Raw genomic sequence first — 144,179 nt, 5'->3', positions numbered from 1 at the left:
GTAGGAAACTAGGTTTAGCTTTGTATATCTCTTTGATTGCTGGTGCTCTTGGAAGTGAAAGTGAGTTGGAGGCATAATAAGCTGTAGAGTTTAATGATTAGATGATTAATATTTTAGCGTGGCATTATTTAAATAGGATGCATACATAAGTGTACATTATTGCAGGTAGGATTCTTAAGGGTGGAACAGAAAAGATTCAGATGTCTGAATACATCCATGGTTGCACTACAATTTCCACCAGAAAAGGCATTGCAGATGGTCACCATGTGTGCTATGCTTCACAACTTGTTAGCCTGCCAGTCACAGGTGTGGGTGATCTTTTCCAAGAATCGCAGATACCTGATGTTGAGCTATCAGAGCTGTCACAGGATAATCAAGAGGACAAAGGGAGAGAAGAAATGATCATGGGAGTTTGAATATATGACCAAATGTCCTAGCTCAGGCAACATGGCAGCATCTGACATACACCTTTGAGTCATGACAAGCCACATGTACAATGTACACAGACTAAATAGTGATTTTCATATGTTGCCCCACAACAGCAGCACAGGGCAAGAAGTTTGGAAAGAAACTATTAGTTTTCCATATTGAACATCACATAACAGAACCATATGCTATTTCTGTAAAAACATACACAACTCTTTGCAAGGAACATATCTGGATGTATAAAGAGGAAACATCACCTCTTCCTCGGAGGTCTCTCTAAAAGGTATATCAACAAATAGGAACAGATGGGCAAATGTGGGGCATACAGGAGGTGTGCACAACAGAAGGTATCATTGTACAGGTAGGCTATAATCATATAGATAACTAGCGTGGGAAGGTAGCTGTAAAACTTGCAGTACCAGAAAAACTTGACCCATGCAGTGTAAGGGAATGTACTATTAGCACAAAAGTAACCTACATTCATGCATCACACATAGCATTATGTAATGTGTAACAGTGTGGTGCAGCACAGTAAACAAGATACAGCACTATGAGTAATTAGAAACATCCCATTAAGGGAAAGCATGTATATGTATCATATACATGATTTCTGGCTATTTCTGTGCTTGTCAGTATGTTCAGTTGTTTGAAATCTTTCAAATTCCATGTTGGTTATATAATTTTGTGATGTCACCATTTAACCATGTTGCCTTGCTCATCTCATTTGCATATACATTTTAAGTGTACAATTGATTGTTAGTCTTAAAAGTATTTTTATAACACATATTTTACCAATAGTATGTAAATCTGACTCATTATTTGCAAATACTAATGAGTTACAGTGGAAATTTAAATGTTATATTGAAACCTCAATATAAATGTGAGACACCCATTGAGTAAAGATTAGGGGACATACCATCAAAAATTTACTGGCAGAGTTTAGGACTGATGTTATTGTTAGGTTTACTGAGTAACTGGTTTATACTATGTATTGTTAGGCTTAGTGAATAATTGGTTTACACTATGTACTGCAGTTACAAAAGTTTTAATGTTATCTTACAATGGTCCAAGTCTTTTGAAATTGAACCACATATGAGTGTTGCATGCTAGAGCTGTATGGCATACTTGTCTCAAAATTTACTGATATATCTGGCTGTATGTATGTTATACATTCATATTGAGGGATTATAAATCAGCAAATGTTCAGGAAACAAAAGATGTATGACTGTATGACATGAAATGTACTGGTTTATATAGAAATGTAACACTGCCAGCCCAGCTAGATAGAATTTTGTAAATAATTCTACATCATCTGTGAATAGTAATATAATTTGTATGCTTGCCTTAAAAATGTAAGAAAACTATATGTTCTGTACTAAGCTTCAAGACTGTAACCACAGTGTACCCTGCTGGAAAAGAGCAGAAATGTGTATAAACTCTATGCCTATATAAATTTAGTAGAAACTGGGATATACAGAGTTAACCTGCAAAACTCTAAGAAAATAAGTTGATAAGTAAAGAGTTTTATGATGTGATATATATAAAGTTAGTTTATCTCAACTAAGAGACAAGATGTCTAGGCTAGGAGTTTCTTTCTATTGTCTGGAAACAGAAGTAATTACAGGTTTCCAAAGTAATTGTTTTACGACTTTCAGTTTCAGGCAAGCTTCTAAGAGAGAATTGTCAGCTTCTGAGAGATAAGTATTTTTAACAGAGGTTCATAGGTTCATAGGTTTATACTAGGCTATCTGCCCTAAGGCATTTATAAGCCTAGCCCAGAGTATTGTGGCTTACGCCACCCCTTATGTTAAAAAATACTGTGCCCATTAGTTTGTTGTGCCTCTGTCCAGCAGTGACACAGAGATGATTCCCGGGGTAAACCTACGATCTCCCATCCACCGGTCAAGATTTCTCTTGAACAGAGCCAGCGAGGTGCTCTGCCTCACATGGACCGGGATTTTATTCCACAACATAGGGAGTCTCTGGGTGACAAATCTATCCCTCCAGCATGTCCTATTTATATCCGTGCTAAGGTTTAAGTCACTTGCTCTAGTGGATCTGGTAGATTTGGATTTTTTGAGGTGGAGCATGTCCATTAATTCTGGGTTGAACATGGCCTTGTATGTCAGGCACAGGTCACCTCTGAGCAGATGGTATGCGACTGGATAGAGCTGGAGTTTCTTCAGTCTGGCAGCATATGACAGATTTTGGAGTCCTTTTATCCTTTTGGTGAGGAACTTTAGGGGTCTCTCCAATTGCTGCAGGTGTCGGGTGAGATACATCCCGAATGGGGCATTGTACTCAATCATTGGTCTGATAAGTGAAGAGTACAGGGGAATAATGACCTCACTTGATCTGGATAGAGACATGTTAAAATGTAAGTTCCTGCTAGCCTGGGAAACTTAGGCAGAGGTGTCAAAGAATGATGTAATCTGAGAAGATTCCACAGCAATGTGTATTATTTACTTAAGAATTATCTCAAAGAAAAGTCAGTGCATTTTGTTTCTTGCCTTGGATCTGAAAACATTCCTCTCACCAGCACTTGTCTTGCTCTGTAAGTAAGTTATTTAGGTATAGTGATTTCTCTTAGAGATAGATAGAAATACAGTAAGATTAGTCTAGCTGTTTTCTATATTTATATGAGACTGTCCTACACTGTTGTTTTTAAATATTTTCTGTGATTCTGAACTCTATTGTCACTGTGTTGAGTTAATGAGTATTGTCTTCTGCTTTTATTATTTATTATTAAATATATTTAAACCTTTTTAATTGTGACTGGTTTGCTTACAGATATTTAAACTCTTAGACTACTTGCATGTATTTGGTAACACTGTACAGGCCACTCTGGAATAGACTTAGTTTGGTAACACTTATCATTTGGATAATAGTAACATTATACAGTAAGACTGGGCACCCTTTGGTAAGGGCCTTTATAGTAGCTGATAAGTAGTGGTTGGTGCCAGTGATAACTACAGTATAGTCTGGGCATAAGGGGGCATAGCTAGTGAACCTGTGTCATCCATCCATCCCCAAGAGTATCTGTGTGATTGTATATAAATCAAATCTCAAAGTGTGTATGTGTCAGCTACTTGGGCAGGGACATGAAGCACTGGTTGAACAGAGAGGGTGCTGGAGGTTTTGGCTTGACCACTAGGCTGAGATCTGAATCCTATAGCTGTGCCAGTGGGGAGTCTTATTGGAGCTCTGGAGAGAGAGGGAGAAACCAGCCCCAGACTGACTGTGATCTCTGTGTACTCTTAAGGGAAATTTTACTTTACTGTGTGTGTACTTGTCATCCTCCCAATGTGCATGTCTCTCACTGGTGTTAATAATGAGGATTGAGTCTCCTTGATTACCGAGCCATTGCACGGGCATTACAACCTCCATGATGGTATTCGATTTCTGCCATTCCTTTCCCTCATTACCCTATGTTCTTGTGGCAGAACTTTATCAGTTATCAGTTTAGATGGACACTCTTAATTATTGTGTTCATTTGTTTTATCAAACTTCAAACTTTTGTGGTTTTATTGACCTTCTGCAGTCTATTTCTTTCATTGATCTTAATATGTCTGTCCATCTCTACCAAATCAAGAAACTCTTCTCTTAGCTCATTTTCTTCTAAACTGAGAACATATTTTTTGTTTTCCATTTCCTGCGGGCATTCTATAGAAAGTTATATAGCATTTTCCTATGGCACATTCTCTTTAATTTCATCCCATGCCATCCATTCCTCTGTCATATGGGAACTCGCTGGCCTATCATTCCTCAACACTGACTGTACCCTGGTTTCTGCAGTTTCCTGTTCCTTCTCTTGTTGTCCATCTGACCAAATGCTTCCTGTTCCACTGGTTTCCCCTTAATTTGGATGCCGATTGCTCTATCCTGTTGTAGTGCTTTGTGAATTACATTTTCTACACTGAATCCTTTACTTTGCAGGTATTCCTTAACCTCAGTTTCTATTTCTTTAACTTCTCCATTAATAATCTCCTTTTATACTTTCCATCTTTGTCTTCTTATTTTTTTGTATGTTAAAGTTCTCGATATCCAGATTCCTTTGGCTGTATTTCTCTTCAAATAACTTTTGTGCTGATTTTTTTGTATTGATTAGATTTTCTTTCTCCTTTGCATAGATATTACACCATATTAAATCTGTTTTTCTTTCCCATGTGCATATTTCTTCTTCAGATGTCTCCCGATCTTCCTGTTTCTACTTACTCTGGAGACTTGTTCCATTGTGCTGTGATGTAACCTGTGTTAGAACTTCTACATCAAATCCTTCACTTTGCAGGCACTTCATAACTTCAGTTTCTATTTTTTTTTAATTTCTACTTTACTAATCTTCTTTTCTACATTCAATCTTTGTGATATTATCTTTTTATTGTGAAATGTTCCATATCTGGATGCCTTTGGCTGTATTTCTCTTCGAATATCTTTGGGGTGGCTTCTTTATATTGATCAATTTGGCTTTCACCTTTGCATAAATAATGCACCATATTTATTTATTTATGTATCTATTTATTTTTTTGTTTGTTTGTTAACTGAGAAAGTCCAACTTGGAACAAAGCCAATTTTCAGTGGAGGCCTGGGGAGAAATCCTCCAGATGCATGTCTTTGAACATATCAAATCTCTCTTTCCTTCCCAAGCCCATATTTCTTTTTTATACTTTTCAAAAATCTCTAGGTTTTCTTGTTTATATTTTTGCACTTCCTCAGATGCTTCTTTTTCCAAACAGATAAATGTTTATTGGTCTAAATACTATTTTTCACAGATCTGTTGTATTAATGAACACACATTTTTATTTGAGGCTTCTGACAGTTTTTCTTGTGGAAGAATTTTTTCTTTCCTCTAATTTCTCTCTTAATCTTTTTATATATCTTGTGTCTGGAAGTTCTGTCTTTTCACTTATAGTAACATTGCATATCTTCATTTTTATCCTCAATAGTCCATGCTATTGTCTTTATTGCTCTTCTTTGGCCTATCAGTTTTTGTGATTTTTGTGGACTGCTACTTCCTTCTACAACAGGGGGGGGGGGGGCATCCTCCCTGTCAGTCTGGCCTGGCCCCATTGTAGGAATGTTTCCATATTTTGAGGATTCTACACTGCCATTTTTTTCCAGTCCTGGCATCAGTGCACCTACCAGAATTGGGCACTTTTTTATCCTGTGTCTTGTGCACCCAGCTATCTTTTTTAATTGTTGACCTACTTCTGTCCATGATATATGCTATATAAACATAAATATATATCAGTGTCATCTTGGTGAGATTTTGTGAAAAACAGGGTCCACCTCATGAAGGTACTCACCAAGACTTGAAGATTAATTCAATTTCAGCAACACTACTCTCCTTTGCTTGCTGACTTATCATCTCTGCATTTGGCATTCTTTCTGTTTGGCTTATATAATGTCATTACATGTCCTACAACTACTTTGTGTAACTGAATATCCATCTGTGCTGTCTTTAACATTAGATGTGCCTTTGATGTATGGATACCATTGCTCGTGTGCTTTTTTTGTGTATACTTATTTCTTTATTACAAAGCCACATTAATGTTTTGCTGTGGCACTGCAATTTGGCACTGTGCTTTGTTGTTTGCCTTTCGCATGCAGGGTTGAAAGTTCTAATTTGCCTTCCTTTTGTCTGCTCCTGCATTTCAATGCCTGCATTTGATCTTCCTTGCTGTTGTTTGCTTTACACTTGCACTGCTGACAGTATTTGATATCCATTGTGAACTGCAATGACAGCACTCCCCATATAGTGTTCTCCAGCACACAGCTGCCATTAGTCATGCTCATTTTGGTATGACTGTCAGTTTGTAACATCTCAGCACTAATTTGTGCATTGGTGCCTATGTATTCTTGTGTTGCACCATGGCTAGTATGCATTCTTACCCTGCTTGTAATTTTTCCTTCACTAGTATCTTATTGTCTGAGGGCAGGATTCAGTAAATCCTACACAGCTTGCTAAAACTGTGATTGCATCATGGAAACATGCCGATTTGTATTCAGTAAGTGGCTCTAAATGATGTGTAGAGCCATGCAAACACTGTGGCATGCTAAGGTACTTGGTAATCCATAAGCAGCAGAATTATATGCCAATCAGCCAATTCAAGATGGTGGAAAGCAATTGTGTAAACTTAGTGTAGCCTTCTGCCTTGTATTCCAAAACCTGTGGAAGACAGACACTGAAATTACACTGCAGTGAACGAATGTGTATGTGCAACAGGATCAAGTCTATGTTACTGCTGCTGCTGCTTATAGACCTCAGTCAAGGAGAAGAAGGGTATTTAGACCCCATTTCACTTGTCATGGTCTGCATAAGACTGAAATATTAGATTTCTACAGGGTGGATAGAGACACAGTCCAGGAATTCTGCAACCTCTGTTGTCTTCACCTAAGAGCAAGGGCAAAGCAAGGGGAACCAAAACCTGTGGAGATCAAGGTATGTGTTGCACTTCAAATATTAGCTACATGAACCTTTCAATGACCCACAGGGGGCATGCTGGGGGTGTGACAGGCATCAGCATCCATGATCCTACACCATTTCCTGAATGTTATTCTACAGCATGCCAGTGACTAGATATATTTCCCCCCACCTTAAAGGACAGAGCTAAAACTTTCCAGGAGTTCTACCCAATAGCACATTTTCTTGAAGTCCTGGTTGCCATAGACTACATGCACATTGACATCTAAGCACCACTCAGAGAATAGGGAAGGGTCTACATCAACAGAAATGGTTCTACTCCATTAACCGCCAGGTCATGTGTAATGCTAGGGGAATCATCCTGAATGTGTGTGCTAGCAACCCCGTCACTTACCACAACTCCCATATCTGGCGTGGGTCTATATCAGAAGATCAAAGTTTCAAAGCTTAGAATCTGATATGGTCAACACCATATGATCGACGTCTTGAAACTTCAAATCTTTTAATGGAGATCTCAAAGCGCGGAAAGGGAAGATTTTCTTTTTATATTTGAGTAGCAGGGGGTGCAGGAGTGCTTGCCACCCCCTTAGGGCATTTAAATGGTTTGTTATTGTTGGTTGTTGTGTTTTATTACATTTGCGATGTTTCAAAACTTCAATTATATGGTGTTGACCATATCAGATTTGAAGTTTTGAAACTTCAGTCATGTAATATAGACTCTCGGGCACACCTCTCACCTCTACCAGAGGTTTTCCAGGGGTTATGTGCCACAAGACCATTTACTGGGGGATGCAGGGTATGCACATGAAGTATGGGTGATGACACCCATCAGAAATGCATACACACCCACAGAGGAACTCTGTAAGTAGGCATAGACCATTTATTTGGGCTGTTGAAGTCACAGTTTTGGTGCATAGATACGTCAGGGAGGGTTTTGCAGTCCAATTCTAGTACTTGTGCCAAAATTATTGCAGCCTGTGCTAATCTTCACAATATCATCCTGTGAAAAAAATGCAGCAGGAACACCAAACCAAGGAGCAAATGTTCCACTACCACCACTGGCATGGTCACCACATTCACATGCAGGTTGGGAGTCAGAGGGGGATGTCCCAGCTGCTATGGGTGTAAGTAGATGTAGGAAGACACAATATACCCATGCCCTGGCCAAGAGGCAATTGATAGCACACATGATGACCACATTAGGAGTACAGCTTTCATCTTATGCATAGACACACAGTAAAAATTGATGCCAGGCAATGCTCACAACATTTTCTTACTCAGATAATGGCTGTGTACTGCTAGCATCAGAGAGAATCAGCCCCAAATGACATCAGTTGTAACTGCAGGACTCCCAGTGCGAGTGATGAAACTGTAATAGAAAAATAAATGTGTAAGAACATGAAGGAATGGCAGATACCTACCTAACTAGTACTTGTAAATGCAGCTAAATAGAATGTAAGCTGCCCAGGAATGCCATCAATATCTGACATGACTGAAATCTGTTATATATACTTATGCAGTTTACCACATATCCTAACCTATGCAAATGAAATACAAAGTATAGAAAAAAAAACTTCCAAAAAGTCTACTTATCCCTACACTCCCACAAGTGGAGCAGTAAGCATGATTGACAACATTCTTCTCTCTTTCCAGTTCCTTAGCTACGCAGTCATCTTTCAATGTAAATTCAGCCCTCTGAACATGCTGAATATGCAAATGAGGTGTTAACTCATTAGATTTGCTGAATACCAAACTTTTGACTCTGTTTAGCAGAGGTAAACATAGTGTAGCTTCTACACCATAGTTAGAAGCTAATGGCTTGCAAATCTAAATGACTACTCTGAATGAAGCAAAACATAGTAATGCACAGACCCCCTTAACTGAAGTAGTTGTGTCAGTGAGGAAACACTTAAAAACTGTGGAACTAACTACAAAGAACTTTTAAACAAAACCTAACATCCCACATGTATATTTCCTTGACATAATAGCACAGGTTTCTGCCTTTGCTGAAGAATGTTGTTGCCTATCACATATTTCTATCACACCTTGAAAAAAAAATAAATGAATATGCACTGGACATTGCATGTCTGATAGTAAAGCAGAGATGAGGGAATGATTTCCGGAATACAAAGAGAAGGCAGAGCTGCGGTTAAGCAAACATGTTCATAAATAACGTGTGATCATTTATTCCACTAAATATGTTGTGTACACATTTACAATCAACTGAGAATGCCCAACTCTATGAACTGTTTATTACCGGGTATGAAATATTAATCGTATGCACATTATTTGAGTGCGATTGCAAAGCCATGTCTGTAGCAAAGAGAGATAACCCACTGCAACTGTATTAAGTGCAGTAGTCTGATGGATCAAAAGCACAGCTGTCTAATTTTTTAACCATTGAGCCCTTTTCCCTTTTTTATCCTTTTTTTATTTTTATTTTTTTCTCTTACAATGTGCACAGTGCATGGCAGAGCACAAATACGGTCAGCTGCTTAAGACTGATAATTTAACTTCAGTTGCCTACAAAGCACAAACACACTAAGCAGAATTGTGCAGTGGTCAGCAACATGCATATTAATGACTGCAGAAATTCCACTTGTTACCTCAATGTCTCTATGGCACAATGTGTAAATACATTGAGCTAAAAAGCAGAGAAGATAGGTAAAGCAGGGTTGGAGTCCCATGGTATTTATTTTTAATGAGGAAGGGTCATAATTAATATTTGCGCAAGGAATATATGTCAGCTATTGCCTTTTCCATCTGCATGTTGCCTACCTGTGCACAAACACAGTTCACAACTTAAGGAAAAAGTGAATCATTTGATTTGGTTCACCTTCCTTTGTATAAACAGGCTAAGTGGTGAGGCATATTGATCAGCACTCTAGACAGAACTGAGTGTGGAAAATATGCTGCTTGCCTAGCTTTCCCTGTGGCACTATGTGTAAACTCAATGAGTTCATTTTCAAAAAATAGATAAGATAGAGTTCTAATCCAGCAGACTCCAATTATTAGTACAGGTGCCCCACTGTCATTTTTTCCCAAAACTGTGATTAAGTAAAGGTAATACAACATTCCAATGGGGCGGCCATGGTGGTGCAACGGTTAGCATTTCCTCCTCACAGCAAAAGGTTCTCTGGTTCGATTCTCGGATGGGGTACCTTCTGTGCAGAGTCTGCATGTCCTCCCTGTGGTCGCCTGGGTTTCCTCCGGGTGCTCCAGTTTCCTCCCACATCCCAAAGACATGATATAGGTGGATTGGACACTCTAACTTGGGCCTAGGCATGAGTGCATGCATGTGTGTGCCTTCTGTGGATGGTTGGGCGCCAGGCTGGCAACTCGACATCATAAAACTCCACTGCCAATCATGAGCAGACAAGGTGATCTGCTGTGGCAACCCCTAACTGGGAAAACCCGAAAGAAGAAGAAGAATACAACATTCCAATAGCTATGTATAGCAGGTTGATTGAGCATATGCATACTTTTGTTGGTATCATATATATTATGTGTGCAACTGGTTTATCATGACAATGATGAGTATGTAATAAAAATGCAGTTGCATATCTCTGATGAACACAATAGTTTACTGACAATCATCTATACCCCTTCCATAGCTCAAGTATAACTGTAAAACAGAATGTATTGTGAGGTATGTACCACAAATCACCAATGTATTACTAAAGTAATGCAAGTCTGCCCATTTCCAGTATATTGTCAGACATTAGTCCTGAATCACACCTGAGAATGCATAAGCCAGGAACCTGTAATAGCATACACATGCAAGCTTAAAAGAAGTATAACACCAGTAACTCTTTACACTGTATATCTGTGATAACCATTACTGGCAAACACATCTTCTGGGGCAATGAAAAGTAATAATCTCTATGGAAATTCTTGTGTTCTCTTTTTTACATAGGTTTGAGTCCCAGGTTGTACAAATTACTTTTAACAGTGTGCAAGTCCACACAAAATATGTGTGAAGACACCTCATTGATCCCTCCAAAGTCATTGCTTAAAAAGCAAGTCATTTAGTATTTCAGTGTTGAGTGCCAGACAAAGTTTCGTCAGGTGTAGCAGCACATATGCCATAAATCAATGCCAGATGCCACATCATTATTGCTGTTTCATAAACACTCTTCCTCTTTGTTTGGAATTTTTCTCTTCACTTATCATAATGTAAACACAATTGACATGGTTGTTCGTGTTTCCTCACTGGTCATAACATGAAATATCACTAACTGGTAGGGAGACACTTGCATTGTCGCTGGAGAACCTTTTCAGACCCAGCAGGACATGGGAAGGATGGTGTCATATTCAGGGCACAGAAGTGGGGTGTGGAAGAATCAAAAATATTTGTTGCAGTCTTTGTGAAGCTCTACAACTGTAGGCTGCTGAAGGGACTATACCAGGTCTCACTATCAGGCTGAGGCTTGGAACACCATAGCCAAGGATGTCTCGAGTATGACTGGCATACCACACACTAGAGAACAGAGCTGGCACCATTACAGTGACCTGAGACAGTGCAAGTAGGCACAGCTTGACCAGTGGCTGGATAATGTTTGAACTGCTGAAGTCCCAAGGTTGTGTAGGTTTATAGATAAAGCAACTTAAAATTAAATGGAATGGTGTAGAGAGGCAAGAATGGTATGCACAATGCTTTGTCTCTCATTCTTTATTTTACAGCTGCTCAGGAAATCTCAGAGAACAAGGACATGCATTCTGACCTACTGGAGAGACTCAGTGAGGTAAGAGGTATGTAACCTATACATTCACATTCAACTAGTAACATTTTTAAATTTTAATTGCAGCAATATTGGCTTTAGTTGTTAAGTTGATTTGTAGGATATTTAAAAGCATGTATGGAATATTTGCATATTCAAAGGATTACTCATAATAATTCATAATCCTTTTTTGGGACTTGGAAAGCTCTATAGCTAATATAATACTAAAAGTATGTTTACTGTAATAAAGCATAAATGTGACATATAGTTTGTAATCATTTCTTGTCTTTTTGTGCCTCACCCCGACCTTTATCTCTCTTTGTGTGTGTATGTGTGTGTGTGTGTGTGTGTGTGTGTGTGTGTGTGTGTGTGTGTGTGTGTGTGTGTGTGTGTGTGTGTGTGTGTTAACTAAAAACATACCATTCTGATGTCTTATCTTTCTGCCAACAAAACTAATGCTTTTTAGCACAGGGAGCTTGTCCAACCACTATGGTTAAGCCTGCCAACCTTCCACTGGCTGCAGCACCAGAGCACCCAGCAACTCTAGTATGAAAACTGGCAGTTCTGCCTCTGCAGCCCCTGCACTATCTGGCCCATCCACATCAGGTAGCATTACCTCAGCAGCTGATGCAATGCCACACTCTTGGAGTAGTGGTGGGGAAGGGCATTGCTTCACCTGCCAGAAGCTTCCAGGGGTGGTACATGATGGCACATAAACTGGCATTGCTGCCTGTATCAGCCACCTGGAAAAGTTGCTCATTAGAATGGAAAAAAAAATATTCTGATATCAGGCAGTCTTACAGGAAAATGAGGCAGGCACAGTGATAACCAATCTGAAGGTGAGGACTAGATCTTCACCGTTCTCACACTTGACAGGCATGTGCTTTTGATATCCCCTACCTATTCACCATTAATGTTGTCCCCCAATCTTTTCTGTCCATCACCATTCCTGTGCTTGTCTTGTTTGTCTGTACCTGCTTCCTTACCTACCCTACCTATCTGACCCTCACATCCCTATGTCCCTTCTCCAACAGGGGAACCTGTCCCTGAAAAAAAAATCCCATATATAAACTATCCACTTCCCATATGTGCATTATCGACACACTTGATTTGGTCCAATTGGATATACAACATAATTGCTTTGTTGTTATCCATCTGTGTTCTGATGCCAGTGCAAATTCATCAAATTTTCTCTACATCTTTACATTACATGTGTTGAAGAAGTGGATATCTGTGGATGTCCTTCTATTCATATGCTGCAGTATTCATAATATAAGGGAGTCCACCTCTGGCTAACTTGTACTTCCGGCCAGTATCCAAAAGTCTTAATGCTACTGTGAGGTACATGCTACGCCACACAACACAATGTGTACATCAGCCATAAAGTGATGTCGGGTATAAAGCAGACGTCAGCACGCATCTACCGCAGAACTTTTCTGCCACCTGTCCAATCGCCTGATCCAGACGTTCAAGCACCAGAATTGTTGTGTTCCAGTTTTCAGACAAGTCCCTGTTGGGGGTTTTCCTTCTAAAACCTTTTGCGGTTGCATGTTGGTTGGGTTTATGTCAGCTAGGAAGGGCTAGTGTCAGTGTAGAAGGCAGATTCCACATAAAGACTCCTATGATCTTTACCTTTTTTGTATTGGCCCAGACCATGACCACACCAAGTGTCCTATTTGCAAATCCTTTGTCCCTAAGATCCTCAGGAGTCAGCTAACCTCTCTAAATCTATATTTAGAAAACCAGTGACTTAAATGACTTGCAAGCGAAATGGATGTGATGTCAGGCCCTTTGTATGAGCCTTTACCGATGAAGACAAAAACCCATGGTCTGAATGTTCAGCTGTGCCGTCTTCAGGTCATTGTTCCTAAGGTTGGTGTAGGCCTGGAGACTGTGCCATAGGAGATGGATGTCCCTTTGGTGGGTACCACAGTGGAGGCCCCAAAGGAGTCCATTGGCACATGCATGAGGGAAGGGCAGACATCTGATCAGGGAAACAAGGGGGAACCCAGGCTCTTTATATCCTTGAGTCCCCGTGGCATCACTCAAATTATGGTGCATGAAGATGTGCTCACAGATATTGTTGAGTGTAGGCCGACATCCAGTCCTGCCACTTTTCATCATATGGAAGCCCCTAAAAAGAAGAAGGCTAAAACTAAACATGTGTCTCCTGCTATCCTTCAGCAGTCTCCTGATTGGGAAGCCTTTTCTCAAAGCCTCTTTGATGGCTTTATGGCCCTTTGCAAACCCCCTTAATCTCCTGTTTCTCTTCAGCCCTTTTCTCCCTCAACATCCTTCAAAAGGACAACTGTGGATACTTCCTCAGAGGAGGAGGATTCCTCTGGAGAAGAGTCATTGGCCTACTCCACCCAGTTGGCTTCTCTCTTGGGTTATGCCTCTCCAGAGGAGGAATCTAATGGTACAAAGTCTCCTGGAGAGGACATCTTCTTTGGAGAAATGATTCTCAAAATGAAAGAATTTTCTAAGTTGGACTATTACCAAGTTTCAGATATTCAAAAGAAGTATTATGGCCTCTTCCAAATGGACACCCCTTCTCTTTCTGCCATCCATCCAGCCCTGTTTGCCTTTCTGGATGTTTTTATGGCTGCCTCCAAATGTCCAGACTCCCAACCTTCTGACCCCAAGAATCCATGCAGGTTCTATAAGGTACCTGAGGACACGAAATCCCTTTTCAAGGCTCCTGATGCTGATCCGGCTACCATTTCTGCTTCCATGGCTAAGGCCTTAAAGTTAATAACATCCACTTCCTTGTTACCCTCTGATAAGGAGAGTAAGGTCATGGGATGTTTGGGAAATAAGGTATATAATTCTGCCACTTTGGCCATCCATGCAATTAATTATCAGACCCACATGGCAAAGTATGCCCTGGCCCTTCTGGTGGATGCAGGGAAAATGTTGACAGAAATCTCTGATTCCCAAGCAAAATCAAAACTAGCATCTATTCTTAATTCCTAGGCTCAGGTTACTAGGCACTCCATCAAGTGCAGTTATGATGCTGCTGATGCTTCTGATAGGGCAGCTGCTTCTGAGTCAGTTTTAAGAAGATACTCTTGGCTTAGGCTTCAGCCTTTCCCTGAAGATTTTATGGCCAAACTGATGAATGCACATTTCGATAACAAATCCCTGTTTGGGAATTCAGCAGCGGAGCTCTTCAAGTCTCTACAGGAGAAAGGAAAGGAGCCACAGGATCTTAAACACATTCTTGTTTCTCCAGTTCCAATGTTTCAGAGAAATTATCCCATAAAGACTGCCTTTATTAGAAAACCTTCTCTTTCATCTTCTTCTTCAAAAAATAAGAGAGGACCTAGAAAGCCAGCTTCTTCAAAGACTGTTTCTTCTACCTCTGCCTCAAAACAGTCGTATCAGTCCCAACCCAAGGTAGGTAATCTGTGACTACCAGCCACCAGGCCATCTACTCCCTTGTCTCTTCATCTCAGCCTTTCTCTTCCTGCTTGGAAAATGATTACTCTGGACTTTTGAGTACTGTCTGTAATCAAGACAGGATGCTTCATGGTTTGTGAAAAATTCCCCTCATTCATATCAGTTGAGAATCTTTGCTCTGGTCATCTCAGACTTAATCTTTCGGGAATAATCAAGGAGGTTCCAACATTACAGAAAGGAAAGGGATTTTACTCCAGGATGTTCCTGGTCCCCAGGAAATATGGTCCCTGGAGGCCCATTCTTAACTTTTCCCATTTAAACACCTTTCTCAAAGTTCCTTCTTCCCACATATTTGACTCTTCCTTCCCTTCTCTCTCTTATTCTTCCACAAGGGTTCCTGGTGTCCTTGGATGGAAAAGATGCCTATCTTCACATTTTCATCTGTCCAATGTTCAGGAAGTTTTTACATTTTGCCATAGCTTCCTCACATTTTCAGTTTTATGGTTTGTACGTTGGTCTCTCTATGGCACAAAGGGTTTTAACAAAGTGCTTGACCCCTGTTAAAGCTTTTTGCAGAACACAGAGAATTCAAATTTTCCTGTACCTAGACATACTTCTGATTCAGACTCAGTCCCCAGAACTTCTCCAGGGAAACCTTTCCTTCACCATTGCCCTTCTACAGATGTTAGGGTTCACTATAAACTTCCAGAAGTCTTCCCTTATTCCTTCCCAGGATCTTATTTTTCTAGGATGCAGAATACAGACAGACAAAATGCTAGCTTCTCTTCCAATGGAGAACATTTGTTCCTGACTTCTTATTCCCAGATCATTCTTCTTTTCCAGTTCTTGATTGTCAGGGACTTTCTTCGTCTCTTGGTGTACATGGCATCAGCTATCCCCATGATACCTCTAGCAAGACTACACATGAGGAAGTTGCAATGTCTGTCTGTATTATGCATCTGTCTGTCTGTGTGGATGCAACATTTTCATCTGTTAGACCTCTTGAATCCACACCTGACTTACTTAAAAAGGGAACTAGAATGGTGGATGCACCAGGTAAACAGAAACCCTGGCCTACTACTACAACTACCCTGTCCTTCCCTAGAGTTATTCATGACACTTCAGACACAGGTTGGATTGCAACTCTCCATAACTGGAGGGTCAGAGATGTTTGGTCTCCCAAGCAGGCACAGGAACATATCGATGTAAAGGAAATGAGGGCACTGGCTTTGCCATTACAAATCTTCAAGAATGACCCTTTCTCAGGAGTACTGAGGTGGTTCACAGACAACACCACAGCTCTCTGGCACATCTACAAGAAGGAGGGAACAAAGTCATACATTCTATGCAGACTAGTCCTACTCGCCTGGGAATTAGAAAAAAGCCCAATCTCCCTACAGGAAGTTTACCTCCCCTCAGCCCAGGATGCAGTGGCAGACTCCTTAACGAGGTCCATAACCCAATCCCATCAGTGGATGTTGCACAGGGGTATGTTTCTGGACTTAATCCATCATCGGGGTATGCCTCAAGTAGATCTATTTGCCTTCCCCAGGGACAGACAAACGTCCAAAATGTTGTACCCTGGTTTGGAAGGTGGATGCCCTGTCTTTATCATTGAAGGGGATGTTTCTGTATGCATCCCCCTCTTGCCTCTTCTACAGAAGGTCTTGCTGAAGATTCAGCAATGTCAGCCAAATATCTTGTTGGTGACTCCCTTTGGTCAATGTAACACTGGTTCCCTCTTCTCCTGCACCTAGCCAATGGCATGTATCACAAATTACACCACAGGATGCATTTACTTACTCAGGACAAGGGTACCCTAGTGCATCTACAACTGTCTACTCTGAATCTGATGTTGTGGGTGATAGGGTTTTAAGGCCTTACAGACACCTTTTCTCTGAGGATGTCCTAAAAAATCTGCAGGAGGCCAGAGAACCTGCAATTAGGAAATCCTACATTTCCAAATAGAAAAGGTTTTCCATCTGGTGTCATACAATGGACCAACAATTGCTTTAGTTGATGTTCTGGTGGCCTTGTCCTACCTGTGTGAACTGATGAGGGCTGGGTTGTCCTATTCTTTGGTGAAGGCACACATTGCCTGCCTATGACTCCACCTTTGCCTCTAGGTTAGAGGCAAAAATTGTTCCTTAAAGGCATCCTTCATATCAGACCACCAAGGAAACCAATACCTCCTCCCTGGGATATCAATTTTGTGCTGGAGATGCTTACCCTGGGACCTTTTGAACCAGCAAGCTCCTCTTCCCTGCAGCATTGGACCTGGAAGACTGTTTTGTGAGTAGCCATTACCTCTGCTAGAAAGGTCTCAGAGTTATAGGCCCTGATGTCCAATCCTCCCTTCACTGTTTTTCATAGAGATAGGGTTTCTCTGTGCACTAACCCACTGCTTCCCTCCTTCATGCCCAAAGTGGTTAATGAGTTATCCCCAAATCAGTCCATTAACCTTCCAGCATTTTTCCTTTCACCTCTATGTTCCAGTGAGAGAATGCTGCACACCTTGGATGTGCACAGGCAGCTCAGATACTACCTTGATAAAACCAAGCTTATTTTCAAATCTGACTGCCTGTTTGCCTATTACCATCCTAGAGCTCCGGGTAAGTCAGTATCCAAGAAAACTATCACCAACTGGATTTCTAAAGTAATTTCCTTTTGTTATTTGTCATATGGTAAGACTCTTGATTCACCCGTGAATGCCCATTGTAGTAGAGATGTTTTTTCCTCGGGGGCTTTCCTTAAAGGTTTGGACAGTGGTTCTACTCAGGAGGCAGCTGCATGGTCCCCTGTCCATACTTTTACTGAACACTACAAGCTTGACACCATCCCTAAGTCCAGAGCTGGGTGTGCAACAGCAATCCTGCATGATTTTATTGAAAAAGCCATCATTCAATCCTCCTCACAATCTCTCCCAAGCTTGAGCTTTGGCATTCTCCATTATGTTATGAAAACTGCAGCATATAAATAGAAGGACATAGAATAGTTGTATAAAATCTTGCCATACCCATAGATGACCTTCTCTTCTATATGCTGCAGTATTGATTCCCCCACCATACCTTCCCCCTGATACTTGCCTAGTTTCCTGTTAATAAGCTGCTCAATTAGTATCTCAGGCTGGTGCTGGGCGGCATACAGTTCTGAGGTAGATGTATTCTAATATCCACTTTATACCCAATGTGACACCAGGGAAATATTGCCAGTCCAGCTATCTGGAATTTTGTAAATAATTATATGTCACTTGAAGCTGTTTGGTTAGCTGTTATACACCTCCATCAACTTTATTACAAGCTAAGTAGAAACTTGCAGTGTTTTAAGATAGTACTGAATTTTATTTTTATGTTTATTTGTTTCATTGAATATTGTGTTAAAGATAGTACTGCATTTTATTTTTCTCTCTATTTGCTTCACTGAATACTGTGATCCCACTTCTCTCTGCAGTGTAGGGGTTATTGTTCTCACTTCATTGATATTTGGTGTTGAACTCAGCATACTGGGTTTCTCTGTGCTTATAAGTCTTAGTTGCGTATCTCTGAATTTATTTCTGCTGAATAGCTGAATATTTAAGCTGTTTGGTTAGTTGTTGTATACCCAATCAACTTTATCACAAGCTGAGAAAAGTACAAACTTGCAGTGTTATAAGATAGTACTGCATTTTATGTTTCTCTTTATTTATTTGCTTCACTGAATATTGTGATCTCTCTTCTCTCTGCAGTTTGTTTTCTGCTCTCCCTCCTAGTTCTTGTTGTGGTATTAATCTTGGTGGCTTTGGTAATGTCCACCCCTCCTGTAAATTTGTGTTTGAGCACACCTCCTGAGTCCATCTAATTTGTTCACTCAACCGAGTACAGTGAGATCATATTTTGATTTCAGACACTCCTACCAGTCCCATCTGTTCACCTCTGTCCCAGCTCAATCCCAGTTTAGTGTCACTAGCTCATTCAACCTAACACAGAGAGAACATTTGAGTAGGCCAACCCACTTAGGCCCTTAACCTTGAATTATCTTCTGTTTCTCCTTTCTCCCTTTCCACTTTACTTTGTGTTCTGACTGAGTGTGCTTCTCAGATGATAAGTATGTTTTCGGCACTTTTTAACTGTTCAGAGTTGAATTAAACAAAAATTGAATTCAGTTCAGAATACAGTTTTGACTACATTGCTTTAATATTGCTACACACTCAAGTGTGCTAGCTTGTACAGCACTTGAATTGTTTTTAGCTCTGTTTTAGCTGCTTTTCTGTAACATAAAATAAAAAAAAATGTAAGCTTGTTTCCTGCCTTTCCTGTAACTAGTCTAGTCCAGATACAGATTTGCTGTATCCAGGACTGTTTGTAAAGTTCTGAGGCCCCCAGGCCCTTCTGTGTTGGAAGGAAGCCTTCTAGCTTATCAATGGGAGTGGTAAGCACTAGGTAGCCTATCTACCACAAGAGTGGTTTTTGGCCCAGAAATTGTAGTTTATTGGCCATTTGGGCAGTTTTTCCATCTCTTTCAACTTTCTGGTCTAAAAGCCCATGCTTGTGCTTGTTTCCTGCCTTACCCATAGCTAGTATAGTCCAAATACAGTTTTGCTGTGTCCAAGAAAGTTTTTAAACCTCTGAACCCCCAAGCCTCTCTGTGTCAGAGAGAAGCTTTCTAGCTTGTCAGTGGGAGTGATAAGCCCTAGATAGCCTATATACAACAAGAGGAGTAGTTTCTAGTCCAGAAATTGTAGTTTATTGGCCATCTGGACAGTTTTTTCCATATCCTTCAACTTTCTGGTCTAAAAGCCCAGCTTTCCTGTAACTAGTCTAGTCCAGATACAGATTTGCCATATCCAGGACTGTATCTAAGCTTCTGGGCCCCCAAGCCTTTCTGTGTTGAGGGAAGCCTTCAAGCTTATCGGTGGGAGTGGTAAGCACTAGGTAGCCTATCTACTACAAGAGGAGTGGTTACTGGCCCAGGAATAGTAGTTTATTGGCTGTTTGAAAACTTTTTTCCATCTCCTTCAACTTTCTGGTTTAAAAGCCTGCATTTGTGCTTATTTCCCAACTTTCCTATAACTAGTCTAGGCCAGATACAGATGTGCTGCATCGAAGACTGTTTGTAAGCTTCTTAACCCCCCAAGCCTCTCTGTGTCGGATGGAAGCTGTCTAGCTTATCAGTGGGAGTGTTAAACACTAGGTAGCCTATCTACCACAAGAGGAGTGTTTTCTGGCCCAGAAATTGTAGTTTATTGGCCATTTGAGCAGTTTTTTCCATCTCCTTCAACTTTCAGGTGTAAAAGCCCGCATTTGTGCTTTTCCCACCATTCCTGTAACTAGTCTAGTCCAGATACAGATTTGCTGTATCCAGGACTGTATGTAAGCTTCTGAGCCCCCCAAGCCTTTCTATGTTGGAGGGAAGCTTTCTAGCTTATCAGTGGGAGTGGTAAGCAATCAGTAGCCTATTTATCACAAGAGGAATGGCTTCTGGCCCTGAATTTGTAGTTTATTGGCCATTTGAGAAGTTTTTCCATCTCTTTCATCTTTCTGCTTTAAACGCTCATGTTGAGCGTGTTTACCACCTTTCCTGTAACTAGTCTAGTCCAGATACAAATTTGCTGTATAAAGGACTATTTGTAAGGTTCTGAGAGGTGCCAAAGTCTACTCTTCAACTTTTTCCTTAGATCTGCTAGCTCTCTCCTGCACTTTTACTAGCTTATTAGTCTAGAACTTTACCATACCAGACTTCTTGTAGCAATTATTGTAGCCCACAAAAGTGCTACCAGCACTAAACATTCTACAAGGAAACAGCTCCATTATTAAGGCCCACCCCACCAGGCATGTCTAAAGGTCAGTTCCCTGTGCTTTCTCCTGTTAACCTGGTGAACTTGGGTATCCTGAGGCAATGTAGCAACTGCCTTATGTACACTGATAATCCTCTCCTCTTACCTCCCAACACTCAGACTTGCGAGAGATGCACTTATATATCCAAACTGGAAGCCAAAAACTCTTCAGCCATGAACAGTATAGATGGTCAAGAGGAGAAGGTCAACTCTTGCACCACACCACATGGAACACATAGCCCGCCGGAACACATACCAGCACTGCCTTCACATAAAAACACACACAAACCACACACCCAAACAGCTGAGACCTCCAAGGAAGAAATGCACTTGACCACCACAAAACAACACTAATCATGAGACACATAACTCTCCTAAACAGTGTGCCACTCAACCAAAGTATGCCCAGCACTCTAGTCATAGGTGACATAATAGTGAGACACACTGATATCCCATTCACTAGGTTTAATAAAGAGAAAGTAACAGTCAGCTGCCTGTCAGGTGCCAGGATCCACCATATAACGCATGCACTCAAGTACCTCAACAACAGGTACAAATATGACTCTGTCATTGTACATGTGGGTGTGAATGACCTGAGATGTACCTCCCTGGACTATATGAAAAGAGACATGGAGGAGCTCACCGATTATGTAGCCCAGATGGGTACGACCCTAGCCCTGAGCAGCATCCTACCATCACCCAGAATTATACCACAGTACAAGCACAAATGATTGATTTCAACAATTGGCTAAGTTTCTGGTGTCATTCTAAGGGGATCCAGTATCTGTCTGCCTGGGATGACATGATTGACAGACCTCGATGCTTTGCCAGTGATGGCCTGCATCTGTCACCTCTGGGCTTCCGGATACTGGCCAAGGCTCTTGCCACCCCTATAGTGCCTTTTTTAGGCGGTGTTCCAAAGACCAAACTACCACTGTAACAGCTACAAACAAATGCAATTTGAGGGTCATGCTGCTGAATGCTAGAAGTCTAAATCTCAAAATGCACTTACTCGAAGCACTCCTTAAAATGGAGAACATTGACATTTGTGCTGTAACAGAGACCTTATTCAAGGGAGCAGAAAGTACCCCTGCACTACCAGGCTATAACTTATTCCACACATTTTGATCCCAGAACTTGGACCGAAGCTCCAAAGGTGGTGGTGTTTCCATATTCATAAAGGATGTGCACAACTCCAGATTGGTAGCCCAACATAATGCATCAGACATACTTCAGGTGCAGCTAACATTGGGTAAGACAGCGATTCAGGTCGTAGCCTGTTCCAAAGGAAATACTGATTGATAGATGTGCCAATTTCATGTCAGACCTGCTGGCTTTTCTGTGGAAGTACTGCTGGGTGAACCACCTAAAGACCACCCCCTGCCATCCCCAGACTAATGGTCTTGTTGAGAGGTTAAACTCTACACTCAAGATGATGCTTCAGAAATTTGTAGACCAGTTTAAGAGGAACTGGGACAAATATCTGCCCCATCTGCTTTTTGCTTACAGAGAGGTGCCCCAGGAATCCACAGGTTTTTCACCATTTGAGGTGCTGTATGGGCATAAGGTGAGGGACCTCTAGATTTGATTCAAGATGAGTGGGAGGATGGGTGTGAATCCCACAAAGAGTCTGTTGTGGCATATGTCCTAAACCTCAGGACAAGGCTCAGGGAACTCACAGGCTTGGCACAGAAGAACCTGGCAGAGGCCCAACAGCAGAAAAAGGTCTGGTATGACAGGAAGGCTCGAGCTCGAGAGTATGCTGTAGGGCAGCAGGTAATGGTTCTCATTCCTATGATGCAACACCCTAGAAGGTGGTAAGGAAGATCAGTGATGTTAATTACATGGTAGAACTGCTAGGCAGGAGGCAGGGGCAAAAATGTTACCATGTTAACATGATGAAACCTTACCATGATAGGGAGGCCCTTATGCTGAGTATTTGCAGTACAAGGCAGGATAAGTCTGAGGGGGGGTGTACGGCTACAGAGAGCCAACCAGGAAAATCCCAAATTACTATGGTGGAGCCTAGGGTTGTAGGCTCAACCCTCTCAAGCAATGTTTCTCAATAGTCACTTGAAAAACTAGCTTCAGTTTTCAGGGAGGTGAGAAATATGATACCAGGGAAATACCGCCAGTCCAGCTATCTGCAATTTTGTAAATGATTATATGTCACTTGAAAACACTAATGTGATTTATATAGAAATGTGACACTGCTAGCCCAGCTATCTGTTATTTTGTAAATAATTATATGTCATTTGTGAATATTAATATGATTCATATGCTTATATTACAAATGTAAGATAACTATGTTATGTGTATATTAAACTACTGGTGCAGAAGTGTGTGTAAAGGGCTGAGCTAAAATGCAGCCACAGTGTGCCTACTGGAAAAGAACAGAAATGTATATAAACTATATAGCTGTGTAAATGTATGTTTTAATAATAGAATCTGAATCATACAGAGTTAACTTGCAAAACTTTAAGAAAATGTGTTGAAATTGAAAGTGTTTTATGATGTGCTATAAAAGTTACTACAGTAAGGAGACAGGATGTCTAGCGATAGAAATTTGTTTCTATTGTCTTTAAACATAAATAATTGCTAGGTTTAAAATATAAAGTGTTTTTGTTGCTTTGTGACTTTCTAGCACCTGCACATCTGAGAGATAAATATTTTAACACAGAGATGTTAGTACCTGGTTAGCCTGGGAACTGAAGGCAGGTGACAAAGAGTGATGTCATCCGAGCTAACCCAGCAGTAATGTTGATTATTAATTTAAGAACTCTCTGAGAGAAAGTGTGGGTATTTTGTATTTTGTCTCAGATCTAGAAACATCCCTTCAGGACTTCTCATCTGCATTTGCCTTGCTCTGTAAGTAAAATATTTAGGGCATAGTATCTTTTAGGTATACATAGCAATATAGTAAAGTTTAGTTTAGATGTTTTCTGTATTTATTTGAGACTGTCCTGCAATGTTGTTTTAAAATATTTCCTGTTATTCTGAACTCTGTAGTTATTGTGTTGTTTAAGTATTATCTTGTTCTTTTATTATTTATTATTAAATATATTTATACCTTTTAATTGTGGCTGGCTTGTTTAGAGATATTTAAGCTCTTAGCACACTTGCATATGTATTTGGTGACACTGTACAGGCCACTCCTAAATAGCCTTGAAAGTTTTGGTCACACTTACCATGTGTACAATAGGAACTTTACACAGGACTGGTCACCCTATGTAAGGGCCTTAAAAGTAGTTGATAAGTAGTGGCTAATGGCAGCTGATACTGCCTTATAGTCTAGGCAGAAGGGAGCATAGCTGGTAAACCTGTGCCAGCCTTTCCCAGGTGTGTGTTTGTGTTTGTGTATAAATCATATCTCAAAGTGTGTGCATCAGTTACTTGGACAAGGAAACAAAGCACTGGTTGGACAGACAGGGTGCTTGAGATTTTGGCTTGGCCACTCAGCTGAGATCTCAACCCTATAGCTGTGCCAGTAGGGATTCTTATTGGCGATCTGGAGAAAGAGGCAGAAATTAGCCACAGACTGACTGTGATATTTGTGTGCTCTTAAAGAAAATTGTACTTTACTGTGTGTGTACTTGTCACCCTCCCAACGTGTACATCCCTCACTGGTGCTAGTGGTGAGGATTGGGGCTCCTTGATTACTGGGCCAGTGCTGGGGCATCACACCCAATGTCACTTTATGGCCAACATAAGTGTTTTGTGGTGCGGTGTAGCACGTACCTCACAGTAGCATTAAGGCTTTAGGACACTGGCCAGACATATGATTCAGCCAGAGGCAGACTCCCTTATGTTATGAATACTGCAGCATATAGAAGAGGACATGTGTATTATGGTAAAATGTTACACAACTGTTCTTTCTTTTTTAATTCTCTCCTGCAAATTCCTTTATTGCATTTTGAAACAGTTACTCACAGTTCTTTAGACTGCTGAATACAACAAAATATATGTGGAGTGTTGACATAAATTATTTGAATGAAGATTTTTTTTTTACCCATAGCATCAAGGGTTTGATTCTAGATATATCTCACATCATTTTCTGCTGAGAAGTAATATATGTATGATATGTTTAATCACCCACATCTTAACATTTGCCACATTTGTGAATTTTCGAAGACATATAGTAAATAATGTCCAAAATTAGCATTTAAAGTGACATCTATCCCCATAGCTATCACATATTTATCCAACCTAGTTCTGCTTATCATAAGCCTGTTGTCCCTCTCCTAACCCTTCACTACCCCTACATCAGTCACTTCATGCTACACAACCTGGTATCTTAATAATGAGAACAGACCAAAAACATGTCCATGAATTTTACTTCACAACAAACATTGTTATGTGTATGCCCATCTTTCCTTTCATTCACCCTTGCACACACCCACCCCTCTTGACATGTGTGAAACTATTAGGCTGATATATGTACAGATCATCTCATGGTTTCTGCATTCTGACATGACTCTGCTGATTGATAATGCAAATGTGTTATCATAATTCAATAGGTAATTAGTGCTCATGTTCATAGGTTCATAGGTGTGTACTAGGCTAATGGCCCTGGAGCCTTTACAAGCCTAGCCCATAGGCTTACTGTGGCATCGTGCCACCCAACCTTAGTTCCCAGTGCCTCTGTTGAGTAAAGCCACTGGAGTGATCCCTGGTGTGAATATTCTATTTCCATCCACTCATCAAGATTTCTCTTGAAGAGGGCCAGTGAGGTGCTCTGCTTGACATGTATGGGAAGTCTATTCCATAACATGGGCAGTCTCTGGGTTATGAACCTGTTCCTCCAGCATGTTCTGTTGAATGTGGTAATGAGGTTGAGGTCTCTGGAGCATGTGGTGTGGGAGGATTGGGATTTCTTTAGATGTAGCATTTCTAACAGAACTGGGTCAGACATGACTTTGTAAGTCAAGCAGAGGTCGCCTCTAAGTAGGCAATATGAGACAGAGAATAGTTGGAGTTTTTTTTAGTCTGTCCATATAGTACAAATGTTTAACACCTAGGATCCTCTTTGTGAGGTACTTTTGCGGCCTCTCCAGTTATTGCAGATGTTTAGTGAGGTACATGTCAAATGGGGCATTATACTCAATGATTGGCCTAATGAGGCAAGAGTAGAGGGAGACGATGACCTCTTTCTTCTTGGATGCAAAACCCTTAGTAATGAGATGTGCTAGATAGAAAGAATTTCTGACCACAGTGGCAATGTGGTGGTCAAAAGAGAGGTTGCTATCAACTTGTGTTCCCAGATCTCTTATACACCTTCTGTGTTCAGTGGTCTACCATCAATGTGGTAATTCATGAGAACTGGGTTTTTCCCAAAGGGGATGATGACACAGTTTTTGGCATTGAGCTTATGGCTATGATTCTGACACCAGTCATTGGTCTCAGTGAGGTCTTTCTGTAGGATGTCAGCATCACTTGGGGAGTTAATAGTAGTTCCCAACTTGAAATTGCCTGCAAACATTGTCAGCCAGAGTCTCTTTGTGTTGACCTGGACTTCAGAGAAGTAGATACCAAACAGGAGAGGACCCAGGGCTGAACCCTGTAGAACTCCACTTGTGACTGGTCAGCAATCTGACTTGGAGTCAGCTAATTTCACACTCTGCGTTCTACCTGTGAGCCAGTTTGCAACCCACCTAGTGATATAGGGGTTGATGCCTAGCTTAGTACGTTTTTCTATGATTCCTGAGTGGGTAATGGTATCAAAGGCCTTGGCCAGATCAAGGTAGGCTGTATGAACCACCTTGCCTTCATCCACAGCTCTGGTGACTGACTCAAAGAAGTTGACCAAGTTGAGCAGGCATGATCTACCTTTCACAAAACCAAACTGTGTGGGATAGAGAGTTTGGAGATTCCCTATATCCTTGTTTATTAGGTCCATGATGATGCGTCCCATAGCTTTGCATATCAGACTTGTCAAGTGAATGGGGCAATAGTTCCCAGGGTCTGTAGTTGCTCCTCCTTTGGGGAGAGGGATGACTGTAGCTGTGTGCCATTCGGCAGGGACAAAACCTTGGTGAGGCTGTGATTGAACATGTTACACAATTGAGGTGCCAGGTCACTCTGTCGTTCATGTAGAACACAGTGAGGGATATTGTCAGATCCCATAGAAGCTGTATTCTTGGCCTTAGACAGTGCTATCTTAACCTGTGCAGCAGTAATACTGGATGCCTGGCAATCTACTGGTATTGTGAGTGGTCCATGGAGGGGGGGTAAAGTTGGCGTGAATCTGTTGGCCAGTATATTGGCAATATCTGTTGGCTTGGTATAGGAGGTACCATCGTGAAGTAGCTTAGAGCAAATCTGGGTATTGCCGTGGAGATTCTTTACATAAATATAGAAGGCCTTGTGGTTGTCTTTACTATCTGCTGCAATTCTGTTTTCATAGCTAACTCTGGAGGATTTGATGAGGAATCTCAACTTTTTGTTGAGGCTGATAAGGGAGTTTTTCCAGTCTTGGGACTTTACCTTATTCTGCAACAGTTTCCTCCTTCTGTTGTAGAGTTTGTTATGGCAGGGGACCATCAGATTGGCTTCCTTTTTTTGGAGGAGAGCGTCTTGGTTCTATTGGGTATGGCAAGATCCATGCATTTGTGTAAGTGTTCATACAGTGCATTGATGTATGATTTGGCAGTCATGCAACTGATCTTTCATTTGCATGGGTGCCGTGAAGTTAGCCACCTCTGTTTTTAGGAGCCCAAAGTTAGCTTTGGAGAAGTTTTTCATGGTGGTTACCTTTGCGGTGGGGGTGGGGTAGGGGGTTATAGAGATGTATATTTCCAAGGTGATTAGTTTGTGGTCAAATCTACCCAAGGAGGAGTTGACTACTGATGTAGAGCAATGGTCACCCATGTTAGTAATGGCCAGGTCAAGGATGTTGCTACCTCTAGTGGGGGTAAAAATGAGCTGGTCCAGGGCACTGGAATTAATGAATTCCAGGAAACATTTGGCAAGTGTATTAGTACATGAGTAGTTTTCCAGTTAATGGAGGGGTAGTTGAAGTTGCTCAGTATGAGAGGGTTAGGTTGGACCCTAATATTCTCCAGGGAGCTTAGCAACATGGAGTGTGACTCTTGGGACATAGTTGGGGATGTATAGCAGACTACAACCTAATTCACCATCTTACCCAATGTTAGCTGCACCTGAAGTATCTCAGATGCGTTATGTTAGGGTACCAGTCTGGAGGTGTGCACATCCTTTATGAACATGGAAACACCACCGCCTTTGGAGCTTCAGTCCAAGTGCTGGTGCTGAAAGGTGTGAAATGAGTTATAGCCTGGTAGTGCAGGGGTGCTTTTTGCTGCTTTGAACCAGGTCTCTCTTACGGTACTAATGTCGATATTCTCCATTTTAAGGAGTGCTTTGAGTGAGTATATTTTGAGATTTAGACTTGAGCAGCATGACCCTCAGACTGCATTTGTTTCTAGCTGTTACAGTGGTAATTTGGTCTTTGGAACACTGCCTAAAAAGGCACTATAGGGGTGGCAAGAGCCTTGTCCAGTATCCAGAAGCCCAGGGGTGATAGATGCAGGCCATCTCTGGCAAAGCATCGAGGTCTGTCAGTCATGTCATCCCAGGCAGACATATACTGGATTCTCTTAGAATTAAACCAGAAACTTAGCCAATTGTTGAAATTAGTCATTTTCTGCTTGTACTGTAGTATCATTCTGGGTGATGGTAGTAAGCTGCTCAGGTCTAGAGTCATACCCACCTGGGCTACATAATCCAAGAGCTCCTCCATGTCTCTTTTCATGTAGTCCAGGGAGGTACATCTGAGGTCATTCACACCCACATGTACAATGACAGGTTAATTTGTACCTGTTTTTGAAGGACCTGAGTGCATGCATTATGTTGGATATCCTGGCACCTGACAGCCGGATGACTGTTTTGCTTTTCTTATTCAACATCAGTGCTCCTCACTATCTAGTCCCCTAGTGTGTTGGGCATGCTATTTTGCCTTAGAAGCTTTGGTTGAGTGGCACACTATTTAGGAGAGTTATGTGTCACATGATTAATGTTGTGTTGTGGTGGTTGAGTGGATTTCTACCTTGGAGGTCTCTGCTGTTTGCGTAGATATTTATTGAGAGCCTTCATGAAGGTGGGTGTGCAGTTTGTGTTTTTATGTGAGGGCAGTGCTGGTGTGTGTTCTGAAGGTCCATGTATTCCATGTGGTGTGGTGCAGGTTTTGACCTTCTCCTCTTGACCAGCTATTCTGGTCTTGGCTGTACAGTGTGTGGCTTTCAATTTGGCTATATAAGTGCATCTCTTGCAAGTCTGACTGTTGGGAGGTAAGAAGAGAGGGTTATCAGTGTACATCAGGCAGTAGCTACATTGCCTCAGGGTGCCCAAGTTCACCAGATTAATAGGAGAAAGCACAGGGAACTGACCTTTAGACATGCTTGGAGGGGTGGGTCTTAATAATTAGCACTTGAGCTGTTTCCTTGTAGAACATTTAGTGCTGATAGCACTTTTCTGTGCTACAATAATTGCTAAAAGAAGTCTGTTAAAGTGCTAAACTAATAAGCTAGTAAAAGTGCAGGAGAGGAGAGAACTAGTAGATCTAAGGGAAAAATTGAAGAGCAGACGTTGGCACTGCTCAGAAGCTTACAAACAATCCTGGATACAGCAAATCTGTATCTGGACTAGACTACTTACAGAAAAGGTGGGAAACAAGCACATGCAGGGGCTTTTAAACTAGAAAGTTGAAAGAGGTGGAAAAACTGCACAAACGGCCAATAAACTACAATTTCTGGGACAGAAAACACTCCTCTTGTGGTAGATAGGCTACCTAGTGCTTACCACTCCCACTGATAAGCTAGAAGGCTTCCCTCTAACACAGAAAAACTTGGTGGGTTCAGAAGCTTACATACAGTCCTGGATACATCAAATCTGTATCTGGACTAGATTAGTTTCAGGAAAGGTGGGAAAAGCACAAATGCAGGTTTTTAAACCAGAAAGTTGAAAGATATGGAAAAACTGACCAAACGGCCAATATACTACAATTTCTGGGCCAGAAACCACTCCTCTGGTGGTAGTTAGGCTACCTAGTGCTTACCACTCCCACTGATAAGCTAGAAGGCTTCCCTCTACCACAAAAAGGCTTGGGGGCTCAGAAGCTTACAAACAGTCCAGGATACAGCAAATCTGTATCTGGACTAGACTAGTTACAGGAAAGGCAGGAAATAAGCTTAGAATTTAGATTTTTTTTTTTTAAAGAAAATCAGCTAAAACAGCAGTAAAACAATTCAAGCACAGTGCAAGCTAGCACACTTGAGTGTGTAGCAGTATTAAAGCAAGTTCGGTTTAAATAAAGCAATTCATAAAAAATGTATTCTGAATTCAATTATTGTTTTATTCAACTCTGAACAGTTAAAAGGTGCCAAAAATATACTTATCAGCTGAGAAGCACACTCAGTCAGAACACAGGGATATTCTAGCAAAGTCTTTTTTTTCATAATATATAAGGTTTCAAAATCTGCTGTAGGATTCTCTTTCTGTCATGTTCATGTGATGATGGATGAAATGCTCATCTAATGTGATGTGGAAACTGTCCTTACTGTGAAAAGTCATACTGCAGACATTTTTCATAATATCCGGCCCTACACAAATGGTTAGCATATCTGGTAAGTCATAATAATTATTTTGAAATATGTACCACCTCTTGTCATGTCTAGATAGCCATGCACATAATTAAGTTATGATTTGCAGTGAGGCCTTCAAAACAGCTGCTAGTTGTACAACTGCATTGAGGTAGATGTTACTGATGGGAAAGACACATATATTTTTGTGTAATCATTGATAGTCAGTCACATTTGCAGTCCTGATGACACTTACTTAGCTAATGCCATCCCGACAACAGTTGTTAAAATAAAAAAAAGGAGAGAACAACCTGGATTTGTACCCTGGTTTACCTGTGATCTAATGAGGTATTCATTGCTCTTCCACACTGTGACACAGAGATAGCAAGGCTGCACCAGTATTTTCCACACTTACTATTGTCCTGAGTACTGAAGGCCACATTCATAGGTTCATAGGTAGGTACTAGGCTATCTGCCCAAAGGCATTTATAAGCCTAGCTGGAATGTATTGGCTTTCGCTGCCCCCTTAGATTAGTTCCCTGTGCCTCTGTCCAGCAGAGTCATTGAAGTGATCCCTGGGGTAAGCTTTCTGTTTCCCATCCACTCATCAAGGTTTCTCGTGAAGAGGGTTAGCGAGGAGCTCTGCCTAATGTAGATTGGAATCTTGTTCCAGAGCATGGGAAGTCTCTGGGACAGGAATCTATCCCTCCAGCACATCCTATTTATTGTTGTGGTGAGGTTTAGATCCCTGGAGCGTGTGGCTCAAAGCGATATGGTTTTCTTTAGGTGGAGCATGTCCATCAATTCTGGGTTGGACATGGCCATGTATGTCAGGCAGAAATCACCTCTGAGTAGGCGGTATGCAACCAAGTACAGCTGGAGTTTCTTTAGTCGAGCTGCATAGGGCATCTGCTTGAGTCCAGTGATCCTCTTGGTGAGGTACCTCTGTGGTCTTTCCAGTTGTTGCAGGTGTCGTGTAATGTACATTCCAAATGGGGCATTGTACTCTATGATGGGTCTGATGAGTGATGCATAGAGGGGCCCAATGACCTCTTTCAATCTGGATGCAAACCCTTTTGTGATTAGGTGGGCCACATAGAAGGATTTTCTAACCACTTTGGCAATGTGATTATCAAAGGATAGTTGACTATCTACTTGGATCCCCAGATCCCTTATTACGCCTTCCGTATTTAGGGGGCTACCACCTATGTGGTAGTTTATAGGTACTTTGCTTTTTCCAAAGGGGATGACTATGCACTTTTTGGCATTTAGCTTGAGGCCATGATTTTGACACCAGGTATCTGTCTCAGTGAGATCCTTTTGGAGGATGTCTGTGTCAGCCGGAGAGTCAATTATAGCCCCTAGTTTTCAGTCATCTGTGAACTTGGTCAGTCATAGTCCTCCTGTGCTTACTTGTACCTCTTAGAAGTATATGCTGAACAGGAGGAGTCCTAGGACCGAGCCCTGGGGAACGCCACTTGTAACCGGTTTAAAGTCAGACCTAGCTCCTGCAACTCTTACCATGTGGGTTCTGTCCATGAGCCAGTTGGCAACCCATCTCATGATGTAGGGGTTTATGTTCAGGCTGGTGAGCTTGTCTATAATACCTGAGTGGGGAATGGTGTCGAAGGCCTTTGCAAGGTCTAGGTAGGCTGTGTGGACCACCTCATCTATAGCCTTGGTACCTGTCTCAAAGAAGTCCACCAGGTTTAGGAGGCATGATCTGCCCTTATCAAAGCTGAACTGGGTAGGGTCCAGTGTTTTGAGGTTTCCAATGTCTCTGTTAATGAGATCCATGATGATGTGCTCAATAGCTTTGCAGACCAAGCTAGTCAGGCTTATAAGGTGATAGTTCCCGGTGTCCGTTGTGGCTCCAACTTTGTGGAGTGGAATAACATTTGCTGTGCACCACTCTGTGGACACGTAGCCTGTGGAGAGGCTGAGTTTAAACAGTGTGTTTAGGTGAGGGGTTAGTTCATCTTTGAGCTCATGTAGGATGCAGCCTGGGACACCGTCCAGTCCCATTGATGCTGTGTTTTTGACTTCGGAGAAGACTGTTTTAACCTGAGTGTCTGTGATTTCAGGAGCACTACATTCTTCTGGTATAGTTATGGGCCCTTTTGGGGGTGAGAGGGAGGTGAAGTTTGCACTGAACCTGTCTGCCAGGATGTTGGCTATATTGGTCAGTTCGGTGTATTTTGTGCAATTCTGCACTAACTCCGAGCAGATCTGAGAATTACTACTTAGATTCTTGACATAGCTAAATAATTCCTTGTGGTTATCTTTGGAGTCCATGACAATTTTTCTTTTGAAGCTAGCCTTGGATGATTTTATGAGGGGATGTAGTTTCTTGCTGATACTGATCAGGGATGTCTTCCCTTCTTGGGATTTTACTCTTTTCTGTACTAGTTTCGTCCTTCTATTGTATAGCTTGTTTATGGCAGGGGTCCACCAGACTGGTTTCCTTTTCTTGGAGGAGTGAGTTTTGGTTTTGTTTGGGATAGCATGATCCATGCATTCTTGTAGGTGCCCGTAGAGTGCGTTAGTAAAGGACTTTGCAGCTTGGACAGCGTTATCCTTTAGCATTGGGGCTTTGAAACTTCCCACCTCGGTCTTAATTAACGTGAAGTTTGCTTTTGAAAAGTTTTTCACAGTGGTTTATTTGACCGGGGGTGGTGGCAGAATGTGAATATCCGGAGCGATTAGTTTATGGTCAGATCTAACCAGCGAGGGATTGACCTCTGGTGTGGAACATCGGTCGCCCTTATTGGTGATGGCCAGGTCCAATATGTTGTCACCTCTGGTGGGGGTGTTGACCAGTTGATCCAGGGCATTTGAGTTTATAAATTCTAGGAAATGTTGGGCAAGGGAGTTTGTACTTGAGTAGTTCTCCTAGTTAATGTTTGGGTAATTGAAATCACCCAATATCAGTGTGTTTGGTAGGATCTTTATGTTTCCTAGTGTTTCTAGGAATGTGGAGTGGGGGCCCGGGGACATGGTGGGTGATCTGTAGCAAAAAAACAAAAAGCTGCAATGACAAAAATGGCAGTCTGAGCTACTAAGGCAAATGTTTTAATAATGTAATGTGCTTTTTGTTTGATGCCTTAGGCAAACTTCCTCAGACAATAATGCAATGTAAAAAGTGATCTTATTTAAATAACACAGGACAATTAAGAAATGCTGTTAACAATTAAAAACAATTAGGTAATACAACTGCATTTAAAGTCAAATATACCCAAGTTCAAAAACTCAAGCACGACAGTAATGCCATAGTTAATCAAAAACTAGATATAAAAATTGTATAATAGACCTGCATTTATAAAAATCTAAGGATGTAAAAATTCAACAACTGACAGGCTAAAACTCTATAAAATGTTGTGTATAAACTAAATACTATTTTCTGCATTAAAACAAAAACATTAATATTCTAGTCCAAATATATTGGCAAAAGGCGTCATCTTTTCAAACTCAATAATTTAAGGACACTTGGAATAGAGCAGTGTTCATTTAAACCAGGAAAATGGTACGTGTTAAGTCTTATCTGCCAAAATAACTCATATTCTTCTAGTCTAAATTGTACTGAGCCACCTCTGATGTCTTGGCAAACCTGATCAATAACCATAAATTTAAAGTTGTGGTCAGGAAAAGCAAGTACATGTTTAGCCAAGGCATTATCTAATTTCACCTTCTTTATTGTGTAAAACAAACAACTCCACACCGTGCTGTAAAGACCACTGCTGCAACAAAATAATAAACGTATTCAGTCCAAGAGTTCGCCACAGTAGTCACCTGGCTGTTCAAACACTTCTCCAAACGGATACTCCACAGTCAAATAAACTGGAATACACAGTACTTTCAAATGAAAGATAGCCACTTCACCAAAATATGCAGAAAGAACGATGTCAATACTCGGACACAAAATATCTTCTCCAAATAATTTATTTGTTAGCGCTTTCACCTCTACGGCTTCATCAGACAATACAAACAACTAGAGTTTATTCCATTTAAATAATACTTAAATGCTTCCTATTGGTTCACTGTGAAAGCTCTAATTACATCATTTCCTTAGTCTCATCATCTCATAAAACATTTTAAAATGACAAATACTGAAAAACAAATGCTAAAAAATGTATGCTAAAAATACATTCAGTGATTGCTTATTACAATCATATTAATGTCTAAAAAAGTATATATTGTGTAGATGTGTTCATACATGCATTCACGGAGCTTTCGCTCTGTCTTACCTACATAGAACGCTGAACAGTTTTGGCATAGAGCTAAATAAACTGTCATGGTAGTATTACAATTAGCTCTACACCTTGAATTAAACTGTCTGTTGTGCACTATGAACCTATTAGATTCGATAATATATTTGCAATAATTACATGCTTGGCATTTAAATGTATCAAAAATCCTAGACTGCAAACGTTGTTGGTGCTCGAACATTGTTTTTAAATTGTTGGCTTTCCTGTATGTAACTTGAGGACTATGGCCCATTTTCATAAAAATATTTGGGTCTACTTTAAATAGGTCCCAGTTTTTTCTAATGATGTTCCAACAATTACTACTATCGATGTTACAAGTAGTAATAAATCTGGGGCATTGTGTAGTGTCCCAGGTATCATGTTGTTGGCTCTTAAAGTTATTTTCAGAAACTAAATCAATAATTTGATCATGAAGGTTCCTAAATTGTAGTAGTGGTTTATAAAATCTATTGATACGTTTATTCGATACATCCTCAATAAGATCGTCCAACATTTTCACAGGATAGCCACGGCATAAAACATACTCTTTAGCTGTCCACATTCACTAATAAAGTCAAAATCATGACTCACTATGCAGGCAGCCCTTACGAGTTGTCCTTTAACAACCGCTCTTTTCTGAAAGGTAGGGTGACAACTCGTAAAATGTAAAAAAGAATTAGAAAAAGTAGCCTTCCTATATATTTTGGCTAAATAACAGGACCAAGACAGGTCCTTGGATAACCAGATGTCCAAATATGCAATACCATCATACTTGAATGTAGAGGTAAAGGTTAAAAACTCAGTAGTATTGTTAAAATAATCAACCAACGTATCACCATAAGCCTCGTCCCCGTTCAATAAAATAAATATGTCGTCAAGGTAACAAGTGTAGTAAATGATGCCTTCCTGAGCTAATTGATGGTTGAATACATAACTGTGTTCTCAATAGGCCATAACTAGGTTGGCAATACTGGCCCCACAAGGGGAACCCATTGCCACACCTACTGTCTGCAAATAAAAATTGTCGCCAAACATAAAAAAATTGTTGGAAAGAATCAGATCTAATAATTCGTTAGTTAAATCAATATCTCTGTTACTAACCCCTCCTCTTTTTAACATTTCTCTCACCCAGTCAATAGCTATATTATGAGGGATACTTGTGTACAAGTCTTTAACATCAACCGTAAGGAAATTATATTGGACATTAAAGTCCAATTTGTTGATTTTCGTCAAAAAAGACCAAGAATCTTTACATATCTGGTGTTCCTGTACAATATATTTTGTATCCCATCTACTACTTTAGCGCACGCATATGTAGGTGATCGGCATCCTTCTACCAAGGGGCGTATAGGTGGATTGATAGTATCCTTATGAATTTTCAGTATTCCAAATAAATAGGGATACCTAGGATACAAAGTAGTCACATAATTGTATAATTCCAGATCAATCCTCCCTTCAATGAACATCTCTTCAATAGAATATTTTATTATTCTATAGGCCCTATTTGTTTCTGATCTAGAGCTCAAAGAATAGGAAGAAGTGTTCAATAAATGAATCATGTGGTCAAAGTAGTCTGAGTTATCAAAAATCACCAAGCCACCACCTTTGTCAGGTTTACAAATACGTATGTTACTAGATCTTACATATTCAAGACATTCAACTTCAAAATTGTTATAAACATTATTATTCAGATTAGACTGACTATAAGCAAATTTTTGTCTAATATCCAATTCACACATTTGTTCGAATGTCGATATTAGTGGGTGCAAAGGTGAGTTAAATGTGCTTGGTACTCTGAAACGATTAGCCTTGTCCGAAAATACCTCACCTCCCATCATTAAACGGAAGTTGAGTTTCCTCGTAAATAATTTGATGTCAACAATGGTTTTAACAACGTCAAGTTTCTGTCTGGGCACATAAGTGTACCCTTTAGAAAACAGTTCAACCATGGGCGGTGAAATCATTACATAAGAGAAGTTGTACACTTTGAAGTCACCGTTCGCGTTGGTGATAATGTCCGGGAACTGTTGATTTTGATATTCTGGTATATCAAGCATATCTGAACTTTCAACCAATAGTGTAACATCATTAACCAGAAAAACAGAATCAACACCAGAATTGAATACGATACTGAAATCATCAGACATAATCAATTCCTGTAATTGTTCCTCTTTCGATTGGAACGGTTCCACCGTTGGCGCTGCTGTTGCTTGGGTCTTGCGCCTAAAAAATTAGGGTCATTAGAATTTGTATTCTGATAAATAGAGTTATTATTGTTCCTATTCTGAAGTCTTTCACTCCGTCGAACTTCAATGGATGGCAAATCTTGTCTGGCTGACATACTTATAGACAAATAAACGTCTTGGTGACTGTTCTCATGGTTGTTGTTCAAAAGACAGTCATTGGTATTAGGAGACAGTTCAATGTTGTCACTAACATAATCATTCAACCTATTCAAAGGTCTCCATACTTGAGCTGGTGGTGGATTGGGATAAGCAAAGCCTTCCTTATAGGCTTGTCCATTTCAAGTTTTTTAACTTTAATATTTTTAAGCTTAGTTAAATACTCATCAATACTACTGAATAGTCTCCCATATTCATATTTGTATCTATTGAATGCCACATCTGTTTTGATTTTATTGTCCAAGTCAATAGCCTCAGCGTTCAGCTGTTCTACAGATAGAGCATAATGCTTAATCATTAATTCAAGTAGCTCAAAGCCGTGCCGGTCAAACATGGCCATAAGGTCCTTGTGGAACAATGAGTTAGCTATCAACCCCGTAGGGTACTGGTGATGCCTAAGCCCTTTTGGTACTATTCTACGTGACAAGCATTCCTGAAAATAAGAAATTAACTAAAGCATTCATTACATCTTTTTTCTTTATAGTACCACAATGATAATAAATTCTTCAAGAGAGTGTTCTAATAGTTTTCACAACATAAAATGCCTCACAGTTGCAGCACTTAGCTAAACATAGCACTTTTACATGTATATCTACACCTAGCAGTGATATGTTGATTTAAATGTTTAAAAAACACACTGTGTGTGGTATTTATAAATTTACAGTATTAACAATTTAAGCATGGCTAAGTTCTGAATGGTTACAAACCATCAGATGTGTGGTTAACACTTTTGTTTTCGAACATTAGTTTAATATTTGACACATTCTTATATAAAAATAATGGATGAACACCTACAATCTTAACAAGTCTAGAGTTGCCCAAAATTATTTTCCATTAGTCAACTATAATTCTTTGGATTTCACAGGAATCCACACTAATTGGAATTAAAAATGAACAATTCCTCTCGTTTATATACGAGTTACCATCATCTTGTTTTGTTGGTGTGATCCCCTGAATCAAAATGGGAGAAATGTATTTGTTCTTGTAACTGACAACCTCATTTTTAATTTGTTCTAATTTTCCAGGTGTATATCCCCTGTTGGAACACATAGAAATTAGATTGTCCACTTCAGTACTGACATCCACATCATCACTGATTAAGCTACTCAGTCATATAATCTGCCCTCTAATAATGTTCCACTTCATAAGTCATAGATGTTGACTTCTAAAATACAGGTAGTTATTAGTGAAATGCTTTTTCCTATGTAACTTGCTATTAAAACCTGTATTTTGAAGATCCATCTCAACAATGAAATCTAAAAAATTCACTGTACATCCATTATCACTTAATACAAAGGTAAACCACTCAATACTAAAATTAATTTCATCCGAAAAGTAAATCAAAATCCTCCTTACTGCCTGCCCAAATGAAAAACAAATCAGTATATCTTTTGTAAAATGTAACAAATTTAAACAATTCCATTTTGGTCAGCACTGTGCTTTTCCACAAACAAAGGACCAAGTTGGCAAAGGCTGAAGCCATTTTTCCGAGCATTGCTACACCATATCTTTCTTGGTAAACATTTCCTTCAAATAGAAAAAAATATTTGTTAAAACAATATCAAATAATAAAAATACAGTCTTAATTAAAACATTGTAAAAATTGGCAAAAAGGCTAAAAAGTTCCTGACAAAGTCAACCACCCACTTTTCTCAATAGAAGTGTAAAGGGACATCATATCAATGGTTGCCAAAACCTTTTCTGTACCCTGGAAATTGTAATTTTTCAACAAGTCTAAAAAAAACCCAAGAATCTTTTAAGTAAAAATTAGTCAACTGAATTAACTGATTTAAAACACTGTCTAAATAGTATGTTATGGTGACTGTCTTTCTATGTGGCACAGAAACAATTGGTCTAAATTGTGGTTTCATGACATTCTTATGAATTTTAGGGATTCCAAAAATTGATCCCAACTGTAGTTGTTCAACATATAAAAATTCATAAAATGCACAATCTATATACCCTTCATTTAATAAATCTAGCAAGACATCATCCAATTTTTTAAAACTAAATCTAACAAAATTCTTACTCACTACACTGTAATTATTCACATCACTAAGAAGTTCAAGCATACTTTTTTATAATTATCACCATCCATAATTACTAAACAATTGCCTTTGTCAGCTGTTGTATATCTCATGTACTTATTTTTCATTAATAATGATAAGGCTTCATATTCAACTTGAGATAGATTATAATATCTGTTTTTGGCTTTGTTATCTAATATGTATCAAAAATCATGTTCACATATGACAGAAGAATACATTCAAGGTGGAGAGCAAATTGGGATTACAGGTGCTAGACTTTTTGCATGCTTCACTAGATTTGTACTTAGGAATGTCATGCAAAATATATTTCAAATTTTACGGTTTCACAAGCAGCTTTAAATCAATTACCAAGTTTACAATATTGGCCCTCTTAGAGAGAATAAAAGAAAATCCTTCACCGAACACTTTAGCCTGCATGCCTGATAAAAATCAGTAAACTTAGGTTTAAAACATGCCATGTGGAATCTAACTAATTTTACAAAAAGTGCTAATTTCTGAAGGCCCCTTGTATAGCATTCAGATAGACTATGCAGGATACCTACCAAATGCAAAAGGAGGATTCAAATTTCTGCTAGTCGTGGTAGATGTAGGTTTAATTTACAAATAGTTAAAGGATTAAATAAAATAGATATTTATGGTCTATTGAGATAATTATTTGTTAAGTGGTGGGTAGTGTAGCTAAGTATGAATGTGTATTTAGATAAGTAACTTTGTTTTATAAGGCAAAAATGACATACATATAAAAAACAGACTGAGATGCTACTCTTAATAGCTTAAATAATACTACTCACAATACTGTCAGTGAGTTCTATTATATTAGTAACTTCTGCATTATTAAATTAAGATACAATTTATGGATAACTGAAAAAAAATCCCTTGGAGGAATCACAAACTTAAGATATACAGGAGTAAAGGTACTATTTAATATTCAAAAAATAGCCATAAAATATGTCTAGATTAAATAAACTACAGAAACTACTTATATTTTCTTATCAAATCTTCCATATCTATGAATGTAGTTTTTTCTCTGAGTTCTAAAGCAGCGACAAGGTATTTTTACTTATACACATTATTTTAATTTTACAAGGTCTTTAACTACATGAGCCACTCCCTTACATTAGTATGTCCAGGAGTTTGTCAACTACAATCCATGAGTCAAAAAATGAAAGAACATTTTTTTATCAGTAAACAATCAAGAGGTTACCCAGATGTACACATAGTTGTAGATCTTGATTGTCTTGGCTTTCTTTGCAGATGCAACCTTAGCACTTGACTAAGGACCAGTGATATATACTGCTTACCTTGATCTTGATAACATTTTCAGCAGTTTATTTGCACATATTGCAGATAAATGCAAAATTCAATGGATAAAGCACTCATTACTCAGTGGCACATGATAAGTCAAGGTAGTGGGTCTGCCTGCCTATTGCAACAAAGGTTACCAGGACTCCAAAAGTGGAGTCAATACCTTTTGGACTACTTTTCTTAATCACAAAGGGAGAAATGGATTATTGGTTACCAAATATTCTGCTAAGTACACACTGAATAGCAAAATAACTTCATTAATAGATGACAATGCACTCCAACATGGTCTACAAAAATGTGTCTCTGGTACAGTGAAAATTACCTCATTTTTCACTTCAATAAATTTAGCATTACAAAACTTGACAAAAAATGTATAAATTATGATTACAAAATAAATGTTTATATTATAAAAATACACCATAATTAAACATCAAATGACAGTGTTAGGCAGAAGTTTAAACATATGCAGCAAAGAACCAAAAAAATGAGAAAATAAATGAAACAATTTACCTTAATAGAGAGGATTACCACTCATAACCTGCATATTATGTGTTTGTGACATGGATACAAGAAATTCACCTCAAGACTGAACCTTGAGAGGTGAATCTTGACATCCATGTCTAGTACACCTAATTAAAAGTTAACAGGAGACTGCATCGTAATTCTTTGTAATGCACGGAGCTTTATATCCATGTACTACTAGTTACAGGAACAAAAAGAGTGTTAAGTGATTTTCCAGCTTTCAAAGCCATAAAGCACTTAGGGAGCTCTGTCAAAAAGGCAGTGTAACATGCTCCCTTAGTTTTACAACCTTGCCACATCTCTCAAACATTCAAATTTTCACAGAATATCTAGATGTTTGCCTCACATATTTGGTCTGTTCTTCATAAAAATATTTAATTTTCAGACAAACCACTGATGATTGAAGTCACTAAACAACAACATACATTTGAGTTTCAGACTTTCAATTCTTCCAAAAATGCAGCTGAACAAACATCCTGTTATACTAGCTACTTTCTATGTTTATAACAGGAATGCAGAAACAAGTCAGTTTTTTTTCTTGCCTAGGTCTTTGCGTACCAGTACTGACAGATTTGACTTCTTACCATGAGACCCAGTCTTAACAAATTAAGCAGGGGTGCATAACATTTGTTAAGACTGGGTATCTGGCAATACTAATGCTTGAGTGATATGTATTTTTCCATATATCAAAGCATAATCACTATGCTCCATGCACAACCACTTTTCCCATTTTTGCTCATGGTTCAGGGTGTCACTTCAATGGTGACAATCATCTAGAGACAAGGTTCACACTGCCTTGGCTCTAGATGATTGCCACTGCTGAAGTGACATCCCCAAACACATGTGAAAAAACAGGGAATACGGTTGTTGATGGATGGATGGATGGATGGATGGATGGATGGATGGATGGATGGATGGATTGATAAAAGCAAACTGACAAGGGCTAGTTTATTGATTTGACTGCAGCCTTTGATACTGTTATTCAACACCAACTAATTGTAGAATTTCAGTATTTTGAGTATTACATCATCCATATTCTGATAAATGTAATCAGTGCTAAAGTTGCCAACAAAAGTACTACGTCCTGTGTAAAATGATTTTGATTATTACTCAGAAGATTATAATTACTGAGCTTATTTCTTAGAGGATACAGCCCTTAATAGTAACCTATAAAGTGAAATAATAAAAGATAGGACAAAATATTAGACAACAGAAACACCCTCAACTCAGTGTTTTGTTAAAGATTTACCTATAGCCATTTTCCAAAGGAAAGGAAAGGTGCTAACATTTAAGCACAGGTTTAAAACATGATAAAGTGTGAGTGAGATAAAATGTCACATGATTTAATGAAACTGAGGGTCAAACTATCATATACAGTTTAACTAAACTTTAATGAAAAATCATCTTAAATAGTGGCAATAGGTCTTAAGGGCCACTGTAATTACAATATTGTCTTGATGAATGGAGACGTTGATTTTTAAGTACATAACAAATAATCTGCAATCATTTTAGGGCTAGAAGTAATTTGGCTGTTATGTTCAGTGACAGGGTGATTCATATATGGCAGCTTTTCTATTAGACTATTAAGCCATTTCCAGCAACCTGTTGGATTTTCAAGAAGTCTGTGCTGTCCAACTCTAAATTCACTAACCTTATAAATAAATGTTTTGTGTTACATTTGTTTCTGGCTGTATAAAAACTGGGCCAATTAGAATGTGACTGTATTATTTTAAAAGTGTGCTAAGCTGCACTTTTGTCTTTCATCATATCTTATCTCTGGGGATAACCTTGGTGGGTGGTTATATTTATGAAGTACTGGAAATTAGTTTGAAGCAGTAGAAGTATATTGAGCTGGCTGCTCACAAGTAGAGGTTAGTATGTCTGCTCACGCTGGTTTCTTCCCCTGTCAGTTCTGAGCTGAAATGCCTTCTGTTTGGAGTCTGCACATCCTTCCTCTCTCTGTCTGGGTTACTGTTAAGTGTTTGTGTGTCTTCCCATGTGCTAAAGATGAGACGAAGTTAAATGGTGATTCTCAAAATTGCTCATAGGTGTATCTATATGAGTGTATACATCCTGCAATGGACTGGTGTCCTGTTCAGGATCAGTTCACAGCTTTGCACCCATTGATTTCTGGGATAAACTCAATCCTGTAGTATAGTGTTATACAAGACCAGTCAGCATTAGCCAGGTCTCTATACAAATAAAGCTCTCGGCTCTGTTTAAAGGACATATACATTACTGTTTTTTCCAGTTTACACATTTTATCCAAGAAATAAGTCATGCTAGTACAATGATCATTGAATAATGGAAGAAGCACCTCATGCCTTAAAATCATATGGAAGGATGTGATCAACTGACCTTCTACAATGGAATAATTTGCCAAATAACGGTTAGGCCTTGTTGGAATGGTTATTAGCAAAGTGAAGGAACATTAAATTTGATTCTCCTCCAATCACCTTGTGGACTGGTGATGCCAATAAACATTGAAATCCTCTAGAACAGTGCAAGTTTACCCAATAATACAGGCAGACTTCAACATACTAATAATTACAGTCATTCAGTAAAAACTAAATGGAAATTGGCTGTCGAGGGTACTTGATAACACTAATAACGACTTTATGATGACCTTTTGTTATATAAGAGCAAATAATCCAGTATAGTAATGAATCAGATATTTCATTGGCTGGTATTCAGCTAACTGCCCTTGTGGGCCATTTTAAGTCTAGCCAGTTACCCATGTGAGAATCACATTCTATACCTTGTATTTGTGAGGTAAACATCTTAACAATTATGCCAATCTCCCATGCTTTTTGGACATCTAGCTATTAGAAAGGCAGCTAAATTATGATTAATAAGTAAAAGTATATACCTATAATTTCATATCCCAGCTGTACAGCTGTAAAAGGACTGATACTGAATTATAATTTACCTGAATTCTGCACTTTCTAAATAAATTATTCTCAGGTTTAGATAAGATCTATGCACAACAATATCTGTGCGATGGTCCTGATACAAATTTTGCAAAATATCAGATTTGTTAAAGCTAATACCTACATTAAAAATTATAACTAGCATTGCTTTTAGAATATGGCATGCTTCTGCTTGAGAACAGGGGATAAATAAATTTCACCAGATAACCTGGGTATAAGCAAATCTGAAAAGTCAAATGATAAATGACACACTAAAACTTGGTTTTAGTGTAATATATCTATCATTTAAATGACTCTTTTACAGTAGTATAAGGAATGTAATATTTCAGGGTTCTTCACCACCAAGGAAATTAAATTTTGTTAACATACTGATATAAATTCTGTGAATTCTGTGGTTCATAATTTGTAAAGGTAGATTTATAGGAAATACAAACATACTGATATAAATTCTGTGAATTCTGTGGTTTGTAATTTGTAAAGGTAGATTAATAGGAAATACATCAGTGTATATGTAGACTGATAGGTGTTATATACAAACATATGTGCATAAATAATCATGATGAGATCATTTATAATACAAATAATTTATATATATAGAAGCATGTTATTTTGCTGAAGATTTTAAACATTTTGAGTGCCAAAACATTGACATCCAAAACCTTGAAGTCGAAAATGCTGAATAATACTAGTGAACAGGAATCCAACTTTCTGAGATCACGCTACAGTGGAGACAGGGGGATTGGCTTTTTCTCTGTTGTAGTGCAGTCATAGCTGGCCTTAGGCATAGGCCAACTAGGCTGCTGCCTAGGGCGGCGCTCTAGCAGGGGCGCTTTTCCAGCATTTATTTGGTGTAGGTAGACCAGGATGGGGGCACCAAGTGGTGTGGTGGGGGGCGCTGTGGAGCCAGTTTGCCTAAGGCACCAGTTGACCTAAGACCGGTCTTGAGTGCAGTGCTGGAGTTAGTACATATAACTAGCAAGGTGTGTGGGGGGCTACAAAAAAAGATGTTTTTGCTGTATTATTTATTTATTTTTTTTGTATTTCCAGTTTTTATTTTCAAGGTTTTGTATGTCAGTGTTTTGGCATTCAGCATTTAAAACCTTCAGCAAAAGGCCATGACTCATAGCCATATATATGTGTGTATATATCTGGTAACCACTTGAAGTGTTGGGACCCCTAAAGTGAGTCCTAAAACATGGAGACTGAATGGCAGAAAAAAAATGGACTTAATATACAAAGTCTGAGATGGCCATTTCTCTGAACGTTCCCTTTCCTTTGAGGTATGTCAGTCTTGGAGTTGCTGTATTTAAGTTTGGAGTGTGTGGTGGGCTTGCTCCTCACATCACTGGGTGCTGTAGGTATTTTACCTGACAAATAAAGAAATTTAAAGGACAAGAGTGATGTTTGAGATTCAATCTTCTCCTGCAGCTTTGGTCCTTCTTTTTCAGCATGAGAGCACTCATTATTTTGAGTGCCAACATTAAGGGTACAGGACCATATATCTATGTATGTTTTTTTCTCCATTTCAAATGGACTAGCTGGATAGTTTTCTATATAAGAATCAAATTTAGCTGTAATGACTGACTTGGACAATCTTTTTTGCACAGAAGTATTCTTCTCATTTGTACATCACTACCATTTTAGGCAATTCAGGGAAAATAATATGCAATTTGTTGAATATATTTTCACATTTTTAACTGTACCAGAACCCTTACACATCTCTAGATGTGTCATTTAATGTCATAGAGTAGGGCAAAAGAACACCTTTCAGAGCTGAACCTGTACGCAATGACGTACCTGATATAGGTGCTTTGCTATACCCGTTCTTGTAATGTTTGATTATGTCACTGTTGCATATGTTCATCATTTTTAAGGTACTGTAGAATCAAAAAATTGTATTGGCATTGGACACTGTTTTAATATAATTAGTATTTGATACAAGGTAGAAGAGTAAGCATTTCATGGAAAATGCCCCCCCCCCCAGTTTTTTATTTAAAACATTTTTTTTCACTATACTTCTGTATACAAGGAGAATACTTCAGGTGCTGTTCTGTGGCAGAATAAATCTACAACTAAGCATTAATTCAAAACCTTCCTAGAAGTACTAGCAGCTCTTAATGAGTTCTGTTTAAATAAAAGCACGTCTCTGTTTTCATGTATTTACACTTCATCATCAGATTTGCTCCTTGCAGATTTGCTGAGGGCTGCTTGAAAGACAAAAAAGCATGATAGCATATTTTCTATGTCAAACAGATGTGAGTATTCTGTTGGATCAGGAAAATGCTATATGAAAAGCAAGCATTATATATTCAAGTCAGACACTGAATCACACACACCTACAGGGTCTGTCTTTAACAAGGAGTACAATTTGTTTAACAGCTGTGAAGCAACCATCTCCACATGTGATCAGAGCAATAAACTGAATGGTGCAATATAATTAAGTTCTCCTTCCAATAATGTCTGTTTCCTTTAAACATAAATCTGCAACTCTAAGCATTTCTTTTGCGAAGAAGTAAATTTAGATACATGTCATCTGCCGCTCTGGTATGTGGTAGATCATGTACTAACAAAAATGCATTTTCTACTACGTTTTTGCAATACTTTTGGAAAAAGAAGTCTTTTTTTTTTAATATCCCTCAGGATTCATTAGCAGTGCTGGCACATTGCAGCTGAACCACACTATTTTACTTCTTAATGTAACAAGCAGGATTGCTAATTTTATTTTATTTATTTTCCATTTGTTTGCTGGGTTAGTCCGACTGGACACAAGGTGACCGTTTTCAGTGGGGGCCTGGGAGAAATGCTCCAGATACATAGTAAAAAATTTTAAAAATAATAAAAATAATAAAACATTTTATAAACGTAGCTATTTTGTACAAAGAGCATAGAACATATAAAAGGAGTAAAATCAGAGTTTTACAAATGATGCTGCATACAGTGGTTAGACTACTGAGAAGCAAATTAAACAAGAGTTTATACAACAAATATGCAATTGCTTGAACATAAATTAAAAAAGAAGTTTCCATAGACAAACAGGGTCATAAACTAGAAATCATAACTATAAAGATGGCCTAAACACTTGGTTCACAGTACTATGCACTAAGTGAAACTACACAGTACACCTGTGATCTAGGGATGTTGAAAGTCAGGAACAGGTGAAATTAGTCTGGTTCTGTATAGGAACATATCCACGTTTTGAATAGAAGATCTTTTAGTAGGGATCTGAAAGTATGTTTACTATTTAGACATCTAATGTTAGGGGATAGAGAGTTCCAGGCCTTAGCAACTGCATAGGAATAAAGAGATTGGCTTAAGCTATGTAAGCAATTGGTAACAGTCAGTAGGGCAGTATTGGAAGATCTTAGTTGACTCACAGTATTATGGAAGGTGAGCAGACTAGAGAAGGCAGGTATTTTATTTGGTTGGTATAGCAGTTGATGGATCAGGAGAAGTTGATTGTATTTTAGTAGGTTAGGGAGTTCTAACTATCGTAGCTGTCTTACGGAGAGGCAATGGTGAGAACGAAACTTAGCATTGGTTGCAAATTTTGAAATTTTATTATAGCAGGTAGATAATTTCAGAAGGTCAGATTTGCTTAGGTTAGTTAGAACTGGGGTAATGTACAGTAAGGTGGAGAGTAGATGGGTACATCAGATAGTGATTCAGGATTCCTGTCTGAGGAAGCTCTTGCAGCTTTAGAGTGAACCTAGTTTTTTATGAACTTTGGCAATTGCAAGTGCTATATGTTTGTTGAATTTTAGGTTTTGGTCAATAGTTACACCTAGTAGTTTGGCTTGAGTTATTGGTGTGATAAGGGTAGTGTTGCAGGATGTTATTCAGAATGGCAAGGTAGGGGTGAAAGTTTTGGATGGGTGGAAGATCATGAATTGGGTTTAGTATGAGTTGGGAAGAATTTAACCATTTTTCTATAGTACTGAAGGCTTCCTGGTTTCTGTCTTGAAGTAATTGTAGAGAGGGGCGGAGCAAATAAGGGTGGTGTCCTTAGCAAACTGTACTATATTAGTTTGTTGGCTAGCTGAGGGGAGGTTATTGATAAAGATGGAAGATAGCAAGTGACCAAGAATGAATCCTTGCAGAACACCTATCCAACTGCGAGAAGAGGGGAGAGAAAGTTATGCCATTTAAAAGCTTATTGCCAGAAGGACAGATAATTTTTAAACCACAGTAGAAATGAGTTACCCAGAATGACCTCAGAGAGAGTCTATAGTAATTTGCAGTGGGATGCTGTGTCAAATGACAGGTCTAGAAAGACAACAGATACTAAGTTATTGAGATTTCTTTGTTGGTTGATGTGGTCAGTAAAGGATATAAGGGCAGAGGTGGTACTATAGTTTGGCCGAAATCCATGTTGGGAATTTGCTAGCAGGTTATATTGAAGAAGATGATTCAGTAGTTGGGTTTGTATACATTTTTTTAAGATTTTTGATAGGGGAGATAGTATAGCTATGGGGCGATAATTACTTAGTTCTGTCGAGGAACCACCTTTGTGTAGGGGGACAACATAAGACATTTTCCAGAGAGAGGGGACAGTGTGTTCAGCTATGGATCTATTGATAATATATGGAAATAGGGTAGGCAATGGCAGAGGCAGCAATCCTGAGGTAATCAGTGGGGAGTTTATCGGCAGCGAGAGTGGTGGGTTTTAATTTGGCAAGGTGTTTACAAATTCGGTCAGCTGGAACTGGTTTAAGAGAAAATTGGGAGTAGGTCTTATGGTGACAGTTTTGTATTTTGGGGGTATTTGTAGTAATAGTGCGGAAATTGTTGAATAACTTTTGGATGGAGGAGGTAAAATAGTCATTAAAGTGAGTGGCAATATTATTGTTATTACCTTCAATGTTAGGGTTTGGGGAGGTGATTTTGCCTGGTTGGAGAATTTGGTTGACTGAGGACCAGAATTTTTGTAGATTGTTGTAGTGAGTTTTTGTAGCTGGATATAAAAACTTTTTTGTCATTACATATTTGTTTTTTTGCTTTGTTTCCGAGCACTATGAACTTTTGTCAATATGTACTTGTTTGGTTAGTACGCCAGATTGCACAAGCTATGTCTTATTGTTTGAGTGGGGATCTTGTGTCCTTTGAGATCCAGGAGGCTGGGTTGGTTTTAGTACAAATTATACATTATGAGCGATAAGAATAAGAATACCTAAGAAGGTAGTATTAAAGTACTCCACGGCTTAATTTAATGGTAGACTTTTAAGAGGTGACCAATTTACTTTTTTAAGGTGTTGATGAATTGATCTGGTAGGACATTTTCGGAACTACGGATAGAAAGCAGGATGGGGGGTTATGGGTTTTTGTGCTGTAAGTAGGCGATCAAAGAGGGAGTTGGGTAACATACCAGATATATTGGCAGATGAAGACTTGTTGGTTAGGATTCAGTCTAATATGGATTTTTTTTTTTGTGGCTTTGTCGATACGGGTGGGGATTTGGATAAGGTGTTTGAGTTAAATAGGTTTAAATGGTACTTCGGGGAGTGATGCCATGATAGAGGCTCAATCAGTGTTGAAATTCCCGAGGATAAGTGTCTCCTGAGGGAGGGTGGTGGAAGTCCAATGTAAAGTGGACTCTAGGGTGGCAATATTGTAGCCTGGTGTTAAGTAGACACCTATAATGTTGAGTTGTTTCTGCTGGTTTAATTTTATATTTGCAAGCAGGGTTTCTGGATAGCTGAAAGTGGGGATATCTTTACATAAATGTGGGAGAGTCAGGTTGTGCCTGTAAAGTAGGGAAATGTCCCCACCTCTTTTAACTATTCAGTCACATCTAAGGATGTTGTAGCCAGGAGAGGCTATGGTGGTATCTTTGATGTGAGACTTGGGCCAGGTCTCAGTTAAGAGTACAATATCAGGGTTATAGAAGGATATAAAGGCATGTAGTTCTTCAATTTTATTCATGATGCTGCGGATGTTTATACTGAGTATTAAGAGGTCAAAGGAGTTTTGCTTGCAGAGGCTGTTAGGTCCATGTAGGTTTGCAGCGGTGGGTATAGTAGCAGAGTGGCCTGGGTTAGGGTAGATGTTGCCACTGAGGGTCTCTATAATAAGATTGATATCTGAAAATGTTGACTCACCTTTCATTGACATGAAAATATTGAACTGCAAGTATCCCGAATGGCCAAATCACTGATTTCTTTCCAAGGGAAAGAAATTGGAAGGCCAACAAACAACACCACATAAAAACAAACCCCTAACTAAATATTCTAACTCCGAAAATGCCCTACAGTCAGGGAAAAGGCAGGTGTAGCAGAACAGCTAAACGATTTCTTGCCCTTGGTGGCAGGGTGTGTGTGTGTGTGTGTGTGTGTGTGTGTGTGTGTGTGTGTGTGTGTGTGTGTGTGTGTGTGTGTGTGTGTGCACATGTGTGTGAGAGAGAGATGAGAGAGGCATTTCTGACTTCTTGTAAAAACTATGTGGCAAGTAGATGGCTTTTGGAGGATTTAATGATATCAGGAGTTTTACATCCATTCAAAATGTAACCTCATGCCACAATTTTTGCTGAGCAATTTAGGAAGAGGTGTTTGAAGGGGTCTACCTGAGAACACTGAAAGATCGAAACACCGACAATGAGAACACTGACACTGGAAGACCGACAACAGAAATAATCAACAGTTCGAAATCCCAACGTTGAAAACAACGACATGCGAAATGAGTACGACTGTGTAAGTATGAGATAGTGACGGTTTTTAGGGTTAGGGTAAGGTAAGTGTGCGATAGTGACAGACTTTAGGGTTAGGGTGCGGGTAAGGTAATTGTGCAATATTGACGGACTTTAGGGTTAGGGTGTGGGTAAGGTAAGTGTGCGATAGTGACGGACCTTAGGGTTAGGGTTTGGGTTAAGGTTAGTGTATAGATAGTTGTGTATGTAAGATTTAGTGTAGGCTTGTAAGTTTTTTGGTGTGCTTGTGTTGTGTGTGTGTTTTTTATGTAGGTATTGGGTAGGTTAATGGGATGTGTGAGTTACGTGGGTAATGGCGTTATGGGATGTTGTGGTGTAGTGGGATGTGTGTGATTTGCCGGTAAGTTCTTGTTTATGCTTTAGTTGTGATAGTTTAGGTTATGTGTGTAATTTTGTGTAGTAGTGTGTAAGAATGCTTGGTGTGGTTTGCGTTTATGTTTCTGTTTGTGTTTTGTGAGTCGGTGTTATGGTGTTCGGTAATGTGGACTGTCGGTATTGTCTGGTTTCGGTGTTTTGATTTCGACGTTTTGGCTGTCGGGTTTGTGGTGTGTCAGTGTAGTGTAGGGGATCCATTTGAAGGTATGTGGTTTAACTTCATGCCTTCTAATGGCTTGCTTAGCCAGTTTACATATTGTGGTGAATTGGCACTGAGTGGATAATGACAGGTTTTATTTACAATTATGCCAGGCTGTGTCTCATATTTTTACTAGGTGTCCAAATGTGGTTTTGTGAACAGTCTGATAGGTAGAATTTGTTTTGAAGACATCAGGGCTAGTCTCTCAGCAGTGTAAAGATTATCTCTTGGTGATTTGATAACATTGACTAATGTTCATGTGACACCCCAACCCCATATAAAAATGGAAAGACAGGGACTGATGATGACAATGATGATGATGATGACAATGCCTATGATGACTGAGTATGGTGTTTGCAAGACTTTTAGTGGCAGAGTTTGAGTCATGAAATGAAAGAATGGGAGTCCAGTCTCATATGTAGAAGAGTGATTTAAGTCCCTTCCCTAATGTCATTTTCAGATTTAGATCTGAAGGATACCAACGATGGGTGGAATTTAATAAGTTGTGAAATCTGAATGCAATGGTGCAGTGGTCTCTGAAGGCATGTGGTGAATGAAAAGTTGTGAGATTTTGCAGGAATGGATGGTTGTTAGCAAATAAAGCAGGGCGCAATGGGTTGAGTGAAGGTTAGACCATATGTGATGATTTATGAGCTGAATGAGTGCAAGGTTTTCTAGAAATTGAGCGATGCCATTTAAGGTGTGCTCAAATAGGTTACAGTTAAAGTCACTTAGAATGAGTATGTTCCTTTATACGTTTGTTCTTGTTAGAAATGTTATATATGTAAACTGAATTTTTAATAGAAGATACTGGTAGAAAGTAGGCTTTAGTGATGAAAAGTGGTTTGTTGTTGACAGCTCAAATTTTTATGAATGATTATAAAGGGTAAGAGTTAGACATGTTTTTCATTTGGTGCCTTAATGGGATTACAACTAGAGCAAATTTGATAAGATTTGGGAGAAGAAATATGGAAGTGGTTGGAGATGAATGTACATAGCAGGATATGTGGGATCTAGATTTGGGGGTTGGGAGCGATGTTGGAGATATAGAAGAAGTGCAGAGGTATGGGTGGGGGGTGAGAAAGAATAGATCATATGATCATAGGAAGTTACAAGGCTAATGGTCCTAGGGCCCTTACAAGCCTAGCCAAATTCTATCTTTATTTCCATGATCAGCACCAATTGTCCTTGTCTGAGAGGGACCCAGGTAGTACCCCCAGGGTAAATTTATGGTTACCCATCCAGTTGTCCAGATTGTGTTTGAAGAGGGATAATGAGGTCCTTTGTTTGACATGAAGTGTGAGTCTGTTCCAAAGGTGTGGTAAGCTCTGGGAGACAAATCTGTCCTCCAGCAGGTTCTATCAATGTCACATAACAGGTTAAGGTCTTTAGAGGGAGTAACCCATGTACCATTTGACTTGCAGATATGCAACATTTCCAATAAAGCAGGGTCAAAAATTGCCTTATATGCAAGGAATATACAACCTCTGAGTAGTCTGTATAAGATTGTCTTATATGCAAGGAATGGATAACCTCTGAGTAGTCTGTATGAAGCAGAATAAATTGATAGTGATTTCAAATGATCCACATAGGACAGATGCTGAAGAGCTTGAATTTTCCTTCGGAGGAACGTTTCTGGTCTCTCCATTTGCTGCAGGTGCTTGTAAAGGTACACACCAAACGGAGTGTTGTACTCAATTATTGGCCTAATGAGGGAAGAGTGCAGAGAGGTTATAACTTCTTTTTTTCTGGATGCAATGCCCTTACTTATGAGATGAGGAATATAGAATACCCTTCTTACCATTGTGGAGACATGGTGATCAATGGTAAGGTTGCTCTCAACCTGTGTGCCCAGGTCTTTCATCACTGAGTGCGTACTTAAGGTTTTGTTATTGATGTGGTAGTTAGCAGGAATCTCCCACTTACTGAAAGGGATGATAATATATTTGTTTGCATTGACTTTAAGGCCATGACTTTTGCACCAATCATTTATTTGTGTAAGACCCTCTTGTAGGATGTTGACATTGTTTGGAGATTCTATGACCATTTCCAGTTTGCAGTCATCAGCAATCTTTGTCAGCCACAGACCTTTAGTTTTAGGTTGTACTTCACAAAAATAAATTCCAAACATAAAGGTCGCAGCACTGTTCCCTGTGGAACACCACTGGTTAGAGTTCTGCTCTTTGAGGTGAATTCCCCTATTTTGAACATATGGGTTCTATCAGTGAGCAAGTTAGTGACCCATCTAATGATATAAGGGTGGATACCTAGCCGGGTGAGTTTGTCAATGATGCCTGAGTGGGGGACAGTGTCAAAAGCCTGTATAATATCTTTCTTGTCCTGCTTAGCTTTCCCATTTTTTTCAATTGCTCAATCTTATGACCCTTAACAATATCTAATGTCCCCCAATTTTCATAAAAACTGTTTATGTTTTTATTATCCATTCATGAATTCCATTACAGGTTTTGACTCCTCATCCTCTTTGGCTAAAAAAGTACATTCATTCACCATGCTTTTTCGGAAGAAATGCCTCTTGTTTTCCTTACATTGATAAACAAAAGACTAAATAAAACTTACCATCAAAAGTAGCTTAGATGTTACATATACTGACAGGCATCAGCATCGAGCATTAATAGTGAAGTTCAAGCAAGTCATGACTGAAGTAAGTGGCAGCAAAGCTGTGATAAACTATGCTTACCGTGGCCTGTACTCATTAAACGTGGCACAGATTTAAGGTATATATTCCCTGTGAACAACACAACCAATATCAAAATAGATACAAAAACTCTAACAAATCTTGCTAGATTCAGAACACTGGCATCAAGTCACATATCAAAATCTCCAAGCAGGTTTTATGTCAAGACACCAAATGAAAACCAATAATATTACCACAGAGTTGCACACATTTCTTAACAACTCAGAATACATTAAAGAGGTGGTGCTTCCACAGGAAGCCTCAGACGTGTTTGATAATATCCATACACCATTCATTTTTTTGCTTCTTAGATTACTTAACTTCCAAAATTCATTTGCACAAATGGGGAAAAAGATGTTCAATCAAAGTATAGCTCACAGTTCCCATACAGATATTGTCAGAATGAATTAGGTTCTATCACCGTGAGTATTTAAAGTATCCATTGAACAGCACATGTTCATATGGGCATTAAATTCAGTGTTTTACATATTTTATTATTCCAACACACAAATTATCTAATGGGCAAAAAAAAAAATATATATATATATATATATATATATATATATATATATATATATATATATATATATATACACACACATATATAAGGCTATATGATTCACAGAAATTTTAACAAAATGTAAACGCACATCTAATGTATTTTTATCTAGTTGCATTACAAAGCAGGATAGGAAAATTAGTTAAAGTGACTTGTTGAAGAAACTTTCCTCATACAAACTTTCTTCAAACTCGGTGGCAACATGGATCCCATAATAACAGAAAAAGACTTCAAGACCAGATTAGTATTAAGGCAGCTCCATCTCTCAAACACCACTGGATAAAAGAAAAGAAAATTCAAACTACTTAGTCAAGTTAGAAGCAAATCCACCCAAATCCACAGGAACTCGGGAAAGGGAATTTTAATTTACTCAACCAGTAATCAGTTTCTCCAACATAACATTAAATAACCAAATGATAATCTATTCTGTAATTAGCAACACACTAATTGCGGACTTTCTTAAAACTTGCATAATGGTAAACTCAGTTTCAGTGGTGGTGAGCCTGGGCCTGAAACCAAGAACCCACTTAAAGTAAGTCAGCATAAAATTTCACTCTCAGAATGCTTAATGTATGCACCTACTCAAAATAAAATTCTAAACTTTCCTATTAAATGACTACAGCTGTTAGACATTAGAATGCCTATAAGCTATATTCTCTTGAGACCTTATAAACATCCGCTAAAGATATATATTCACTATGATATAAGGCTAGAGAGTGTGTTGGAAAGAGAATGTCAAGAGAGGTTTTGGGGACAGCAGTTGCAAATATGATGCATGTGTTAATTTCCAAAATATGGAATGTATGATTACTCAAAAATATTGTCAGTCTCCCATGAAGATGTCCTCAGTTGTGCTACTAATTTCACCTTTAGCTTCTTATATAAAATAGCCAGATAATAAAATACATATTATAGAATATTACCACATTAAAGGGGATTTGAACAAAATATTTAGAACACATATTAAAGTTAAAATAATAAGTGTTATTCCTTCCTGGAATGCCTGCATCCTGAATATTAAATTATGCCATATAGTTACATCCCACTTCATAGAATTGTTAAGTCTGTCCACACTAATCAAATACTATGCAGAAGAACTCATGTAAGTTGGAGGCCCTAACATGCAAGTAGTGCTCCACTTCCAAAGTAATAATGAAATCAATTAGAAAATTGTAAAGATTTAAGACATGCCTAATCAAATTCCCTACTATAAAATATAGTCTTTTAAAGGTTCTAGAAAATCTGTAATACAGTTATGGACTTTGTTTCATGCCACTGTTTGCAAAAAATGAATATCATAGGTTAAAAGGACGACATTTAGAATATCAGGCTGCTGATTACTGTAATGCTCTTATTTTACTTAATGGTTTGCTAAACAATACCATGGTTATTATCCATGAGCTAGTTTAAGAGTCACTGTTACTGTATGTCTGAATAATATGTAATTGTTTACAAAATCCTTACAGACATCAGCCAATACAAGGCCACTACATTGTGTGTGTGTGTGTGTGTGTGTGTGTGTGTGTGTGTGTTTGTGTGTGTGTGTGTGAGGGGGGGGGTGATATTTTTCAATGTTTTCCTAGACTCAGTAACTACTAGCTGGAGCTCCAGCAGGTCTGTAAAGCACTGAAAGGTTTTTGGCAGTTATCTGAAGAGTTGGCCTAGTAGACATAGTGTAATGCAACAATCATGAGAGGACTTTCTAGGTGCATGGGTTATTGGTTTCATCCCCTTCATTCTGTAGGAAACACCACATGCAGCCAGATAATGCCTTGCCCCATGACAAACTATCTACTGTGTTTTCCCCTACTCCCACTCAATGTCTTAGGCTTTGATGAGAAGATCCTTTGATTTTGGGGGTAAATGGATTTAATCATATATACTTAATCAAAGGTAGAAAAAAATGTTCATTGGTTTAAGCTCATGTATGGTAATGTGTCTCATGTTCTTTGGTCGGAATTACTTAAGTGTGAACAAAAGAATTGCTGTAGTTCTGCAAAGGCTCTAGTATTACATATAATGGATCAACAGATTAGACACCTAAAGCTTCAGATTTTGAGCACTTAGTGACAACCATACTATGTTTAAATACATGGCTTCTGTAAGGTACTGAAGCAATATAAAGGATCAGAGGGGTAATGTGCAAGGAAAAGTTCTCACTATATTTTTGGCAGAGCAATAACTAGGGTTTGTGCCTTTAAATGTCACCATATTAAAATCTTAGCATGCAGAGTTATGCAGCATAACACATAAAGCAACATAGTGAAGATTGTTTCTAAGCGGATGCATTTCTTTTTTATTAGTATACCATTCAAGAGGCGTTCAAGGACTTGTACAGCTGTACAGCTGGCTTTACAGTTCTGACACGTCAGACCCTAAGGTATCCCTACAGTCCTCTAAACTCTTAAGCAATGTATCTCCCCCATAGGTGCAGGAGCAAGATAGACCTTTGATGCTTTGCTGTCTGTAGAAGTATTTGAGGCTAAAATGTCATCCTTTTATGGTAATACACTTGTCAGGATGTAGACTTTTACAAGCACACATTTATTATGGGCTGAAGAATTTGCCTATCTCTCACTTGGCAGATGTAGGCAAATGCAGCAAAGTGGCAAAGACCATCCTACACTGAAAACTCTGTTAAATCTGGAAAAGACACTAAATTAAAGACTACTGACCAAATTTCTGAATCAATATGTAGGTTAAACTGTATACTCGGATCCTCAGAAGACACTAAAATCCTCGCAAGAAAAAAAAATTCCATCTTCTTCTTCCCAAGCAATTCTTTCCTGCTAAGTTATTTTTGTGCAGAGCAGGTCATATGTGGAGATTTGAATGCTCTGTTTACCATAACCTATAAACAACAGCTTTTAAAATGGATGTAGCAATATTTATTTACTTCAAAAACATGTTTTACTGTATTCATTGGTGTTCTTACGTGAAGCCATTGATGACTTTCATACTCCAAGATATTTTAGTACTGTTACAATATTCTACTTCCCTATCAGCTATGTCCCTTAATAATTTTGAAGTTTCTTTTACCCATTTAACTTGATAGGGCTATCTTATGATGGTTTCCATACACTAGATCGAATTTTCACTAATTCGAAATGGTGCATGGAATGCTCACTGCAGCAAAAGTGCACTTAATCAAAAGTGCACTTACGCGAAGTTCAGTACAACGAACGGGTGTTGTGCTGAACTTCCGTGCAGTACTCACAGACCTTAGGGTTAGGGCACGGGTCATAGTAAGGGGATAGCCATAGGGCTACCCCTTACTATGACCCATGCCCTAACCCGAAGGTCCGTGACGACTGCAGCGCAGTGAAGGATATAGCAATGTCCTCCACTATGGTGTGATAGTCACGAACCTTAGGGTTAGGGCATGGGTTAAGGTAAGGGGATAGCTTTACTAACTATCCCCTTACCCTAACCCATGCCCTAACCCTACGGTCCATGACTATTGCACCATAGTGGAGGACATAGCTTGTTTTTTATGTCCTCCACTGTGCTGCGGTGTTTTCGGTGAAGTGCACTTACACAAAAGTTTACTTTCTTTAAAGTGAACTTTCGCAGAAGTGAGGCTTCCTATTACAAGTTCGAAGGAGTGAACTTTTGTTCTTGTAATAGGAATCCCTTATGATATCATACTATTTCCTCCATCATTTTTCTGCTGCTGATGGGGCCATTTTCATGTTGATATCCTTGTTCTCTTGTTTTTAAAGCTTGTTTTATGATGAAGTGGAGGTCTGTTCCCTACTTTTCACAGATGGCTATTTTTCGCAGAGGATCTAACAAACTATATCTCTGTTCCTTTCATCATATTAAATTGCTTTTACTGCATGTTAGGTCTTACAGTAATGTCTCTAAAGTAAAAAGGTTCCCTAATCCTCAATGCACATTAGAGGCTTTAGGCAAACTGTCCTGTTCTCATTACAGTTGTGCACTTCACTCCCAAATATCTAAAAATCAAGTCACACTCCTCAATGAAATAAATTCTAAAAAATAATTTAAACTATTGTAGGAACAGCTGATGGCCGTGGTGTACTGTTGAGCATGCCTATTGATCTTTGAATCAAGCTGAAATAATGTGGTGTTTTGCTCTCTGGTCTACTCTATAGTTAAGTGTGTACTTATTCCCCACTCATATGTTTATGTGGCAAAAATCTGAAAATTACCATTGTAGTTTATATGAGAATAGTACAAAGAAGTGAAGGAACTGGAAAATATTGATAACTACTGCCAGGGAAAGGCGACTTCTTCCTCCTTGAATTTCTGTGCTACAATTCTTTTAATTCAGAATTTGAGCAACCAAGATACCCATTTGTTTATTTTGTTGGTGCAACTGGAAGCAAATCTCCTTGACAGCTCTTCTATATTACCTAAAATTAAGAGGCATTTCTCACTGCACTTGAAATGCTGGTCCTCTTAGGTGTGAACACACATTTCTTTGTCCACATCTGTTTCTCTTTTTATTGCCTGTGAAGTCACAGCATTCAGATTTAGAATAATTTCTTACTTAGAGAAGAAGGAATGCAGCTAAACTAGTTAGACCAGGAGAGCAATAGGATAGCCATCTTGGATGACATGCCACGGCCGGTGAATTCGCAGCTGGTGATCTCTCCATTCTACTTAAAAAGTAGACCCTAAATCAGATTTATGAAAAAGCTTGAGATAAGAGAAACTATGTGCAGATCACCACTAAAATTATTTATTAAACAGGGCCCTTTCTTATATGCTGAACTTTGACCATGAGCACATCCCGAAATAGTGAGATATCCCGCTGTAAAGCTTCACATGTTTCAAGGGTGTGCATATCTTCCTATGTCTATTTTCAGTTAGAAGTAGACTGATTATGGATTATTTTAGTTTACAACTGGAAAGACAATCTATTTTACCAGTCACTCACTCCAGGGAAGAATTTTATGTCACATTCAATGGGTACAAGAAACAACTGTTTATTTGTGAATATTACAGTGTGTGGTTTTGTTTTGGGGAAAAGATCATAGCATAGTTGGGCATGTGAATTACATAATGTATCACCTCTAAGTATTAGAAAGGCTTGAGACATTTAAGGGCAATTTGCATGAATGGTTTGGAAAGAAAATAGGATAAGACATTGGACTATTCATTGATAGGTGGTAAACTATATATATCAACAATTCTGAGTTATCCATAGTCTCCAATTCACCTCACAATTTATAGAAAATCTTATTCATGTATGTATGTATCATGCAAAGGGTACTTTATCTGCTTAACTGATGTGGTTTACAACAAACATGCATTCTGGGGCTGCCCCTTGATGGAGAGCACATGGGCCTCTCTGTTACTCCATTAACACCCACTGGCTGTCAGTTAAAAAGGTTTTACTATCCCGAATGCAAGCAGCCCATATGGCAATTGCTTGGAGCTCACAGTACAAGAAATTATAAATGTACAAAAAAGTATTTTCAGTTAGACATGTAACAGAGCTTTTTGTCTGATATGTTCAATTAAAACCATTTTCTCGCATTTGAACTACATAATCATGATGCCAAACACAGGGACTAATTTTCAGTACAGCAATTAAGTTGCACAGTAACAAAATGATCTGTATAGCCTACCCTTCAGCAACTACAGACTTAAGTGAAAGAAGGCAACCTACATAATTAGCACTACAGGAGTGAAGTAGTTGAAGATGTAAATGAGTTAAACATTCTATTTCTAGTCCTGCAGGTAAATTTGTCCTGCCACCTTAATGCTTTGTTACAGTTTCACATCCTTCTCTGGTTGTTTTAAAAAAATTAGAGAACATTTGGGTGTTGTGAGTTGTGACATCTGGAAGTTTGTATGTAGCAGATAAATGGAAATCTCAGAATAATCCATTCCTGAAATGGTTACAACTGTTCTAATGACACTAGGTTTATTGCAAATAGGAAAATTAATTTACTGTACAATTTTCTATAGCCAAACTAGCTTATACAAGATGCCTGAAGTCAAGATTGTTGAAGATATTGGCTCATGATTACTGTACTTTCATGTGTTTGTTAATTTGTTTATGACTCTAATAGTCAGTATTTGCATCTTTGTTGTTGTATGCACATATAGTTTTTTTTCCAATCAAATATTTACATGGCTAAATTCCTTGCATTTATTCACTTGTAGTATAATGCATGCCATTATGTCAGATTGATCCATTTGTATCATATCTGTTTATGTATTTTTTCAATATCCACTTTCATATTTTGTTTATTTCGGTGTGTGGCATTAAGGCTTGCAATTTACTCCTATGTTCTTTTTGGTTTTACCTAGTCCACATTTAGTTTTCATATCTGTTATTTCCTGATTTATTTTTAATAAAGGTGTGCATGTGTATATGTGCCCTCTCTGTCTTTCTCTGTATACATATATATATATATATATATATATATATATATATATATATATATATATACATAGTATACATATGCACATATTTGCTGTCAGTAAGAGGAAATGCTTGAGAGTTAACACTCTTTTTGGGGGGGGGGGTTTGTAGTTGTTGGTCTGCTCTGTGTCTGCAATCATGGTAGAGCAGGGTCTGGGTATATCCCATTTTCACACTGTAGTGTGATATTGGAAATGGTATATATGAATAAAAGGGGTTAAGGGGGTGCAACAGGACATGACTCCTGCATAAAATTCTGTTTTTTTTTTTGTTTTTGGTTTGTTTCTGTGTTTGATCTAAAAAGATCCTTTTCTTTCTTCTTTAAAAAGAGCATTCACTGTTTAATGAGATAATCATATTTTATCTGTCGATCCAGCTGTCCATATTGAAGTAATAATTCTAAGTGAAACCATCTACTGTTGATATCTGTTTTGCTGCCATGCTTTGGTTGACAGAATAGGTGTATGAGATTGACAATACCACAGTAAGGGAATATGTCCATACCCAGGGGATTGTGCAATCTTGGAGTTAGTATATGCTTGGAAGGGTGCAGTGAAAACAGTGTCTGTTATTTTTTTGCTCCAAGGTTGATCATGCACAGAAATGTGCCAAAATGTTGCTGTCAACATTAATATATCAGTTTTTAAAAAACTGATATTCTGGCTGTTTCAACTAAAAGAATAGATTCACATGTGCATATCAAAGGCAAAGAAAAGTGACCAATCATGCTGCATGCTACTTCTGTATCAAATCTATTCCTTACAGGGGAAAATGGTAGTGCTAGCCACCTAGATCTCACAATTGGTTAGATCCCTAATTCTTAAGAGACTTCAAAATCAAAGAAACTGCTACCATAGTAAAAAGTAATTTAACAGGGTAAGGTATCAAACACAGAGATACTCAAAAGCAAAACAAATACCAAACACTATCAAATAAATCCATTAAGGTACTGTGACATTTACACCTGCATGCCCACATTGTGTTACCTTTCCCTGATTCACAAGGCATCCTTACATGATACAGCATGGTCCTCTAACATGAAGACCTATAGTACCATGAAGGGCTGGTCCTGAGGCCATGCTGAATTCTAATGAGGTGTGCCAGGGAGAAAGGTATATACTAACTAGCCATATCCTCCCTCTGTGGAAGTAATTTAACAGGGTAAGATATCAAACACAGAGATACTCAAAAGCAAAACAATACCAAACATTAACAAATAAATTCATTAAGGTACTGTGACATTTACACCTGCATGCCCACATTGTGTTACATTTCCCTGATTCACAAACCATCCTTACATGACATGGCATGGTCCTCTAACACAAAGACCTATAGTACCATGAAGGGCTGGTCCTGAGGCCATGCTAAATTCTAATGAGGTGCTCCAGGGACAGAGGTATACACTATCAAGCCACATACTTTCTGTGTGAAATTGCCTCCAAGAAGGCATCTACATGAGAAAATAATTAAAAAAAATGCTCAGCCATGTGAGCCATCCTCTCCATGTTGTGGAACTGGCTGTATTCAATTGCCTAGCAAAAACTAGGTTGAGGAGGCACAGTGCACCATGGAATACTTTTAAAGTACAATGATAGTGTCAACAGCAAAATGGGGAGGATCAGGCAGTGAGGAATTTCACTAGACTCCTGTGATTACATTCTGAAGTGCCATAATGGCACAGACAGCAAAATGGAGGTCAGGGGTGGGGTAGATGCACTAGATACCAGGGATTAATTTTTAAAGTCCCATAATGGCACTGACAGTTGTAAAGGGATTGGAGAGATCAGTGGCTGCACTAGACATCAGCCTAATAGGTGTGTGCTGTAATGGCACTAAAGTATCATGGAGGATGAGGGAACAAAGGAAGGGCAGATAGAATAGGGACAGATACAAGAAATGCGATACGAGTGTGTGTGTGTGTGTGTGTGTGTGTGTGTGTGTGTGTGTGTGTGTGTGTGTGTGTGTGTGTGTGTGTGTGGTCATGTTTATGTAGTTATGTGTGTGAAAGACTGACTAGGGAGATGCCAGTGCCTTAATGAGCAACAGGTTATCACCATGATGTGCAGATCTGCAATGATCAGCAAGTTGACGTAAAAGCTATGATTCATAGGTTCATAGGTTCATTGGTAGGTACTAGGCTATTGGCCCTATGGCCTATACAAGCCTAGCCAAAAAGGTACCCTGGCTTTCGCCACCCAAGAAAATTATTTTCCTGTGCCCCTGTCAAGCAGAACCACAGAAGTGATCCCCGGGGTGAATTTCCTATTACCCATCCAATCATCAAGATTTTTCTTTAATAGTGTTAATGAGGAGCTCTGTTTGACAAAGATAGGTAGTCTGTTCCAGAGTATGGGAAGTCTCTGAAACAGGAATCTATCCCTCCAGCATGTTCTGTTTATTGTGGTGACAAGGTTTAGGTCCCTAGAGCATGTAGCTCGCAGGGATTGGGATTTCTTTAAGTGGAGCATGTCTAACAGCTCTGGGTTTGACATAGCTTTGTATGTTAGGCAGAGATCACCTCTGAGTAGGCGATATGCGACGGAGTAAAGCTGGAGTTTTTTGAGACGGTCTGCATAAGGCATCTGTTTGAGACTAGTAATCCTCTTTGTGAAGTATTTTTGCAGCCTTTCCAGTTGTTGTAGATGTCTTGTGAGGTACATACCAAAAGGGGCATTGTACTCTATAATGGGTCTAATGAGTGATGAGTAGAGGGGAACAATGACCTCTTTTTTCTGGATGAGAAACCTTTGGTGATGAGGTGTGCCATGTAGAAGGATTTCCTGACCACTGAGGCGATGTGATTATCAAAGGAGAAACTACTGTCCACCTGTGTCCCAAGGTCTGTTATCACACTTTTGGTATTAAGTAGACTACCACCTATGTGGTAGTTCATGGGTACAGAGTTTATACCAAAGGGGATGACAATGCACTTTTTGGCATTGAGCTTGAGACCATGTCTTTGACACCAGGTATCTGTCTCAGTGAGGCCCTTTTGTAGGATGTCCACATCATTAGGAGTTTCAGTTATGGCTCCTAGTTTGCAGTCATCTGCAAATTTAGTTAGCCAAAGACCTTCTATATTAGCCTGTACTTCAGAGAAGTAGATACCAAACAGGAGGGGACCCAGGACTGAACCCTGTGGTACTCTACTTGTCACTGGTCTGATGTCTGATTTTGCATCTGCTACTTTCACAGTGTGTGTTCTGACAGTAAGCCAGTTGGCAACCCATCTTGTGACATAGGGATTTATACCTAGTTTAGTGAGTTCATCTATAATTCCAGAGTGGGGGATGGTGTTGAATGCCTTGGCGAGATCTAGATAGGCTGTGTGAACTACCTTACCCTCATCTATGGCTTTGGTGACTACTTCAAAGAAGTCTATCAGGTTTAGGAGACATGATCTGCCTTTTACAAACCCAAACTGTGTGGGGTCCAGAGTTTGGAGATCTCCAATGTCTTTGTTTATGAGTTCCATGATGATACGTTCCATGGCCTTGCAGACGAGGCTCGTCAGGCTAATGGGGCGGTAGTTCCTGGGGTCTGTTGTGGCCCCACCCTTTGTGGAGTCAGATAACTGTCGCGGTGTGCCATTCAATGGGCACAAAGCCTGAGGTGAGGCTATGATTGAACATGGTACTTAGTTGGGGTGCCAGTTCATTCTGTAGTTCATGTAGAAGGCAGCCTGGGATGTTGTCAGGTCCCATGGATGCTGTGTTCTTTTCTTTGGAGAGTGAAGTTTTTACATGTGCAGCTGTGATTACAGGAACTTTGCATTCTTCCGGTATAAAGATGGGCCATTTAGGGGGTGAGAGGGGGTTAAAGTTAGCACTGAACCTATCTGCCAGGATGTTGGCAATATCAGTTGGTTTTGTATATTTAGTGTCATTGTGCTGTAACTCAGAGCAGATCTGAGTGTTGCCATTGAGATTTTTGACATAGCTATAGAATGCTTTGTGGTTGTCTTTAGAATCAGTGGCAATTTTGTTTTCATAACTAGCTTTGGAGGATTTTATGAGGGATCTCAGCTTCTTACTGACGCTGACCAGGGAGTTCCTCCAATCATGGGATTTTACTCTTTTTTAAACAGTTTCTTTCTTCTGTTGTCGAGTTTGTTTATGGCAGAAGACCACCAGATTGGCTTCCTTTTTTTGGAGGAAAGCATCTTGGTTCTGTTAGGGATGACACGATCCATGCACTCGTGTAAGTGCTTATAAAGTGCATTTGTGTAGGATTCAGCAGTCGTACCTCTATTGTCCATCTGCATGGGTGTCGTGAAGTTTACCACTTCTGTCTTAAGAAGCGTGAAGTTGGCTTTGGAGAAACTTTTTACGGTTGTTTTCCTAATGGGGGGTGGGAGCGGGATGTGGATACCTATGGTGATTAGCTTGTGGTCGGATCTCACCAACGAGGAGCTGACCTCTGGTGTGGAACACCGGTCACCCATGTTGGTGATGACCAGGTCTAGGATATTGCTGCCCCTGGTGGGGGTGTGGATAAGTTGATCCAAAGCGTTGGAATTGATGATTTCCAGAAAAAGTTGAACAAAAGAGTTGGTACATGAGTAGTTTTCCCAGTTAATGGTAGGGTAGTTGAAATCACCCATTATTAGAGTGTTGGGTTTTACCTTAATATTTTCCAGTGTATCAAGAAAAAAGATGTGGGAATCCTGGGGCATGGTGGGGGGGGGGGGTCTGTAGCAAGCTACAATCTGGATTGCGGTTTTGCCCAGAGTAAGTTGAACTTGGATAATCTCGGATGCATTATGCTGAGCAACTAGCTTAGAGGCATGGATATCCTTAATGAATATGGACACGCCTCCACCTTTAGTGTTTCGGTCTGGGTTTGGTGGCCGAAAGGTGTGATATGAATTATAGCCTGGTAATGCAGGGGTGCTCTCTGGAGCTTTGAACCAGGTCTCTGTCACTGCACAGATGTCAATGTTCTCTATTTTAAGGAGTGCCTCGAGTGAGTGCATTTTGAGGTTTAGACTTCTAGCATTGAGTAGCATTACCCTCAGATTTTGCTTGCTTGTACCTGTTATGGTGGTGAATTTGTCATTTGAACCTTGCCTAAAAAAGCACTATAGGGGTGGCAAGAGCCTTTGCTAGTATCCGGAATCCCAAGGGCAACAGGTGCAGGCCATCTCTGGCAAAGCAGCATGGTCTGTCGATCATGTCATCCCAGGCAGACAGATACTGGATTCCCTTAGAATGACACTAGAAGCTTAGCCAATTGTTAAAGTCAATCATTTTGTCCTTGTACTGTGGTGTCATTCTGGGCTATGGCAGGATGCTACTCAGGGCTAGGGTCATACCGGCCTGGGCTAGAAGATCAGAGAGCTCCTCCATGTCTCTTTTCATGTAGTCCAGGGAGGTACGTCTCAGGTCATTCACACCAACATGGACAATGACAGAGTCATATTTGTACTTGTTGTGGAGTGACCTGAGTGCATGCATTATGTGTCAGATCCTGGCACCTGACAGGCAGCTGACAGTAACTTTTTCCTTGTTTAGCCTGGTGAGTGGAACATCAGTGTGTCTGACTATAGAGTCACCTATGACTAAAGTGTTGGGTACGTTATGCCTTATGGGCTGTAGTTGAGTGGCACACTGAGTATGTGGGCTATGTGTCATTTGGGTTGTGTTGGGGGGAGGAGGTTGCTTGCATTCCTGCTTTGGACGTCTCTGTTATTTGGGCAGATTTGTACTGAGAGCCTCCATGAATGTAGGTGCATGTTTTGTGGTTCTGTGTGTGTGTTTTGGTGGTGTAGGTTTTGAGGGACTATGTGATGAGTGTAGTGTGGTGCAAGTGTTTACCTTCTCCTCCTGACTGTCTAGGCCAATCTTTGGTGAAGAGAGCTTTGCTTCCAGTTTGGCTATATAAGTGCATCTCTCACAGGTCATAGTGTTGGGTGGTAGGAGGAGAGGGTTATCTGTGTACATGCGGCAATTGCTGCATTGTCCCAAGATGTCCAGATTCAACAGGTAGACAGGAGTAAACACTGTGAGCTGACCTTTAGACATGCCTGAATAGGTGCTTATTTATTAAGTACTAAAAACTGTTTTCCTCTAGACAAATAAGGAAAGTTGAGTGCTGTAGTAATTTGTAACTTATTTAGTGCTTACAATGAGTTCTGAACAAGTGCTGAGATCAAAGAAACAGATGAGTGCTAAAACTAAAAAGCTGGCTAGTTGCAAGGGAAATTTTGAAGAACAGACTTTATGGCAACAGGAATAGTTTAACCCCAGTTAAGTGGGGGGGGGGGGCTTAGGAGCTCACAAACAGTCCTGGACACAGCAAATCTGTATCCGACCTGCCACAGGAAAGGGGGGAAGCAAGCTTAGAATTTTTTTTCCAGTAAAGTGGAAATGGAGAAAGCTGGAACAGAATTTAATTCAATGTTAAGAATCGGTGTGGGCTGGCCTTCCCAAATGTTCTCTATTAGATTGAGTGAACTAATGACACTAGACTGAGAGGAGTGTCACAGATCAAATATACAGTATGGGCGGGCAACTGCAAAGCCACCAAGTATAAGAACACACAACACTAGGGAGGGTGGGTGGGAAAAATTACAGTTCCTAGCTGTAGCCACTAAATGAAAGTTTTACACAGATCAAGGAGCAGACTCAAGAATGCTTTTAACTGTAACAGACAAAAATGCACAGAAAAGCTCGGATAGAGCACTCACAAACAGAAAATACAACCCTCAGTATGAAAAAGCAGTTTTCAGTTAAGTAATGTTAAAACAGTATAAAACAGTACATAAATGCAGTGAAACAATAAAAAAAGCTTTATAACAGTGCAAAAATATAGTAGATCAACTGTATATCACAAGTATAAGCATTTCAGAAGTGCAATTCAGTGAACTAAGTGTAAGAAATAACTTAGCCTGCTCTTGGAATCTTAAGGAATTTCAACTTATGCAATGGAATCCAGAGCCTGACAATACAAGCAGAACCTTTATAAGACACAGGGTTTATATAGCAGTAAGAATGGAGGCGTTGGAAGATCAGATTACTACTCAGCCCCTGCTATTACACAATAACTCGTACTACAGAAGGTCAGGAGGCCTTGTTACTCTCTATAATAATGAAGACAATCAGCCAAAAATGGCTGCCAGAAACACAGGAAACTCAAACAAAACTACCAGTCTAGACAGCAGGCCACTATCAAGATCATGCCACCTGAGCAGAACACAGAAACCTCACTTTAAAGCATAGAAAGAACACCCACAAAGAGAAAATACAAGTCTCAGTATGCAAAAGCAGTTTACAATTTAGTAATTTATACAAAAAAAGCAATTATAGTAATGCACACTATTACAGTTCCTAGCTGTAGCCACTAAATGAAAGTTTTAAACAGATCAAGGAGCAGACTCGAGAATGCTTTTAACTGTAACAGGCAAAATTGCACAGAAAAGCTCGGATAGAGCACTCACAAACTGAAAATACAACTCTCAGTATGAAAAAGCAGTTTACAGTTAAGTAATGTTAAAACAGTATAAAACAGTACATAAATGCAGTGAAACAATAAAAAAAAGCTTTATAACAGTGCAAAAATATAGTAGATCAACTGTATAGCACAATTATAAGCATTTCAGAAGTGCAATTCCTTGAAATAAGTGTAAGAAATAACTTAGCCTGCTCTTGGAATCTTAAGGAATTTCCACTTATGCAATGTAATCCAGAGCCTGAGAATACAAGCAGAACTTTTTTAAGACACAGGGTTTATATAGCAGTAAGAATGGAGGAGTTGTAAGATCAGATTACTACTCAGCCCCTGCTATTACCCAATCACCCGTGCTACAGAAGGTCAGGAGGCCTTGTTACTCTCAATAATAATGAAGACAATCAGCAGAAAATGGCTGCCAGAAACACAGGAAACTCAAACAAAACTACCAGCCTAGACAACAGGCCTCTATCAAGATTATGCCACCTGAGCAGAACACAGAAACCTCACTTTAAAAGCATAGAAAGAACACCCACAAAGAGAAAATACAAGTCTCAGTATGAAAAAGCAGTTTATAATTTAGTAATTTAAATAAAAAAGCAATTATAGTAATGCACACTATTACAGTTCCTAGCTGTAGCCACTAAATGAAAGTTTTAAACAGATCAAGGAGCAGGCTCGAAAATGCTGTTAACTGTAACAGACAAAAATGCACAGAAAAGCTCGGACAGAGCACTCACAAACAGAAAATACAACTCTCAGTATGAAAAAGCAGTTTACAGTTAAGTAATGTTAAAACAGTATAAAACAGTACATAAATGCAGTGAAACAATAAAAAAAGCTTTATAACAGTGCAAAAATATATCAGCTGTATAGCACAATTATAAGCATTTCAGAAGTGCAGTTCAGTGAAATAAGTGTAAGAAATAACTTAGCCTGCTCTTGGAATCTTAAGGAATTTCCACTTATGCAATGCAATCCAGAGCCTGACAATCAAGAAACAAATAAATTAATTGATCCTACCTTGTTGTGGCTAGCATGTCCTTGAATCACAAATTGGCATATCATTCAAGAAGGGTCTTTCTAGCGTAAGCATATCAGTGACATATAAAGGGGTTCAGTTTCATCCCTGGGTGTTTCTCTTTTACTTTTGTAATGCTTTCCTCTGACTTTAAGCTATTCTGTCATGGGTTTGTAAATTATATGGGAAATTCTGGCATATTCTCACATGATTCAGTTATCTGGATACTTCTGCTTTTTCCAAGTACTGGTATGGACATTCAGAGGATATGTGATCATATTGGCTATACTGACTTATTTCATTGATCCATTGATTTATGCGCAGATATGTGATAATTTACAGGTAACTTGCAGCATGACTCCTTTACTGGCTATATTTGCTAAGATAGGTGTATGTCACATTGTTGTGTGGGAGTTCCAAGTTCATTTCTCATGAGGTCTGTTGCTTGCTCATTTACTTTGAAATCCACCTGCACGTGATACATTTCACAAGTATGTGTTTTCTTGACCCCTTGCAGTAGGACATCTACAGTACAACACGGATATCCTGGTGTGTGGAATAAATTGCTGCACTAACATATCTTGGGAAAGACACTTTTTTCCATTACCTTCATGACAAAATATAGGTACACATCTAACATTCCCCATTGTTGTTAGTTATGGTTCATGCTATTGCAACACATTACTATATTACTTTTATACCCCACATCTTCAGTGTATACTTCAAGTATATAGAAATGGCCATATCGTCTTACCTATTCTTAATGTTGTACCATTCCATGCATTCGTTACACTACAAATTTTGCACCTTAATGTACATCCTCTCCATGACGTCTGCTATGGACCTCCAATCTGGCCCAGTGTCTGTGTTGCTTGCCTTTTGATTGATCATATATTTCTCTGCATTCCACCACTGATGTTGAGAACATAATCACTAAACAACTGTTCTTGTGCACCTGTTTCAGCTATTGTCATTTTTTGAGCATGCTTCCCTGTTTACCTCCAGTAATTAGATGTGGCTGAGAGGTTCCTTACCACGATATGGACATGAGACTGTGCTACAGCCATGGGTAGAATCCCTTGTCATTCTGACTGGTTTAGCCACAAGCATATTTGATTACGTTTTGACTTGTAACAGAAGCCACTTGTGAACTGTTTATGCAGTGACCCTGCAGAAGACTACTAGTGTCGTAGTAACTTTTTGCCTGATATTTTTTCTACTGTAAAGCTGCTGTAATGTTTTTGTGAACCATTTTGACCTAAAATGAGTTTGGAATTATGCCAATAAGTTACCATCTCTAACTAATGATTGTATGGGAAGATATGAATCATTTACATCTACAGCAGAGCTATATGATGCTGAAATACTATTGAACTAGATACTAAGAAATCTAATCACTGTCTAACACATTATCTAACTACTGCTAGGCATTTCTGGTGAACTAATGTGTAACTGGGACTACACTGGTGTGTTTTAAATATTCCTTAATGTACCATTGATAAAAGGGGGATAAATACTGTTTTTATTTCTGCTATTGCATGACTAGCTTAAGTCTATGTATTTGTTACCTAGTATTTCTGCTCTACTTAATACTGCCCACTCCCCATTTGCAGAGGTTCTACTCACCTCACCCTAATGCCTATATCTCTGCTCTCTTTTATAGTGTTTAAATATACCTTGCTGAATTTTTTACTGAAAATATAACTCTGCTGCTTTGCCTCTCTCTCAGGACTGTACTCTGCGATCTGAAGCTGAGATGGTCTACTACCTGCTCCACCATCTTCCACTACAGAGCTGCACTAGTTATTAAAACCTATAGCTGTTTTTTTTTCATTAAAGTATCTTACTTGTTGTTCTGAGTGAGTAGTGTGCATGGATGCTAAGACCTGCCATAGACCCCACCCTTTTTCTTTCCAGCAGACTTAAAATTAACAGCCTCCCTTAATTAGCAGTTGACCTTGACTTTCCTCCTGATTTACTGTTAGCCACTGTCCATAAAAGCCGCAGAAGTGTTGCCAGTCACAGTTAAATATAATCATACTTTAACCAGGACCTTACCTACTCTAGCTCACTGTTTCAGTTCTTTGCTGAGTTCCTTACCTTGTGCAGTTGATTCAGCCTGCTCAGTTCACCTTCGTTATCACTTGGGCTCACTTCGCTCCCCACCCTGCCCCTTATCCCACACACCCCACCTATACATAAATGTATTCATAACCACAATCACCTGAATTCCCTAACACCTCCCACTAAACTATCCCATCATCCTCCAACCACTCCCCCTTCTCATTTCTTTCATCACCTGCTCATTATTTTTTTCTGTGGTGCTCTGCCACACCACACTATCCTTTCTCCCTCTAACTCCCAAACTAGATAACTTAACTCCACATATACTATCACCACCCCTTCAACTCTCACCATGCTTGCACCTCCAATTTTCTTAGCAGTTCTCCTCTCCCTAGGCTATCATCTAACTTCCTACCACTCCACTATCACTAACCACATTCACCTAAACTCCCCCATGCTAACCTTTTCAAACACTCACCACCATGATCGCATATACATTTCACTTACATTTTACCTACCATCTTCAACCACACCCCACCAAGACTGTATTCACCGACCTTATCTCCCCCATTCAACTTTAAAACATTATTCATTGAAATTGAAAGCCTATTAGATAAAATTATTATTGATAGCACTTCAGACACTGGTAATTGGGTTCCCTGGTTTATACACTAGAGCAAGGAGTATATAATCACTTTTTTCCTTCACATTTACAATCTTTGCCTCATGTCCAGCACTTGAAATCAAAACTAATGAGACAATCACCTAAAATACACCAGTTTCTCTAAAACCTATCTATTCTGCCAAATCCCAACTTTAAAAAAACTGACTCAAATTGATGTCAGCCCTCAGGCAACTGGATATTCAAAGACTTACTCTCCCTGAAATATTTTAAGGTAGAAAATTGGCTTAGCCACCTCAGCAAAAAACCCACTTCAGTCTGATATGTTACAAGGCTCCATACTTTCAAGCTTACTTTTGTTTATTCTTATAAGTGGATGCCCTTCTGATTTCCCGGTCTCCCCCTAATCTTACATGCTGATAGCAGGGTCATATACAGGTCCAGCCCTTGCCACTCTGAACTACAACAGCAAATCCAGTGAGACATGATAACAAGCAGCTCTTCACTCACAATCAGACAACATCCACTAACCCAAACAAAACTACATTTATTTTTAGGGAACAACCAGAAATTATCAAAAATCCTAGCATATTAAACATTTTCCCAGAACAACCACCCTATCAAAAAGCACTGCATCCTGCATATATGTGGTCATCTGGCTGGCTCAGACAGTAATGTTTCAGTATCCCACAGAAAAAAAAACTCAATGTCAGAAATAAGCTACTTACTATTCTAAGTCCACTAGACATCCCTCTCACTTTTTCTGCAAGCAAGAACTACAACAGCAAAGGTGTGTATGTTACCACTAACAGTCACAGCATCTAAGAAGAACACTTCAACCCTTTGGTCATTCTAAAACAAAATTTGCCACTTTTCTTAAGCTCTGCTAAGCATGAACATCACTGTCATTCAGTCATAAATACTATTGAGCAAAGATCTGAAATTTTATTAACCTTATTATACAATCTGTTACAACAATGCACTTTCACACCGCTTTTTGCTAACCCCATTTATGTTACTACTTGCTACAGCCTTAGGAAGCACTATCAGTCACAACTTGCTTTATAAACACCCAGGATGAGGATTCACTATTCCTACCACTGCTTCTCTATTCATTCCTACGCTCTGGAAACATCTCCTCTGTATAAAAGATGACTCTGCCTACAATAAATTCAGAACCTAAGTTAAAGTCTGCATATTAAACCAGTGCCAATTGAAAAGTCTTAATTCAGACCTCATCACTAAATATACTATATCTCCCCTTCTGCCTTCTACTTGTTACTCCTGTCTTACTTCTCACAGAATAGTCACACCTGTGTGAGATACCTATGTGCATATGTCAGCTTGTTTTCATCATCATCTACTGCCTTCTCCCCATTTTTTTTTCTGCATGGAGTCAGCATGCTGTGTCAACTGTCAAACCATTTCTCAATTTAGTACCACTCTCCTACCTTCTTAAGCTATCATGCTTGACTGTTGCATATCTTTTCTCATACAATCCATCTACCTCTTGTCTAGATAATAGTGTTTTCTCTTGTGGCCTTCTTATCTCTCCCAGATCTTCACCAGATCATGTTCTACTTTCCTGCAAATATGTACAAACCACCATAATCTGTTCTCCTTGACCTTTGCTACAATTGTTTCTGTGTTGGCTTCTACTCCAATATCTTCAGTTCTCATCTGTCTTACAGTGTACATTACATCCTACACGTCCATCTCAAACAGCTCTTCCCAATTAGTTCAAGCTTTGACAACTGTTTTGACTTCACTGCCCTGGCTTTTCATTCCACACAATCACTGGTCATTCCACTGCTCTGCACATCTTATATTTCAGCTTCTTTGTCATTCTTCTGTCACACACACTACCCCTCACGTTCTGTGCCATCTATTTGCAGCACAGCTCATATTAACTAGAATGTCCTCATTCAAGTTGCCCTTCTCCTCAACCATATCCCTCAGATACTTAAGCTGTTAACCTGTTCAACTATTTCCTCTTCTATCTTGATGTTAAGCTTCTTCTGATTTCTTCCTACCATGTTACCCCTCTTATTTATACTTAGTTTAATCCCTTGCAACTTCAGATTTACATTCCAATCTCTATCAACTACTGAAGTTCCTTTTTGGAGTCTGCTTGTGATATGACATTGTCTGTATTAACCAGCTTTGTTGAGTGTCCCACTTGATTTGCTCTTTAATGGATTCCATTACCACTATGACAAGCAGTAGATTCAGCGATGAACCTCTTTCTGTCTTGCTTTATTTTTATTACTTGTAGTTTCTCACTTTATTATTTTTATTAGATTTATAGTAGGATTAAGCATTGTATCTGTGTTGTTTATAACCATTGTTTTAAGTATTTTACTATCTTCTTGTATATTGTATGAATTGTGTTTCACTTGTGTTGCACACTTGAATTTCCTTTGTCCGAGTACAACTCACACTGGGTTTCAAGTTGGTCATTTTTGATCGATGCTGTACTCCAGTAAGCAAACATAAATAAATAAAATAAATAAGTTATTTTTTTGCCATGCATGCTAAATACAAACATTCTATAAAACAAATTATATATTGAGTAAAAAAATGTAAAATGCAAATATCTTTGTATACAAGAGGTCAGGAAAATATAAAATTGGCAGAGAAAAGAAAGAGCATTTTATAATATTTCTAACCTGTGAAAAAAGAAATACATTTTGGAATACAAATAATTAGATTCAATCTGTGCATAACACACATTTCAGAACAGAAACAAAACTAAATAAATACATACACAAATCAGTCAGAATATTGCTTACTCTGGATGTTCAGGTGATAATATAGTTTGAAACGTTTACTATGTTGTCAGATTAGATAACAGTTATTGAGATACTGACGGAGCCTAATATTATTGTATCCTTTGAAAAGTCATTGGTCACGATGAACTACCACATTAACAAATCACACCTAAGAGCTGACCCAGTCATTTAGGATATGAACATATATGGAGTGTGACTTAACCTTTGATCAAAATGTATCCATTGTTGTAAGAAAGTCCTTCTGTATTGCACAGCTTATAAATAATGTGCCTGTTTCTAGATCTAGGGATTTTATAGCCACTCCACCTTACTCAGACCTCATTAGGCCTTTTGGCATGTATCTGTCCAGGCACATGCATCAACTGGAATGCCCACAGAGATACCTTACTAAGATAAAAGGCCTAAACAACATGTCTTACATAGCTTGACTCAAAGCTCTGTCACTATTCTTTACTAGAAAAGCATACCTAGACTCTGCCACAACTTGCTGTGAGGGAAAGGTTAGTTTTTGCTTTCTTGTATTTTGTGTTGCTTTATTGCTTTTTTCTGTTTTGTATATTGTGATTTCATTTTTTACATTGTGTTTTATTTGTATTCTGCTTATAAATGTTTAAACTAGGAATGAGACCACATCTGTGTCCATCATAAGTCACACTGAAGTTAAGTTTTTCTCCACTCCCCCCCCCGCACGTGCTCTTGTGTTTTTAAACTCAACTGTCTTTCCAGTCACTTGCCCCTTATGTTAATTTCACCACATATCTCCTTCAGTCTCCTCTCTCCTCTTTCATTGGCTATTGTAAGTAAGCACAAAGTCATTAGTTTGTGAAATCACTCCCCTTTATCTATTTAAATATATTGATCATCCCACTTTATTCCATAAAACCAGAATACAAAGTGCCCACCCTTCTGAATCTATCTTGTTCTTTTAAAATTACTGGCACCACTTAGGTAGCTAAAGCTTAAGTTACCCCCTATTTCATGTCTAACTGCTTAGTCCACACTGCAGCTCTTAGGCTACTAACCCATTTTTCCATCTTACCATTAGAATCTGCATCATCTACTCCAAGACCACCAATAACTATTGCGCCCACATTCTACCTCTCAGTAGTCATCTTAGGATGCTTCTGTTTTACTCCTGGTGAGAGAAGGAGCATAGGAACATGATTTCCAAGGGACTGCGATCACAGGAAAGCTTAATAACAGCTTCATTAGTGCCAGTTTTGAAATCTGTGCTTATATTATGCTCCTGGTCAGAGAAAGAGCAGACTACATACATTCCTGACTCTTTCTGGTTGAAGTGAGTGTCCATGCTTGACTTTCCTGATTGGAGTTGGTTGCTATTCAAGACATATACCAAAAAAAGGCTGCAATAAGCCTACAGACCCTTGCATCATCTGGGACAAGACTGTGGCTCACGAATCCTGCTGGGATTGGTGCAACTGTTTTGTTTCTGGTGAGAGAAGAAGCAAAGGAGCATTTTATCTCAGCAGAGTAAAGCTGTGGTGAGACCAGCACAAGTAGTAGTCAGGTAGTAGTCACTCAGGTGACTGCTCTCATTTCATCATTCATGACTAGGTAATTCTTTCTTTTCTGTAAGTTCTGCTTGATTTGCTTCAAACTTCAGAATATCTGCCTAAATACTTTATCCATAAATCATCAGGCTTTACCTATTATTTTCTCCTCAGGTGTTTGGCATTGCCCTGTATAGCCACAGGTACCTTGACTTGACAGTTTTCCTGTAAAAGCACCATTAGAATTTCACCAATACCTAGTTGCACACAGGACAACTAGTTTGCAGTGACAAGCACTGCCCCCAGAGTTATAAACCGGATATGCCTGACATAACTTTATATTCTCACTCCAACTGTCTAACAATAAAAAAAAGGTTTGTTGCCATGGATATGAACTTTTCCACTATCTCTGTTACCAGTTTGGTGGATATGGGCATCCTCAGACAATGTAGAAATTGTCTCATGCTTAGTGATAACCAGAAATTCTCAAACAAACTGATATGGTATGTAAGAAATGTATTTACACAATGTCACTGGAAGCAAAGATCACACATAAAATCACTCCTAATATCAATAAGGTCATCAGCAGTACACACACTGCACCCATCACACACAATTCAAGGCAGACACATAGACTCACACATGCTGAGGCACTTAAAAGCAACATTTCTAAACCTGAAAGATGTCTTAAACAAAGAACACATAAAGACCCTCAGCAACCCTGAATGCACTGTTTCAAAACAACACCCACATCAGCACATACAACCACATCTCATAGAGCCTCTACTTCGACCCATAAGGTAAGCCATCACAGAACCCAACATTCTAGTCATTGGAGACTCCACTGTGAGACACACTGATGTCCCTCTTAGCAGGCTGAGTAAAGAGAAAGTCAAAGTCAGTTGCTTATCAGGGGCCAGAATCCATCACATTATGCATGCACTCAGATCATTGGATCACAAGTACCAGTATGACTTAGTCGTAGTCCATACGGGTGTAAATGACGTGAGACATACCCCCCCTGGACTATATGAAGAGAGACATCATGGAGTTCTCAGAATACATGTCCCAGGCTGGTATGATCCTAGTATTTTGTAACATTTTATCTTCTCCAAGGATGATGCCACAATATGAACAAAAGATGAGTGACTTTAATAATTGGCTTAGTTTCTGATGTCATTCTAAACGGTGCAATATTTGTCAGCATGGAAGCAGATGGTCTGCACCTCTCCACTCTAGGCTTTTGAATATTAGCTAAACATTGTCCTCCCCCATAGTGCCTTTTTTAGGCAATGCCAAACTGAAAGTGCTTTCAACACCGTGAATCAAAACCAAGAAAATCCAAAGGTGTTACTTTTCAATGCTAGGAGTCTAAACAAAAAACTCCACTCCTAGCTCTCTTCACCCAAGAGAATGCAGATGTCTGTGTGGTCATTGAGACATGGTTTAAAGCCACCAAGAGCACACTAACAGTGCAAAGTTATAATGCCTTACACACATTCAGCACTGCTGCTACACAGGCAGGGACTAAAGGTGGAGATGTCTCAATTTACATCAAAAACAAATATACCTTAAGCCTGGTCAAATAGGGCAATGCACTTGAGCATCCCCATGTTTAAGTCACCATAGGAAAAATCCAATAGCACTTCCTTGTGAATTATTGGTCTCCATCTATGACCCAGGAAATCCATACCATGTATTCAAACTTATTGGAAACACTCACCATCCAACCCAATACCATATTCATGGCTGACTTTATTTGCCCCACTATTAACTGGGAATCATATATGACATCAAATGTACAGGCACAGAGATTCCTGGATTTTGTAAACACATACTCCCTGGACCAGATTCTCAATGCAACAAAATACCTCTCAACTGTCCCTGATTTTCAGGGATGTCCCTGATTTTGACTCAAATGTTAGCTCTGTCCCTCTTAATCCCTCTTAACACTGGTGCCTTTTGGACAAAAGGTGGTGAATTATACTTAATAAATAATGACAATAATTAAGAGCTGAATACTTATTTTACTTTAAGAAATGTTTATTAATTCATATTCTGTAATTCTGTTAATGCCTCAAGTTAATAGAACTAATATTTCCAAAGTGTCCTTGATTGTCCCTGATTTTTTCTGGATTTGTCCCTGATTCTGTTGAGATTTGTCCCTGATTGGTTGAGAGCTGCAAGGGGGTGCAGCCATACTGGATCTGGTCCTCACTAAAATGGGACAGTGGTGCACACGCTCTAGAGTAATGTCTTGTCTGGTAAGGTCAGACACAAAATGGTCTGCTTTGAAGTAAAAATAAAACCTGAAACCTCAGCTAACACTGGAAAATTCAGGAACTACTCTAAGGCTAACTTCCTGCAATTAAATGATTGCCTGGCAAAATTTCAAGCCTCCATATACACCGAGAACATTGCTGCCTACCCAGAACTTTTCACAGAAACTCTATACAAGCATGTTAATAGCTGCACAGAGGCAGCTGTACCCACCAGGAAGAAGTGCAGTGCAAACTTAAAAAACAAGCCACTCTGGTGGAATCAGAACAGAGGGCTGTATAACAAAAGGAGGAAAATCATGGCAAAAATTAGGAGATGCAGCACCCAGCAGGATAAAAGCACTCTCATCAAACTAAAAAAACACTCAGAGGACAAATAATGTCCACCAAAGTGAAATTTGAGGTAAATTTGGCCTCCCAGGCCAAGGACAATCACAAGGCATTCTTTAGCTATGTCCGCAACCTCAAAAGCAATACACAATTTTGCACAAAGCTCATTGCAAATGGATCCACCTATACTGAGCCAGAAGATACAGCAAACCTGCTGGCTGACAAATTCAGCACCATCGTTATTCCTCTCGCCCCATCAACCTTCCCTCAGGAAATAACATCAAATATAACTCTCCCTGCTATCACTAAGGTACAGGTCATTAATGCTCTCTCTAAGGCAAAGAACACTGCATCAATGGGCACAGACAATATCCCAGAATGCCTTCTAAATAGCATGAAACATGATCTATCAAGACCTCTGGAACTGCTATTTAACTGTAGCCTCCAAACAGGCTTCATGCCTCATGAATATGGAACACAAGAGCCATCCCTCTGCACAAAGGTGGGCCATCTACAGACCCTGGAAACTACAGACCCATAAGTCTCATTAGTCTCATATGCAAAGTCATGGAAAGAATTATCATGGAAATGATCAACAGTGACATAATAAACCTCCAGACACTGGAACCAACCCAGTTTGGTTTCATCAAGAGCAAGTCCTGCCTACTCAACCTGGTGGAGTTCTTTTAGAATGCCATCAAAGCAATGAATAAGGGCAAAATGGTTCACATTGCCTACCTTGACCTGGCCAAAGCATTTGACACAATCCACCACTCAGGCATTGTTTACAAACTTAAGACGCTAGGTACAAACCTTTATGTATCCCGGAGGATAGCTAGTTGGCTCACTGACTGGACCTAGGAAGTTAAAACTGGGGAGTCCCCCTCTTCAAAGAAGCCAATCATAAGCAGAGTTCCTCAGGAATCGGTCCTAGGACTGCTCTGTTTTGGCATTTACTTCTTTAAAGTCAAGGCCAACATCAATGGCCTCTGGCTGACTAAATTTTAAGTTGATTGCAAATTAGGAGCTGTCATTGATTTGCCCACCAACACAAATGTTGTCCAGGAAATACTGACACAGACAATCAACTTGTGCCAGAGCATGGACTAAAACTATATTCCAAGAAATGCATAATAGCATCCTTCAGGAAGTGATCCATCCCTAGTAACTATCATATTGACAACACACTAGTCAGGGACTTGGGGGCACATATAGACAGTAATCTGGCCTTTGACCATTATATGTCTACAGTAGTAAGAAAAGAATTCTATGTTGTGCAACCTGTAATCAAAGGTATGGCATCTAGGTCCATTGTTCCAAAGTATTCGCATTCAGCAGACCTATCATTGAGTACAATGCCCACTTTGCTATGTACCTAGACAAGCATGTCCAACAACTGAAATGTCCACATAGGTTTCTCATTAAAATATTACAGTATGTCCTACAGGCTGTTGAGGGGAGATCTATACCTGGCATACAAAGCATTGTCAGACCCCCTCTGATAAGCTTTTACATATACACAAAAAAACAGCACCAGACTAAAGACTTAAACCTTGCCTGTGATATAAATACAACCTGCTGGAGAGGCAGGTATGTATCCCAGATATTATCCCTTTTCTAGAACAGGCTCTCCATCCATGTGAAACAGAGTTCCTCCCTAATCCAATTCAAATGTAACTTAGACAATTGGATGGGGAACAGGAAATTCATCCTCGGTTTGGCTTCTATGTCTCTAATGGACATAGGCAGCCTGTAAATGGTTCATTTCCCGTGACCCTGCTTATAAATGTTTCATCTCCAAAGCCCCTGCTTGCACTTATCAAGGATACCAGAACTGAACCTATTGTCAGAGATTTAGGTTCATAGGGTCATAGGTGTGTACTAGGCAAATGGCCCTGGACCCTTTACAAGGCTAGCCCATAGAAGTGCCCTGGCATTGTGTTGCCCTAGGATGCATGGCTAGGCTTAAAAAGACCCTTGCTGTCATTAGCTTAGTGAACAGCTGTGAACCTATGAAGTATACTTGATATTCTACTGATTGCTAGGGTCTATGTCATATAATAGAATTTCCAAAATTCTGAACACCATATGTTTGAAATTGGAAGTTCGAAATATGACAACATCGAAACCACAGAACAGCAATTTTTTTCCCAGGGGAAAAATTTGCTATTCCGAAAAACACACACACAACACAAGCACACCAAAAACCTAATAAACCTACACTAAACCTTACATACACAACTATCTATGCACTAACCTTAACCCAAACCCTAACCCTAAGGTCCATCACTATCACACACTTACCTTACTAGCACCCTACCCCTAAAGTCCGTCACTATCGCACACTTACCATACCCGCACCCTAACCCTAAAGCCCGTCACTATTGCACACTTACCTTACCCGCACCCTAACCTCAATGTCCGTCACACTCGCACAATTACCTTAACCCGATCTGTAACTTTTACACCACAGTAGAGAAAATGTTGAAGCCATGGAAACAGCCAACCGAATTCTTTTCCTGGGAAGGAATTCGTATTTACGCGGCTTCGACATTTTCATTTTTCGAACTTCCCCATTCGAGCTTGTAGTCTTCGAACATCTTGACCATCGATTAAATAACATAGACCCGATTGCTAAGAGGTGACATGTGTCTGGTAAACAAGGCATGCTTTGACCAATACAGATAGATTTACTGCACAAATGCATCAGAAATCCTCAGTCTAGGTATCTAAACCTCTTCTGCAACATCAACATAATGGTTTGGAAGGACAGGTTTATCTCACAGAGTATACTGCTGCTGTAGAACAAACTCCAAATCCACATAAAACAACGTTCATCCCTGTCCATATTCAAGCAAAACTTTGATCTATGGATGAGAAACAGAAAATTTACCCCAGGATTACCCCCTGTACTATAAACAGGATCATAGGAAATTACTAGGCTAATGCCCTAGTGCCATTGCACGCCTAGCCAAGTTCTTACCCTTATTTCTATGTTCAGCACCTATTGCCCCTGTCCAAGAGGGATACAAGTTGAACCACCAGGGTGAATTTACGGTCACCTATCCAATTTTACAGATTGTGTTTGAAGATGGCCAATGAGGTGCTCTCTTTGACATGAAGTGGGAGTCAGTTCCAAAGGTGTAGTAAACTCTGGGAGACCAATCTGTCCCTCCAGCAGGTTTTATTAATGTCACATACCAGGTTAAGGTTTTTAGAGTGAGTGACCTATGTACCATTTGACTTACGGATATGCAGCATTTCCAATAAAGCAGGGTCAGTGATTGCCTTGTATGCAAGGCAGCAATCACCTCTGAGTAGTCTGTATGAAACTTGTATGCAAGGCAGCAATCACTGTCACTTTATTCTGTTTCATACAGACTACTCAGAGGTGATTGCTGCCTTGCATACAAGGCAGCAATCACTGTCACTTCATACAGACTACTCAGAGGTGATTGCTGCCTTGTATGCAAGGCAGCAATCACCTCTGAGCAGTCTGTACGAAACAGAATAAAGTGACAGTGATTTCAGACAATCCCCATAGGGCAGATGCTGAAGACCTTGAATTTTCCTTGTGAAGAACCTTTGTGATTTCTCCAATTTCTGCAGATACTTGGAAATGTACATACCAAAAGGGGCACTGTACTCAATTATCGGCCTGATTTAGTCTTTTTTTTCTGGCAGTACTGCCCTTACTTATGTGATGAGAAAATTAAAGGATGCCCTTCTTACCACTATGGAGACATGGTGGCCAAAGGTAAGGTTGCTGTCAACCTGTGTGGACAGAGGCAGCTCATATATGCTTTATTCCATGCATGAGTTCCCTCAAATTATCTATAGTATGATCTCAGTTCATAGTTCATACCAGGCTAACTGCATTTGCATGCCATTTTAAGCCAAGCCATTTATCCCATTTGAGAATCAAATCCAGCACCTTGTGTTTGCAATGTAAACACATATTCGTTATGCTAAACATCAGTCCCAAAGTTATGATAAAGTTATTCTCATTAGAGGTAATATATAATTATCAACAGTGGACTCTAGACAATTGTCACTGTTGAAGTGACACCCCAACCATATCTGCAAAAATGGGAAAAGGGGTTGTGGATGAATGGATGGATGGATTCTTAAGGCTAATATCTAACCAAATTGGATGGGTTAATTCTAGCACAAAAAGGGAAATTAGTTAGGCTTAAAATCGGCTGCAAGGAAAGCCAGCTTAGTGCTTATCTAATGTCACTCGTCTAGTCAGGATAAAACAGACGAACATTCATGGGTTCAATTCGAGCAGCTTTATTACACACAAACACATCAGCAATGAGGCTTTGTAGCTTAAACTTAAATAAACTTACAAACTGACTGACTATTACACATATACATGTTAACACTCTGGCTGTTCTTTCAAAATGGCACTGCTGCCTGCACATGCTCAGTATTTATATGCACGTGCCTACATCTAGAAATGCTTCTTAAAGATATTTATACACACTCTGTTCTACATCCTCCCTCTTTGAGAAATGGATCATATATGAAATGACAGTATTCAATGACATGCAATTTACAGAAATTATCTTTTGACATGCAATTATACACAACTAGTTATTTGACGTAATCAGACAAAATTAGACATATATAAAACAGGTTGCTGTGTATTTCACACTAGGTCTAGAAAAATGATTTGATCATGCAACATAACAGTCAGAATTGGATCTAGCCATGTGGACTGTCTTCAAGGAATATTCAACTTTGGGGACATCTAGAACATCATCAGGGATGGGAATGCATACTGCGACACATTCTTCGGTATGAACATTGTCTGGGTTGCTCTGAGATCTAGAATCTGTATCACAGGTATGATGCTGTGATATCATTTCTGATACAGAAAGAAGATGTTGGCAGTTTCTCAAGTATTCTGTACCCTCAGATTCCACTAAGTAGGATCTCAGCTCGACACATATATCTCTCATTTGAGCAATTCGATCAAAGCCTTTCCTCACATACTCACTGTCGCTCCTTCGTTTAATGGGCAAAGAAATCTGCTCATTTTATCATAGCTGGATTTCTGAAAAGAACATTTCTTAAAAAGTTGGGCTTTGATTGCTTTGTTGTTTTTAGCATTAGGTACCAACAAACTAGAACTGATAGGCAAGGTTGTTCTGGTTTGCCTAGATAGAAGTCTCTGAGCAGGCAAGCCAAGTAAGTTGTCACAGGATATATTTCTGAGACTGAGTAAATTCAAGAAGAAATTGGCATTGTCACTCTTTGATTTCTCCAGTAACTGTTTTGCAATCTGTACTGCTTGTTCAGCAAGGCCGTTTGAATGTGGATAATCAGGACTGCTAGTAACATGAATAAAGTCCCACTCTTTAGCAAATTTCTGAAACAATTGACTGGTAAACGGAGAACCATTTTCAGAAATAACTTTGTGTACACTACCATGGACTAAGAAATGACATTTAATCATAGTGATAACAGCACTAGATGTTGGCGGCCTTAGTGGTGCAGCTATTAGCATTGCCGCCTCACAGAAAGAGGTTCTCCGGTTCGATTCTCAGCTGGGGTGCCTTCTGTGTGGAGTCTGTTTGTCCTCACTGTGGTTGTGTGGGTTTCCTCTGGGTGCTCTGGTTTCCTCCCACATCCCAAAGACATGCAGTAGGTGGATTGGTCACTCTAAATTGGCCCTAGGTGTGAGTGTGTGCATGTGTGTGTGCCTTCTGTGGAAGGGTGGGTGCCGGTCTGGCAACTCGACACCTTAAAACTCCACTGCCAATCATGAGCAGATGGATGATCCACTGTGGCGACCCCTAACTGGGAAAAGCTGAAAGAAGAAGAAGAAGAAGATAACAGCACTAGATGTTAGGTTAGGTAGCAAACTGATCCCAAATCAGTTCGAATAAGAGTCTACCAACACTAACTAATGTTGATTGTTAAATATGTCAGTTGCTACTGTTGACCAAGGTAGTTCAGGAAAAAAAGGCCATAGTGAAGGGGCAGATGGTTAGGGCGGCATGCATGGTCGGTGACAATTTGGATTTTCAACAAGAATTAGACTTCATTATAGGAATGTTTCTTAATAGGGGTTACCCGAAGCAACTATGTGAAGATTTAAGGAAAGAAATTCAGCAAAAAAGAACGAATAATGTGTTGGTACCAATAATGTTATCAGATATTGACCAATTTGGATATTCCAAAAGTAGTATTGAACAAAATACATATGGTAGCGATACGATTTTGTATATTCTTAAGCATAATGGGGATACAGAATTCATAGTAGAAACTGTTATGAAATATTGGGAAGTATTCCACAAGAGTAAAGAAGTACACCCACTATTCTTACAAAAGCCTAAATTCGTTTTCAAAAAGGATATGTCACTGAAGGACATTTTTGAAAAAAGCTCGGCTGAGTGTAAGGTAGTATGTAACAAGACTAGGGGTAACTACAAATGTGGTAGGTGTACCACATGTAAACATATTTTATTAACAGGACAAAAAGTTATAGTAAACAATTGTGTTGTTACAATTAGGGGTCATTATGACTGTTATACAAAAAACTTGATATATTTAGCTAAATGTCAAGATTGCAGGGCATTTTATGTTGGGAAGACCTGTAGAAGGTTTAGGGATAGGATTAAAGAACATATTTTGGACATACAACATAAAAAATCCACTAATGCTCTGGCTAGACATGTTATAGTTAACAGTACTCATAATTTCAAATTTTGTGTTATACAGCAAGTGACACCTGATCAACAGGGGAGAATTACTCAGTACCATCTAGATATGAGCGAGTTTATATGGCAACTTAGGCTTGATGCATGTAGTTATCCAGGGTTGAATGAATATATTTCTATCAAGCCCTGGCTCAGGCTTAAACATATAAAAGGTTGTTAAATTTTGATGGCAATATTATGTTTTTGTTTTTCCCTTACACAATATGTTTATTTTATTTTTAGATTTTAATTATTTTTTTTTCTCTTTCATCAATTTAGGAACACGTGTTACAATAGTTGTTTGATCATACTGTTTATTCATTTTACATATTTGTCATAAATATATTAGGTCATTATAGTTGTATCTAAAGTATATAATCACAATAGGCTCATGTTCTTTTGAAATACAATATTTATTTAGTAATTCTTCGTACAGGAATACATTGTACGATCAATTATAAAGCTCATTATTCATAATTTTTATTTTACATATTATATTAACTATGTACATTATTTATATATGATACATTTGATATAGTTTGCACTGAGCATATTTAGGGTAAGCAAACGGTTAATCCAGTTATATGCTCTGAGCAGGTTGTTTTGTTTTGTGTTTTGTTCTTTGTACAATTGAGAGTAATTAATCAATTTAGTATGATATTTAATGGTGGTAACTAGTTCACCAATCTGATGAAGTCATTATTTTTTGAGACAAAACCTGGGTCATTGGTGAATAGGTACTACTGGTCTACGTGCTGTGGCTGCTTTTATTGTGTTTGTTGGACAATAAACCTGTATTTTACATCTTGGGCAGTTGGACATCGTTTTTTCCAGGAGTGTCAAGTCTAGTTCAGGAATTTGGTTTAGCTGAAGTGGCTCGTTTTGCAAATGCCGCTTAGTACTGTTGCATACTGAACAGGAAGAAAGCATTTTATCGATGCCTTTTAGTAGAGAAGGCCAACATACTAGTCCTCTCATCCTTCTTTTGGTACAATCGGAACGTAAGTGGCCACAATGCAAAATCTGTATGTATTCATTCTATAAGAAAGTAGGAACAATAAGTTTTGGACCTTTGAAAATAATATCATCTTTCATCAGCATCTCATCTCTGTATGGAAAGTAAGGTTGCACTTCTGGCAGTACACTAGATTGCTTTGATGGTCATCCTACACTAATGTAGTCGCTGAGCTTTTGAAAAATTTGTTCAGTCTTTGGATGATCTTTCAGCTCATCAAGTCTTGTGACAGAAACATTACACACTTCCATGACATCAAAGTCAAAATTCTATGCATCAAGCTGTTCTGTAGTACTTTTGGGTGATCTGGATAAGGTATCAGCCAGATAAAGAAGTTTACTTTTTGTATAGACCATTTTGAAATTGTACTTTTTTAATCTGAGCATCATTCTTTGTTGTCTTGCTTGAGCTGAATGCATAGGCTTCTTTCGAATAGTTATTAGAGTCTGATGGTCAGTTTTAATCTGGATAACGCAGCCATAAATATAATCATGGCACTCTGACCATGTGAACACAATTGCCAAAAGTTCCTTTGCAATTCGAGCATACTGCATCTCAGTAGACTTGACAATTTGAGCATACTGCATCTCAGTAGATGCATAGCCTTCTTGAAGAATGACTGCACCAAGACTGAACTTTGATACATCACAGGAAAGAACTACTGGTTTGTGGACATCACAGTACCTTAATGTAGGAGGGTTGGCAATTTGCTGTTTGAGGTCATCAAGTGCTCTCTGGTGTTGTTCCAGCCATGACCAGGCAACATCTTTGCATGCCAGCTCTTTTAAAGGTGCTGATAACTCACTAAAGTCAGAGATGAATTTGCCCAAATAGTTAACCAAACCAAGAAAATGCTGCAAGGCTTGCACATTGTCCAGAGCTGGCATCTCAAGAGTGGCTGCTTGCTTGGAAGGGTCTGGTCATAAGCCTGTACTGGTAAATAGACCTACATAAATAACTTCTGGTAGTCTGAATTTACATTTCATAGGATTGAGAATTAAATTCACTTAAAGCGCTATGTCCAGAACTTTACTGAGGTTTCCGTCATGCTCTGCTTCACCATTGCCTCCAACTAGTAAATCATCCACTATTATTGCACACAGATAGCCCCAAAAAATTGCATCATTGCACACTGAAAGACTTCACTGGCAGTATTTATTCCAAAAGGCATCCTGAAGATATTGTTATCTAGCAAATGGTGTGCTGAATGTAGTCAGTAGTGAAGATTTGCGATCAAGCATTACTTGCCAAAATGAACTCTTTGCATCTAAGACAGAAAATCAGTGGCATTTGGCATGAGGGTGGCAATCTTGTTGACTGTATGCATAGGATGAAGAGGTCTTCTTAATACCTTGTTCAAGTCTCTTGTGTCAGTGCATATTCGGATTTCATCTGAATTCTTCTTATGAGCAGCTACCATGGAAGATACCCACTCAGTTGGTTCTGTGACTGGACAAATCACACCTTGCTGCACCATCTTGTCTAACTGGACCTTAACTTTGTCTTGCATAGCAATTGGATCTATCCTTCCTGGTCTGACTACTGGACTGACCTCTGTGTCTACTTTCATAGAGTACACAACTGGAAGTTTGTCTAGCTTGTCGTCGAAAACATCAGCATACTCTGAGAAAATAGCATCACTGAAATTGGAACTGGGACATGCACTTACATGATGTACTTTTTTGGTACAAGAAAGCAGTTTCATTCTTAAACTGTCTCTGAGATGTAATAATGACTGCACAGGTCTTCTGACAACATAAAATTCCAAGCTGTATCTGTTCCCAGCCGAATAGAGTGAAAGTGGTACTGAGCCTTTGGTTTGAATCTCTTCATCTCCATAAGCAACAAGCTTCCCACAACTGGCCAAATTAAGTTGCTCACCAACTCTCACTCTAGCAAATGTTTCTGCAGACATTACATTATACTTTGAACTAATGTCTGCTTTGAACTCCGTGGGTTTACCATTGATCAGGACAGTACAAAATATTTCATTCTTCGCCAACAATTCTACTGCATTAAACTTTTCGCTGACCACTGATACACCATCTACATAGAAAGTAGGGTTGTAGCTCTCTACATGATCAACTTGCTTTTTTGAGTGACCTTTCTTGATAAATGAATGAGGCTTGCTTGATTTACAAAACTTTTGAAAGTGGTTCCATTTTTTACACTTGTGGCATTGCTGACCAAATGTTAAGCATTTCTGTCTTTTAGAGTCATGATTGGCTCCACAATTATGGCAGTTAACAATAAGACTTGACTTGGGTTTTGCTGACTAACCTGTCCATTTTAGTGAGCTAGTCTCGGAACTTACTAGAAAGTTACGGAATCTCCCAGGAAGACCAGCATGGGGCTGCAGCTGCCATGTGCTTAGGCCTGTTTCTGCTTGCCAAGTACTGTAAGCTGTCTAAACTTGCTCAAGAGGCTGTACAAACCATGCTCTTATCACTTGCAAGCATACTTGTGTGCCTTTCCATGAGCTCATAGATTTGACAAATCTCTATGCTTTGCTTAACGTTAAATCACTGTCACAAAACAAAATCTTTCTCACTGCCCTTGTACATGCATCTTTGTCAGAAAAAGTTGCTTGTATGAAAATATCATATTCCTGCTCAAATACTTTCCAATTCCCTGCAATATTATGACCAAACTCAAGTGGACTGGGTCTGTGAAATGCCTCTGCCATATCAACACATAGTAGTGAAGGTGCTTGAAATCATGTATGAAAATACTCACATATAAATATGCCAGAACTTGTAATTATGCCCAATAGCACAACAGACTTTGAAATAACTGCACTTTGTCAAATAAGTGCCATAACACAAGAACACTAAAATCACTGTACTTTGTGAAATCACTCCTTATCAGTGTAAGAAATATTTTGAAATGACTGTACTTTGCGAATAAACTATACACAGCAGAAAAAGCTCAGAGTTGGAAAGCTTGAAATGAATGTACTTTGCAAATAAACTGTACACATCATAGAAACTCTTCAAAATGGCTGCACTTTTGCAAAATAACTCTGTACAGTATAAGAAACACTTTGAAATGGTGGCACTCTGCAAATAAATGCACATAGCGCAAAACACTTTGCGAAATGGCTGTGCTTTTGACTGCATTTTGCAATATACCTGTACTTTGCACACAACAAACTCTTTGAAATAATTACACCGTAATAAAGCTTTGTCAATCAGAAACTTGGCTAAAACCTACAACCCATGACAGTGAGATTATCCCCCTTGGTTATAATGTCTTGAGACTTGACCGTAAAGCTAAAAGGGTGGTGGGATAGCTATCGTCTACAAAACAGGGATGCAAATTACAGCTTTACAGGACAAACCTCCCATTGTAAGCAATGTAGAAATACTAGTTTCCAAACTCCAACTTAATACCCACAAAGCCATCTACATCATTTGTACCTACCTTCCCCCAGGTAATAACGTGAATACCCTTGAGGAGATCCTTAGCTGGCTCACCATTAATTTCCCCCAAGAAACCATAGTCCTTGGAGACATGAATATTGAGAGGAAGACATATTCCTCAGAACACCCTTCCACCTACTTAAACCTTCATGGTTTTACCCAAACCATTCACTCTCCCACCAGAACTAATAAACCTTCCAACAAAGAAAGCATACTAGATTCTGGTAAATAGTCACCACCAAACATATAAAGTAGGAACACTTCATGACGATGTAAGCGATCATGCACTAACTTACTTAGACACAAAACTGATACCTCCAACCTAACAACTTACAGAATAGTTAGAACAAATAAAAACTTTAACCCTGTCTCTTTCCAAGCTGAACTCGGAGCTTGCAACTGGGCACCCCTGAAACACCTTTCTCTAGATGATGCTGTAAAATACTTCAATGAAAAATTCTTATCCATTCTTGATTCACATGCCCCTTCACGATCTATCAGAAAACCTCTAAACCTGCCCCTTGGCTATCAAAACATACTAGGCAAAAAATTATACTTAAAAACAAACTCTGGGCCAAATTTCAGACTACTAAAGACCCCATAGATCAACTCAACTTCAAACAATTAAGAAACATTACAAAAAAAGCCGTACTTCTAGATAAAAGAAACTACTACTTCCATTTACAACAGACTAACCAAGATAAACCACCAAAGTTCTGGGCAGGTATAAATAGTCTCTTAAAACCTGGCCACTCTGACATACTCTCCCCCTCAGGCACCCCCCAAGATAACCCAAAACAGGTTGCACATGCCTTTAATACTTTCTTTACTGAAACTGTCCAGTCTCTTTCCAACCACCTGTCCCTTGATATCTCCAATCTCACCACTTCCTCAAATGTCTCTGTTCCAACACTCCAACTACAACCAGTTCCCACATCTCTCATTTGCACACTTCTCCATAAACTTAAATCGTCCTCTCCTTCAGCAGACCATCTGCCTGCTCAGTATCTAAAAATAGCAGCTAAAGCAGTAGCCTATCCCATTTGCATCCTGATTAATAGAACCATTCTCAAAGGTTACATCCCATCAGTATGGAAATTATCCCATATTATTCCCCTTCACAAAGGTGGTAACTCAACTGAACTCTGAAATTATCGACCCATAGCCTTACTCTCCCCCTGGCCAAAATCATGGAAGGATGCATACACAAACAACTCCTCAATCACTTAATAAATAACAATCTACTGGCTAACTGTCAACATGGTTTTAGAACATTCCATAGCACCACCTCTGCCCTTCTATTCTTCTCTGACTGCATTAATAAAATTGTAATAATATTCTTACCTCAGCCCTCTTTATAGACTTATCTAAAGTTTTCGACATGGTTAACCACCAGCTACTGATACATTTACTAAAATCCCTTGCACTACACACAAGATCAGTAAAATGGTTCTAATCCTATCTTCACAACAGGCAACACACAGTGCGTTGGGACAATAACTTATCCAACCACCTCCCTATTACCCTTGGTGTCCCTCAAGGCTACATCCTGGGCCCTCTCCTTTTTTCTATTTTCATTAATGACCTTCATACTAATATTCCCCAAGCCACCTGCATACAATATGCAGATGATTCTACTTTAATTTGCTCAGCCTCATCTTCCTCTGAACTGTTCACCCTCACCCAGCAGATATTCCAGACTGTTGAGACATGGTTCTTAACACGATGCCTAATCCTGAAACCCAAGAAAACAAAACTCTTACTTTTTTCTCCCACCCAAAAATCCACTTCTCTACACTTTGCAGTAAAATCAAACAACGGCATGATTATATCACTTGATCCAACAACCAGACTCCTTGGAGTTGAGACAGACAATAACCTAAACTTTGATACTCACATTAACAACACTATAAAACTAATCAACAAAAAGCTGGACTCCCTCTACAGAATTAAACCCTTCCTTACTCCTCTTGCCAGAACTACCTTTGCCTATACCCATCTTATCTCCACTCTCCTCTATGCCTCCCCTATTTACACTTATCTGTCCAAAAGTAACTACAGCACTTGCAGTTGCATACAATAATATTGCCAGATTTGCCTCTAGCTCTACATTTAGAACCCACCACTGCCTAAACCTAAAACACTTAGGATGGCTTGAACTGCAGAATTTGATTCTATTTCATCAACTTACAATAGCTCACAAAATCCTGTACAAACCCTCTAAAACTCCCATACTCACTACCCTTATTACCCCTTACAGTAATCTTAAAAGCTTACTCTCTTCAAATAAACTACTCATATCTACCACTAAATCCAACAATATGACTGGTAATCCCTTGTTCTCTAACACAGTTGGGAAAACCTGGAACACTCTTCCTGAAAATTTACTGCAATTTCCTCACTTCCAAATTTTAAATCTCAACTCAACATTCACCTCAAAACTCAATGGCTCTGCCCCTGCACTAACCCTGATTAACATTGTATGTGTTTACCTGCTTTACTATTCTCTTTCTCCAAACTTATCTTTTGTTCCCATACTATCACTTCTCACCTAACATCCTAACACTTTTATAAGTATCTAAAGATCTTTTATCCTTGAGGAAAACCTCTCCTATTATAAACAACCTTTTTATATATGTTTTCCTTTGGTATTGTATTTAAATTCCTGATACCATGTATGTAACTAAATGTTTTTCACTAGTTTGTTTAATTGTACCACTGCAATTAATGTTTTTTTGATGTAGGGCTTTTCTCCCCGGGCCTCTGCTGAAAATGGACATATATCCAGTTGGACTAGCCTGGTCAACAAATGTAAAATAAAAATAAAATAAAAATAAAAGCACACAATCTGCAAATGCACATTCTGAGATACTTTGAACAACTCTAGTCATGCTTTGAATGGCTTCGGGCAATGCAAAATGCCCAAAACACAGTAGTTTACTAAAAACATGCAGTTTCCTTGCTTTTTAAGCTTATTTTGCCCTTTTATTTTACTCATTATGTCTGTTTAACCTCTTATCATGCTCATTATACTTTTCTTGTGCTTGTTTTACTTTAAACATGCTCGTTATGCAAACCGGAGGTAATTCTGAGCCCCAAATGACTATTTCTGCTAGTTTTACCAAATATCGTGGTTTCAAACATTGTGTTTAATTCATAATGTGTTTTGTGTCTTTCATTTGATTAATAATATGTTTTGTGCTACTTGTTTAATTAATAATGCATTTTGTGCCTTACAAATGCTCTATTTTATTTCCTTTGCCAAATAAATCATTTTTGCAAGTTTTGGTTACCTTAAACTGATTTCTGGCCCTTTTTGATCTTTTGAGCTCTGTATCACTTAACCAGCTCAATTTACCTTCAACTTTGCACCACATGGCTTGAAGAAGTTGTAGTCTTGACCTCGATTCTGACACCATGCCACTCATCTGGTCAGGAAAAGACAAACAAACAGTTGTGGGTTTGGTTCAAGCAGCTTTATTAAACACAAACACATCAGGAATGAGGCTTTGTAACATAAACTTAAATAAACTTATAAACAGATGGACTACCACACTCATACATATTAACACTTTGGCTGTTCTCTCAAAATGGCACCGCTGCCTGCATGTGCTCACTATTTATATGCATGTGCCTACATCTGGGAATGTTTCTTAAAGGTACATGCACATGCTCTGTCCTACAGGTGCTGTCTATATCATAATTAGCAGGGGCTACTTCTTTTCCAAAGGGGATAATGAGGCATTTTTTTCTGTTAAGTTTTAGTCCATGAGTTTGTCACCAATCATCTGGCTGCATCAGCCCTTTCTGTAATATGCTAACATCATTGGGTGACTATATGATTGCACCCAGTTTACAGTCATCTACAAACTTGGGAAGCCACAGGCCATCTACCTTCACCTGGACTTCAGAGAAATAGATTCCAACATTAGAGGGCCCTTGAGATACCAAGCTGGTAACTGGTGTACTGGTGGAGGTGGACTCCCCAACTTTGACAGTGTGTGTTCTGTTGGGGAGCCAGTTTGCTACTAATCTAGTAATGTATGGGTTAATCCCCAGCTGGAAGAGTTTCTCTATGATACCTGAATGGGGGATTCTGTCAAAGGCCTTAGCTAAATCAAGATAGGCAATATGTACTGCTTTGTCCTCATCAAGGGCTTTGGTGGCATTATCAAAGAAGTCCAACAGGGTTAGTAAGCAAGATCTACCCTTGATGAAGCCAAACTGAGTTGGGTCAAGAGTTTGAAGGTTGCCTATGTCCTTGTGGATAAGGTCCATGATGAATCTTTCCATGGCCTTGCAGATAAGGCTGGTTAGGCTTATGTGTCTATAGCTCACAGGGTCATTTGATGGACATCCTTTGTGCAAGGGGATTATTATTGCTGTTCTCCACCTTACTGTGATGAAGCCAGTTTTTAAGCTATGGTTAAAGAGTGTCTCAGGGGGTTCTGCTAGGTCTTGCTTTAGATTGTCATGTAAGCAGCCTGGGATGTTATCTGGTCCCATGGATGCTGTGCTTTTGGCCTTGGAGAGAGCTTGTGTGACCTGTTCTTTGGAGATACCCAGTAGAAGACTCATGTTGGGAATGATTTGGGGTAGGTCAAGTGGGGACAGGGTGGTGAAGTTATTGCCAAATCTGTCAGCTAGCAGGCTGGAAATTTTCTCAGGTTCAGTGTGAGTGGTACCATTTATTATAAGTTCAGCACACAGATGGGCATCCCCTCTTAGGTTATGGGCATAGTTAAAGAATGCCTTATGATTGTCTTCAGCTACAGATACTAATTTAGACTCATAGCTAGCCTTAGATGACCTAACAAGATATCTAATTGCTTGTTCAAGCTGTGGAGGGTATTCTTCCTATGTTGAGTTAGTTCCCTCCTGTTCTTATATATCAATTTCTTTCTTGTATATCTTGTTTATACTTACATTCCACCAGGGTAGCTTGTTCTTTTGGGAAGACCTGGTTTTGCTCCTGTTAGGTACGGCCAAGTCATGCATTTGTTAAATGGCTATATAGAGCAAGTCTGTATTCCTCAGCACAGGATATATTGTTGTCTATGTTGGCAGGGACTTCAAAACTTTTTATACCATTGCTTAGTAGGCAATAATTAGCTTTAGAGAAATGTTTCAATTTTTTTACTCTTGTGGGAGTGTCAGGTTTGATCTTTACTTCAAATTAGACAGATTTATGATCTAACCTTAGTAGGGAGGGCAACACACAGAGTTAGTGCAGTGACCCCTCCATGTTGGTGAGCACTAGGTCCAGAACATTTGAACCTCTTGTGGGGGTTGAGACCAACTGTTCTAGGACATTTGAATTAACAAAGTCCAGTAACCTCATAGCGATCATGTGTTTGCTCATGTAGGCCTCCCAATTAATGGAGGGATAGTTGAAATCTTCTGTGACCAGGTGTTTGGCTGTATGTTGCGTGACTCTAGCAAGTCCAGGTAGTCAGTGTGCTTTTCTTGGTCCATGGTGGGTGTCCTGTAGCTAGCAATGATGTGGAAGGGTGTTTTCCCTATAGGTAATTGGACCTGGAGTAGCTCCAGAGAGTCAAACTGTTTCAACAAACCTGGGGTGTATTTGGATTTGATAAATATGAATACAACACCACCTTGGTTCTTTCATGCTCGTTTTGTAGTCTAAATGTGTGAAAAGCATTGTGACCTTGTAAGGCTGCCTTGAACCAAGTCTATGTGACTACACAATTGTCAGCATCTTCCAATCTGAGGAGTACTTCCAGGGAGTGCAGTTTACTGTTTAAGCTTCTAGCATTAAGCAGCCTGACCTTGAGTTTGTCTTTAGTGGATTTCTTTACATCAGAAGTTTTGTTGCTTGGACATTGCCTGAAAAAGGCATTATGGGGTAGGCAAGCATCTTTGCCAGTATTCTAAGTCCTTGAGGAGACAGGTGAAGGCCATCTCTGGCAAAACAGTGGGGACTGTCAACCATGTCTTCCCAGGCAGCTAGATACTGGATCCCTCTGGGGAGACACCAGAAGCTAAGCCAATTATTGAAATCAATAATTTTTTGTCTGTATTGTGACATCATCCTTGATGAAAGTACAATGCTGTTTAGGGTTATGGAGATACCTACTTGGGACACAATCTGAGAGATCAGTCATGTCTCTCTTCATATAGTCCAGGGAGGTGTGTCTCATGTCATTTATACCAACATGTACTCTGACAGAGTCATAAGGGTAATTGTTGCTGAGTGATTTGAGTGTGTTTATGATTTGATGGAGCCAAGCACCTGACAGGTCACCTTCTCCTTGTTCAACCTGGTGAGGGGGATATCTGTGTGTCTCAATACTGGGTTGCCTATAACCAAAACATTTGGTTTTGAGGTGTTTTTCCTTTGGGGCTTAATTGCTCAGACACTGATATGTGTGTTGTTGTGGTAGATTTTGTTCATGTACAGGTTTGTGTATGTTTGCACTTGGGAGTTTTCTGGTCTTTGTAGGCTCTTAGTAAGTATCTCTGCATATGTGGGTTTATGTGTCTTGACCTTCTCTTATGTGAGAGGAAAGGTGTGTGTGCTGAAAACCTGTTTCATATCTTTGTTGTATTGTGAGAGGACTGAATCTAGTTTCATGGTATAGTTGCATCTCTCACGTACTCTATTTGCTTTAGGAGCAAGTGGTTGTCAGTGTACTTGAGACAATTGCTACATTGCCTCAGGGTGCCCATGTCAATCTGGCTGGCTGGTGAAATGATAGGAAACTGTTCATCCATTGTGGCAGGTATATATTATAGTGACTAATGGGGATTGGTAGGGTGAACCAGGATTTGCTTGTAAGACCTACAAGGGCGACTATCCTGTGGACTTCTAAGAGTGGATGACTATGTCAATGCCTTAGAAAGTGCAGCTGGGCTGCTCGCTGGGTGCAATGTGCAACTGCATTTCTCACAGAGAGGCAGTGGAGCCAGGAAGGGTTCACTAGCAGGTATCAAGAGAAATGTTTTGTTTCTAAGCATTTGCATCAATACACAGTAGTGCCAAACCCTGTTGTGCAGTGCACAGCTATGTGCGAATGTGATGCTTAAATACAAATGAAATTAAACAGCTGGAACATAAACAAGTCAATGGGAGAGCCCAAAACTGAGCCTTCTGCCAGCAATCCCCAACTCAAATGTATCCCGGGCTGCACACTTCTGCCACAAGGATACAAGAGGGCCTTTCTAATGTAGGATGGCTGGTCTTAATGTTCGGTATATACAAACAGCCTAGATTCAACAGATTTGAATTTAGCCTATGCTATGAAATATAGTAGTACTAGGATATCATAGTACAGAAAATAACAGTCAAAGCAGCAAAAAAGTAAAAAAGAATGGAACAGCAATTCAGCAGAAAGTTCAAAAAGTGCAATGCAAGCTTTAAATGTACATATTTTGTGTAGACTGCAGTGCATGCCTCTGATTTAGTTTAGACTCATTCCAGATGTCTGGCTAAGTTGCCAAAACCGGTGCTGCTCTACCAAACTGAGCATATGTATATAACTGTAATGATTGTCAGTATTCTATAAGGGGAAATCACCACCCCTTTCCCAAAAAATGACCACTTTTTGGAGAGGTTAAGAGGCAGTGTTAAACCTGGAGTTGAAATTAGGTGCCATCTTGGCCAGTTGAGATGTTTGAATGACACATAAGCAACAAGTTACACCTGCAAGAGTCAAACCCATGCCATCAATGATGTCAATGAGCTGTGAATTTACTGGGTGCAACACAGAAAGATGTATCAAAAATGCATCTTGTAGAAAACTCTGAAGGGAAGTCTTCACTGTCAAATCCTAATAGGCATGCATCCCAAAAAATAGCTCTGTATAGTCAGCAAGATGTGTGGGAGCTCACTACAACCTATGTGATATACTTGACTAACGTATCCCTGACTGACATAGGTATCAGCCATATGGATAACAACACTTAAAAACAACACACTATTATGAGTAGATTCACTACACATAGCTGTGTATTGCATGCATTTTCCATATGTAATAGCAATAGGTACTGTCTGAATCATTTGCAACTGATGTGTGAATTAAGAAGTGGTCCATAATAATGAATGGTGCAGCATTATGTGTGACTGATGGCAATGAATCAACTATGCCCATATGCACCAAAACTACAGCACTGCAAAGTCTAGCATCAGTGATCAAGTAAGCTGTCGCTGTGATATTGTTCACATACCAAACAGTACTTGGAGCACACTCTATAATGACATGTCAAACCTAAAAACGTGCCACATGATCACTGGCCCCCTGCCATTGCCATTTAAAATGTTATACTGCCATGAAATCCTGACATACATGCATACCTGCTCATGCAGACTATCAAATGGTAATACTGATGTAATGTACTGTTACATCCATGACACTGTACAGTCACACTACAGCTATACCTAGGATACAATTGGACTTCATAGGTTCAGAAGAGAGTACTAAGTTAACATTCCAAGAGTCCATAAAAACCTAATTATGTTTAACATGAGTTTCACAATTTTCAATTGCTACGTGAACAACATTTCACAGGCTATGAGCCTGTGCTATGTTATCTAATGCTGACTTCCAGTATCCATGAGAGACATGGCTGCAAACCAGGAGTACAGTTACAATTAACCATCCATTGATCTATATTGCAGTTGAAGAGGGTCAGGAAAGGCCTTTGCACTACATGAATGGGAAACTTGTTCCTGTGAAAGGGTAGTGTCTGAGAGATGTATCTATCTCTCTACATGATTTATTATGTCAGAGGCTAGATTAACATCCTTGGAACCAATAACCATTGTGCAGTTTGCTTTACCAAAGTGTAGTGTAACATTTCTATCATGACCCGATTGGAGACTGCCCTGTAGGCTAGACAAAGATTGTCCTTTAGTAGACTGTAGTAGGTAAAATACAGTGATAGGGCTTTCAGTTTTTCTATTTAGGACTTGTTTTTCACATCTTATATCTTTATTGTGAAAAAACTCTGTAATTGTTACAGCTGTTACAGATGTGTGTATGTTGAGGTACATACAAAAGGGTGCATTGCATTCAATTGTTGGTGTGATGAGGACTGTGTACAATGGAATTATAATGTTCTTTGATGTGTATCACATACTCACACTTATGAGCTGTGCCACGTAGAATGGATTTGTCACCACTGTATATGTATATGTTGGTAGAGATTCTGATTATTATGTACCTGGGTACCCAGATCATATCCCACTGAGTCTGCTCTTAGGGGTATGTTGTCTATATTGTATTTGCTTGGGTACTTGCTTTCCAAAAGGGAATAATTATGCTTTTTTGGGCATTAAGTGTACCTCTATGGCTTTGGCATCAATCATTTGTGTGGGTTAATACTTTCTGCAGTATATCAACAGCATTTATTCTTTCAATGATTATCTACAATTTGAGTCATCCACAAAGTTGGTCACACAAAGGCAGTTTAAGTTTGCCTTGACTTCTGAGAATTATGCACTGATTAAACCAGTGTTATAGCCCTGGTTATTGGCACTTTGCTAGAGGTTAATTTATGCACTTTGACAGCATGTGTCCTGTTATTAAGCCATTTGGCTACCCACTTGATGACATACAGGTTTATGCACAGTTGAGAGAGTTTTGCTGAAATATCTCAGTGCGGAATTGCGTCAGATGCCTTGGCCATGTAGAGTTAGGCAAGATACACAATCTTTCCATCATCCATGGCCTTAGTTACCTTCTTGAAGACATCAACCAGACTTAACAGACATGGTGAGCCTTAACGAATCAAAAATGTATTGGTTACACAATCAGGAGATTAGCTATGTCCTTCTTGATAAGGTCCATAATGAATCTTTCCATTGCCTTACTCATGAGGATAGTCAGGCATATGGGTCTTTAATTCCATGTGTCAGGTGATGGTGTTCCCTTGTTCAGATGGATAACTGTTGTTATCTGCTTCATTTAATTGAACAACCAGAATGTTGAAACGCTAAATATCGAGACTAAAATAGTGAAAGTTCATATAGTTGAGTGTTTAGAAAGCTGAAAGCTGGAACATCGAACTATGTATGCTGAATGTAGATCGCATACAGGACAAAAATTACAATTTTCTCAATGGTTGTCAGTGGAGATTTCTATACAGTGTGGATCAGAAAATCTAACTTTTTCCCCACTGTAGTGCGATCTCGGAGTTGGTATATATAATTTGCAGGGGGTGTGGGGGTGAATGGGGGCCTGCCCCCCTGCAGAAATATTGACGAGGTATGATTTTGTTGCATATGCTGTCTTTGAATGGACAGCTATTCTGGTAAGTTTAGTGTGATATTTATGTAGTTTACGTAGTTATAGTCTATTGTTAGCACCAGTTTACCTTTTCCTAAAAGCTTTGTTGTATAGAGATGTTCGATGGAATCTGGGCTTGAAGAAGTAATATCTGACATAGTGTTTGGGTTTTTTCTTTGATTTGTGGTATGCAGTAGAATGTCTTAAAGGCGTACCACCCTTTTGAAAGTTTCATTGATTGAAGTACGATATTATCAGGTACGATGATTTGAATTTTTGACATTGTAGGATTTTGTTGTTTTAGTCTCGATATTTAATGTTTTGACATTCTGGTTGTTTGATTAAATGAAGTAGATCCCTGCCTGAGCATATCCTTTCTGGAGACTGTGAATACGTAGGGATCCAGTTGTATCTGCTGGGTCAGGTATTAATTTATTGAAAAATGAGACCTGGAATGTGGCCGGGGCCCCTTGATGTCATGTTTTAAGACGAAAAGGGCACACGGATGAGCTGCTCTTTTGAGAAAATAAACTGAGTAATGTTTCTATGTATACTTTGGGTGATAACCATTGGGTACAGGGGGCTGAAGTTTAATCCAAATTAGTCAGCTAGCAGGTTGTCTGTTTCCTCTGGTTAAGTATGTGTGGTGCTATCCCAAACAACTGTGCACATAAATGGGCACCCCCTTAACATTTCTTACTTAGTAAATGATTTTTGACAACACCTCCAAATACAGCCTTGGGTATGCATCACATGCCACACAGTGGAAATGCTAATATAGTCATACAACTCTACCAATTTCATGTCATTACATCAACTGCACATCATATAATTCAGCTAGGTGATGCTCATGTCTCTAAATTTATGGTTATTGAATGCCTAAATGAGAGTTTACATATGGGGAGATTTTAAAAATAGTACAGAGCAGCATGAACTTAAATGGATAGTTAGGATGAATGCTTATAAGCCTCCGTGTCTTAATGAGATGGTTTCACTTAAGCCCCACTTAAAGGCATGCTCCCTGCATTAATGTAGCATGATATGTTTATATATGAGTTTTTTATATGATTGTTTTATTAGGTATTGGAGTATCTCATCCCATGGAAATAGTGCTTCTATATGGCATGTTTATATGGAAATGCCTTAATAGATCGATGACTAGATTTAATTATTTAATTTGTCTGCCAATTGTCTGGATTGTTTATATATATATATATATATATATATATATATATATATATATATATATATGTATATATAGCTGTTTATGTTTTATGTAAGTCAGTCTATAGAAGCACCAACACTGGATGCAAAAGCACTTACTACATTAAAATATTTTATTTTTACTTTTATCTCTGTCATGTTTCTTCCATTACATTATTTTGGATGTCTGTTTGATGCTTACGTAAAAGGAAGTTCATTCGCAGTGATGTTCTTATTTCTTTTCTGTATCTGTATACTTGCACAACTGTGGGATGTCAACATTTCTAAACTCATCCAGCCAATGGTCGAGTTGTGCCTGCTTGTGCTGTTTCAGGTCACTGTAATGGTGCCTGCATTGCTACCCAGTTCATGGTATGCCAGTCATACTGGAGACAGCCGTGGCTAGGTTGTTCAAAGGCTCAGGCTTATACTGAGACCTGGTATAGTCACCCTGTAGCAGCCTCTGGCTGTAGCTCTTCATCAAGAGTGCAATAAATATGTTTGATTTCTCCACACCCACCTCTGTGCCCTGAATTTGCATCATCTTTCCCATCTCCTGCCATGTCCGCAAAGGTCCTTCAGCAACTGTACAAATGTTTTACCACCAATTTGTAATACTGTGTTTTATGACCAGTGTACAAAATGCACAATTGTGCCAACCACATTTGAGTGATCAAATAGAGAGAAGCATTGCCAGCCAAACAAGAAGAAAGTTTATGAAACAGCAATGATAATTTGACGTTTGCATTACTTTATGGCATGTGTGTTGCTATACCTGGTCACACTTTGTTCAATGGTCAACACTGGAATGTTAAATGACTTGGCTTTTAAGACATGACTTTGCAGGGATCAATGGGATGACTTGACACAGTTTTTGTGGGACCTTACACACTGTTAAAAGTAATTTAGATAACGTGGGATTCAAACCTATGTAAAAAAGAGAAAACATACATTTCCACATAAGTGATTTTTCCTCATTGCCACAGATGAAGTGTTTGTCAACTATGGTCATTACAAATATATACTTTAAAGAATGAGTGTTGCTATCAATTAAGCCTGTAGTGGTTATACATTCACAGGTGTGATGCAGAACTAATGTCTTGCAATATACTGGAAATGGATAGACTTGCATTACTTTAGTGATAGATTTTGGAGTTTTGGTACAGACCATACAATACATTCTGTTTTACAGTTATACTTGGGTTATGGGAGGGCTACTGATGATCATTAGTAAACTATGAAGTCCATGACAGGCAAGAAAATATATTTTTATTCCATAATCATCATCATGCTAAGCCAGTTACACATATAATACATATGACACCATATATATGTTCAATCAACCTGCAAACATAGCTATTAGTATGTAGTATTACCTTTATATTCAAAGTTTTGTGCAAATTTACAGTAGGACACCCTTACTAGAAAAGTGAAGTGTGCTGACACACCTCTGTTCTGGCCATGAACTTACACCTTGTGAGAGTTGTGTATTGTCACTTAACCTGTTTGTGTGAAGAAATGTGAACTAAAATCTTTCAATTTTTTTCCTTAAATAATGAACCGCATTTATGCACAAGTAGGCAAAGAACAAATATAACAGACAATAGTGAACATATACTCATTGTGTTAATACTTGTTATGGCCATTCCTCAGTGAAAATAACTGCATCTTCTCTTAACCTAGCTTATTTATTCTTTATCTCAATGTATTTACACCTTGTGCTACACAGACAATTGAGTAACAAGTGTCATTTCTGCCATTACCATTCATATTGCTGACTGCCACACAATGCCACTAGGCGTGCTTGCACTTCATAAGTCAGCTAACAATTCATTTTAAATTTTTATGTGGTTAACTGTGCTTGTGCAAAGCTATGCTCCATGCAAATGGCAAAGTCAATAAAAAAGGAAAATGTAAAAAAAACGTGAAACAAAGGTGAAGAAAGTACACAGCTCTAGATTTGAGCCATCAGACTAACGCAATTACAAACCACAGTTGGAATGTGCATCCCTCTTTGCCATAGACACAGCTTTGCAACAACAATCAAGCCATGCACATACAAGCAATTCAAATTTCATCTCCAGTATTAACAATTCATATACTTGGACCTTCTCAGTTGGCTGCACATGTGTGGCTAACATATTTAGTGCTATGAATGATCACACAAAACCTTACAAATATGTTTGCAGAAATACAGATCTATCTTTTTTTGCATTCTGGTCATTCTTTCCTTATGTGTGCTTTAATATCAGACTTGCAGTCTCTAGTGCATTTTCTACCATTTTCCTTTCAAGATGTGATAAAATTACATAACAGTGAATACCAGTTATTTTTCAAAGGCAAGATGCTTGTACTATTATAGACAAAAATATATATTTGTGGTGTTTTGTTTTATTTAAAAGTTCACTGAAGTTAGTTCCACAATTAGAAAGTGTATCCTCACTGACACACCCACTGCAGGGAAGGGTGTCTGAATTGCTGTTGTGTTTTCCTTCACTCACACCAATTTGCAACTAACAAAATGGTGCAGAGCCTACACTATGTTTACATCTGTAACACAAAGTCAAAAGTTTGGTATTCGGCAGTTCTAATGAGTTCACACCTCATTTGCATCTTTACCATGCTCAGAGGGCTGAATCTACAATATAAAACAGTGATGTATTAGGTAGGGAACTTGAAGGTGACAATTGTGTATTTGGACGAAACAGACAATTGGTATTCCTGTGAATGTGATTTCTCTGCACAGCAGGATTAATTTTGCTAAAGTATGTTTGCATTATTCAAGGACATTTTAGATTTTGCAAATGTTAACAAATGTACTTATATGTACAGGGAAAATGGCACTTTTATCTGTATGCACTTCTTATACTTCACTGTTGGCATAGGTATTTTTGGCAGGCAGTTATATCTGTGATATAGACAGGTTATACTTTCAGCACAACTATGTTATTAACATTTGCTTTTGCACTGTTGTATGTTATTGGAGATGAATATACTGTACATGTCACCAACACTGGTGTTATGCTTAGATGGCCCAGAGCAGGCTCCACAGGAGTGGAAGGTACAGTGAAAAAGGATTGGCATTAATACATTGACTTTTCATTTGAAAAAGTGTAGACATCCTGATAATTCTGTGGAAAACGTGTGTATATATATATATATATATATATATATATATATATATATATATATATATATATACATTAATCATGTGGTATTCCTTGACTTTTACAAACCTTCATTTGTGCAAGTGTGGGGGGGCATCCACCATTCTGTTGACCAAAATAAGGAGTGTGTTACAAGTGATTTATGTTGAAAATGTGTAGAAAGACTGATAAATTTGTTGAACACATATACATTACTTATGTGGTATTCCTTGGGTTGTACAAACATTCATTTGTGGGGGAGCCACCTAGCATTCTGTTATACTACATGAGAAGTGTGTTTCCAGTGCTTTATGTTGACAAAGTGTACACAGAATTATTATTTTTTTGTGAACAAATACATTGCTTAAGGGATATTAATGTTTTTTATCCTTCTGTGTTTCATGTCACATCAGATTAAGGCACCCAGCCCTACAAATCCACAAAACCCCCTTTCAATGATGCAGCGAATGAGGTCATAACCCAGGCTGTGAGGCAGCATGGAGCCTTTCTGCTTGAGACAGGCCTTGGTGATATAGCTGCCAGAAAGGAGATTTGGAACCAGTTAGTCAGTGATGTAAATGCAGTTGGTGGTCACAACCACAGTTATGATCAGGTGGAGCATCAGACAATTGACATAATTTCATCAGCACAGTGGATAGTAGATGACGTTGCCCAAGAACAGATGGCCGCATGTTGTGGCCCTGCTACTGAGCCAACACTAACACCAAATGTAGAGTTCCTGTACATTTTCAGAGATCTTGACAGCTCAGCGGAGAGTGTGCACCATGTGCTTGATATTGTTGCTGATCTGGCTGGGAGGACAAATGTGTCCCAGGAGCAGTTTCCAAGTAAGCTTACATATGTTGACATTTATATTGGCTTGTAGACTAAAATAGTAATTTGAATACTATTCCTGAGATGCATGCTGTTTTTCTGTCTGTACCTATTGATAAGTTATACAATTATATTAGAGAGTTGTTCAGTAGACATGGGTGTGGTTGGATGGCTCAGACAAGTTTCAATTACAGTTATTTCTTACAGGTCATATAGGCAATTGTTTATTCGCTGCCCCCTGTGTTATTCCCATTGTGCTGCCTTACTGCTGTCCATTCCTTGTTTCATTCCTTCCAGGTACATCCTCCCTGAAAAATGTTGAGATATCTGCACATGGTAGACAAATGTTTCTTTGCTTATTGTTGTTGTGTCTTTCAGCTTTTCCTGGTTAGGGGTCGCCACAGCGGAACTCCGGTCTGCTAATGATTGGCAGTTGATTTTTACATGCTGAGTTGCCAGCCCTAATGCACAACCTTTAATGAAGGTAGGCCCATTCACACATGTCTCCACAGAGAAGACGCTCTAGCCGAGAGTCGAACCGGTCAGCATCTTACTGTGAGGTGACAACGCTACCGCAGCACCACCATCGCTTAGATGTATTATCTCTATGCATGAGGAGGGTGTAATGAGTGTCTTGCTGTAGCATCTGTGATTGTTTGACAAGTGTTACTTTTAATTCCTATATTTTTGGTTAATATTTAGGAGACTAATAATTCCATTCCTGTGTTTGTTGCTTTTTAACACAGGTGATCCTGACAGTGGAAGTGTAGGACTCCTACCACCTGATGTAGAGTACCAGTAGGCCCTGATGATGATTGTAGCCAAACACAGGCATAATCAGGAGGATGCAGGGTTTGAATCAGACACTGAGGTTGTGATTCATACATCCCCTGGATTTCTTTCAGACACAGTCAGTTTGCTTATGCATACCCATTCCACTGAGTCTTCAGATTGTGGACAGGTTGAGGGTGACACAGCGGATCAGGGTAGTGTTGTTGCTGTGGTTTCTTTGGCAGTTGAATCTGATAGTAGCCAAAGTGAGGGTGAGGTGGCATGCAGGAGGTTTGGTAAGGATGCTCTGAGAAGGCCTGTTATCCTCTCTCCACCTGAAGCTGGTGTGTCATTATGTGACACTCAGCATATGTATAGTGCCATCATTGAGGCACAGGCGAGTACCACTAGGACCTACAAGGACATGCTTAGAGTTCTAGATGTGGCACAAGCTGACATCCATGACTGCCTCCATCAAGAGGTTGATTCAGTTGATCAGATGAATGACACAATGGAATAGGCAGTGTCTATGATGGAACATCTGCTGGGAGGGAGACAGCATCCATGTGGCCATAGGTCTGCAACATCATCTGGTGTTAACCATCATGGCCATGCCTGATCCTGCTCCCATAGTAGCAATACTTCCACTGCTCCATCAGTGGTTGAGGTCTCTACACCCAGATGTGGTAGGCCATGGGGTTGTGGACCTGGATGTAGTTCTGAGGAGAGCTCATTCAGCAGACATTGCTCATGGTCAGGTAGCACCACCACAGCTGACCATGGGCATGGACATGCCAGTGCAACTCCTGGTAAGCCAGTTCTTGTGGTTGGGGGCAATAATAATGAAATGATAACCTTTTCAAGCATGGCTCATACCTGCTTGACATGCCAGAATGTATTGTGTTCATGCAGACACTCACACACACATTTCACATCATGTACCCATACAGATACCCACACATACCAGCTGTATGAGGCATTGATGATGGTTGCTGGTCTTTCTGTGTCAGTGGCCATTTGATATTATCTACATCTCCTCCTGGCTGCGTTTTTTTTATTCGCACAAACTTATTGCTCCACTTGTGAGAATGTAGAGATAAGTAGACTCTGGACTGCGTTTTCCATTCCGGGTATTTTAGATGCATGAGGAAGTTAGTTGAAAAACTGCATAAATATATTTACATAAGTCAGTCATGTCACATGTTGATGACATTGCTGGACAACTCACACACATTCTACTTAGGTACATTTTCAAGTAACAGTATGCAGGTATCTGCCATTCATTCACATTCTTACAGATTTATTTTCCTCTTACAAGTTCAACACTTACCTCGATAGTCCTGCAGTTACAAATGTTGTCATTTGGCTACTGACTCTGTATGATGCTAGTAGTACACAGATATTACACAGGTAAGTAAAGACTGTGAGTGTTGCATGACATTAGTTTTATTGTATGTGTGTGCAGATAATGAAAGTTTTACTCCTTAGGTTGTCAGCATGTGTGATATCAGTTGCCTCTTGGCCAGGACAAAGACATAATGTGCACACCTATGTCTACGTACACTCACAGCAGCTGGGGGTTCCCTCTCTGATTCATCACCTGCTTCTGGCTGTGGTGATCTTACCAGTGGTGATGGTGCAATGTTTGCTCCTAGTGCTTTATGTTCCTGTTGCAGCTGTTTTTACAGGATAATATTGTGTAGGATAGCACAGAATGTGATAATTTCAGAACAAGTACTAGGATCATACCGCAGAGCTCCCCCTGATGTATCTAGGGACCAAAACTGTGACTTCAGCATCCTAAACATATGCTCTTTGATATTTATTGTTTGAACACGTGCCTCATTATAGAGTTCCTCTGTGGGTGAGTGTGCATTTCTGATGGGCCTCATCAGCCATTGTTAGAAGGCATACCCTCATACCCAAGTAAATGGCCTTATGGTATATCACCCATAGAAAATCTCTGGTAGAGCTGTGTGTTGTGCCAGCTATGAGGGGTTGAGGGTTATGGTAACTGCCAGGGTCACCAGCGCACACATTCAAGATGATTCCCTTAGCATTATACACAACTTGAAAGTTAATGGAGTGGAACCCCTTTCTGTTTATGTAGACCCTTCCCTGTTCCCTGGGTGGTGCTTTGATCACAATGTACTTGCAGTCTATGGCACCCAAGACTTCAGGAAAGTGTGCTATGGGATAGAAATACTGCATAGTTGTAGCTCTGTTCTTGGGGGGGGGGGGTACAAGGAAAATTATATATACTCACTGGCATGCTGTAGCACAACACTCAGGAATTGATGTAGAATCCTGGATGCTGATGCCTATGATACCCTAAACATATCCCTTCTGGTTCTCTGAAAGGCTCCTGCAGCTAATATTCTAAGTGCTATACATACCCTGGTCTCCCGATATACTGGCTCCCCTCAGTTTGCTCTTAATCTTAGTTGTGGAAGACAGAGATTGCAAAGTTCCTGGAGTGTGTCTCTATCTACCCTGTAGCACTCTACTTTTTCCACCTCATGTAGACCATGAAAAGTTCAACAGTGTCTAAATTCCCTTCTCCTCCTTGCCTGAGGTCTATCAGTAGCAGCAACAGCAAAGCCTGTTGCACACATACATGCAAAAGAACAGCAGAAGCCCCTAACATTCTTTCCCTCTAGTATATTTTCCATTGCTGTATTCCAATAGGGATTGGAGGACAAGGCAAAAGGCTACACTAAGTGTACATGATTGTATATAGTGTATATGGCCTGTTGAATAGCTCTGCCATCTTTGACTGGTTGATTAATATACAATTCAGCTTCTTATGCTGTAATTAGCCTGCCACAATGTTTACCATGTTTGCATGGCTCTACAAATCATGCACAGCCACTTACCGACTATAAAATAATCAGTGCGCTACCATATGCATGGCATGCAGTGACAAGTATGCCATTTTAGCAAGCCAAGTAGGGTCTATTGTATCCAGCCCATTAGCTCAGTAACTGCACTTTTTGATCATTGGTATTGTTGATGTACTGCTTGTTCTAACTACAATAGTGTTACGGTATTTACAGCTACTGCTCTATAGTACTACAGTAGAGAATATTAGCTTACCTTTGTAGTATAACTTTATTACATGACTGACTGCTATACTGTTACTGCACTTGAAACTACTCATTTACATTATTTGTAGCTATTACAGTCCCTATATCCTGATCCATTGAGTTAGACTACCCATTTTTCATTGTTTTTACTGGCTACGTAGAAAACATATTAGCCTACTGGGTAAAGATATTTAGCTGAATTTGCCACAGTTACTGATTTCCTTATTGACCCTACAGAGTCTGTCACTTTTATATTTCTTTTTTGCACCTTGTGACTACGACAGTAGTCACAGCCCATTCTTTTATCTGTTAGCCATATCCTAGTTTATCATCTTTTTTCCAGTCCAGTCAGTTATCCTCTTGTAAACCTATCTGATATACCTTTACCACTACTAGCCAGTATGGAATCTCAGTCAGCTGTTTCCCCTCCTGTAATCAACCTGATAGCATTAGGTATTTTGAGGCAGTGTAATAACTGCCTTATGCTTACTGAAAGCTCTTTATTCCTACGTCACAATGATTCAGTATGTGACAGGTGTATTTATTTAACTTGGATGCTACCTTCTCACCTCAGAACACATTCAGTAAGCACAACACATATGCACATACAGCACAGAACACTTCCATTAAACTAAGTTATGTTGAGGTTGTTAAGAGAAAATTGCCTAAGCCTCCCAGGCTGAAGACTATGAAACTCAGACATTAGTATACACAGCAACACACCTACCTTCACCCTTCACACCCTCACCTAAGATGCATACTCCTAAGAGCCACAAGGATGCAGACTCCAAGCCCTTATGGCCCACTGAGACTGCATCAAAATATATAAATGTATTAGTAACAGATGGCTCTATTGTAAGACATACAGAAACCATGTTCATCAGAGTGGATAAGAATAGAGTGACAGTTAGCTGTCTTTCTGGAGACAGGATCCAGTATGTAACAAAGCCTTTTACATTTCTCCATCCAGGCAAACATGTTTATGATCAGATAGTGGTCCATGATAGGATAAAAGACCTTAGATATTTTACCCAGCAGGACATACAGAAGGATGTGATTGAGCTTTCTATGCATGTGTCTGAGGCAGGACTCTAATCTTGAGTGGTATTTTACTATCACCAAGAATCATGCAGATTTTCAAAGACAAGGTGCTTTGCTTTAATAATTGGTTATGTATTTAGAGTCCATCTAGTTAGATCCTGTATATGTCAGCTTGAGATTATATGGCTGATAAGTCTTCCTTCTTAGCCAGAATTGTCCTTTACCTCTGTTATCAAGGCTTTTGCATTCTGGCTAAAGCCTTTGCTGTCCCTATAGTGCCCATTTTAGGAAGAGACCATCTGATGGACATTCTAACCTAATAAATTCTAATCTGGAACACATCAGTGTGGTTCTTCTCAATGCCAGGAGTCTTAACAAGAAAAATGTCAGAACTTGAGGCTTCTGTGCAACTTCAATACGTTCATATCTGTATACTTACAGAAATATGACTTCAGAACAAAAAATTGCTACATCTGTTCCTGGGTGTGATGTCTATCACACCTTTAGACCTTCTAACAATTTTAGGGTAGTATCTATATTTTTCAAGGGTCATCACCTCATAATGGATTCCTTGCGACACCATATGTCAACTCCTTTAATTCCAAATTACCCTAAACAAGACTAATTACCACTTCATAGATAGCTATAGAATATCCTCTATGTCCTCTTCTGAGCACAATAGCTATTTTAATACATTAGCTGGAATTCCCATTAAACCCAAGACATTTCTACTGGGGAACTTCAAGTATCCATCAATAAACTGGTTGACTTACACTGCCAATAGCTGGCATGCCCAGTACTTCCTTGACATTATAAATGCTAACTCTCTTTCATGAGTAATTAACCATCCTACTAGGGTGGCCAGTATCCTGGATCTAGTCCACACAAATATGGCCACTTCTTGCAGAGCTCCATATGTATCATCATGTATTGTTAAATGAGACCGTAATTTAATGACCTTTTCCTTGAAAACTGATGGTACCTTCCCTGTCAATAGCTCTGTGTTTAGGAACTTCTCAAAAACAAACCTTCTTTAGTTACTTGATGACTTAAATTCTGCTGTAATCCTCCTCTGAAGGGCCTTATTGCTAAAGCTGCTACCTATGTCTCTGACTATTACTCCTGCTTAAATAGTTGTATTGATAAGGCAGTCCCTATCCACAAGAAATGCAATGAGAAGTTTAAAACAACCTCATGTGGTGGAATACTCTGATAAATAAATTATATCAGTAGCATAGCTAGGGTGGGGTGAGAGAGGCAACTGTCCCAGGTGCAAAGTGTTTTGGGCATGGTCAGTCAATCCTAATCTTTTTTTAATACAATGCCAGCTTTGGAAAGTTGGCATTGCATTTGTGGTCAAACCTAAGCATTGAAGTGCTCAATGTAGTCTAACCTATAGAAAAAGCAGTTTGTTACAATTGAAAAGTAAAAAAAAAAATAGAGAGTTTTTTTAAACAAAAACATGAGTGCTGTAGCACTCCATACAGACAGACTTTAAACAGTAGCAACTGCTTGCTACATTGTAGCAAACAGTTTGCTGCAGTTTGAAAGAAGAAATTACTAGTCTTTTTAAACAAAATATGTTGAAGGAGGCTTGGAAACATGGCACAGGGCACAGAAATGTGATCAGAATGGCTGGGGCAGGAGGGAGGGGGATGTCTGGTGTGTATCTTGCCACCTGGTTTGTGTGCTAGTAGAATGTACATCAGCCAGTGGAAGAACTTGATGGGGGCATAGATCTAATCATAATAAGCCCATCACTTTGTAAGGATTGGCTTATTTATTTTTTTGCTCTTCGCTTGAAGACCTGGAGGATTGGGCCTTTGGTTTATAGTAATGGTCCAGGGAACTGAATGAACCAGCTATGATATAACATGATAAAGAAAATGCTTAATGCTTGTAAAAGGTCTCATTCTGCTTACCTTAAGAGCACACTTAAGCAAACTCAGAAGCATATGTGGTTCAACCAGCACTCTAGGCCATTACTATGAACAAGCACCCCACCATCCTCAAATCTTTAAGTGAAGATAAAAAAAAAAAAAACAAAAAAAAAAAACAGGCATTCCTTCTACTGGCACATGAACCAAGTGGCCAGAGGCATGACAAAACCCACATTCTGTGCCCTGCCCCAAACATCGTTAAACATTCTTCTTTTAAACTGTAGCAAACAGTTCCTACAGTTTATACCCTGCCTGCATGGAGTACTACAGCACTCATGTATTTCTTAAAAAAGTTCTTATTTTTAAATATATATATATATATACCAAACTGTTTCTACGGTTTATACCCTGCCTGTATAGAGTGTAACAGTGGTTGTGTTCAGTTTAAAAAACAAATAAATAAATAAAAACAAATTCTTGTTTATTTTAAACTGTAGCAAATTGATTGCTAGAAATATGGCAAGTAGTTGCTACACTTTATACCCTGCCTGTGCAGAGTGCTACAGCACTCTGTTTTTTTTTTTTTACTTTTAAACTGTAGCAAAGTAGCAAAGTGCTTGCAAGCAGTTCCTACAGTTTAGACCACACACAGGCACTACAGCACTCTGGTTTGACCACAGACTCAATACCAGCATTTAAAAGACGGTATTACATTAAAGAGAGATAAGGATGGGCTGACTGCATCCCCCCAACACTTTGCACTTGGGGCAGTTGACCCTCCTTCCCACTCAAGCTAAGGTACTGAAGCAAACTAGCAAAGAGCTTAAGGGGACCATTTGAATGCTCAGAGATGTATATGAACTTAAAATAGCCATTAAAACCCCAAATGTCCGCAGATCTTTCTTTAATTATGTCAGGAAATTAAGAATTAACACCCAACACTATTAGGATTATAGGAAGTTTATAGGATCATAGCAAGTTACTAGGCTATTGGCCCTAAGGCTCTTAGAAGCCTAGCCAAGAATTTAGCCCATGTTCCAACAAGTTAACACCCTATGCCACTGTCCAGCAGGGACACAGGTAGAATCCCAGGGGTGTATTTTCTTCTCCCCATCCAGTTATCTAGGTTGTGCTTAAAAAGGGTTAACGAGGTACTCTGCTTTCATGGAGAGGGAGTCTATTCCACTAAAGGGGGAGTCTCTGGGACACAAATCTGTCCTGGCAGCAAGTCCTACTGATGTCACCAACCAGGTTGAGGTCGCGTGTGCGGGTTACTTGAGTGGAGCTCAGTCCCATCAGGGTGGGGTCTGAGATTGCTTTGTATGCTTGACAGAGGTCATCTCTGAGGAGTCTGTAGGAGACTGAGTAGAGGGACAGAGCCTTTAGCCTATATGTGTAGGGTAGATGTTTGAGGCCCTGGATTCTCCAGGTGAGGAACCTCGGTGGTCTCTCCAGCTGCTGCATGTGCTTTGTGAGGTACATGCTGAAAGGGGCATTGTACTCGATAATGGTTCTTACAAGGGAAGAATACAGGGATGTTATGACCACCTGATCCCTATGAGATACCCTTACTAAAGAGATGGGCCATGTAGGAAGCTTTCTGTACAACAGAGATAATATGGTGGTCAAAAGGCAGTTTCCATTCAATCTGGGTGCCCAAATCCCTCACGACTGATTGTATCCCAAAAGGAACGATGATGCATTTTTTGGCATTCAGTCTGAGGCCATGTTTCTGGCACTAGTCATTTGTTTGGGTGAGACCCTCTTGGAGGATCTACACATCACTAGGGGAATTGATGACAGCACCCAGCTTGCAGTCGTCTTTGACCTTGTTCAGCCATAGCCCACTAGGTTTGGCCTCCACCTCCAAGAAGTATATCTCAAACAGCAAAGGCCCCAAGACTGATCTTCAGGGCTATTCTACAATAACATCACACTCTTTGACCATAAGGAAATAGCTAATGTCCTAGCTAACAAATTAGTGCAAATTTTACTCTACTCACAGTTATAGCTATCCCACAGGTTCCACAATCCCAGCCACACCCTTTAATTATTAAGGAACAAGTTCTGTTAGCACTTTCAAAAACTTAAACTACTTCAACCATGGGCCCTGACAACATACCAGGTGACCTGATTATCAGTGCCAAGTATGGTCATAAACTCTGGAAAATAGCTATTGTAATGTCATTATACATGTGTGGCTCAATCATGGACCCTTGTAACTATAGACCCATTAGTCTTTCTAGCCACATATGTAAAGCTATGGAGTGTCTTATCTCAGACTTCATTAATCTAGACACTGAAAATATCACAACCCTGGACCCTTATCAATTCAGCTTTATCAAAGGAAGGTTCTGCCTCTTTAACCTCATTAGTTTCTTTTAAAGAGTAGCTGAAACAGTGGATAGTAGTTATGCAGTACACACAACATATATAGACCTGACCAAGGCCTTTGGCACTATTCCCCATGCAAACATTACTGATAAACTTGTAAATCTGAATATAAATCCTATTATTGTGCAAAGGATAGCTAACTGATTGTTTGACAGAACCCATATGGTTAGAGTAGCAATACAGTAACCAGTGGTGTACCATAGGACTCAGTATTGGGCCCGCTCCTATTTGGCATATATTTCTCAGACCCTCAGGCCAGCACTTCTGGCCTATGGTTAACTATGTTTGCAGATGACTGTAAATTGGGTGTTGTTATTCGATCTTCACCTGCCTCGTAATTGCTCCAACATGGCTTAGATCATGTTAAAAATTGGTCCAAGGACAATGGTCTCAAATTAAATGTAAAAAAATGTAGCATAGTTCATTTTGGCATATAAAACAGTTTCAGGTACCATAAAGGAGATGTACCCCCCCCCCCCCAATCAGACATTGTTATAAGAGATCTTGGTACTCTTGTTGATAATTCCTTATCATTTTATCATCATGTCTCCATGGTAGTTCAGAAAGTCTTTTATCTGGCCCATCTAATTTCCAGAGGTATCTCCACTACATTCAGCAAAGTTTTAATTCCCCTTTAATCATATCTTATTAAACAAATTGTTTAATATAATGTACCTTTTGGGATGTATTTATCTAAACATATCACACAACTTGAGAAAACTTAGAGATTCATAATTAATTAATTAAAAAGATCAATGGCCCCAAAATTCTTAGTTATCAGGAGAGACTGCAACCCTTTCTCTATACTCAGTCTCTTCCAGACTTCTCTGTGGAGATCTATATCTAGACTTTTGTGCCATGAAAGGTCCAACTCAATTTGATCTGCTATTCCTTCACAGAAGTAATGATATATCAAATACATAAATTAAAGAAACTAAACCTTCATCAGCAGACAAATAAGACACATTGGTGTGATAGATTCCTATCCTAACATATCCCTCACCTCTAGAACAAACTTCCACTACATGCCAAGCAGAGTAGCACCTTTGCCATTATCAAAGTAAACCTAGATAATTGGATCAACAGCCTCACATTCTCTCCCAGTCTATCTTGTCTTCCTCTCCTTGAGGCTAGAGGGAAACTTTGAATAAGGCTTTTTTATCTTGTCTTGAAATGGTCTTTAGTCCAATTGTTTAGTGCTTACCTATTAACCTATGAACACCATTTTGAAGAATATTGCCCACCACCCCTACAAGCATAGCCCTCTTCCAACAAAATAGTGCATGTTTTGGACAGCATGCCATTTTAATATTGAAAAGAAAGTCCTCTTTAAATTAATAAGTTTAAGAAAAAAATACCTAGGCTAACATATTGAAAAATATTTTAAAATCTATAATTTAATTAAATGGAAGCATGGTATGTATGCCAGGGTTTTTCATTAAATGAAAGTTCTGATCAGCTCCATGCCATAAATTGATAAAACATTGATTGTGATCCAAATGTTATAAGTCTGGCTGGTACTGGAAAGGAAACAGATGCAATGATGCTGTAGCAATGCAGCCCTGGAGACCATTGCTAGTAATTCCCTATTTACATTCAGGTAATTATTAGCAATGCAGCCCAAGAGACCATTCAGGAGTCTTGTCCAATTTCCCAATTATCTCACTTGTTAAGTGAATTACTCAGTATTCCATAGAAGGCTGATGGGTTGAGGGAAACAAACCCTGAACTACGGGAAGCAGCTTTTTTAACAGTTAGCAGCCTTAGTCTTCTATGCTGTCAAACATCCTGATAATCTCCTGTTTCATGGTAAGGGAGGGAAAAAACTTTCTGGTTCTATTCAGATTATGAGGTCCTGTGGGCTGTTAGGAGCCATGTGAAAGGAACAATCCTGGATCAATTTGGCTGATTGCATACCAGAGGACTGAGCCATCATATAGTTGGGGATGTTTTCCTTGTGGGATAATTGCACACTATTCAGTGTGAAACATTTAGCAATTAAATTATTGAATTACATCAAGAAAACGAAAATCCTTTCACAAAATTTCTTTCTTTCTCTTTGGGAATCTCAGACATTTATCCCCATTCCACTGAAGGTAACCCTGTGATGGAGAGGGTTTGTGCCAAACAAGGATAGCAGAGATGGAGGAGGAATAGTGGGCAGTATCAGCTTGGTCAGGCTGGCAGAAGGACACTCAAAAATAAAGTCCATCTCACCTCGAAGTACAAAGTAAACATGTCAAAAATTGCATGCTGAGACAGATATGGTGTATACATACCTGCCTACAACTTTCCAAAAATGTCATACAGAAATTTGAGGGGAGCTATGCAAGTTGCCTGCCTAGCAAAGACTAAGACTGCCATTATGAATCTGGCAAACGTGTTATCAGTAAGCAAAATGGCAAGATACACTGATGGTGCATAGAGTCAGTGCTCTGACTATCGCATGGGTTATTTGAGTTTGAATATTGGCTGAAGCACTTGATGGCACTGGCAGGGAAGATGATTGTGCCTTCACTAGGATAGGCATGTGCACTTGGATGCAGCTTCACAGCTGATTCCAAGTGGTGGTTTGATTGCATAAACAGCGTGGAACACAGGAGGGGAGGGCTGTGGCTGGGTCACACAAAGAGTTATATATGTTATGCCAACACAGCCCATTGTACATCTTTGCATTAGATGATGCAAGTGCACACAGCAGGCAGGTTCTAAGGAAAAAAAATGCCCCTGGCAGCAGTCCAGTGCTGCCAAAAAAAGCTCTGCTCACTTCGTCACTCTCCAGCATAGGTCAGACTTAGCCTGAGTATGGCTGTCAGGTTTGATAGAGCCAGTGAATAAGAAGAGTTTCTAGGGGTAGTTGATGTTCAGCTACATGGGGCTAACTATGCCACAAAAGAGTATGGAAAATTGTAAAATTGTCTATGCATCAGGAGGATTTCTACTTCTTTGGACAACTATGTAGTAGTTAACAATATGCTCAAGTCCACTATTCAATGAAAAACAGTTCACATTTACTTAGTACATTCCTGCCTAGAGCAGGCATTGGCTCACAACATCAACTGTCTTCCTAAATTGTATTAGGACCGGCAGGTAACGAGTACTCAACATTTTAAATTTATGGGTTTGCTTTTCTGTGCTGCCATTATATATATTTCATATATCCACTTTCAGATTTTGATATATAGTGCCATAAACACCTACAGCTGCTGTCTGAAGCAGTACAGCTAGGATAAATTTAATGTGTAGTCACCTAGAATTTATTTGTTTTTATCGTAAAGTAGATGTCTCCATTAGGCCTGAATGCTTCTGTTGAAGGCATTCTGGAAGTACAATTTTTGTAAAGTTATTTGTTCAAAATTGGCTCTCTGTACATGGAGACTGAGGGAATTGAGACTGTCAGAAGAAGTTCACTAGCAGCCATTTGCTTTAATACTCTCCCGTTAAAGGGCCAGAGAACAATATGCACTTATATAGAGCCAATACTCTGGTACTGACTGCCCAGCATCATTATGACAGCCACAGTTTGCAGCAAAATATATTGGATAGATTGGATGAAATCCAGTGGGTAAAATGGAGGATGTTCCTATCATTAACTGTAACAACAAGATAAGTTATATTATTTGCCTGTCTTGTTTGTATTACACTCCATTTAAGAACCACAACTGTATTCCGGAACTTAGAGAACTTTAGCACTTGGATTAACAGCATCCATCCTCAACCCCTTTTCCCATTTTGCACATGGCGTCAGGGTGTCACTTCCACAGTGACAATCATCTCAAGCCAAGGTTTACACTGCCGGGTGGGTAGCCCTGCCAAAGGAGTTCATTCACACCATTCGCTCACAGGCAATTTAGAGTGTCCAATCCACCTACTGCATGTCTTAAGATGTGGGAGGATACAAGAGCAATACCATGTGACCACAGGGAGAATATGCAGACTGTGCACAGAAGGCACCCCAGCCAAGAATCGAACTGACAAACCTCTTGCTTTGAGACAACAATTGTAACCACTGCACCACCGATGGATGGATGGATGGATGGATGGATGGATGGATGGATGGATGGATGGATGGATGGATGGACGGACGGACGGACAGACGGATGGATGGATTAACAGTATAAAAGATGTATTTTCTGGTTTGGATGTCACTTCTACTTTACATCTGCACTGACTGATTTGGTTTACTGCTGGTCATAAAACTCATCACTGACTGATGTACTTACTTTTAGTGGGGATCTTACACATTAGGCATATTCCACTGGAATTGTGTCTTATCATTTAGAAGTTTGGTTAATCACTATAGCCAGAATGTAAGCAATGACTGTTAGTGAGTTAACAATGGATTTGTAGCACCACCCTGAAATTGTGTTATTTGAGAATTGTAGGTTTTAAGCAGATGTTGATGTGATATAGCTTGAGAAGGAGGGAATCAAACCCAGGATTTTAAGACGAATGATTAAATGTATAACAGTAAAGTAGATAAGTGGTTTGGAGAGTGACTATAGCAAACATTTATGAAAGATAATATCTAGTACTTACACCGTAGTTTAGGTTCTCAGTAATCTAAGTAAATTAATTTAACTTGTGTAAGAACCCAAAATTGCTTTGCTTCTGACTTTATATGTACTGAAGATGTAATTATTACTTATCTTCCTTAAAGGTGGATGATCACTGATCATTCATTAGTATAGTGATTCACATCTCCACTTAATTAATTTTCTAAGTGACTTCACTTCATACGGTTCCTAACCTAATGCAACATTATTATGGCAATGAATTAATATCGCTGGATTTCATTTCAGTTTTCAAAAAGCAAAACACATTTGTTCTTTTCTAAATTATGTGAAAACTTTATTATTAATGCAAAAACACATGAAAAATAAAACTGCTAAATATTGGCAGAGATAGGCATTAGGCTGGTTTAATATACTTCAATGAATGTGGCATTTATATGTTGAGGGGTAAAAATACAATCTTGTCTTATTTGCAAGTCATTATCTGGTGTATGAATAACCAGTGCTCACAGAGAATCAGCAGGCAGTTATACTATGTAATCGTCTTCATGAGTAAATTCCCATAGTATCAACATGCTACTTTCATGTGGTATATTTTATTTTATTTATTTTCATGTGCAGGGGTAGTGCACTGATTAAGATTGACTATTTGGAAATGCAGACCAGCTAAAAGTATTCACAATTAACAAAAAGAAAAAAAAAGCAGTAATCAAATATAAACAATGTAAAAGTTGTGCAATATAAACAATACGACAGAGGAGTTCCATGAGTAATAAAATATAAATGATATGACAAGTACAAGTTCTACATGAAGACCTAGAAGTAAAGAAATATGAAAATATATAGAAAGCAATGCAGAAGCCGTAATGCTAAATAAAATAAATATGGAAAGTGATTAAGCAATTAAGCAAAGATGTATATACATATGCACAGAGGTGGAAAAGAGGAAGGTGGTGGGGAGAGTTTATCAGTCCAGTGAAGTATTTTTAATATACCTTCATGTGCCAAAAATGTCTGAAAGATATGCTGACAAGTAAAGTCTCACTTCCCATTCTCTATGTGGAAGAGACCAAGAGGCCTCATAGGGTGAAGCAGTATTGGTCAGATGTAGTCATTTGTATTGGACAAAATCTGCAGTGCTTGTATAATGTAAAGGGCATTAGTTATGAAATGTTAAATTAATTCACCAACTTCTTGTGAAGTTGCAAACTTTTCACTTTTGGTTGAGTCATTTATACTGTATTTAGTAAATGAAACTTAATCCAAAAGCTTTGTAAAAAATGTCTCATTCTACTTACATATGCTCAGGCTTCAAACTGTTAAGTTTCAGTTTTGTGTGAAAAGGAAACAGATCGGCACAGCAAAGTTTATTTCTTAACATTACAACTCAGCACACAGTAAAGTGAGGAAGAGGTTACAGCTTATATAGCATTTATGTAAACCCTGTCACTGGGATTCATTAACAATTGTGTAGGCATCACATGAACCCTGCAAGGTTTACGCATGTTGGTATGATGAGCAGCTTCATACCTCTCAACCTCTTAGAGCAAGAAATTTGGACAAAGCTGTAAATAAAAGTGGGACAAAGGCTCTAAAATAGGGACAGTTTTTTAAATATTGTTCTTACAAACTTAGAAAGCTGATTAACAGGTTTTGCATTACCATGAATTTTCTGAAGGGTATGAAGTCTGAAACTCAAATGTCTTCCATTATTTTCTAACTTCAGTCTTTAATGATTTGCACACTAATTTGCCAGAAAATCGCAATTTTATGTAAAATGGAGCAGAAATATGAGCCAAAAATCTGGACATTATTTCTTTCTTTCTTTCTTTCTTTCTTTCTTTCTTTCTTTCTTTCTTTCTTTCTTTCTTTCTTTCTTTCGTTATTTATTTTACATTTGTTTACTAAGGATGTCTGACTGGGCCAGTGGCCCCTTTTCACCAGAGACCTGGGAAAAAAAGCTCCTTTACAAAAAGAAAAAAAAAACATTACAAACAATACAATACCAGAAAAGCACATTACAGACAATACAATATAAGGAATAGATAACCACTGAGAATACATAACTGTAGTAAAAATAGATAGTAAAAAAATAACGAATAACTCACTAAAGAAATATCTAACTAAAAATATCTAATTAAAGAGGATCTCAGTAAAAATATCTAACTATAAATAACTAAGTAACAAATTCTGTGAAAATTTGTACATTGAGAGGTATGAGCGTCAGTGCTCATTGAATATGCATGCTGCTCACTGCGTTTTGAAGTGCTTTTTCATGGCCAGCATCAGTGTTGGTAGCCAAGAAAAGGTGCATGGAAAGATGAACACACAATATAAACAAAACAGCTTGCCTGAAAGCAAAAAATACGTGAGCACAAATGGACAACTTATATGAAGTAAGGGCAAGTTTATTACAGGAATTATGCTGCATGGGGACATTGAATTGGAAGAATGTACAAAGAATGCAATGGGAATAGTAAGTAAGAGGGGATAGCAAATGGAGAACATGTACTCAAATAATGCAGCCAAACATGATTATTTCAAAAAGAAATATGTTAAACATAAATACTTTCATATTGATGTAATAACAATTAATCCTGTTAACATACACATAACTAAAAATTGATATGATAATAAATGATGTGAGAGGGACACAAAGCAACATTGTAACAAAAGGGATATTAATGTTGAGAATATACCAAGTTGAGATAACAGGTAGCAAGGACAGTGGATACATTAGGGGCTATTTGCATAGACTGCAGTTAGTGACTACTACATGTATAAATAGGGACTGTATGTGTGCTATCTGGCAGTACTGCTGTATTCTCCACTTCATCATGTATAAACAAGAAGAAATGAGCCCAAACGCTGTTGTGTCATGCACATCAGAAAGGGACTTGTTTTGCCATTTTGTCATTTGGATGCCATAGAAATGGGTTATATTACCTTGTAATGTGTATTAGACAAACGTGTTGTATATTCATGTACATCCTAAACAGAACTATAATAACATTCACAATACACAACTGACAAATGACAGCACAGATCTAATGACACTTCATTGGTTCAAAGTCTCTGTTCATAAATGGAGCACACCTACTACATGATTATACTAGGCATACTCACGAGAAATTACAGCGAATATTTTCATAACAGCATGTAAGCAAAACATACACACAAGAAAGTATCCTAACACAGGCAAATCACATTTTTATTATGATCTTACATAATGTCTTATAGCAAGAAATGTTATGTAAGGCATCATGTCTTATAAAGCTTTAATGTGTGAAGAAAAGAATTGCAGTAATACATAAATGTTTAGAGGAAGATATGCAGTACAGAGATTAGTATATGGAAATTAAGTAATAATGCCTATGAACAATCAATGACATACTCAGCATTTACATCTTGCCAGACTCAAACACATGTCAGTATAGATTATCAGAAAGCTGCTTGTCAACCTCTGACTCCACAGGAATAGGCATATCATGTGTGTCATGATGAATGACTTAAAGCAAAGTTGTTTGTGTAATGTCAGTACATTCATACAATGCTGCCTTTTGCTGGAATTGAACAGCAAGCTATGTCAGTCCACTGACTAATGATATGTGTATGAATTACATGCACCAAAGTGGAAGTATTAACAAAGCTGTGAGATTCCACCTATGTAAAGACGTTACATCATATGATATAAATTTGTAAAAAGGATGGGGGGGCTTCTCCTACTGTAATTGTATATAACAGCTGTGGATGTCAAATATACATAACAGCATAAGGGCGCATAATGCTTACAGTCACTCACTGTGGGATTTGAACACCTGACTTAAGTGATAATAAAAGCTACATGACATTGTGAAGAATGAACACACCACAGAGCAAGTGTCGATAAAACTGAGATATTTCAGTATTTCAAGCTGTGACATCATGTTATGGTTATAAGGGATATGTGTCTGTAATTTCCTTAAATTACTGTTGGTTTACATCTATTTCTCACATAACAGTGCCTGCTGCTAGTTATACCAAAGCAGGAGTGATGCATTATGAAGTTGTCACTGTGATGTCAGAACGGCAAACGTGCCCGATATGCACAGTTTCAAACACATGCCTTACTAAGGCAATAACATACAGAATATTGTCTCATTTCATCATGCCACAGGAAATGCCTAACTATTTGTCCTAGAAAACCCAATTTCATCCAGTGGCATCATCATTATACAGTAAAGCATTTTGTATAAAAAAGTGAATAGATATTCTTGTAATAGAAATCCATAGCTATACATGTAGACAGCAGATAGCTGTGTGACAACATTGTTACCTACATGCACATTCACAGTCATACTGACACAAGTGACTCTAAAGAGTAGTGGCTGGATTTGAGCTGACAAGTTAACATCATAAGGTACAGAACATTGGCTGAATCGCACATGCCACACATGATGTTGGTTTACCATTGTGACAGTGCAGATTTGAATCAATGACAGCACCATTGTTTTATACAGTGATGTCCTTCTAAAAAGGAAAAATGGTGGTTGAAGAACACAGTGACAATACATAGCTACACATTCAGTATGCTTTAGAAGCCTTCTCTACACTGCATGACAGACAAACACTGTCACAGCAGTCAAATCATTGCTGGATTCAAACACAGTATCAACAGTCAGTGCCACAGAATAAGTCATACTATAACAGGAATGTAATTCATTTTTGAAACCATGATGTAACCAATGTGTTTCCAAAAATGGATATTGCCTTGGGTAATGGAAATGTTTAGGGTAGCCCTCTGCCAGTGAAAATATATTTAAGTAGGTTTTTACATAAGGGCTGTTGTTATGTAGTCAACTGTATATGAAAGGACAGACAGTCATATTATTTAAGCAATGTTTGATTCAAACAGCCTGCCTATCTGGTTATAATACCTAGAGAGCACAGTATTACCCACAAACACCACAGAAGAAGTCTGACTTTTATAGGGAGAAACTGCACTTATGAAAGCATGACCTCATCAGTGTGTTCCAGAGAAGATGTTTGTGGTAAAACTGGGATAAGGGATGTAGGGATCCTTTCCCAGGTTAAATTCTTCCTCTAAGTGGAAGTAAATACAGCATGTCTAATCAGGAAGCTATATGTACCTCACATTGAAGCCCCCCCCCCCACACACACACACAAGTTCACCAATGTAAAATTTGAACCTCCTGCCTATCAAGTTACACAATCTGTAGACACACAGTATTAGATGAAACTGCCACAGGAGAAGTCTGACTTTTATAGTGACAGAGTCCACTTATGAAAGAATCACCTCATCAGTGTGTTGCAAAGATGTTTGTGTTGAAGGTGGAATAAAGTACAGAGGAAGCAGTGTCCAAAGAAAGTTTCCTCTTGAGTGGAAGTGCATACAACACATCTGTTGTTGAGGCTTTATTTACCTGACACTAGTACCCCCGTACAGACACACAAATTCACCAAGGATACCATCTACAGTACACAGTATGAATCACAAGAGCTATAGATGAATTCTGACTTTTAAGTGGAGAAAGTGCACTTTTGACAGGATGACAATACTGACCCTGGAAACTATCACCCCATTAGCTTGACAAGTCTGATCTGTAAAGCCACAGAGTGTATTATTATGGATCTCATAAACAAGGACATAGGCAATCTCCAAGCAATTGACCACACCCAGTTTGGATTCGTCAAGGGCAGATCTTGGCCTGTTAAACCTGGCTGACTTCTTTGAGACTGTCACTAAGGCCCTGGATGATGGAAAGTGAGTACATACAGCTCACTTTGACCTGGCCAAGGCCTTTGACACAATCCCCCTCTCAGGCATCATCAAAAAGCTAACACAACTTGGTGTAAATTGCTATATCATCAGGTGGGTGGCCAACTGGCTCACCAATAGGACCCACAATGTCAAAATAGGTGCCTCCACCACTGACAGCAAAACTGTGGTGTTCCCACGGGATCTGTCCTGGGACCCCTACTGTTTGGCATCTACTTCTCAGAGGTCCGGGCAAAGACAAAAGGCCTGTGGCTGACCAAGTTTGCAGATGACTGTAAGTTGGGTGCTGTCATTGATTCTCCAAATGATGTTAACATACTGCAAGAGGGTCTCACAGAAACAAATGACTGGTGCCAAAATCATAGCCTTAAGTTAAACACAAAAAAGTATTATTATACCATTCGGCAAAAATATGGTCCCTTCTGATTACCACATCAACAGCAACCCACTAAGCACACAACCTGTGATGACAGACCTGTGTACTCAGGTTGGCAACAATCTCACATTCGACCATCATGTAGCAGTGGTCAGAAAAGTCTTTTACTTGGTTCACCTCATAACTAAAGGTATTACATCTAGGAAAAAGGAGGTTATTACTGCTCTGTACTCCTCCCTCATTAGGCCAACACTTGAGTATAATGCCCCATTTGGTATGTACCTCTCCAAATAGCTGCACCAACTGGAAAGGCCACAGAAATACCTCACAAAGAGAATCCATGGCCTCCAACACCTGTCCTATGTGGACAGACACAAATCACTATCACTCTACTCAGTATCATACAGATTGCTCAGAGGTGATCTGTGTCTCACCTATGAGGCAATCTTTTATTGTATTTATTTATTTATTTATCAGACCCTGCCTTACTAGAGATGCTCCATATTCGTAAGTCTAACTCCTTGCACCTTACTCGCTCGAAAGGCCTAAATCTAATATGCAACATCAACAAAACCTGCTGGAGAGATAAGTTTGTATCTCATAGGCTGCCTGGTCTCTGGAACAGACTTCACATATATGTCAGAGTACATCACTGTCCGTCTTCAAGCGGAGCCTTGATGAGTGGATGGTAAACCGCAAATTTGTCCCAGGGGTACCACCTGTGTCCCTCATTGACAGGGGCAATGGGTGCTGACTGAGGTTTCTTTTTTGGGGATAAACTCTTGACATGGCTTGTAAGGGTCACAGGGCCATTAGTCTAGTAACCTCCTATGATCCTATGACTGCATCAGTTTGTTGCAGAAAAGATGTTTTTGTTAAACATGGGATAAAGTGCAGGGAGAGTTGTGTCCAAAGTTAAAGTTATCTCCTGAGTGGAACTGCACACAGCACATCTGATGTTGAAGTTTTACTTTCCTGACATTACCACAAAACACACACACACACACACACACACACACACACACACACACACACACACACACACACACACACACACACACACACACACACACACACACACACACACACACACACACACACATTTACTACTATTTGCTTTAAACCACATACCCAACTAGTTATGCAATCTAGATAACACAGTATGAATAACAAGTGACAAAGGAGAAGTCTGACTATAATTATGTGAAAATGTACATTTGTAACTATTAGAATTACACTACTTGGAAGATCATCTAATGTGCATCACATGTTTTTGGGGCAAATGCATGCATCTAGACAGACCAACAAAACAGCACTCAGCTTGTCCTACATAATTACATACTTCTCTGTAACATCTATATACTGACATTCATGTTAATTGTGTTACTGTCAATCACATGTACCTGTTTCACACTGTAGGGTGTCAATGACAATCAAAATTGTAAAACAGTGGATTGCCAACCAAGCATTCCTGACAGCTCATCCCAGGATGATTGCATACAAATAATACCCACTTACTGTGTCACAGTCAGTTGTCTTGGATTGTGCTTGCACAGTGTGCATTGGCAACACAAACAGATGCTTCCGAAATATGACAGTGCACTTCTGAATAATAGTGATGGATTATGGGTGAACAGTTTATATACTGTTGTAACAAAGTTACAAGTGTAACTGCTTGTGTACAGACATACATTAACAGACTGGGTTAACTCAGCATCACTCTGAAGTCCAAATATCTTGCTTTCAGAATTCCATTAACACACAAAGAATTTGCACAACCTACTCAAATAATTCTTTGTAGTAATTTGTTTTTACTGTCTCCCTGAAATGCACCACTGGCAAGTTCATTTCCATGAATGCTGGCAAAGTACTTATGCATGCATGATCATATCTTGAGGTATTGAACTTTGAATGGAAATTAGTAGTAGTCTATGGTGCGCCATGTCAACCTTCACACAAATAAGAAGTATACACATACAACCATGTATGAATCTGAGGGAATACAGGAAAGTTATATGTTATGGTTATGTTTCACGTGTCATGATTTACACATTTGTCATGACAGCTGCAGTCCCTCAATCCTTGTATGTATGATAGAGGTGTATTATGAAACACATGAGGGGGCAAGCATATTATTGCTGTTGGAAACATGACTTATAGAAGCAGTTTTGAATCAATGAAGTTTATTTGGCATAAAAGGGGTGATAAGATGTGGACAGCTGGTGACAGAAAGACACATAAAGACATATGAAGAAATTAGTTTATGGCCCATTTCTGATATATTTGTGTTGTGTTACTCTTCAGTTTGTCAACATAATTTTTCAGTCAAGATTTTTACAAAATGGTGGTCCCAACAGGGAGCAAGCACAGAAATGCAGTAGCAGGATAACGACATGTTAACAAAATGAGTATCCAACACTTAAACCCAAATGAATCATACAAAACTTTCAAAAACACTTTGGCATACATCAGGATTCGAACCTTATCAATATTCCAAAAGAAAGCTACAGAACTGAGGATTATCTAACCACAGCAAATAGGAACACCTACTTCATGAAGCTCAAGTATGACAACAGACTGAGGCAAAGCAGAATATATGTATTACTCTTCATTGCAGTCATGACAATTGTAAAATCCCAAAATGTGTACATTACACCCAGTACCTTAATAAATATGAAACAGTAAACAGTGATAATACAGAAGTAGGAACAGACAGAGACACGGAGACAGGGATAGAGACACATAAACAATGTTTAATTTTTGTGGGGCATTTTTTAACATCTTTGGGATGTGTTATTGGTATGATTTTTCTGATAAGTAATCTGTTGTGATATGTACAATCAAGTGTATACAATAGGGAGCAAGCAGGGGTCGAAAAGTATAACCATGGCTGAGACATAAGCAACCTTAATTTTAATGGTTTGAAGGGGCAGTCACAAAACAATGAGACAGGAGAGAATGTAGGTATCTGTCTTCAACACCGTAATGACAATTTTTAACATTAGACAAGGTGTACATTGTGGCCAGAAGCATAATAAATCAACCAATGCAGAATGTTTCTTAACAATATTTTAAATTTGAACATCCTGCATGGTGTTCATTCAGCTCTTCAGCCTATTCGAAAGAAGGCTAGCCTGACTGAACATAGCTAAGCCCAATAGCATGAAGGGCACCAAAGTAATGTGTACAAAGGCAAAAACTCACAAGGTTTTGCCAGAAGATGTGCATTCCATTTTCCTTACGCTACAGGTGCTGCTCAGGGCCATGCTTGTTCAAATGCTGAGGAGACAGACTGATGACACAGAAGGGGGAAGAGACATAGAGAGTGGAAGTTGGAGGCAGGGGATCACGTAGATTATGGCAGAACCAGGAAAATGGTGGCTCAACTCAATATCTAGTCAACAGCTACACATGAAATAGTCTATTAAAAACAGTCAACAACAGTTTGACATTATTTAGATTAGAACCCTTGAAAGTATGCAAAAGTCATCTCTAGATTCAAGCATTATCTCAACACACCACAGAGGAACTCCTAATTTAAACAGTTTAAATCATAAAATTCAAGGGACAGTGACAGCGTGCTGAAGCAAAAAGGGTGAAGAGACAGACAGAGACAGAGAAATGGAGAGAGAAATACCTAAAGTTTGTTTATGGCACATTTAGGACCATCTTTACGGTGTGCAACTCTCAGCTGTTTCCTTATTATTACTCTGCCATGTTCTGTGCAACAAAGTCTTTGCTATTAGGAGCAAGAAGGGATCGGAGAGTAAAAACAAGATGAAGACATAAGCAGGATAAGGGTGGTTTACTAAGTCTCCCTATTGAGGAGGGAACATTTTTGTAAGTGCTTTACTGATGCATTATTGAAATGTTATGTTGCAACTGGAGCTAAATACAGACATTTGCAGTTAAACATATGATAGGAATATCATATTACATAAATAATAATAAATTGACATACAGCTGTAATTGAATCCTTGACACTATGCAGAAAAATCAATCTATGGACAATTGAATTATCTCAATACACCTCATGGGAACTTCCATTTTTTTACATCCAGCAGCCTAAGAACTGTTTCAAAGTATTGCCTTTATTCTGCCTTTACTTTGTATTCCCATAGCACAGTGGATTTAAGCACATTTGCATTAAAGTAAGCAGAGTGGTATTGACAATGACAAAAACTTACCAGTTTTTGCTGCACGACTGAAGCACCATTCAGTCACTCAGCATTGGTGCTTGATGGAAGCCCTGGGCAGATGCTAAGGGCAAAAAACTAAATAAGTGGATAGCTATAGTGTTTTCCCACTACCACCTTGCAAATTACTGCATTCTTTCCTCTGTGTTGTGTGTGATTGTATTTTCTGCCAGAATGAAAAAGAGGCCAATAGAACAGTGGTGAAAACTGAGGGCGAGCAGAGGGTAGGACACAGAGGAACGAATACAGGAATTTGCAGGGTGGTGGTGGGAGAATACTCTAGCTATCCACTTCTTCACACCATAAATGTAGAATTGTACATAGAATTTCATAACTTTGGGGCATCCCCACACCAAGGATGGGTGACAACAACAAAATAATGTTGTATAGGCAACTGGACCAAATCACACATGTTAAAATGATACATAGCCAAAGTGGATTGCTATGTATTGGGCATATTTTTTTTTTACTTTTTTTTTTGTAGTTACAGAAGAAAGTTGGGGAATATGCTCAGAATGAGAGGGTCAGGTATGTATGGTAGGTTAGGTATCAGGTGCAGACATACAGGAAATACAAGACAGACAGGGAGAGTGATGGGCACAAAAGGTTGGGGGGCACTATGATTGGGAAAAGATAGGGAGTCACAGAGGTGCATCCACATCCAGCTTGAAACCAGAGAGAATCTAATCATCACCCTCAGAACTGTTATCACTTTCCCCTGTGTCAATTGCCTCGGTCCATACCAGACATGGGATCATTTTGACAAAATTACTGCCTGTGGTGGTGCTGCTGCAACCTCCTGTGGAGTTATGGAATGGTGAACTGCAGTGGTTGAGCTACCTCACTGTGCTTATGGTCATTTTGTTTTCAGCAGTAACATATTATAGATAGAAACTATGTGTTTTATATATATATATATATATATATATATATATATATATATATATATATATATATTCACTTCATAACAATGAAAGCTCAAAACACTGAAACCAAAACACTGAAACTTCAAAATCTTGAAAACTCAAAACACTGAAACTCAAAACACTGAAAGCACATATACATATACTGAGTTTAAACAACATAAATCATAGCACTTTCCACCAAGTGTAAGCAAGGGGGCTAGCCCCCCTGCACCACCCACATCCCCTGCTACATATATATATATATATATATATATATATATATATATATATATATATATATATATATATATATATATATATATATATATATATATATATATATCAACTCCAAGATTACACTTCACTACACTAAGTGCAATCTTGGAGTTGATATATTTAAGTAGTATATGTTTGTGTCTGTGACACATATTGGCAATAAACTGAAGTATGTGTTTTTAATGCCCTGATCTGATGGAGTTCAAATCTAGACAGGGTGCTGTTGTGTGAAGATACTCATGTTTAAGGAAGATATGTTTATATTGAAAGACAACAAAATATATTTTAACTGCTTGTTTCATGTTTCCTTTATTTACTATGTTTTATTTCTTCATCCTTTGCACAACATTTAGCATTGGGCACTGTTGGCTGGCAGCAGCCCGTACCAATGAATAAGAGTTCAAAATGACAAATTTAATTTGGAATGCTATCAGTAGCACAATTGAGACAGGTGCCAGAAGACTTTCGTCATCACTCTGGACAGTACTGGTTGAATAAATTCCACCTGTTAGCTAGCCACCTCTGTGGCATAGTTCATAGGTAGGTACTAGGCTATTGGCCCTGGGGCCTATACAAGCCCAGCCAAAAAGGTACCCTGGCTTTTGCCACCCAAGAAAATTATTTTCCTGTGCCATGTCGAGCAGAGCCACAGAGGTGATCCCCGAGGTGAATTTCCTATTTCCCATCCAGTCATCAAGATTTTTCTTGAAGAGTGCTAATGAGGATCTTTGTTTGATATAGATAGGTAGTTTATTCCAGAGTATGGGAAGTCTCTGGGACAGGAATCTATCCCTCCGGCATGTTCTGTTTATTGTGGTGACAAGATTTAGGTCCCTAGAGCGTGCAGCTCATAGGGATTGGGATTTATTTAAGTGGAGCATGTCCAACAGCTCTGGGTTTGACATAGCTTTGTATGTTAGGCAGAGATCACCTCTGAGTAGGCAATATGCGATGGAGTAAAGCTGGAGATTTTTGAGACGGTCTGCATAGTGCATCTGTTTGAGGCCAGTAATCCTCTTTGTCAGGTATTTCTGCAGCCTTTCCAGTTGTTGTAGCTGTCTTGTGAGGTACATACCAAAAGGGGCTTTGTACTCTATAATGGGTCTAATGAGTGATAAGTAAAGGGAAACAATGACCTCTTTTTTTCTGGATGAGAAACCTTTTGTGATGAGGTGTGCCACGTAGAAGGATTTCTTGACTACTGTGGCAATGTGATTATCAAAGGAGAGACTACTGTCCACCTGTGTCCCAAGGTCTTTTATCACACTTATGGTGTTAAGTATACTACCACCTATGTTGTAGTTCATGGGTACAGAGTTTTTACCAAAGGGGATGACAATGCACTTTTTGGTATTGGGCTTGAGGCCATGGCTTTGACACCAGGCATCTGTCTCATTGAGGCCCTTTTGTAGGATGTCCACATCATTAGGAGTTTCGATTATGGATCCTAGTTTGCAGTCATCTGCAAACTTCATTAGCCAAAGACCTGCTGTGTTAGCCTGTACTTCAGAGAAGTAGATACCAAACAGGAGAGGACCCAGGACTGAACCCTGTGGTACTTCACTTGTCACAGGTCTGAAGTCAGATTTGGAGCCTGCTACTTTCACACTGTGGGTTCTGTCAGTGAGCCAGTTGGCAACCCATCTTGTGACATAGGGATTTATACCTAGTTTAGTGAGTTTATCTATAATTCCAGAGTGGGGGATGGTGTTGAAAGCCTTGGCAAGATCTAGATAGGCTGTGTGAACCACCTTACCCTTGTCTACGGCTTTGTTGACTGCTTCAAAGAAGTCTATCAGGTTTAGGAGACATAATCTGCCTTTTACAAACCCGAACTGGGTGGGGTCCAGAGTTTGGAGATTATCAGTGTCTTGTTTATAAGTTCCATGATGATATGTTCCATGGCCTTGCAGACCAGGCTCGTCAGGCTAATGGGGCGGTAGTTCCCGGGGTCTGTGGTGGCTCCCCCCTTGTGAAGTTGGATAACCGTCGCTGTGCGCCATTCAGCAGGCACAAAGCCTGAGGTGAGGCTATGATTGAACATGGTTCTTAGGTGGGGTGCCAGTTCGTTCTGTAGTTCATGTAGAACGTGGCCTGGGATGTTGTCTGGTCCCATAGATGCTGTGTTCTTGGTTTGGGAGTGTGTGGTTTTTACCTGTGCAGCCCTGATTACAGGAACTTTGCATTCTTCCGGTATAGAGATTGGCTCTTTAGAGGGTGAGAGGGGGGTAAAGTTAGCACTGAACCTATCTGCCAGGATGTTGGCAATATCAGTTGGGTATGTATATTTAGTGCCATTGTGCTGTAACTCAGAGCAGATCTGAGTGTTGCCATTGTGATTGTTGACATAGCTATATAATGATTTGTGGTTGTGTTTAGAATCAGTGGCAATTTTGTTTTTGTAACTAGCTTTGGAGGATTTTATCAGGGATCACAGCTTCTTACTGAGGCTGACCAGGCAGCTCCTCCACTCATGGGATTTTACTCCCTTTTGCAACAGTTTCTTCCTTCTGTTGTACAGTTTGTTTATGGCAGGGGACCACCAGATTGGCTTCCTTTTTTTGGAGAATAGCATCTTGGTTCTGTTTGGGATAGCACGATCCATGCACTCATGTAAGTGCTTATAAAGTGCAATTGTGTAAGATTCAGTAGTCATAACTGTATTGTCCATCTGGATGAGTGTCATGAAGTTCACCACTTCTGCTTAAGAAGCATGAAGTTGGCTTTGGAGAATTTTTTTACCATGGTTTCCTTAATGGGGGTGGGGGCAGGATGTGGATATCTAGGGTAATTAGCTTATGGTCAGATCGGACCAATGAGGTGTTGACTTCAGGTGTGGAACACTGGTCACTCATGTTGGTAATGACTCGATCTAGGATATTGTTGCCCCTGGTGGGGGTGTGGAGAAGTTGATCCAGGGCATTGGAGTTTATGAATTCCAGAAAGCGTTGAGTGAAGGAGTTGGTACATGAGTAGTTTTCCCAGTTAATGGTGGGGTAGTTGAAATCACCCATTATTAAGGTGTTTGGTTGAACCCTAATATTTTCCAGTACATCAAGGAAAGACAAGTGGGAATCCTTGGGCATGGTGGGTGATCTGTAGCAAGCTACAATTTGGATTGCAGTTTTGCCCAGAGTTAGTTGCACTTGAATAACCTCGGCTGCATTATGCCGAGCAACTAGCCTGGAGGTGTGAATATCCTTAATGAATATGGACACACCTCTGCATTTGGTGTTCCGGTCCAGGTTACATGGCTGAAAAGTGTGGTATGAGTTATAGCCTGGTAGTGCAGGAGTGCTCTCTGGAGCCTTGAACCAGGTCTCAGTCACTGCACAGATATCGATGTTCTCCATTTTAAGGAGTGCCTTGAGTGAGTGCATTTTGATATTTAGACTTCTAGCATTGAGTAGCATCATCCTCAGGTTTTGCTTGGCTGTTCCTGTTATGGTGGTGAATTTGTCATTTGAACCTTGCCTAAAAAAGGCACTATAGGGGCAGCAAGAACCTTAGCCAGTATCCGGAATCCCAGGGGTGACAGGTGAATGCCATCTCTGGCAAAGCATCGTGGTCTGTTGACCATGTCATCCCAGGCAGACAGATACTGGATCCCTTTAGAATCGCACCAGAAGCTTAGCCAATTGTTGAAGTCAATCATTTTGTCCTTGTACTGTGGCATCATTCTGGGTGATGGCAGAATGCTACTCAGGGCTAGGGTCATACCTGCCTGGGCTACAATATCAGAGAGCTCTTCCATGTCTCTTTTCATGTAGTCCAGGGAGGTACATCTCAGGTCGTTCACACCAACATGGACAGAGTCATATTTGTACTTGTTGTGGAGTGACTTGAGTGCGTGGGTTATGTGGCGGATCCTGGCACCTGACAGTTAGCTGACAGTAACCTTCTCCTTGTTTAGCCTGTTGAGTGGGACATCAGTGTGCCTGACTATAGAGTCACCTATGACTAGTGTGTTGGGTACGTTGCTTTGCCTTATTGGCTATGGTTGAGTGGCACACTAAGTCTGCGGGCTATGTGCCATTTGGATTGTATTGGGGGATGGAGGTTGCTTGTGTTTCTGCTTTGGAGGTCTCTGTTGCTTAGACAGATTATTATTGAGAGCCTCCACAAATGATTTTGTGTTACAATGTGTGGATTTAGGTGGTGTAGATTTAGTGAGACTATGTGATGAGTGTGGTGTGGTGCAAGTGTTTACCTTCTCCTCTTGACTGTCAAGTTCAGTCTTGATTGGAGAGAGCTTTACCTCCAGTTTGGCTAGATAAGGGCATCTCTCACAGGTTGTGGTGTTGGGTGATAGAAGGAGAGGGTTGTCCATGTACATGTGGCAATTTCTACTTTGCCCCAAGATACACAGATTCATCAGATATACAGGAGAGAACACTGAGAGCTGACCCTTGGACATGCCTGAATAAAAAACTATTTTCCTCTAGATAAGTGAGGAAAGTGAGTACAAGAGCTGTTTTTCTCTAAGCAAGGGAGGAAAGTAAGTACCAAAACTGTTTTCCTCTAGGTAATGAGGAATGTTGAGTGCTGTAGTTTATAAGTAAATTGAGCTTAGAGAAAGAAGTCACATAATATGCAGTTTAAATCCAGTTTGCAAATATTTTTATGATGGGATTCAGAATAAATATTGACACCCTATGTTATATATGAAATGGACAGGCTAAAGTCTGTGATAAATTACAAAAAAAAGTTACCTGTAGTCCCTGTGTATTGGTGTCACAAATGTGTTGTTGTAAACTTTCCTTTTGTCATTACTAATAAGAATATATGTTATGGATGCTGTAGTGTAACATATAACATTTTGTTGATTGAGCCAACACAAAAGGAGTAACGTGAGTTATGTGGATAAATGTGTCATCTATGTCACAAGTATTCATCGCGACAGTTATACAATATGTTGTAAATTTTCATGTCATGAGTAATTGTATGTACTGTGTCAAGAATGACCTTCTGTCACTCTCTTTATGTTTCCCTTCAGAACAATAACCATTACAGGAAATCCTGATGATGTGTAACTTAAATGCTACTTACTTTGTAATGCAAGGTCATTTTTAATGCCTTTTCCATTTGTGCAGGTGACTCAAAACAATATGAAGGCAACGGCATGTTGCCCCCTATTGGGAGTAAGCACATTAATACAGCAGCAGGATAAATTTGCTGGATCCTTTTTTTTGGAAGACTGTCTTGAACTGATTTTCTAGAGTTTTTATGATGAGAAGCCAAAGAGAAACACAGCAGAAATATATGCAGAAATTTACCATAAAATAATCTCTTTGTATGTCTTTATGTGTATTCCTGTCACCGAATGCCCAGCTCTTCCCATCCCTTCTGTGTCATCACAGAAAGCATGTTTCCACCAGCAAGAACATACTTGTTTCTTTATGTTTTTCTCATGAATATAAAGATTGAAGGACTGCAACTGTCAGGACAAATGTTTAAATCATGACAACTGAAATGTGACCACAGCACATATCTGTTCTGTATTGTGTCAGATTCAGACATGTTTATTTGTGCATACTGCTTATTTGCACAAATGTCAGCATAGAGCACCATACATTCCCATTCTAAGGTCAACACCTCAATATATGGTTGCACATGTCATAGTACTTTGCCATCAACCACAGAAATAAGCCTGCCATTGGCACTTCATGAAGCATATTTAAAAAAAAAATTACAGAAAAAAATGATGTGAGTAGCTTGTACAACTTCTGTATTTGTTAATGGAATTTTGAATCAAGGTATATGAATTTCAGAGTGATGTTGACTCAAATAATTCAGTCTGTTAATGTATGTCTGCACACCAATGGTTACATTTGTAACTTTGTTACAATAGTGTGTAACCTTTACACATATAATCCATAACTGTTATTCAGAAGTGCACTGTCATATTAAGGAAGTGCCTGTTCGTATAGTCAATGTACATTGTGCAAGCATGAGTCAAAAGACAATTGACTGTGACACAATAAATGTTCACTGTTTGCATTCACCCCGGTATGAGCTGTCAAATGAATCTTTGCTTGACAATCCACTGTTTTTGCAGTTGTGATTGTCATTGACAACCATACTATGAAATAGGTATGTCACTCACAGTAGTGCAATGTACATGAATGACAGTATATACATGTTATCAGAGAAGTATGTAATTACATGGAAGATGTACAGTGCTGTTACATTGGCCTATCCAAAGACATGCATTTGTCCCAAAACCTATGATGCACAGTAGCTGATGTTCCAAGCAGTGAAGTTTTGGTACTCACAAATGTGCATTTTCATATCTTAAAACTCAGACATTTCCTGTGGCACTTGTGATTCATAATGTGTTCTCCAGATTGTGAAACTAGTTAGGTAATTGGTTGAAATCTGACAGTGTTGAAATTGTCTGGGTGTGGTTCTAGTGTCATGTAAGTATTTATTTATTTATTATTTATTTATTTTTCATTTGTTGACTGGGAGTGTCCAACTGGACGTAGGTCCATTTTCAGCGGAGGCCCGGGGAGAAAAGCTCCACAGTTAAAATATACAGACATTAGTTACATTGGATTTACATAGCGATTATCAATTTGATTAACATAGTAATTAATTACAAACATAGTTACAGATGAAGAACATAGTACATCAGTAGACAACTAGAATCTTTATCTGTGAAGTACATAACAGACATTAACAACTGTTACAATAAGAAGTTCCTGCTGTATAATAAGTAGTAGGCTTATGAGCATCTGAGCTTGCTATAATCAAGGTAGTTAGTGGGGTGGGAAGAAAGGCAGTGGTTGGATGGGGTGGGTGATATTTGAGTGGCAGTTGCAAGGGCATAGTTAGCATGTTTTTAAGTGCGCTTTTAGTAAAGTTTTGAAGTGGGTGCATGATGGTAAGGAGGTAATTGTGGGTGGGAGGGAGTTCCATAATTTGGCTATGGTGCAAGAGAATAGTGCTTCACCAGCACAGTTATTGGCTTTAATGATCTACAAGTGATTTTTGTTGCTGGATCTTAGTGGTCTGGTGGTGCGATAGGGTTGGAGTAGATTCTGGAAAGGATGGGACATTTAGTGGATGGTTTACTAGTTTGTGGGCAAGTGTGAGTTGATACCATTGAAGGAGGTAAGGGAGTTCAAGCCAGCCCAGTTCAGCAAGTGAGAGACAGTGGTGACTATGGTAGGATGCCCCGGTGATGAATTTGGCAATTTTGTTGTAGCAGGTCTCTAGCTTGTTTAGATCGCATTGCCTTAGGTTGGTATATATTGGAGAGGCATAAAGTAGGGTGGAGATAAGGTGGGAATTTGCTTCTGAAATCTTTGCTGCTTTGGTGAGAAGTTACTTATTTTTGTATAACATTCCTAGTTTTTTGTGGACTATTTTATGGTCATGGATATGTGAATGTCAAATTTTAGTTTATTGTTTATTTCCACTCCTAGCAATTTGGTGTATTCTGTTTGGTGTATAGTGGTGTTGTCTTTTGCTGTGATGTTATAGTGAGTATGTTTGGTGGGTTGGATGATGAGTAGTTTAGTTTTGCTTGGGTTGAGTATTAACTGGGCATCGGATAACCAAGTTTCAACAGAGGAAAAGACTTCCTGTGTGACTTTTTGCAGTTTTGGTAGGGACTGGGCTGAGCAGATGATGGCTGAGTCATCTGCGTATTGTATGAGTGTGCCATGTTTGGTGGCAGAGGCTAGATTATTAGTGAAAATAGAGAAGAGTAGGGATCCAAGGATGGATCCTTGGGGAACCCCTATAGAGACAGGTAGTTGGGGAGATATGTCATTCTGCCATACAATGGATTGTTGGTGGTCAGACAGGTAACTCTGAAACCAGTTGCTGACTAATTGAGAGAAGGATATGTTATTGAGGACAGAGATGAGTTGTTTGTGTGGGACCATGTCAAATGCTTTAGATAGGTCTAGGAAAGTAGCAGAGGAGAGATAGCCATTGTTTTTCTGCTGAAGGATGGTGTTATTAAAGGAGATTAAGGCAGTGGTGGTGCTATGGTTTGGTCAGAAACCATGCTGCATATTGGAAAGGAGGTTGTTAATAAGGAGGTAGTCTGAGACCTGAGAGTGAATGCATCTCTCTAGTATTTTGGAGAGTGGAGAGAGAATAGCTATGGGGCAGTAATTGGTTAGTTTTGTGGAGGGGCCACCTTTGTGGAGAGGAATTATATGTGATACATTCCATAGTATGGGAACGTAACTTTCTGACAGAGATTGGTTAATCAAGATGGATACTGGGTAGGCCAGAGCATCAGCTGTGATTTGTAGATATTCATTTGGGAGGTTGTCTGCTGCTAATTTGGTGGGCTTAAGTTTAGTTAATAGTTTTTTTATGTTGGAGGTAGGTACAGGAGAAAAAGAGAAGTCAGTGGGGAGATTACTAGTTGAAAGTGTTGGTTGGAGGGGAGGGGGGTTGTGTTGTTTAGCTAGTGATAGTATGGTTTGTGTGAAGTGTGCATTGAATGAGGTAGAAATATTTTCGGAGGAGTTAGGGATGTTAGGAGGAGGGGTACTGACTTTACCTGGGTGGAGGATGGAGTTTATGGAGGACCAGAATTGTTTGGGGCTGTGTTGGGAGGAGTCTAGGGCAGACTGGTAGTATTGGAATTTGTCCTGTTTTATTAGCTTTTTGACTCTATCGCGTAGTTCTAGGAATTTCTGTCTAGTTGAGGGGGTTTTGGTTTTGCACCAGTGCTCCCAGGCTTTATCCCTGTTTTTCATTTCTGACTTAGTGTTTTTTGCACCCATGGGGAGGGTTGTGCTTTGGTTCTGGAAAGTCTTATGGGGGCATGGTAATTAAGGATGCTCAGGAAGGTAGTATTAAAAAATTCAACGGCGTCATCAAGACTGAGGTACTTTAGAGGATGCCAGTTACATTCTTTGAGGGATGAGATGAATGTGAGTGGGTTAAAGTTTAGTTTTTTACGTATTTGATGGTAGATGACAGGTTTAGCTTGGTATAGATATTTTTTTGGGTAGGAATGTTGGGGAGTGATCACTGAGACTATCTGATAAGCAGCCTGTTATATATGACTGAGGGCTCTTACTGACTAGTATCCAATCCAGGGTAGTGTGCTTGCTGGAGTTTTTATTTATCCTGGTTGGCGACTGGACTAGTTGGGTGAAGCCATGAAGGTTTACATGATGGGTTGGATGGTTGTCAGAACAGGATTGCCAGTCAATATTGAAATCACCTAAAATTATAGTTTCTTGGGGGAGATGGTGGGTAGACCAGCTGAGGAGGTGTTTTAGTGGAGGGATGTTTTGGCCAGGTGGGAAGTAGCATCCAATTATGTTGATGGTTTTGTTTTGGTTTATTTTGAGGTTGATATATATATTATTTCTTCATTACCTATTTGTGGAGCTGATGATTTTAAGATCTGGTTGTTTAGATGCTGTTTAAATATTATAGCTACATCACCTCCTTTCTTGTTTATCCAGTCTACTGTTAGTATGCCGTAACCAGTAGGGAGGATTTGCTCACTGGTAATCTGAGGTTTTAGCCAGGTTTCTGTCAGGATGACTATATCTGGGGAGTACAAGTCTATGGTGGCATGGAGTTCATGGACTTTGCTGGATATACTTCTAATATTTAGGCTTAGTAGAAGGAAGTTACTTGGCTTTCTACTGGCTGTGATATGGGAGAAGTTGTGGTTTCTAGTCTGATTATGAGGATTGAGGTTGGAGATGGTAGGGACAGGGTTAGGGTGGATGTCTCCACTTAGGGCTAGTTTTGATATGCATGAGGTTATTAGTTTTCTCAGTCTTTGAATGTGTTTGTTTATTAGGGAAACTTTATGATTGTGCTCTGTGGGTAATAGGTATGGTGGGAGGGTTACTATGTTAAGTTGTAGGGATGCTTTATGTTTGAGTAATATAGTTGCTAGAATATGCAGGGGGTGCATAGGGATGGTTCTTGAGTTGGTGGGAAGAGAGCTGAATGAGGGTCGGACATGAGTTGTGGTGTGAGTAGTAGTACAGTGGTAGTGGTTGAGTGGGGGAATGATGGAGTTTTGGTAGGATTTAAGATATACAAGGAGAGTGCATGCAGTGAGCATAGGTAAGGTGTGCTTGTACATGGTAGCTGAGGAGGAGTGATAGTAGTGGGAAGATGGAGGAGGTAGTACTGGGTTTAGTGCCGTGGTTGGCTATTGGAATGATGGGAGGGGTTTGTGAGTGTAAAAAAGGTAGGACCACTGAGGGCAGGAGGTAATAGGGGGCAGGTGAGGAGCAAAGCGGGTAGAGATCCTGTTAGTTGCTCTTATGAGGGGGCTGGAAACAATCAGGTAATAGAGTAAACTGATAAATGAACATATGATAGTGAATGTGGAGACTCAGGTAGGTACCCTGTATTTCCACAAACTTTCAGTTAGCTGTGCCCCAGTTCAAGCAGTTTTAATAAGTTCTCTGGCAGAGTCAAGCATGAGGTGCTCAAAGGGTGGTTGTAGTTTTAAAAATGGTGCCTGCCACAGGTAATATTTATCAACATTGGGATTGGCTTAAGGTAATAAACAGGGAAGGCTGAGTAAAGTCTCAACAATAGATACGCTGTGCCCACTTCCACTCAGGATGAAACTTTAACTTTGGACACAACTCCTTATGCATTTTATCCCACTTTAAACTCATTACATCTGAGCGACGCCTCCAGGTGGATCTGCATTTACATCCTACTTATGCCCCAAGGCATCAAGTATTGTGTGTTCATATTTGCATCAATAATTCCAAAACTATGCCATGTACAAGGTTTTAAAATTTTTCATTTTAAAGGTTACACAGTGGCAAACTCAACTGCATTAATATTTGATCTCTGTCTAGTGCAGGTAGATAGATATTTACTGTTGTTTTTATTATATTGATTTATATAGATATAACTTTCACATTTTCTAAATATCGCAATAGCCAAGTAACACAGCCAGAACTCCTTAGCCTCACATGAAAGCTCTCAGAGGCATGAATAAAATGCTGATGACAGTATGTGTGCAACTTGAGTGGTTGCTGAGATATTGTATGTTGTTTACAAAATATTATAAAAACAATAGTTACTGTGTTTACTGTGTATTATAAATTTCAGTTTAAGACCTAAAACCTAAAGAATACTACCACTATAAAAATATTTTGTGCTGAAGGGTTTGCCATTTATACTTCTTTCATAATCCCTATTGTTCCAGAGATATGAACACTTGTTTGAAATGTGAGGACATGATTTGATTCTGTCCGAAGGCTTTTCTGTACATTGGAAGTTACAGTGATTTCTTCCAGAGCTCCGTTGGAGTGAATGGTTTAACACAAACACATTCTCTGCAATACACTGATGAGGTCATTGTGTCAAAAGTCCACTTTCTCCCTTCCAGATGCAGACCTTTCTTGTGGCACTTAGGATGTACACTATGTAGTCTAAATTATACAACTAGTTAGGCAGGTGGCTCAAATCTGATAGTGGCAAATTTGTATGTTGTTTTAGTGTCAGGTAAGTGAGGCTTCAGCAACACATGTGCTGTGCACAGGTCCCCTCAGGAGAAAAACTTTAACTGTGGACACAGCTACCTCTGCACTTTATCCCATTTTCAGTACAAACATCCTCTTTACAACACATTGATGAGGTCATCCCTTATAAGTGCACTCTAATTACAGCCATCAGACTTCTGCTGTGGCACGTCAATTAGTACTGTATTCACTAGATTGTGTAACTTGGTAGTTCGAAGATTCAAATCTCACACTGGGAATGTGTGTGGCTTAAATGTTTGATCTATATTGCTTCCACAGCAGATGTGAATTTAAACTGTGAGAGTATTTCCCCAACCACTTTTGCCACAAACATCTTTTTTTTCAATACATTGATGAAGTCATCCTTTCATAAGTGCACTTTCACATTATAAAATTTTGACTTTTTCCGTGGCACTTCTGGTTAAGCCTATGTTTTCTAGATTGTGTAACTAGACAGGTAGAGAGTTCAAATCATGCTGTGGTGAACTTGTATGTGTGGTTTAAGTGGTAAGTAAATATAGTTTCTTTAACAGACATATTGTGTCTACTAACACTCAGCACAAGAGTTTAACCTGGGAGAAGACTCCCGCATCCCCTTATCCCAATTTTAACACAACCATCTTCTCTGCAACATACTGATGAGGTTATTCTTTCATAAGTACACTCTCTCACTATAAAAGTCAGAGTTCTCCTCTATCACTTGTAGTTAATATTGTGTTCACTAGATTCTGTAAATAGATAGGTATGAGGTAGAAATTCAACATTGTTTAAACAGTGTGAATATGTGTACTGTAATGTACATTTGACTCCATGACAACACCCCTTATGTAAACTTCCACTTAGATGTATTTTTACTGGCAAAGGGCTACCCTATACATTTCTAGTATCCCAATATCCCCAGGCAATACCCAGTTTTAGAAACACAATGATTATATCATGCTTTCAAAAAACAATCTACATCGCAGTTGTAGCATTGTGTATACTGTGATGCTGGCTGTTAATACTGTGCTCTCTAGACTGTGGAAGAAAATAGGCAGGTGGTTTGAATCTAGTAATCCTTGTATTTGTCTATTGTGCAGCACAGTGCAGGCTTCTTATGCATATAGAATGTTTAGCTGTGTAGTGTTGCAATGCTTTTCAACCGACTTCTTTCCCTTTTAGCAGAAGCACCACCCTATTAAACAGTGGTAATGTCATCCATACAAGTATGCTCTGTCACAAGTGTAAACCAACATCCCATGTGGCATGTGAGATTCAGGCAATGTTCTATACTTAGTGATCTTTGATAGTCAATTCAAATCCAGCCATTACTCCTTAGCGTCATTTGTGTCGGTATGATTGTGAATGTGCATGTAGGTAACGATGTTGCCACCCAGCTATCTGCTGTGTACGTGTATAGCTGGGGATTCCTATTTCAAAAATCTTTGCTCATTGTTCACAGAAAAATGATGTATTTGATACTGATGATTCCACTTGATGAAATTTGGCTTTACTAAGAAAACAACTAATGCCTTTCCTGTGACATGAGGAAGTATGCCAATGTTTTGTATATTGGTGCCTTAGTAAGGCATGTGTCTGAATCTACAACTTTCCAAACAATGTGACTGATTGCCATTCTACTGTCACACTGAAGAGTGCATTACACACCACGTGTTTTTGGGGATACCTATCATTGGGTGATGTGTGACAAATAGACATATAGCAAAGGTCTTATAAAAAATTAGAGGCACACGCATCCTTTGCAGAAATAATGTATCACAGTTTCAAATGCTTAAATATCTTATGATTTTAGAAGCAATTGCTTCTAATATCTTATGATTTTAGAAGCAATTGCACTGTGGCACATTCATTCTTCACAGTATCATGTAGAATCTGCCATCCCATAATCAGCTGTTCAAAAGACACATTGACTGACTGTAGGCATTATGTGTGGTTAGGCATGAATGATATCCAGTTTACTTTTAAAATGTTGACTGTACATAGTCGAACGGCCACACCACCAAAACATTTCCACAAAACCCGAACCGCGGAAACTTCACAAATTCAAAAAAAACCCGAACGTCGAGATTT

Source organism: Protopterus annectens, chromosome 2.part1 (genome assembly GCF_019279795.1).
Source record: "Protopterus annectens isolate FY-2018-M chromosome 2.part1, PAN1.0, whole genome shotgun sequence".
Classification (NCBI taxonomy): domain Eukaryota; kingdom Metazoa; phylum Chordata; order Ceratodontiformes; family Protopteridae; genus Protopterus; species Protopterus annectens.
This window is presented reverse-complemented; position numbering follows the sequence as displayed.